At 35.7% G+C, this 144179-nt stretch overlaps 8 protein-coding genes across 10 annotated transcripts; 6 read left to right on the top strand and 2 right to left on the bottom strand.

The window, feature by feature from the left end:
- Nucleotides 1-27985: 27985 nt before the first annotated feature.
- On the top strand, nucleotides 27986-28710 carry LOC128867653 (cuticular protein 47Eg-like). Its single transcript, XM_054109075.1, has 2 exons — nucleotides 27986-28094; nucleotides 28301-28710. Exons 1-2 carry the CDS (start codon nucleotides 28083-28085, stop codon nucleotides 28640-28642), a joined length of 354 nt encoding a protein of 117 aa, XP_053965050.1. The 5' UTR covers nucleotides 27986-28082; the 3' UTR covers nucleotides 28643-28710.
- A 6790-nt stretch (nucleotides 28711-35500) lies between these two features.
- On the top strand, nucleotides 35501-36175 carry LOC128867948 (cuticular protein 47Eg-like). The gene is made up of 2 exons (XM_054109588.1): nucleotides 35501-35544; nucleotides 35756-36175. The coding sequence occupies exons 1-2, from the start codon at nucleotides 35533-35535 to the stop codon at nucleotides 36095-36097; spliced, it is 354 nt and encodes a 117-aa protein (XP_053965563.1). The 5' UTR covers nucleotides 35501-35532; the 3' UTR covers nucleotides 36098-36175.
- A 7361-nt stretch (nucleotides 36176-43536) lies between these two features.
- On the top strand, nucleotides 43537-81385 carry LOC128867111 (cuticular protein 47Eg). Its single transcript, XM_054108210.1, has 4 exons — nucleotides 43537-43583; nucleotides 43674-43934; nucleotides 79331-79531; nucleotides 80884-81385. Exons 1-4 carry the CDS (start codon nucleotides 43572-43574, stop codon nucleotides 81094-81096), a joined length of 687 nt encoding a protein of 228 aa, XP_053964185.1. The 5' UTR covers nucleotides 43537-43571; the 3' UTR covers nucleotides 81097-81385.
- LOC128866915 (larval cuticle protein 9-like) lies at nucleotides 54436-54966 on the bottom strand. Its single transcript, XM_054107967.1, has 2 exons — nucleotides 54916-54966; nucleotides 54436-54850 (listed from the first exon to the last, which is right to left on the bottom strand). The coding sequence occupies exons 1-2, from the start codon at nucleotides 54925-54927 to the stop codon at nucleotides 54515-54517; spliced, it is 348 nt and encodes a 115-aa protein (XP_053963942.1). The 5' UTR covers nucleotides 54928-54966; the 3' UTR covers nucleotides 54436-54514.
- Nucleotides 81386-90090: 8705 nt separating the features above from the next.
- On the top strand, nucleotides 90091-92178 carry LOC128866914 (larval cuticle protein LCP-30). The gene is made up of 3 exons (XM_054107966.1): nucleotides 90091-90201; nucleotides 90276-90811; nucleotides 91140-92178. The coding sequence occupies exons 1-3, from the start codon at nucleotides 90184-90186 to the stop codon at nucleotides 91378-91380; spliced, it is 795 nt and encodes a 264-aa protein (XP_053963941.1). The 5' UTR covers nucleotides 90091-90183; the 3' UTR covers nucleotides 91381-92178.
- A 2052-nt stretch (nucleotides 92179-94230) lies between these two features.
- On the bottom strand, nucleotides 94231-95339 carry LOC128866702 (uncharacterized). 2 transcript variants are annotated; one of them, XM_054107612.1, is made up of 3 exons: nucleotides 94758-95339; nucleotides 94526-94674; nucleotides 94231-94466 (listed from the first exon to the last, which is right to left on the bottom strand). In XM_054107612.1, the coding sequence occupies exons 1-3, from the start codon at nucleotides 95197-95199 to the stop codon at nucleotides 94392-94394; spliced, it is 666 nt and encodes a 221-aa protein (XP_053963587.1). In that variant the 5' UTR covers nucleotides 95200-95339; the 3' UTR covers nucleotides 94231-94391. The 2 variants fall into 2 exon arrangements, with proteins under 2 accessions (XP_053963587.1, XP_053963585.1); XM_054107610.1 differs by having other exon boundaries at nucleotides 94526-94677.
- A 13620-nt stretch (nucleotides 95340-108959) lies between these two features.
- Nucleotides 108960-110316, top strand: LOC128867462 (MORN repeat-containing protein 5-like). Its single transcript, XM_054108671.1, has one exon. The coding sequence runs from the start codon at nucleotides 109137-109139 to the stop codon at nucleotides 110034-110036; it is 900 nt and encodes a 299-aa protein (XP_053964646.1). The 5' UTR covers nucleotides 108960-109136; the 3' UTR covers nucleotides 110037-110316.
- A 24446-nt stretch (nucleotides 110317-134762) lies between these two features.
- Nucleotides 134763-141668, top strand: LOC128867944 (larval cuticle protein LCP-30). 2 transcript variants are annotated; one of them, XM_054109583.1, is made up of 7 exons: nucleotides 134763-134928; nucleotides 137212-137350; nucleotides 138029-138058; nucleotides 138778-138928; nucleotides 139017-139032; nucleotides 139975-140138; nucleotides 140326-141668. In XM_054109583.1, exons 1-7 carry the CDS (start codon nucleotides 134893-134895, stop codon nucleotides 140897-140899), a joined length of 1110 nt encoding a protein of 369 aa, XP_053965558.1. In that variant the 5' UTR covers nucleotides 134763-134892; the 3' UTR covers nucleotides 140900-141668. The 2 variants fall into 2 exon arrangements, with proteins under 2 accessions (XP_053965558.1, XP_053965559.1); XM_054109584.1 differs by lacking the exon at nucleotides 138029-138058.
- Nucleotides 141669-144179: the final 2511 nt, after the last annotated feature.

Genomic DNA, 144179 nt, shown 5'->3' on the forward strand with positions numbered 1-144179 from the left:
AGATGTTTTTCCATAGATGGAGGGACCTAAGTGGCCGAACCACATACAAGCCATTTGGTAACGATGGCGCACAGTGCCAGAAGTTCTGTGTAACAAAAAGATTTCGATGAAACTAAAAGACAAAATTTATAAAACTGAGTTCTCACCGGTGCCCGCTAAGCAGGACCAAGGATCTATGTGGCGGAGATGAGAATGCTGGGCAACCCAGGAGGAAGTACGAGGAGGTTCTACCCAACTAAGGTACCATGGCGAGAAATAAGAAGAAGAGTATTTTGCTCTCATAGTTCTCAAACGTTTGCTCATAACGCCAACTTCCATTTCCCTTTCTTTCTTCTTCTTCTATCGGTTCGTATCGGTATAGCGGTTATCGCGACACCGCTTACGCGATTGTTGGCCGATTATAAGGCTAAGCAAGAAGAAAACGATGAGTGTCTTGAGTAATTTCAACTATTTACAAAATATCGAGAAGTTTTGGGAGAACTGCACTGAACAAAAAGGAACCGTTGAAGTTGTGCTTCAATTATCAGAAAAGAGCCGAAATCCTTATTAGATATATGACATGGAAATTTGGCAAAAGGTCAACACGTGTTATGAAAGTGGTTGCTGTCACCAATTCATTCTGTTCGACCAGAATGCTCTGAAAATGAAAGTAGCCCCTTGCTGCACCATAATGCGTCGGTTCCATCGTTCAACTTTTATAACGAACTTTTTGACTAAAAAAGTATCCGAAGACAGCTGTATATGCTAAACAAAATAAATCAGCATTTTGGATTTTCTTAATTTTGCATCAGTCCATAAACTTTGCGACAGACCTTCTACATTGTTTTCGTATGTCATACATTCATCATCACCAGTAATGTTTTGCTTTAAAATTGCCGTTTTCACAGACTTTGATACAGGGTGGGCCATATAGCGTTTGCTTTTCGAACCACCTATTTTTTAGAGAATGGTAACACAAATGGCATGTCAAGTGTGTTCATAATTTACTTAAAGGTTTGAAATTTATGAAATGGGACGCTATACGCTTGAACAAAATTTGGAAATATTGAAAACTTATTTCCAAAGTGGTGAGTCTTCTTCGTCTTTTCTGATGAAGCTCATTTACACATCGGTGGCTACGTCAATAAGCAAAATTGTCGGATTTGGGGCTCAGAAAATCCACACGTTACTGTAGAGAAGCAAACGCATCCACAACGAGTCACTTTTTGGTGCGGTTTTTAGTCTGGCAGCATCATCGGGCCATTTTTTTTTCGACAATGAGCGAGGAGCCGCGGTTACAGTAAATGGCGAGCTTTACCGTGACATTGTCAACGAGTTGTTTTCAAAAATTCAAGAGGATGACATGGACGACATTTGGTTTCAACAGGACGGTGCAACTTGTGACACTGCCAAAGTTACACTCGAACTTTTGGCTACCGTTTTTTGAAACCGAATAATCAGCCGAAATTCCGATATCAATTGGCCACCTCGGAGCTGTGATTTAAGCCCGTTGGACTGTTTTTTGTGGGGAGCCTTTAAGGACAAATGCTATACAAACCATCCAGAGACGATTGATGCTTTAAAACACGAAATCGAAGTTGCCATTCATGAAATTGGAGCTCAAACAATCGAAAATGTGCTTAAAAATTGGATTGACCGAATGGCCTACTGTAAAGCCAGTCATGGCAGTCATTTGAACGATATTATTTTTCATTCATAAATGACAATGTTCAATCTTCAAAATGAAAAAAAAGTTTAAAAAAATATTGATTAGTTTTTTTTTATAGCCGATTTAAAAAGCAAATTTTAATATACATGGCCTCCCTGTAGTTTTCGACTTATTAAATGTTTCAATGTATATATGTATTCATGTAGTCGGTCTACTGGAGGGAGGTTTATATTTAACATGGAAATCTTAAGAAACTACAATACAAACTAAAAAATAATATTTCATTTCATATTCAATCGGAACATAACTTTTAGAGTTGCAGACGTTTAAATTAAAAATATACATTTTCTAGCTTATTCGAAAATTGCTCATATTTGTTCAATCGTTTTAGTTGGTCTGAAAACGAAAGGCAGTAAGGAAATATGAAGCCTAAGATCAGAACCGACTGCAAATGTAAAAGTTGTAACAAATTAAATAGAAGCAGCTTAATTTTTTTTTTTTTTGATACATTAACTCTTTCAGTTGAGAATATGTTTGCCACTCAAATTCTGTTATGATTTTTGGCAATAACTTCGAACAGACCCAGAAAGAAACACAAAAATGCTTCACTAATTATGTACCACTTTTCAAGAAAGTATTTGTATACTAGTGTATTTTTGTAGAAAAATGTGTTTCCAGTTGCCCTTTACTACATCTCAAGGGCTTAGTGTTTTCTGTAAATTAGAAGAAATTAGTTGCCAAACTTTTCAGACTACCCAATATATTGCGGTTGCTTATCTCTGATGAATGCCGACGATTTTCTTTTGGCTTTGCATTAAATACGCGATATTTAGATCCATTCACCACTACGTCGGCTCTTAACTCGATGCCGCTGCCCAATTAAATATGTATACCTATTTATCCGTTTGGTGTCCGCAGCCCTGGCGTTATTAAAATTTGTTAATTTATCAACATTTTTCTATAAGTTTTGCCTTTTTTATTGCCTTGAGGCCTTAATGATTAATGACGATATGTGTTGTTAGTAAGATATTATGTAAGCAATTAGTATACGATACTACTCGTCTTTTATTGCAAAAGTAAACTGAATGCTTCTTCGTGGCTTATCGATTGTTAAGATAAATTACGTGGCTACCATTTCAACATGAAACAGCAAAATCAAAGCAAAAACCACTCTATTAATAACTAATGATTGCCCGCGTGCGTACCTTCTGAACAGAAGCTTGTCACAAAAATCTACTGTAATTTAGCAGCTGCATTAAATCTTAGAAGCTTTCAACTGTACGAAAAATAAAATCAACTATTTGATCTTTATTTACTATGTATATTTAAAAAAAAGGAAGTTTCGTAAGTGACAAGTGTTTACAAATCAACATATATTTATTCAAACGATTTGAATATTTAATATGTACGAGTATATTTTAATTATATAAAAGGGCACTAAGACTTTTGCTGAAACACTTTTGATTTCGTCATTTATACAGAATGCGGAAGATTGCCATCTGTTCGCCCTCGTCATACGAATCGAGATGTGTAAGCACTCGAAGCAACTCAATTTGCATATGTATATGAATGTATTTATGTATGCATTTCACACGATGAATATTATTTTTGCTTTACATCATTTACACGAGTCAGTGAATTACCATATTTTCTTTAGTCTGGCAAAGTCAAACTAACGGGTCTTATAAGCTCGAGTTTAATTTTCAGCGGTTTTTAACGTTAACAGTATCACCATCCCATTTGACAAATGTTAAATAGAAAGGTTGCGTATATTTTCGGTCATTTAGTTAACCAACAGAGCTTACAACAAAAAACTGTATCGAAAAATTTTAGTCAACCGGCTCGTTACAAGGTATACGAGTACTAATATTGGCCGTTCAATGCAAAATATTCCTGCCGTTGAGGAAAGCATTGAAGAAGATCAAGGCTGATATTATCACTTGAGAAGCGAACGAATGGCTTGGCGAACACACTATTTGCATTGTGAGTGGCGAATGAACTTACTTGCCGGGCTATTGTCGTTGCCATTTAGGAAAAATAAATTAGTTCATCCTCATTTTACATTTGTGTTATTTACAATTTATACTTATACGAATTAAAATTTGAACAGCGGAAAAGTTACTAATACGGATCTTTATTTCGAGGATAGTTATGATGTGGAGCCACGAGTTAACTTTCTTCGTCAAAGGCATTTTATATGAAATTACTCCAATCCTATGGAGGTGCCGACCGTAGTGTAAGCATTTAGTGCAGATAATCGATTCAGAGAAACTGGAAAGATTTTACGCAAATTATGTTTTTTCCATATGCACTTATATATTTGTATTTCACAGCGATTTTTCGTCTAAGTATGGTCGTATTAAGGTTTGTGCTAGACAAAATTAAAGATAAGTTTTATTGCCGCCAGTCATCATCTATAACGTCAATGGTAAAACAAAGATTTTTTGCACATGGAAGTTACCAACACACTGTAAGGAATGAATTTCAATTCAACTGGAAACGTTGTTAAACATACAATTGGAATTTTTGAAATGTCGCTTTCGATGTCTTTTGAGTGATGAAAAAGTGCGATACGATTATGCTAAAGTAACATCCATTACAAACATATGCTGCGGTTTATACAGTGTTTGTAAGAAATTTAGAATTAGAGATCCAGATGGAACTGAAAATTTTACTGACACATTTTAACTATATTCGCATTGTCTTCTTTCCTTAACCACAATTTTAACGATTTTGCTATTGGGAATCCATTTCATTATGAAAATTGATAAGTTAAAATCAGCTGCTTTGGTTAACATGTCCATTATCGCAAACTAAGCGACAACCATTTTGATTTGGTTTGAATTAAAATTTGGAAATTACATTAACCAAAACTGGTTAAAAAAACCCGAATATGTCCTTTGAGTATTTGACTTATGCCTTATCGTGTAGAGGAGGTAGTGAGCCCTTCAACAGTGGATCGACGTTTGCTCCGGTTGTGGACAATCCTTTCCGTGTGGCAGCAGGGGAGTTCCAAAAACTGTTGCAACTAACTCCAGACTTGACTGAAGAACTAATTTCTCTGGTTGGCAGTCATTTTAGAGGTTCCAGAATAATACCGAAAACCAGGTAAAACTTGTAATTTTCAAGCTAATTTATTTCTAAACTCTGCCTTTATATTACAAGGTTCCAGCTGCACTGCGTTTTTTTGCAACTTGATGTTATCAACGACCCGTAATTGAGCAATCCCCATTGCTCCATGAGCTAGTCGTCCGTTAGCTGAGAACATAGTGTAGCAGAGAAAATCAACTATTTGATGTTTTGCGCAAGGATGAAATTTTCTGTGACCCAAGTGGAGCGGTAAGTGGCCAAAGGAATTTTCGATTGAATTGTTCAACTGTGGCGCGGCTTCTTAGATATTCTAAAGCAATATACATATGTACAAAAAGTATTAAATAAATATTGGCCCCTATTATGAGTTACATTCGATTTTCGATATTCGCTGGTTGACGAAGATCGAAAATCGAATGTCAATTTGGTATTATGAGCGGTGCAACCCTATCGAAATTTTCGTTGTTTACCGAATTTAGCGTCGAATGCAATTTTGCTTTCGATTGTGCAGCGTATTGTGGGAAAACTTGTTAAAGTGTAAGTTGTTTGCGATTATTTATGGTTTTATAGTAACCAAATAATAAATATATACTAATTTTGTTAATTTTATGCAGGTCGAAAGTCGTGAGTACCAAACAACAATTAGAAAGGCGAATCCACAATTCGCAAAAGGGATTTGCACCAAAGTTCAAGCAGCAAAAAAATGGGAGGAATTTACAACGGAGCTGAATTGCTTAGGACCAATAATGAGAACGGCAGCAAAATGGATTAATCTTAATAATGTTTTTTTTTTGTGATGTTTATAGAAATACATTTTTGTTTTCCCTTGCCAGGTATGGGCTGAAATACGTAGAGGAACTGAAATACATATTTTTTTCGAATGACGAATAATTGAATAAAGAAAATTTATAACAAAAATAAAACAGAAACAAAATTTCATTTCTTATGTTTTCTGCTTCTCCGTTATTTGACTCCACTTCAATATCTCCAGCATCTCGTACACAATGGGTTGTGCAAGTCCTAGCATACCTTCATTACCAATACTCAATTGGTACGATCCCTGAGCACAAAATCGCAGAACTGTGGCTAGCTTTAACATATTTGGAATGGATTTGTATCGGGTGCACTGCTGCAACTGGTTTTCTTTACTGGACAGTAGGTTCATAAACGCCTCTTTTGATAATCTAAAGTTCTATAAAAATCTGTAAGGAAACTTCTGTAATATTAAGTACGTCAACACTTTTTGAAAATTCTAAACTTACTCAGTAAAAGCCATTTCTAGGGGGTTGGATGCGCCCCTCAACTGTTTTCTACTTCTAGCTAGTTCCACTAATCTTTCATAGTCCGATGAATCGTCGAACCACAACTCCTTTGTACTCATTTTCACAAAAAATACTTTTGTTAACTTTTAAAAATGTTGTTAGCAAAGAATTTCAACACAATCGGTTGTTCTTTTATTTTGATTTGCTGTATCAGCTGAGAAAAAATTATCTATTGTAAATGCGTCGAGCGATCGAAATTCACAATAGTCCTATTCTTCAACGAATGAGCACCATAATACCAAATGAAAATTCGTTCGATCAGCACTTTCGACTACAGTCGAAGATCGAATGTTGCTCATAATAAGGGCCATTAATTTCAAATAAAGGATTATTTTATTTAACTTACTTTGTGCAAATATTATATAATTGAACTCTAAACACAACACACCATTTTGATATTTAATTTGACAAAGGTGCCACTTTCAACCAGTTTGAATAAATAGAAGGAATTAGTTAACATAAGTTTGTGAATAGCAAAATCGTTAGTGCGAAAGGCAAATACTGTATGCAAAAATAACAATTGTCGAATCGTTAAAAGTTAGTGAATCCCACTATAGAAGAGTGCCGTAGAAGAGAAATATCTGATTGTAAATTCAAAATCATTTACCTTACTTCTATATATAGTTTGATTTCTTTTGAAACTTTTAAAGTCCTCATTATATACTGGTAAAATTTAAAACAACTACGGGTTCATAAGAAATAAATAAAAAACAAATTAAGTGCATTCCATTCATAAAATATTAAACTTAAAATTAATTCATCACATATTCAGCTACTTTAAGGTTCATTTTCATTAGCTGGCGCTCTTAATTCTAAACCTTTCTCTTGTATTTGAAGTCCAGCTTCTGTTGCTTCATTTCCATCTTTTCTTTTCTTTCTTTTTACTTTCTTCTCTTATTTCAAATAATTTTAGTTTATCTTTTTTTAACTAGTACATTTCCCTGGTATATTTAGCCATTTCTTCAATTTCTTTTCCTATATTGCCAATTTTTTGGTTTCGATTTCAGACTGCTTCTCCACCGCTTTAATACGAGGTGTGTTCAAAAAGTATCGCAATTTTTTTGTTTTTTCAAAAATTATTTATTTATTTATTAATATCTATTTTTCTCCTTCAAAGTAGTCCCAATGAGGTATTATGCATTTGTGCCAACGTTTTTTCCAATTTTCGAAGCACTTAAAAAAATCATTTTTTTATCTTGTTCAGTTCTTCTTTCGATGCCGTCTTTACCTCGTCAATCGTAGCGTAGCGTCGTCTTTTCATAGGCTTCTTCAGTTTCGGGACCAAGAAAAAGTCACAGGGGGCCACCTGGGGAATACGGTGGTTGTGGCATCATTAGTGTGTTGTTTTTGGCCAAGAAGTCGCGCACAAGCAACGATGTGTGAACAGAGGCGTTATCGTGATGCAAGAGCCCATTTTTGTTCTTCCAAAAATCCGGGCGCTTTTGGCGGATTGCTTGGCGCAATTTTCGCATAACTTGCAGGTAATATTCGTTATTGACCGTTTTACTCGACCGAACTTGGAGCGCTTTTTTCGGTCTTGGTTCGTGCGGCAGCTTCCATTGAGATGATTGAGCTTTAGTTTCCACGTCATAACCATAAACCCACGATTCGTCACCAGTTATGACCCTTTGGAGCAAATTTGGGTCGTCAGGGACAGAGTTCAACATCTCATTAGCAGTGTTCATGCGATGCTGTTTTGGTACGAATTTTGCGGCGACCCGTCTCATGCCCGGCACGGGCACGAGCCAATCGATATGTCTAGGTCCTCAGCAACTCTCTAACGGTGATTCGACGATTGGCCAATACAATTTTCTTCAGTTCATCATTTTTTTCGTCTGTTGTTGAAGTGCTCGGGGTTCCGGCACGCTTTTCGTCGTTCACATCCGCTCGGCCTTCTGAGAACATTTTGTACCACCGATAAACGTTGCTTTGGTCCAAAGTAGCTTCTACGTATGGCACAGTCAACATTTGGAATGCATCCGCGCACTTAATTTCGTTTTTTACGCAAAATTTTACACAGGTTCTTGGATTCATCTTAATGAATAGGCAAAAATCGAAGACGAGCCGAATAACGTGAAAGCAAAGCAGCTGTCAACAATTTACTGAACATTCAAAATAGCCGAACTCGTCGGCATAAGTGACAGACTTGACTACCAACATAAAAACAAAAAAATCGAAATTCGAATATACGTAACCTGCGAAAATTCAAAATTCGCGATACTTTTTGAACACACCTCGTAGGAATGTTTCTCGGTCCTCAACGGTCAGAGAAGAAACTTGATGATGACGGTGCCAAATCTACATCCTGTTGTAAATTTACGGCCGGTGGCTATTCGAGGTAGTTTTCTTTTACCGCAGTTGCTTCCATATTTGTGCCGAATATAGATCCTAGAGGATTTTCTGGTTCATGCAGTACGTTATCTACGAAAAAAATCAACCAATAACATTTACGTTCGTTGCCGTCTGAAACACTACTGATTGGACGAGTGTGTGAATTTGTGTGAAATGTATGCAAATTTCGGCTTCATTTTGCTTCGTTGCTATCTGAAAAACGGCTAATTGGACGAGAGTGTGAATGCATGTGAAATAATCGTACAGAATTCGGCTGAATCTCCCAAGTGGTATGGTGAAAAGATTTTAAGAGGTGTACTACGTAGCAGACCGTCATTCGGTTTTGAGCGAATTTGACAGATGGGATGACGTCACTTAGGATATGTTTAACAAAATTAGCTTGTGTTCGTGATATACGAAAAAAATTAATCAATTCTCTTTATGTACCAATACAAATGTGCGAAAGTGCCGAATTTTATTGTGCTTTATTTAGTGAGATTTTTTTTTACATTAAATTGATTTTGTACTGAAAATTTATTTTATTAAATAGACTTATATACACTATAAAAATTAAAGTGTACATACGTCCTTTCCATTTTTTTAGTGCAAACATAATAAGTAGCAGCCAAATATTAATAGTTATGGCGAAGCGAATGTAGCTTTGTTGTAAATGGCGATACAGAAAATTCATTTCATTAATTCATTCATCCATTTTGTGGCGAATTCGTTGGAGATTCGCATCTCACAATTCGATACTGCATCTCACAAAACCCCCGCAATCATACAATAATCAGCAACGCCGACAATCTATTAATTTCATATTAGAGAATCCGCCTGTTTTTCTCCTAAAAATCATCTTCCCGCAGCTCATTTGAACGGGTGCGTAAATAAACAAAACTGTCATATTTGAGAGCATCGCAAAGTTCACAACAATATCTTTAGAGGCAGATACATCTTCTTTACCAAAGTCATTTTAATTCTTTCGTTTTAGATGATTCTGGTGCGAGTTGTGATGTGCACTGCAAAACAATTATATTTAGATTCACCTCCAGAGATTTACTGTCATTCGCTCAATTTTCAATGTGTTGAAATACAAACAAAGAGTACTGTCTACCAGCGCTTACAACTCTATCACTAGAATAGCGGCTATTAAGTTGTTCTTTTTAAAGAAAATTAGTTTCAAGATTATATGAATTTTAATAACTTTCATTGTTTCAGAAAGATATCTATTTTATTAATATTTCCTGAAGGGTGTTTATGAATGAGTGCGATCTGCTTAATGTTCTTAAACATTTCGATCCTGTGGCCTTGGATCCTTATCATAAGAAAATTGACTGATTAAACTAGAGAATAATAACAGATGGTATGACTAACATACCGTTTGTAACTGAAATAATCCTACCCGCCGTAATTTTATTTATTTGCATACTGCTGATGGAATGAATATTGACGCTATGTTGTTTTTAAAAAAATTATACGATATGACACACGTCAGAGGAGAATCAACTAAATGTTATTGAAAATTGCTTCCACAGAAACGTCAATTGTAAGCTTGAACGCAGAGAATTTTTGGAAAATGTCATTTATCGACTTTTATAGACCTTCCACAATTATGTACCCTCCGCCACATATGCATGTGTATGCAGATAATATATTCCAAATATGTTTTTAAATTGAAACTAGAATTGAATAGAACATTAGCCGCAATTATGATTAAAAATTTTTTTATACTCATTTTTTAGGATGTAAACGACAAATATTTTTCATTAATCAATAAGGGTATTTACAAAAGTATCATATCTCCCGGATTGTTATGTGTCGGAAACTTTAAACGGTTAAAAATATATTTAGAGTGCTCGCAAATTACCGTTCAAGCCAGTTTCAAGTTCATTTAATATTTTTTTTAATACTTATTTTTATATTTATACTAATATTCCGAAATCTGCTTGGATATGTATATGCACAATTTTGCACTTCTTTTTCAAGCGTCCCTCGGTTCTACAAAATGGAATGAGTCGAGCTTATCCGGTTAAGCGCTACCGCCACAGTAAATTAAATCTACTTAGTGCAGGACTGGTGTCGAACCTAATCCAGGACTCTAAGTCTTCTTCTGGTGGTTTGCCTAAATCAGACTCCACCGAACTCAACTTCGGTTAGCTGCAACCAGTGGGTGGAGCCATCTTAAAACCTGTTCAGACCTTTAAACTTGGAATGAACTTCCTGGGAATAGACCGCATGGTGTGTATATTGGTCGATGTTTTCTTTAAGAACCTCATCTCAAAAATCATCGACTCCCCGGAGCTCATCAGATCAGCATCACTCGCCGCATATTTCAGGGAGGATAGAAGAGAGAGAATTTTATGTTTGGGGGTTATATTGAAGACCGAAGAATGACTACCTACGGTTCCATTAACCACTTCATTCAATGAAATTCATCAGACATCTAAATCTGTCATATCTGCTGAGAGCCAAGTTGTCTAAATCTGACCTCAGCGAAAGAAAGACACCTGAGGAGAAGGTGCTGAGGAGACTTACTCATCTTACAGATAGCTACCACAGAAAGGATTCAATACTCAGTCTCACCCCGTGATTATCTAACCAACAAAGTTCGAGTTCATACGAAACCCCCTTTTTCAAAGCATAACACAGATTTTAAGGGAACCCCAATCCTTTCCTCCGCCAAATTAGGTGCTTCTATGCTAATAAAGGCTTGTTTTAGTTCTTCAAACTAAAAAAAAAATAGAAATCGGATAGAAATTGGTGAAGTTAGGAGTGATTGTTCACATCAACCTACTGAAAAATGGTTTTTTGCCATAAAATGAGATTTTGGGGATGTATTGGCTGTCGTAGCTGAATGGGTTGGAATGGGTTGGTGCGCGACTACCATTCGGAATTCACAGAGAGAACTTCGGTTCGAATCTCGGTGAAAGCACCAAAATTAAGAAAAACATTTTTCTAATAGCGGTCGCCTCTCGGCAGGCAATGGCAAACCTCCGAGTGTATTTCTGCCATGAAAAAGCTCCTCATAAAAATATCTGCCGTTCGGAGTCGGCTTGAAACTGTAGATCCCTCCATTTGTGGAACAACATCAAGACGCACACCACAAATAGAAGGAGGAGCTCGGCCAAACACCGATAAAGGGTGTACGCGCCAATTATATATATATATATATTGGAAACTTCTCCTATACCATTTCTTTAGTTTTTCTATACCTACAAGTTGTGCTAGGTCTCCATAAAAGTATATTTAATTTTTGTTTTTTCGTTACACAGTGTAATGAAACTGAATTTCAGTTAAACGAATTGTGATTTGAATATTCCAGTTTATAAAGCTTTTTTAGCTAAGTATAATTTAAACAGTTACTGTTAAATTAAACAGTTACTGTTTATTTTAAATTCATTGTTTTTTGAAATTTATGTTTTATAAATCGATTAACTATTTTCTAAAAAACCTCTTCGTTTTGGTGGTTACATTTTTTTGTAATATAGATAAAACAGTTTTTTTTTTGGAAATTAAAGGTTTTGGTAAAAACACTACCTGACAACACGGCCGTCCAGAAAAGCTAGAACTGACCAAGAGAACGAAGAATAAGCGCTTAATATGAGTCAGGCGGTTTCAGAGCTATGAATACACAGGTGGATAGGAACACAAGCTAAGCCCCTATTTAATACACCACATGAAATATTATAAAACCAACTAAATTCTTAAATTTTTATTATCAGTTTAGGGTTCAAAATATATGTTTTTAATAGTTCAAATTTTAATGATACATGTTTTAAAAATATTCAGAAATAAGCCCACATTTAACGAAACTTAAACTGTTATCGAGAAAAGTTAAATCTACAGAACGAAAAAAGTATAAGACCAATGTTGAAATAAACAAATACTCGATTCGATAAAATAAACAAATATAATTCTTAAAGTTAGTTTATAATTTGGAGTTTAGTAATTTGTGTTATGGATCCTCCTTTGATAATAACTTGTTGAAATCGTCGAGGTATCTACTTGATTAAGTTTTTTATAATATTTTGATAAATTTTTGATCATCCGACATTAATCGCACTTTTAAAGCTTTTAGCGCTATCAAACACCATTCTACTTTTTCGCTGCCAAAAACTCTTTTGTTGCTTGTGAAGCATGGACGGAACTTAGATCTGTCCTTCATAGTCTGGATATCACCATTTTACCTTAAGTGGACAATTCACCCGACAACTGATGGGCTTATCTTAAATCAAAGGTATATTCACGACGGAACTCCACATTAGCTACACTCAAAGATAAATAATATAAAAGCTAATTGAAAATAATGCCAAAATTAAGAGTAATGCCAAAGAATTATAAATAAAGTAGCCTAAAAAAGATATATAAGTTTTCCTCAGTTCTATGAAAAAAGAAATACTCCGCAGAAAGTGTCATTTGATTTATTGTTTGGTTTATTTAGTACTGAGCGCAAAATCACACGAATAACTTTTTTGTTAGGTTGAGGGTACTGTATTAATTAATTAGTTTATTTATTATCAATATAATTTAATCGAACTATTTCCAATTGTATGAACATAATAAACACTTAACTAATTTTATAATCCAAATACCATACAAAAATATAATATTACTTTCAACACGCAAAATCCGCAATATGAGTTTTGAAATTGAATTTTTGAAATTAAATTAAGCACCTCCGTTAAATGCTTCATTAATTTTTAATTTATTAAAATATTCTTGCATTGTTTGTTCTAAAATATAAATTATTCGTTTTCCTTTCTTAGCTAACGAAAGTGAAATTTATGCAAACAAAACTAGTTTTGAAGATTTCGAATACAAGTACAGTAGTCGTTAGATAAAACTTGCTTGCCTGACACTAAACTAAACCAACTGTACCTCGAACTACTTTACCTCAAAGGAATTAAAACAACATTAGATTGTTTTTAAGATCACTCTACAATTAAATTTAAAATTAGATATTACACAAAGAATGTTTGCTTGTTAAATCAATAAAAATCATTCATAAGCCCCAGCAAAAAATTAACAAAAAACTCACCCAATTATTCCTAATCGTTGTCTGACTGTATTTTTTTATTCTCATCATGATTTTTATTAATAAACGTTTTTGCGAACAAAAGTCTTAAACTTTTTTTCTGTTTCGCTAATATACCTACATACGTTCCTACCCATATGTAAATATGTATATATAATAGCCATATGACTTGTACTGACATACAATTTTGTGTATATGTTTGAACTGTTGTACGCAGTATAATTATGATACTTTGTTAGCAAAAGAATAAAGATGCGGCAATTCGCATGCACCGATGCTTGGCCACCAATTCAAGTTTGGTTGGTTTTTGGGCTTGTTTTGATATATCGCCGCCATAAAATGCAAAACAGTGCTGCTCAACAAGCCAATACCGTTAATGAGCAAAGATGTTCGTAGACGAGCTGCTGGGTGACTCCTCACACAAAGGCGTGAGATTCCATCGGACTCGAAGTCGTTGTGTCAGCAAGCGCGAGTTTGCCATTTATTTGAAATTAATCTTAAATTAACATTTTCGTTCGTGTATCGTGGTAATGATTATCAAATAATTATATGAAAAAATTTTATTTGTATCCAAACATTTTACCTTTAAAAATAGTTAGCTTTTTTAATTTATTTTACATAACACTGTATAATATTTTCGTTCCCCGCGGAATTTTGGATAGCTTAGGATGAAAAAAAGATTTTTCAGCAATGCCGTAGAGCCTTTGGCAAAACTTGAGGTCTGAAACCTGCTGTGGTCCTATAGATATACACAGCACTTATCATACCAATCATCACTTACGCTTCTGTGGTCTGGTGGCGACGGAGCATGGTTAAGTCCACAATCCAAGACTGAAATAGGGTCTGGAGCCGGATGGTACTTAAACGATAGTAATAAGTATCACTATGCTATGGGGGGAATGGCAACTGCTTTCCAAACAGAAGTTTTTGCCATCCTAAAAATAGCCGAATGGATAATCGAGAAGAGATGGAGCGGGAAACAGATTGGAGTCTTCAGTGACAGTCAGGCTGCATTGAAGGCCCTGGAGAACGCGAAGCAAACCTCAAAGATTTTTCAAGAATGTAAGAAGAAGCTTAATTCTGTCGCAAGACAAAACAGGAATAAGTCCCGCAGGAATCAAGAATTGTATCAGCGATTATGTAGGCAATCTACATAAAGAGCGATGGTCCGGTCTAGAACGCTGCAGAACTGCAAAGTGTTTTGTGACAAGTCCGAACAGAAAACTGTCAAACTTTCTACTAAAACTTAGAAGGAAAGACATTCGGTTGATGGTCGGCATCATTACAGGACACAACCCATGGGGTCAGCATATGACCACCATTGGAATCATCGAGGACCCGGTATGCCTGTCATGCTTGGAGGAGGCGTATACCACTGAGCACTTTCTCTGTGAGTGTCCTGCCTTTGCTAGAGCACGACTACGAGTATTGGGTTCCGATGTCATGAGAATGAGTAATATTCGTTCTCTAAAACTGGAGGATATTTACAGATTTGCCAAAGAATCTGGAAAATTCTCACAGGACTAACTATCTCTATCTCTGTCTCTATTATTTTCTATCTCTTTCTCTGATCCTTTTCTCCCCCCCTCCTTGACTATCTACCCCCTTTCCAGAGCTTTAAATACAATGGGCCCTTTAGCCTGAGTGTTTTAGGAGCCACCAAATCTCCTGGTGCTCCTTGGCTCGACCTTTTCAAATTCAAATTCATTAGGATGAAAAATAAGATCTTTAAAAAAATCTAGCCATTTATAGTACGGAAGAGCTTTGCGATTTTGATTTAGTGGCCAAAAATGTTAACAACTAGCGTACTCCAATTAATGTTTTTTTTAACAAACTATGAAAATGTTGTAGCTTATGTGTTTGTAAAGGTATAAAGCTATTTTTGTAATAGCGGTCGCCCTTCGCCAGGTAATGACTCCCTCCTAATGTATTTGTGCTATGAAAAAGCTCTTCATGAATAAGCATTTACCGTTCGGAGTCGGCTTTAAACTGTGAAACCCTCCATTTGCGGAGCAACTTCAATGCGCAAATAGGACGGAGAGATCGTGCAAAAAGGGTGTAAGCCCCAATTACATGCGTGTATCGGTATATATATGTATAATAGGGCGGGTCGATTTAAAAATCGCTCATTGCTCTGTGAAAATCGTATTCTAGGGATCAAAATAAGAAACTTTGCCGAAGGAACCATACCTCTAAAACGAATCCTGATGTCCCCCAATTTCAAAATATCACCATTTTGGCCTTTACATGAAATCAGCTAAATGGCTATGTTTTTTCTTTATTTTTATTTATTTATAATAATATTTATTATATTATTTATTTATAATAATATCTATTTTTTCTCTTAAGAAATTTATTTAGTCAGAACATATGTACTCGTAAATGAAAAAATTAATTTAAGTGAGTTATAGAAAAGAAACTAAAAAGTTCGACCCAAATTGGGTGACATCAGAATTCGTTTTAGAGGTATGGTTCCTTCGGCAAAGTTTCTTATTTTGATCCCTAGAATATGATTTTCACAGGGCAATGGGCGATTTTTTTGCCTCCCCACAAATCGACCCGGCCTAATGTATAAGTATATATCTTGTTCGCTATCCAAAAAAGCTACCCATTTCTATAAATGCGCCGCTCAATTCTTGTTAGTTTTTATTGTGTTGCAAGTAAAGTGAAATCATATTTTTGCGAGTTATAGACCCAATAATTACTCTGTTACTCTGTTATCAGCTTCCCTAAAATATACTTATAATTAAGCAAGCAAAAAGAGGCTTTCGCAGTAAAATTAACTCGTTTAAGGGTTAATGGAGATTAACGTAACTTAACGAATAAAACATATTTCATGCCATACCTGGTGAGTCGCACATGCAAAATTTTATAAGTCTTTCGCCAAATTTTGACTGGGCTAACGTACATATAGTACAAACATATAAACCTAGAATTATTAAAGTGCTTCATACTGCCAAGGCACAACTTTTCCTACATTGAGGTATAAAACTTGGGTTCGTTAGGCCATCTTTCGTTCGCTTTCCCTAAAAATAAGTAGTTAACATTATATCATTGTCCATATGCTCATTAGGAAGTCTGGTATCGAGTCTCGCTAGTTCAATGGCCTTACAATTGCTTCCATGCAGCAATGGCCAGGAACCTTCATTTGGGCGAAATTGCTTGCCATATCGGTAAGAGATCTGTGGCCTTTCATGGCTTTCTTCGAGGCAGTTTACTTGAATTTTCTAATGTGTATTCAATGAATTTTCTAAATGCGTCGTTTTGTGATAAAAATTCCACGTATTTCTGTAACTATTCACATGTATAATAGAAGCATGATCCTTGTTGACCCTAATTATAACTTGCAGGACCAGTTGATCCGTCCGCGCATCTCTAGAAAAAACTTTATACAATTTACAATATAAGCATAATAGGATTTTTCTTACTTCACTTTCCCACTAATAAATCTCAAAATATATATTACTTTTTTTCGCCCATATGAGAAATACTAAAACGATTTAATGAGTTTGCAAATTTCTTTTAATCGTCGGGGCAAACATTGTTTGGGCACGATTACCATTCGATAGATTCTCAATTCGAATGCCAATGTAGATGGAACATGAATTTTTAGAAAAAATATTGTCTAATAGCGAATGCCCTCCATTAAAACGCTTAATAAAAAAAATTAATAAAAACGAATGGCGAATTAAAGCCGTACGCTGTGCCGTTTGGAAGACAGTATCAAGGTGTACTTTCACAAATTGGAAGATAAGCTTGGCTGAATAGCTCACAAACGCCATACACACCAATTAAATATATTTCCTTTACCACAGCTCCATACAACTTTTTAATGAACAATAACAGCCAAAAATTTCCATTTTCTGATAACTTCCCAGTTCGGTGCGGCCGATCTTAGCTCCAAAATTGTTTGTAAAATTGGTTATGACCAAAGTCATAGCGAAAAATGTAGGAAATTAGGAAGTCATGTGGCAGTGAAATGTAATTGTAGGCACTACTGATTTTTGATTCTTGCGCAAGATTCTTGCACTGGAATAGTGACCCCATCATACTTATATAATATGCGAGTATATATAAATATGTATATGTCAATATGCGCTATCCAATTATTAGCTATCAATCTTCTCGTCTTTTACAACTTCAAGTATTTTAAGGTAATCAAGTGCTCTTTTACGAATGGCCACTACCGGTTGGCAATATCAAAAATGCCATATATTTTCACGGTTTACAATTTATGAATGGAATTAACACCATCATGTGAGCAGAAATCCTCCGATATACAAATGCACTGCTGTATGTGCGAGGTATGTACGTATGTGAGGTGAGTATGTATGTATGCTGTAAATGGTGGTTATGCGCAGCCGGACAAATAGTTATTTTAGTTGTTTGAAGTTTGCTGCTTAACGATCATTGCATGAGCGCGGCGATGATGCCATCACAGCAAGTGCAGTTTGGTCATTGATTTCATGTAGCGCTGAGCTGCTGCTCGTAATCATTACGCGACGCAAACAAGTGTTTGAGTTTTCATTTTTTATTATTTTACTTTTTATAAGTAAAATGTTTGAAATAAATAGTGAAAAAAAATAAAAACAAATATCCGTAAATATTTGCACAAACAATGAAAACGGAGAAGAAGGTTGCTAGGCTTGTATGTACGTAACAATAATGTTGCAAGCGACAAGTGGCATGCAAAGTGCAATGCAACACCGATCAAGAAGGTTAATCGTGTCTCACCACACACAATTGAACTTCATCTTTCGTTGCATCAACACTCATATGCCTGTATTGCCACAACTGCGGTGGCAAGTTGCGAGTCCATACGTTTGCTTTGATTTTTGTAATTAGTATTTATTTTTTTTATAACCACAAATATTTATGGGCCAGGTCAGGGTGCAATTATGTCTTCAGGTAGATGTATGTAGATGCAAATATATGAAGCATGCACACGCTTGCTACATCTTCATGTGATATTTGCATAGAACTGCCACAGTTGACACTACCGCTAAAGCGCAGACGATTGTATGGAATTGTGAATGGATCTCTCATTGTGTGCCAAGATGTGCAACAACTAGCCGTACTTTCGTGATGGAGTTGTGAATACTCACAACCATTTTGCCACATTTAAGTGCCACCTAAGCATGAATATTAAAAGTAATGGCACCTGAATGACAATTAATGTTCAGTGACTTTGGTAATGAAATTTATTCACATTCGCAGTTATTCAAGACAAAAAAATCATCGCATAACTGCTTGAGCTTTTACTTTATTTCATCGCAAACTATACTTATTCGTATATTTATTTTAGTTTTTACCATTCAGGTTAATAATATTTGTGCTATGTTTTCCAAAGTCAAGTGCAGTCACGATACAAAAATGTTAAATTGTATTTATTTTAGAAAAAGCAACAAATTAAAGCAAAGTGCCATCTGTTCCAAAAGTGCCTCACATTTATGATTTAAAAAAGTTCTGGCTTAACATATTGTCAAAACAATTGTTTTGTAAGCATTAACATTTTTAATGGTTGTAGGCATCCATGACGCTGAAACGAATCACCAACAAACACCGAAGTGTCGATTTTCAGCCAAGCCAGAAAAATGTATATTGTTACAGCCTACAAAGGTAGAGACGCAAGTTGTTATTTCGTCATCATGGTATTGCCACATCTCCGACTTCTTATCTTGTAATTAACACATGGGCTGAAAAGTCTAGGGCATAACTCATAGATGGCACTAGTTTTATTGCTTTCATCTCTTTTTTAGTTAGTACTAACCTTCAAAAGACAGCTGTTAAAATTGCATGACATTCCATTCATTTGTTCATGAGTCATGATTCAGTGATAAAAGGTTTGCTCAGTTAGCAGCTTTCTCGTTCTCTCTTGACAAATCGGCTCCCTTAGCAAGACACTGGGTTGCTAGTTCTAGAAATTTTGAGTAAAAGTGGAGGAAAAGTAAAATTTGTAGAAAAAATATTTCATTTTCAAAATGGTCTGCTTACGAACAACAACTCGCTAAAGAGTTTTCATCATTATGTTCAGGACTATGGTAGTATGACATGAAATGCATACCGCTTAAGTCAGGACATGATAGAGTATTTGACGTACTCCAAGATCGATGAGTGGAGAATTTACATAGCTTTATTTCTTGTGATGTGTTGATTTAGAAGGAATTCATGTTTCGCGAAGAGCTAGCATTTCCCAAAGAGTTACGACAGGGCGAATAATTGGTCCGATAACACTGCATACCTCATTATAAAAAAGTTGTTATTGACTGAACTTGTTTCCAATGAGCCCACCTTACCATGAATGGATGAAGTGCCCAGAGGAAGCTTAGTAAAGCACAGTGCCAGCCTGAAAAAACTCTACATAAAACTGTAGATCCTTCCATTTATGGAATAACACCAAGACGCGCGCTACAAATAGGAGGAGGATCTCGGCCAAACTCCTAACAGAATTGTACGTGCCAATTATTTATTTATTTTTAACAAAATTGTTTCATATTGGCGAAGCTTCGCAATTCCGCGATCGGTTTTAAATTTAGTAAATAATTCACAAAATAAAACCTTGGATTAAGTGAAAAAATTTGTTGTTTTAATATTAGACTTGGCAATTTCCGCCAATAACTTCTATTTGTACCATTCTTTACTTTCAAATATTAATTAAAATTTATTTTTTAAACCGTTCGCAGTTTCTTTCCATTTAAGTAAGAAAATATTTTCTTGCTACCATTTTTACCAAAAAGGAGGCACTTTTTTCCACTTTATTCACCTTCTTAAATACAACCTTTTGTAAGGGAGTGTCAAAAATCTAATGTCACTAGTGAGCAAACCTTTAATAATTGAATCATGTTCGTGAGTTATTGTACTAGACACTCCAAAAAGTTCCTAAGTTTCAACGCCAAAAGAACCAACATGGCCCTCACGTTAAACAAAAAGAGCATTCGCACTCTCACAGGCGCCCTCACGGGTCACTTCACCTGCAACAAACACTTACATAAATTAGGCATAACTAACACCAGCACCTGCAGATTCTGCTGCGAAGATGAGGAGTCTATGGAACATCTCATTATCGAATGTCCGGGGTTGACGCATAGAAGGAAAAGGTTTTTAAACAAGTTCATGCTTACAGATGAAGACCTTCAATCACTCCCTCAGAAGGAGCTGGTACAATTCATAAGCATACTTAACAGTCAATAGACAGCATAGGGTGCACAATAGATCAATATGGTCGCAGTGCTAAAGGGCTACTCCTTAACCCTTTACAACCATTAACCAACCATTATTGTACTAAGAGTGACGCTATTTTTGTTATTTTCAAAACAATGGATCAAAAAGAATTTAATTTTACACTGCTTCTTGATGGAAAAAATTTCCCCGAACTGTTTGATGTGCCGTTTTATTTTTTGCAAAATGCAAATGTGAAATCTCTGAAATATTCAATGGTGTTTTTGTTAATTGTTCCTTAGCGGTGTTGCACATTTTCTCCATAGGTATAACAAAACTTTTGGTTTTGTTACATTTTTTTCTTATTATTTCGCTTTTTTACTTTAACAGAATGTAATTTAAAAAGCGAAATAATAAGAAAAAAATTATATTCTGTTAAAATTAAACAATAAGTAATTATTTTTAAAATAGTATTGGATTTCTTTGTTCTCTAATGCTAGATAAACATTCAATTTTGCTTCAGATTATGCTACATTATTTTATTTTCTAAGTGTTATAATAATAATTATTTTTTTTTTTTTTCTATTTTTGTTTTGTTAGATTGTGAGTTCTGTTGGAGTTAATCGTTTTAATCTTCTTTTCCCCACTTTCTCCGATTCTGGTAATTTGCGTATTTGTTCATTTTGATGATATGTCAGTAAAGTATTATAAAAACTCAAGCACTCAAGCGGATTTTTTTGAAACTTCAAGCTTTCATTTTATGACACTTGAATTAAATAGGCTATAAAACTTCACGCCAAAAACTATTCTAGAAACTCTAATTATAAACCCTCTTCGCTTGGTTTTTCCCAAAGCAAAGAAGAGTCTCTGCTCCAATAGCGAGGACCGCGCCGAAAACTTTTATTACTGAAAGAATAGGTAGGTGGTATTACACTGGTTACAGGTCAAAATATATTGCGTTTTTATACGTACTTGCCTACTAAAGCAGATTTTCCAGTTTTTTTTTTTAATTTTTCAAAACGTAGACTTCAAAATTTCAACTCATTCATAGTCGAATCACTAAGTTTTAAGAGTTCGTCGACGGAAGGTCTTTCAGCTTTCATTAAGAAGATTGGAGGTATCTACGATAACGAGTGTTGGGAGAGTGTTACTGGGGTACGTAGCTATTACGAAGCTGAGGCCTAAACTTGGAGTGTCGCTGTCCATGTATTCGCCTTGTTTTGGTATAATGTTGTAGTAAATATTTGTATGCTGTAAGAATAAAAATAATATTGTACAATCATTTTGGCGTAAACGCGCGCAAACCCACTGGGCTACAGTGGTAACCATTTATTTTATTAATTTTAAACGTTTGGTGCACGATCAAACCCAGCGCCTTCAGATTAAGAGCCGCCATACAATTATAATACAAATTAGTCCTTAAAATAGTATAGTACCTACTTATATTTAAATTGTATATTTTATATTTCTCGTGACTTTTTGAATAAGTATTGCTGTCGTCATAAGCTCCTACTATCAAAGTTATAAACACTTAATTAGTGATGTTAATATGTTTAAGAATTTATGCCTTCTGTTAAATGGTTATGCATGCTAACCAACTCAACAAACATAATTTCAGATTAGGTTGGGTCGAATAGAAAAATAATAATAAGAAAATCATAACTTTTTTAAAGAATAAAGATATAGGAAAATTTATCACTTAGATGGAACGGATTTTATCCAATAATTTACGAGCATATCTAGAATTATTATTACAATACACAGAGCTGCTTCAGATCAGTATGTCTTCTTCCTCAATTTCATACATATCTTAATAACCCATACGGGCAGAAGGTCCTGGCAGCCAGTGCTCTTTTTTTTACGTGCACGAATAATCGTATTATTATTTCACGTTTGTAAATAAATAAAGCAAATAACAGCACACATTACATAACGTCTACGTATTTGAATTGAGTATTCGAATAGATTTTTCACATAAATTTAATATTCTCACCAACTTATGAATTCAGTGGTTTTTACATCTGAGGGCTAAGTAAAGTTCAGTTTTCCCCACCTTCTATATACACGACCTTCTTTTATATATGAGTCACTCTGTATAATATAGATCTATAAAGCAAATCATGTCGAAAAATCCTGCCTTAGGAACAACATATCGCAAAATTCGAAATATTTTTTTGTGGAAACAATCATCCGAATGCGTCAACAACTCAAAGGTTGGCGAAAAAATTTGAAGAAAATGGTTTTCTCGTCGATAAAAAAGGACAGACAGACCAAAAACTGGACATTCTGTTCAGAATATTTTTGCTGTAGCGCGAAGTGTTGCTGAACAGCCTTCAACCTCCGACTTTTTGGCGTCTTTTACCAGTAGACGATCTCATGGTGAACATTTAAATGATGTAATTGTTCACATATTAACACATGGGCTGAAAATTCCCGCATCTAACAAAGAAACTACATCTTTTTTGGTCAGAATTAGCTTTATTCACCAAGGTAATTTTCACCAAGAACAACGCAATCTTTCCAGCGCCGCTCTAACATTTCAGAACCACTTTTGTATTATTATTATTAAAAATGCTATAAATAATAAACTACTCAATATTTTTCCAAACTGTTTTTTTTTTATTTTGAGGTAGAATCCTTCCGGTTAATGATGGAACACAACTTCATTCATATGGCTGCCTCGGCTAGCCATGCACCATCCCATACGAACGGTCCAATTTTTCAACACATTTTCGATTGTATGCGGCTTTACGAGTATTTCAGCTATGACATCGCGTATGGTGGTATGAACGACGGTGAACTGATGTTCCTGGTGATTCACGAACACTTCGGGTGTACGCACGGTTTTTTGTCGGTCACGAGTTGGTTTGTCAATAAGCAACCCAGTTTCACTTACTTTTTTCGCAAAGTGACGCACATACGCTTGATTCGGTGCTTTTCTTCTTCCCATTGCCGTACGTAATTTTCGTACACATTCTGCAACCTTACCATGATTTTCAAAGTAATGTCGCAATATTTCCCAGCGTTCTTTGAGCGTATACACAACCATTTTCGTTCAGCGGAAGAATAAAACTAATTTTCTGTCAAATCAGATGACAGCTAAGTGTTACCATTCTTCAAATAATACCTAGTTCAAATCCGTAATGATAGATAGCGGGCCCTGTATAATTAAACCTTAAAGAATCTAAAATTTTACATGTTTTATTTTAAAACTACAGCTAGGCGCGTCTTTTGTAAGACCCTTTATCAATATTGTAATATTGTTGTTATTGGACGCAATACACTGCGACCATAAAATCTATTGTGGTCGCTTCAAAGATTTATCGAATGTATTTTAATCCTACTTCTGAGAGATACCTTAGGTCGGACCGCCGTTAACTATTTGAACTTTAAGAAACTACTATTTTTAGTAAAAGCAAAACAAATTAGAAACGTTGTATTTTGGTTTCATAATTTTTTAAGATAAGGTTAAAAAAATGTCCCACTCTAATGCTCATACAAACGCAGATATTTGCAAACGAGAATATCATGTTTTTACATTTGACTAAATTAAACAACGACACGCAGCATATGTGTGGTAGGATTTAGAAAAAATTGCAAGTAAGCTTTTTTCGCTTTTAAACCTATGCTACGATGGACTTTGTAATTGATGGCATTCCTTCAATCAAAATCGCTATCAAATTTTAACTAACAGGTTAATCACTGATAAACTACCGAACTCAAATAAATATTAATTTATGCGCACACATGTACACAAATTATATCTGATGTGTCTCTTTTTTGGCTTTATTACAACTTTTTAACTATACTAGGGCAGCCTCTAAGTAAAAATTAAATATACAGGCAATACCATATTAATAGTACTACTGTAACATTCGATTCTCAAAAGAGCCCTTAGTGGTTGTTAACCAAAACTCCATTATCATACTGAAGTAGAAATGGTTAGTTTGCGGTTATGCAAAGGTTAAGAGAATTTCCTTAAATCCTCCTTCCAAGATCAACTTTTGATGGTATCTAGCTCCCTGAAAATCATCATTCCGTCCATTATTAGATTTGTATATCAATGATCATTATAAATCAAGTGTATGCTTTGCAGCTTTTTACATAATCAGCAGATTTTACATGAATATATTTCCACTTTAGTCAGTCCGTTCCTCAATGTCTTGCAGAATTATTGTGTTAGTTCTTCAGTTGTTACTAGATAAGCTCATAGAACGTTTAATGTAGTTATTTTTGTTTGTATGATTCTGAAATTGCACTAAAGTGCCTTAAACCTAGTAGAATGTCCCATTGAATTTTCTTTTTTTCTTATAGCGGTCCCTAGCCGCAGAAGGGCTCCTCCGTTTCTTCAATTCCAAACTTGATTAACCATGCCAAGTGAGTTTGTCTCACTAAAACACTCCAGCACCAGTTTAGGAGTTTCTTGTCGGATTTGAGGGTTACAGAAGAATGTTTTTTTTATAAGTTCTATTAAAAAAGTTCTGTTATATTTTGGATTGATTTTTTCTTGATCAAAAATGTTAAACCATTCGATTAATTGTGAAATATAGCTACAACTACATAAATAGGTAGACGCATCGATTACCCTTTCCTATGAGCTTTATTTTCTAAGACCGATTTCTGGCTTATCTCACAGATTACTTGGCGCTGGATTTCAAATGCCAATAAAAAAATTATGCATGATTTAAAAAAAAACAGCCAATGATGCACATTTACACATTTTTTTAGCCCTGTTTAATATTATATACGAGTACATGTATCCATTCTGAAAAGCGCCGCCATGGGTTTTGCAGCGGATATCTTCTATAATATAAGGGTGGAATGTCTGTACGTTGTCCGCGCATCACTACGAAACGACAACACTAAATGACGTAAAAATGTTTGTCATTCATATTTTCACCCAATGAAGGTTATAGGTATGTTTTATGATGGAACTCCCTTCCCACAGCCACCAGGCCACGCCACCACTCTCATTCGTCACTAATAATCGAATATTTGCTTAAATTTAATCTAAAAAATCTTAGTTTTTCCTATTTCCTACTATTTATAGCACACTCTAGACTTCTTAATCCGCATAAGCTGTTCAATTATGACCCAAATGCAAAGTTCAAAAACGGTTTGAGATAGAAAAATAATAAAAATAATTTTTTTATTGGTTGTTTTGATTTTATCCAACGAGGCATAGCAACGGATGCCGCGTATGTAACATTATGGTTATTAATATAATAAAAAATTATTTTCTATGAAATTATTGTTTGTAATTCTTTTATATACATACATATCCTAAATCCCTCAAAACTACTCCTATGCGAGCGGGGCCGCGGGTTAAAGTTAGTATTATATATATTATTTTTTAAGTCATTTCGAAGTAGATAAATAACGAAATAGAGTCCAGTCCGCTTATGATGGACTTAATTAAGATGGCTACTATCTTACAATGTATCCCATAATCAAGTTTCGGTTTGAACCTACGAAGAAACTCATTTGGAATAGACTTAGTTATTAGAACCCCTTTTATAGTGAACAAAAAATCACTACTATTACGAATTGAATGGAGATAGGCATTGCAGCAAATTTCTGTAGAAGCATAGTTCGATACTTCCCCGAATTACTTTGTGTGAAAGTGCAAAATCACCTTCTCTAATAAAAATAAGCGGCAATTTACTCAAATTTTATATTACATTATCAGAGAATTGCTTACACTGAAAAAAAGATGAAAAGAGTTAAAAAAACGGGTATCTGCTATACACGAAAATATTCTAATCACACTACTATTTACACTACTTACAGGAACTGCTGGAAGAAGACTTAGAAGAGGAGATTTAGGATAGCCCGAAGCTATAACATAACTTGGAATCGCACCGAGTTGTATATTTTTTATATATACAATATTTTATCAATGAATAAAGCACAATGAGCTTCACTCTTGGGTGTATATAATTTATACCTTATTTTGCTAAGATGATCACTCGGTTTTAATGGGTAGTTCGTCTCAGTTCCCTGGAGCCCAAAACAAACTTTTTTGAAATATTAAATTCTTAGATCGTGAAATAAGATATTCTAGGATATAAACAAATTCAAGTATTTTTGGTATTTTTAAAGTGATATGAACAATTTGAGAAAGGCATTATTTTCTGGTTTGCTGTTAATTAAAAAAGGACAAAATAACATAAATCAAACAATTATTACAAAAAAAAAGATAAGTACTTTGTATTAATAAACGCAATTATGTCGCGAAACTCAATGCGCGGCAAAACAAACTCACGTGCACTCATTATCACAACTATTTACTTGTCTATCTGCAGCAGGACTGGGACGACCGAGGCATACCAACTTGTTTTTACATTTTAATGGCATTATTGTCAAAAATCTAAATTTGGCTGTGTGGGTAATGTCAAAATCTGGTATTTCTGTGGCAATCTGACATTACAGCCATCAAAGCGAAAAAAGTGACGTGAGGATGATAGATCAGCTTTGGGGCATGCCAATGTTTGTGTGGGAAGGAATACTAAAACCCTACCGCTACGTCAGAAGATTCAGAAGATGGTCAATGGCATTATTTATCGCGTTCATATGAGTATCGCTAAAATAAGAGCTTCGCATACGATTAATAGGATGATTTACGCAGCTCCTTCTCGAGAGTTGAAAAATAAGAAGGATATTAATATGTACTTTTATGCATACATACATATATGAAAACTTACATTTTTGAATCACTTCTGGTTCGATTTGATGAACTTTGCTCAGCTGCATCACTAAAGTTCGGGAAGTGAAAAATAAGTCTTAGAACTACAAATTTTTGATGAGCTTTTAGAATTAGTTCATTAAAAATATTCATATATGTACACATGCATATCATTCGTTACCGTCGGATTCCCATATTAGTGCAGAAATACTAGTTTTAACACACACATTTTTTCTTATAAAACAGTCTCTTTAATTATTTATATACTCGCATATTCTAATAGTTACAAATGAGAACCAGTTTTTTCATATGCGGGCATACTGTAACGTTATAGCATCCAACACAACTATTTACTCGCCCGATACTGTATTTCGAAAATCCACCACATCACTAATTGTATCACTTTTGACGCCCTTAGATAAGATGATATATGTAAATTAATTAAATATGACGTGCGATGAGCTAAGCTAGTCCAAAGCTAGTACAAACGATACAGATACATACACACACATTCTACAGCAAAACATATATTACTTCAATGATGAAATTAAGGCAAAAAAGTTATCGAAGAAAAAGACATTGCTTTTAAATGCGACAAAACAATGTGTTAATATGCGATGAGGTTGTATTTTCAGTGTCATCAATATGCCAGGCAGTCATTAGTGACTTGTTTTAAGAAAAAATTTAAATAAAATTTGATGGTTAACATGCCAATAGTAATTAGCACATTTGTATAAAAACCCGTGAAATTGCAGACTTCTATATCAGTTTCGTACTACGAATCAACGTGATAACACATCAAATCTTTCAAAAATGAAATTCTTTGTAAGTGTTTCGAAAAAACTAAAGTTATAAAAGAAATTATATGCACCATATAAATACATAGAATCGAGAATTTGCTATTAAAAAGTGCTCTTTGAATATTAACTAATTAATCAAGAAAATGAATTGAGTTTTTATATTTTATCAAACATGCAGTGTTCCTTTCGTGTTGTGCTAATTATAAGTCTATCTGAATATCCCTCATTTAGGTCGTCCTCGCCTGCTTTTTGGCTGTCGCCTATGCCAACGAAGAAGCCGATGTCATTCATTCGGAGAGTGAAGTGAACCCAGACAGCTTCAAATATGCATACGATCTATCCAACTCCATCAAGGCTGAAGAATCTGGTGTCTTGAGCGGTGATGCTTTGGTCGCCAAGGGTCAGTACTCGTTCACCGCCCCCGAGGGCGATCAGGTTTCTGTGCAGTACGTCGCCGATGAAAACGGTTACCAAGTTGTGGCTGCCAACCCACCTCTACCAACCTCACCACCAATCCCAGAGGCCATCTTGAAGGCCATCGCTTACATCCAGGCTCACCCATCCAAGGAATAAATAGATATTTTGTGCTTTTAAAAATTGATTGTTTAATTTTTTAACCCTTTTTGAATAAATGTGTTCTAAGTCATTAGTATAACAAAAAATCTGCATTTTCTTTATTTTACGCAGAACAACAAGTTTACTTACAGATTAAAAGTAGAAAATGAGGGAATCATTTTTGTACAATAAGCACGTCTCTTTTTACAGTGAATCCAAGTTTCGAAATTTTGGTCATGGAAGTCTTTATATCTAGTAAAAAAACATATTTATATATTTGCATGAAACATAATTATAAATAATCATATTACAGAATCAAGGCAGACTAGCAGAGATACATATTATTCTCAATGTTCTATAGTAGAATCTTTCACATTTTAGAGGAAAATTCAATAATCTACACAATATTCTACTTATAGAATTCTTTCAGGATCAAATGATTGATTTTCTATCCTAAAATTTGTTTTTATCATAATAAAACTTAAAATTTAAATCATTTGCGTTACGAAAGATTGGCTAACTGGTCATAGTATTGGAACGGAATGTACAAATTTTCTTTTGTTTTCGCAATTTTTAGAAAATGCACTACTTCTAAAATTATGTGTAAGTATACATACTCGCCAAGGTAATAGGACTATGAATAAGTTCGTTGCGGTTTTACAACAGATGGCGTAACTTGATTATTATTCCATCGATCCACATTTCCAAACATTCATTGGAGAGCTACTGTCGTAAGGCACAAACGTCAGTATAAGTTTTTTATTTGAAGCGTAAACAACAATATTTTTACCACACTTGAAAATGTCGAATTTCGTGCCAAATAATGTGTTTTTGCGGGGAATTCTTCTTCATTATTTTAATATGAAGAAAAAAGCAGCCGAAAGTCATCGTATCTTGGTGGAAGTTTATGGTGAGCATGCTCTATCTGAGCGAACGTGCCAGAAGTGGTTTGCACGCTTTAAAAGTGGTGATTTTGGCTTGGAAGACGAAGAACGCGAGGGTGCGCCGCCAAAGTTCATGGATACCGAATTGGAGGAATTGCTCGATCAAGATCCGGCTCAAACGCAAGAAGAGGTTGCAAAAACTTTGGGAGTTGATCAATCAACCATTTCCAAACGTTTAAAAGCCATGGGAATGATCCGAAAGGTAGGCCATTGGGTGCCGTATGAATTGAAGCCAAGAGACGTTGAACGCCGTTTTATGGCATGCGAACAACTGCTTCAACGGCACAAAAGAAAGGGTTTTTTGCATCGAATTGTGACTGGCGATGAAAAGTGGGTCCATTACGACAATCCAAAACGTCGGGCAACGTATGGATACCCTGGCCATGCTTCAACATCGACGTCGGCGCAGAATATTCATGGCCTGAAGGTTATGCTGTGTATCTGGTGGGACCAGCTGGGTGTTGTGTATTATGAGCTACTGAAACCGAATGAAACGATTACGGGGGATGTCTACCGACGACAATTGATGCGTTTGAGCCGAGCACTGCGAGAAAAACGACCGCAATACGCCGATAGACACGACAAAGTTATTTTGCAACATGACAATGCTCGGCCACATGTTGCACAAGTGGTCAAAACATACTTAGAAACGCTCAAATGGGATGTCCTACCCCACCCGCCGTATAGTCCAGACCTTGCGCCATCCGATTACTATCTCTTCCGATCGATGCAACATGGCCTGGCTGACCAGCACTTCCGTAATTACGATGAAGTCAAAAAATGGATCGATTCGTGGATTGCGGCAAAACCGACCGAATTTTTCACAAAGGGAATCCGTGAATTGCCAGAAAGATGGGAAAAAGTAGTAGTAAGCGATGGACAATATTTTGAATATTAAATTTGTAACCATTTTACGTCAATAAAGTTTCAAATTTCGAAAAAAAACCGCACGAACTTATTCATAGTCCTATTATTATTCTTCATAACCGTCAAATATATTAAAAAAAAGCTGAACGCGAGAAAACAAGCTACATATACATAAACCAGATTAAAGGCTATTAAGTGTTCTATGATTGTACATGCCTAATTTATCAATAAAATTACATAAAATCCCTTCAGCTACGCGGTTCTCCAGAAGTGAATTAAATGCGAAGGCAAGAAGTGAATTTTTAGATGCATATTTGTCTTGTTGTAGTTGTAATTGAAGTGATTGAGTATTTCCACTGACAAATCATAGTGACCAGCACCGTTTTACTACCACTGTCCTCGTGTGATGATGTATTTTTTTTTTGCTTCTAAGTCAGATCCATTTAGTGAGGTTCAAGTATAGCAGCAAATTATTTATCTCGATGTCTGAGATCTCATTAATTTGCTGTAAGAAAGGCTTACCGAAGGAGCGAAGTCGTGCCCTAGCTAGCCCTGGACATTCACATAAGTAGTGATAAAGACTTTCCTTCACCCCTTCCGCTTGACAGCTTCTGCAAATGAGATTGAAGGGGAGCTTGAGTCTAGCTGCATGATCCCCTACTTTCCAATGACATGTTTGGTCGAGCACATCATAACAGGTGATTCGTCCTTTGGGTTTTGTACGACGGCCATGTGTTTTTGTTGTAGAACATGTAGTTAGTTGCTTCCATCTTCTTTCGGCTAAAGCATGATAGTCGGAAGCAATTGATGATTTTATTGTGCTAAGTGTGGTGGAGACTGCCCCCGCCTCTGCTATGTCTAGTGTCAAACCTTTTCTTGCTAGCTCATCCGCTATCTCATTACCCCGTATGTTCCTATGACCTGGAACCCATATCAGAGTAATTGCAAGCCCATGACTAAGTAATTCTAGTTCCTCTCTCCACTGTAAGACTAGTTTGGATGAAATGGAGTTGGAGTCTAAGTCTGAAAAGATAGCTACTCTTGCATCAACTTCCTTGTAGACTTTCAGTTATTTGCTTGCTTCTCTCAACGCTAAAAGTTCTGCCTGGAACAAGCTGGCTTGGTCAGGAAGTCTAATTGATTGAGATAGATTCAGTAGCTTCGAATGGAAGCCAGCTCCCACACCACAGTTAAACTTAGAACCGTCAGTGTATATTCCAATATCGTATCTTTCAATCACCTTCCCTTTGTTCCATTCGGCTCTCGATGGAAAACGTACTGTAAAGTCTTTCTTGAAGTTAGGGTCGAGGACTGTGTAGTCTGATCTGTTTGGAATTAAGATACACGCTGTTCTTTGTATCTTGTCCAGCTTGGTTTGGTTGTATTTCTTTTCTGTTGCGGGCCACCAGACTAGTACCGCATATGTTAGTATTGACCTTCCAATGGCCCAACATAGGACCAATTGGATAGTTTTGGTTGAAGACCCCGTTTTTTACCCAACACTCTCTTACACGTGTAAAGTGCTATATTCGCTTTTTTTACACTGTACTCTACGTTGGACCTCCAGCTGAGTTTGGGATTTAAGGTATTTTGCCTTGGTTTTCTTAGTGAATAGCATCAGTTCAGTTTTGGTCGGTTTTACACTTAAACCATATTTGTGTACTCCTGTAAAAGCAATAAACCTAAGACAGAAAGTCATAACGTTTTCCTGCCATTACGTTTTTGAATAATTTCTCAACATGGCTTCAATTACACTGTTGTCCTTTGCGCTTTTCTTATTGCCGAGGATCTCAATTACTGCAATTCGAAAAGAATACCAAATAACAAATTTTAAAGCGTTCAAATATTTGGTAAACTCAGACTCATTGAATAACTTTAGCTTCCGAAAGGATTGGTAAAACTTTCTTTAAATATATAAACGTCCTTCTTTAGTCCCATAGCAAAGTTTTTAATTATCCCAAGTTTTATATTAAATGGAGATAATCTTATGTTTTCTTTTCTGACCAAAGAATACACTTTGAATTATTTCAGCTAGTTAGGGTTATGGGAGTTTTTCAACATGTACAGCAGGCAGAATATCCCTTGAAGTATGACATGAATTACAAATACTTCTTTGGGTCCATGGTTTATGAATATTTGTTACCGCTTTGCCAATATTGTTGATAGAAATTTCCGTGATTAATTGTAAATGTACTCGAACGTCGGTCATGCTTCGAAATATATCTGGAACTTAAATTCGCGGAGTGACCAAAGGCATATTGTATTGGTGAAAAAAGTATTTCTTTTATAAGACACTTTGTTTAAATTTACTTATTTAAAATTACGACTTCCCTCTATCGAAGTTCAAATTTGAAACGATTGTTTAAGTACCACTCAAATGCATCGGTTTTGTAGGGCCATACCCACTGTGTTGTTATTTTAGTTCATATAAAAAAAGGAAGATGTTCTCAATGCATAGTTGTACATTCAATTCAAGTTTATACCTATAACTAATGATATCGAAAAAATCGATTGAGTAGACAATTTCTCAATTCAAAAATTAATATTTCTAGTCTCATACGAGTAACTTGCATATTTATTCAAGAATTTCTTCATTTATACAATTTTTTTATGTGTCAGTTTCAAGAAATGAGTAAAAAAATTCCAAATTCTTGTTCACATTTTTTTCTTACAATATACAGTATTTGCCGAATCAAACTCAGTCTAAAGTCTAAGTCTAATATTTAAAAATCTATCGTACATATTTATAAGCACTGTGCATATTATTCAATACGCTTACATTAAAGCAATAACAAGGGGAAATTTCATTTATTTAAAGTAAATATGTGTATGTGCAATAAATTTCAACAGTTATACTGAATTTTTGTTCTTTCCTTAGTTAGCTAGTATTTAAAAACAACTGTAATTTTTGACCGAGGGTTATCTATATATTGATCTATCTCAAGGATAAATTTATTTGTAAGGATAAGTCCTAAATTAAATTCTGCTGCTATAAGCGGGAAATTACCAATTTTTCTGTACTTGTAAACGAAATTTTCTTACATTTTTGGAGTGAGGGGAAATTCAATTGCTTATTCTGAATTCTGCTACACGAAAGTGCCAGGTTCAAGCAACTACAGAATTTTATGCAACTAACGGGTGATTTTTTAGCTATTATCTTTTTAAACAGCTGACGCACGTTTCGTGTTTTGTTTCACTGTCAAACATCTTCAGTTTGGTCTATAATTTAACCATGATTCGTGTTACAAACGAACAACGCTTGCAAATCATTGAATTTTATTATAAAAATGTGTGTTCAGTTAAGAAAGTTTATCGCGCTCTTCTTTCGAGCTAATGTGACTAAATTTAGAACCAAATTTACATTATTGGACATCAAACCACCAACACGCTTACGTAGAGTGCTAACTGAAGAAAATATCGCAGCTGTATCGGCCAGTATTAATGATGACCATCAATTATCGATTCGTCACCGTTCGCAGCAATTGGGCCTCTGTTACTCAACAACATGGAAAATTTTGCGAAAGGATTTAGGTGTGAAGCCTTTCAAAATACAGCTGGTGCAAGAATTGAAGCGGAACAACCTACCTCAACGCAGAATTTTTGGTGAATGGGCTCTTGGAAATGAGGCCGAAGATCCACTTTTTTATCGAAACATTGTGTTCAGCGACGAAGTTCATTTATGGATCAAGGGGCAGAATTGTCGATTTTGGAGTGAAGTTCAGCCAGAAGAATTGCAAGAGCTACCAATGTATCCAGAAAAGGTCACAGTTTGGTGCGGTTTATAGGCTGGAGGTATCATTGGACCGTACTTCTTCAAAGACGCTGCGAATCGTAACATAACTGTGAATGGTGAGCGCTACCGTGAAATGATATCTAACTTTTTTTTGCCAAAATGCTAGAGCTTGACTTGCATGACATTTGGTTTCAGCAAAACGGTGCCACATGCCACACAACACGCGTAACAATGGACTTGTTGAGAGGCGAGTTCAGTTAACATTTTATTTCACGTTCGGGACCTGTCAATTGGCCACCCAGATCGTGCGATATAACACCTTTAGATTATATTTTGTGGGGCTATGTTAAAGCTCATGTCTATTCAGACAAGCCTGCTTCAATTAACGCATTGGAAGACAACATTAAAGCATTTATATGTGAGATACCGGCCGAAACATTGGAAAGAGTGTGCCAAAATTGGACTAAGCGGATGGGCCATTTGAAGCGCAGTCGCGGTCAACATTTGCATGAAATAATCTTCAAACATAAAATTATATGGACTGCACTACCGACTTAAATAAAAATTTCATGAATTTTTCTGAATTTTACATGTGTTTTTTTGAAAAACTTTGCTAAAAAATCACCCTTTACAAAATACCGTTGATTTCTAAAATTTTTTCGTTGATGGCCATGCCTTTCCTTCCATACAAATTATAAGCCCGATTTTGTTGTATATAGAAGAAGCAACTTAGCACCGTCAACAAAAGGAATTCCAATTCCCAAAAACTCAACGGGATGCACGCAAAAAAAATATTAAAGCTGCACACAAAATAATATTAAAAATTCCAAAAAGATTTGAAGTTTAAATGAAATTTTCGAAACACTTATTGAACTACTATTTTTAATACGTTTTTAAAACTCGTGATTTTTAAAATACCCTGTTTATAGGAAAAATTTATTAAAATTCGATCAAATAAAGTTGTGGTTTCTGGATATAATCTACAAAGTATTTGTTGAATGGTTTAAGATCGGGAAGGCAGAGAGGGTTTTGCAAGGTCTCTCTCTCTCTACACTGATGATTCTAATATGCAATTCGGTGTTGAAACCTCATGTGAAATTAAGGCAAAAAAGTTACCGAAGAAAAAGACATTGTTTTTAAATGCGACAAAACAATGAGTTAATATGCGATGAGGTTGTATTTTCAGTGTCATCAATATGCCAGCAAGTCATTAGTGACTTGTTTTAAGAAAAAATTTAAATAAAATTTGATGGTTAACATGCCAATAGTAATTAGCACATTTGTATAAAAACCCGTGAAATTGCAGACTTCTATGTCAGTTTCGTACTACGAATCAACGTGATAACACATCAAATCTTTCAAAAATGAAATTCTTTGTAAGTGTTTCGAAAAAACTAAAGTTATAAAAGAAATTATATGCGCCATATAAATACATAGAATCGAGAATTTGCTATTAAGAAGTGCTCTTTGAATATTAACTAATTAAATTAAACAAGAAAATTAATCGAGTTTTTATATTTTATCAAACATGCAGTGTTCCTTTCGTGTTGTGCTAATTATAAGTCTATCTGAATATCCCTCATTTAGGTCGTCCTCGCCTGCTTTTTGGCTGTCGCCTATGCCAACGAAGAAGCCGATGTCCTTCTTTCGGAGAGTGAAGTGAACCCAGACAGCTTCAAATATGCCTACGATCTATCCAACTCCATCAAGGCTGAAGAATCTGGTGTCTTGAGCGGTGATGCTTTGGTCGCCAAGGGTCAGTACTCGTTCACCGCCCCCGAGGGCGATCAGGTTTCTGTGCAGTACGTCGCCGATGAAAACGGTTACCAAGTTGTGGCTGCCAACCCACCTCTACCAACCCCACCACCAATCCCAGAGGCCATCTTGAAGGCCATCGCTTACATCCAGGCTCACCCATCCAAGGAATAAATAGATATTTTGTGCTTTTAAAAGTTGATTGTTTAATTTTTTAACCCTTTTTGAATAAATGTGTTCTAAGTCATTAGTATAACAAAAAATCTGCATTTTCACATTATCAATGAAATAAGGAAGACATTTGAACCAAAAGGATGTAGCTCGGCAATCTTTCTCGATGTTGACCCAGCATTTGACAAAGTTTGGCACTAAGGTCTATACCTACATAAAATTAGCAAATTACTATCTTTAAACATCCAAGGTATGTTCAAGTCGTACTTCTCTGACAAGCGGTTTGCGTAAGAGATAACGATTTTATTGTAGAAGAATTTCCTACATTGGTTGGCATGTCTCAGGGAAGACTTCTTGGACTGTGTTTAAGGGATATTTGCAATAAAAATTTACTTCATTTATGTAAACAACAATGAATTCAGAGGTGTACCAATTTAAAAAAAAGGGTTAATTTATGAAAGACATAGGCCCTACAAATATCTTACTCAATTCTCTATTTGAGTGTACGTCCTACTCCCTATCTAACGATTTCACAGAATTACCCTTAACAGACGCTTAATACGAGTATAAATTTTAAAATTCTGAGAAGTTAGCTTCTTCGTAAGAAAAACCCTCCTGCTCTTTTTGGAATGTACAATTTTCGAATTTGTCGAACGGCTGTGAACTACTTATATCATTGATTTCAAAAGAAGGTAGAAAAGGTTTGGTAAGAACTCTCTGCACTGACGATTCTGATAGAAAATGCGGTGTTAAAGCAAGCAAATATTTCTAAGAACTTTGTGTCTCCCATTAGCACGGCTAGAAAACCATTCAAGCACCATCTAAGTGGAAGTGCAAGGTATTTTTATTTGAGAATTGAACTAACTAAAGATATGGGGTCACTAAATGTGACATATGTAGGAATATCGACGAATTTGCTAAATTGAAATTCTATTTGAATGAATGGTTATGCTATTCCTGTGATGCTAATATATTTTAGCTTCATTAATTTGAGAAAGGAAGGAAAGGAAAGTATTATCGAACGAAGGCTACGAATCTGATGGTCTATGGACAGTTGTATTGCAAAAAGTATCACGTGGCGTTAGCTACTAGAAGAGTATGCTGTACGAATAAGGTTTCCCACCACAGAACCTGCCACAGCTGTCGTCTGGAAACTGGCAAAGAAAGAGTGCATTACTTCCACTTGGTGAAGGATTTAGTTCCACTTATAAGGTCTGATTATCCATGATAAGTTTAAGAAAATACCGCCTCCATGGGCGAATTAACTCCCAAGCTGTCACTTGAGAAGCACTGAAGTCAACCAAATAACCCGTAATATGTATTTCAGCCATTATTCTATTGTAAGTTTACCCTTATTTTTTCTTTTACGTAAGTGAGTTTTTCAAATGAAAATATTTTACTTTTATTTGTTTCTTATTCATAAAGATGTGGTTTTCTATGCTTGTGACAGACTTAAGGAAAGTGGAGGGGCCGAAGAAATTGTGCGAACAAGAGAATTAAAGGAGCTACGGGGTAAACTTGTTTGATGTTGTTTTTAATTAAGCTGATGCCTCTTTTAATTCATGCATTTATTAAGCCAAAACGTAAAAAGTCCCCTTTAGGGGAAAGAATACGAAGCACCAAGGCACGTGGTCGTGGCATTACCATTTCGTAAGCCATTTAAGAGGTGCAGAAATTTGCCAATCAAATTAAATGATAAACAAAAAGCGCAAGAAAATTAAGTTCAACTCGTTTGAATTACCACAAAATCACTTTAAATAACCGGCGTTTGGCAGTATAAGCCCCATAGTTGGAAAAGTGCTTCTAAAGGGTTTTGCTTTTCAAAAGGTCGATTCAATCTTCAGATAATTGTTTAGTCCTATTTTGATTAAATATTAGACAGAACGCCTACTATTTCTTATAAGAAAGACACGCTGAGGATATTGAAACCATTAACTATTCAATAGGAGATTATCGGAGCAAAGGCTTTCCTTAAATCAGCCAGTTTATCTATTTCCTTAAAACTGCCAAATACTGCTAGCCATTTTTCTGATCGAGGTTCCAGGACGCTAGAACATGTCCTCTTACTCTTTTTATGCTTGCTAATGTGTTCACCAGGGAAGTATCTTTGGGACACTATAATTTTCCATCCATAATCCGTTCCACTACAGACTGATCTCACCTGATGAGTGGATAATCGACATTTTCTTAAAATTGTAAGTACAGGATGTCGGGGGGCAGAATTAGGCTGAACACCCTGTACAACTTATAAAATTTCAATTTTCGTTAGTTTTAGTGTACAAGGAGCGTTCAAAGAGTATATTCGAATTTCGATTTTTTTGTGGCGATATGTTGATACTCATGTCTCTCACTCATGCCGACGAGTTCGGCTATTTTGAATGTTCAGTTAATTGTTGGCAGCTGCTTTGCTTTCACGTGTATCGGCTCGTCTTCGATTTTTACCTATTCAAAAAGATGAATCAAAGAACCTGTGTAAAATTTTGCTTAAAAAACGAAATTAAGTGCGCAGATGCATTCCAAATGTTGACTGTGCCATACGTAGAAGCTACTTTGGACCAAAGCAACGTTTATCGGTGGTACGAAATGTTCTCAGAAGGCCGAGCGGTTGTGAACGACGAAAAGCGTGCCGGACGCCCGAGCACTTCAGCAACAGACGAAAAAAATGATGAACTGAAGAAAATTGTATTGGCCAATCGTCTAATCACCGTTAGAGAGTTGCTGAGGACCTAGACATATCGATTGGCTCGTGCCCGTGCCATTCGATATTTTTCAATGATTTGGGCATAAGACGGGTCGCCGCAAAATTCGTACCAAAATTGCTCAATTTTGACCAAAAGCAGCATCGCATGAACTTTGCTAATGAGATGTTGGACTCTGTCCCTGACGACCCAAATTTGCTCCAGAGGGTCATAACTGGTGATGAATCGTGGGTTTATGGTTATGACGTGCAAACCAAACCTCAATCATCTCAATGGAAACTGCCCCACGAACCAATACCGAAAAAAGCGCTCCAAGTTCGGTCGTACGTAAAAGTTTTGCTTACCGTTTTCTTCGATTGCAGGGGCGTTGTGCATCATGAGTTCTTGCCACAGAGTAAAACGGTCAATAACAAATATAACCTGCAAGTTGTGTGCAATTTGCGCGAAGCAATCCGCCAGAAATGCCCGGATTAGTGGAAGAACAAAAAATCACGATAACGCCCCTGTTCACACATCGTTGCTTGTGCGCGACTTTTTGGCCAAAATCAATACACTAATGATGCCACAGCCACCGTATTCCCCAGGTGGCCCCCTGTGACTTTTTCTTGTTCCCGAAACTGAAGAGACCCTTGCAAGGACGACGCTACGCTACGATTGACAAGATAAAGACGGCATCGAAGGAGGAGCTGAACAAGTTAAAAAAAAAATTTTTTAAACTGCTTCGAAGATTGGAAAAACGTTGGCACAAGTGCATAATATCTCATGAGGGCTTCTTCGAAGGGGACAAAATAGATATTAATGAATAAATAAATAATTTTTGAAAAAACATAAAATTCGCGATACTTTTGGAGCATACCCCGTAGTTGGTAAGAAGCTTTTGATAAATGGAGCTATTAAGATAGAAATATGTAAACAAATAGGAGTATACCCTAACAGCATCGGCGGTTCACATCAGGTTCAGATAAACTTACTAACTTTCATTGCCCACAGAGTGATCTACCCCCAGAAAATATCAAAAACGTTATGATTTCATTGAAAATAATATGAAATCGCCTAATCAGACAATTGTGTAGCGTATTTTCACAGAGGCTTGAGGTCTTCATTAGCTTTTATAACCATATATATGCATATGTATATATGAGCTAAGTAGCTATGTATATAACTAAAATTTGGGCCAGATAAACTAGCAGACAAAAAAAATTAAAAAAAAAAAAAAAATTATTTAATTGATTGTATTAATCTGATTGTCGACTATTTCGTATTCTCGAGCTGGGAAATGAGTTATCATGTGCCTCCTATTCGTTGGAAGTTAGCACCCCTTAACGCAGTATTTAAGTCGGGAAGTAAGAATTGAGTTTCAAATTACATAATTTCTAAGCCTATTAACCAGGTCCAACAACTATTAACGAAAATCTTTCTTTCGCTAATAAATGACTCCGTTGTGGTCAGTAAGCTGTTACTGTCGTTTTTCATTCAATACTTACATTAATTTAATTTTATCAAAATCATATTCTGCTTGAGGCTCTGTATGGGGTACCAGCTCAAATATGTAGTATGGACCCTTATATACTGGAATAGCTATTTACTGGAGCGCTCTAGGTTAGAATATGCCACTTTTATTTGGAGGTCATATCACACATTTTTGAGAGAAATTAGAGAATTGAGTGGGTGCCAAAGATGTCTCTTAAATTTGCACTGAGATCACTTAAGCTTCCTGATCCTATCTCATCTTACGCTTCCGTTTGCTATTATTCATCTTCAAGTCTTTCGACAGTAGAAGATCGATTCTTGCTTTCTCTTGTTTTTTGTTTTTTTCAATATTATTAATTGCCCATTTCTACTTCGTATGGCTCTTCTTTTCTATCCAAATAAATTCAATACAAATTATGCTAGAAATGCACGGATTTTAAAATGCTTGATTTTTAAGGTTTAAGGAAAAGAAGTTTCTGTATCTTTTAGTTTAATGAAACGTATGTTTATTGTTTCTTTATATACTTAATTTTTTAGTATTTTTTATTAGTTTTAGTAGTATGTTTTCGTGACTTCTTTAAATAAATAAATAAAATATCATTTTCTTTGTCTTATCTTTTAGAAATGGGTTTCAGGTAGATATCATCTCAACTAAATTTTCGAAAGCTGCTGACAATGTTTTTTCATTATTTGTCGAAACAAAATAATACGAATCTAATCATTTGATTGCCACGTTCAGTGTATCACAAAGTAGTCCCCTGGGACCTTTTTTTATTTTTTCTATTGAATTTTAATGATGCTTACTCTATGCAGATGATCGAAAACTCTGTCGTAAATTGCCTGTGCATTCGACACACTTAACCTGCAATATGATTTAAATATTCTTGTTTTATGTAGTTGTAGAAATAAATATCAATAATTGCCATTCAAACGATTTATACATTTCAAATCACTAGCTTACCTCAATTTAAGATTTTGTCGATCTTAGCGTTGCTTTTGGCTCTGAGTTCACTTAAGTGTCTTAACATATCTGCGCAAATACGCGAAAGGTCTTAAGTATCCCTATATTCGGAATGTATTCAATAAAGCTTGGCTAATATGGTATCCAGGATCTAAAGAGTACGAGTACGAGTACAACGTAAATTCATTCGTCTTTCTCTTAAGTCGCTTAATTTTTCGGAACTTTTACCTGCTTTTACTGGTAGATTTGGTGGTTTAAGATTTGAAATCGCTTGCAATTAAAAGATTTGTTCGCTTAGCTCTTATGTTTGTCAATGATTTCATCTGTCGTTCTATTGTTTGCACCGATTCACTTAAACAAATATGATTCAATGTTTTCATCATGTTTTTAACTGCATTCAATTAGAGCAACCTATTTTTCTCTTGCACCAATGTTTAGAATTCTTTCAAAAATATATTGTACATATTGTGCTTTGAACGCATTATTCCCTATTGAAATCAAATATTGAACCATTGTACTCTTAGTTTAATTTAACTTGCTGTTTAGTACGTAACCTAGACTGTTGATTGCTAATGACTGAAATAAATGGAACCGAAATGATTCGACATAGGTGGCTCAGCTGACTGATATTCGCATACGTTCACAAAGCTGGTAAGATGGGTTAGAATACTCGGACTACTCCTTTTTCATTATGCCATATATTTTTACTTAGGGACCAAGCTTCCACCACGTAAAGCAACCCCACGCCATAACATTGCCGCCTCCGTGCTTGACGGCTTCCTTTATATGGCGTCTTTGCAATGATTCGCCTAGACGCTTCCAGCAATATTGCTTCCCGTCGGACTGGTAGCGGTTAAATTTTGACTCATCTGACCAAAAAACTTTTTTCCAGTCGTCTATGGTCCAGTCTCGGTGTTTTTTTTGGCAAATTTTAAACGAGCCTGAACATTTTTTTTAGATAATGCCGGTTTTTTCTTTTTGATCTCAGCCACGTATCCGATTTTTTGAAGGGCTCTCCTTGTTGTCCATCGACTATCATTTTTGCCAATAGCAGCCGCAGCATCTTTTGGTATTAGCTGAGGGTCTCTCTTCAAGTTTGTGATTATGAGCTTTGTGTCACCATCTTTTAAAAGTCGTGAGCGTCCACCAGAATTTTTTTTAGAGGCAACTCCACACCTTTTCTGCACTCTAATTACCACCGACTGACTAATATTTAAAGCCTTTGCAATTTTTCGAGTCGAAGAGCCTTCTTCTGTTAGGCACTTGATATTATTCTCACTGTCAAAAGGAGTTTTTTTCATTTTTGTTAAATTCTAGGAACACTTCAAATATTAATGCAATTGATTGCACTGATCTCACCGAAATACTAAAATAAAATAAATTACATATTTTTTTCTTTTTGGGATGATTTTGCTGCTTGATAACTGTAAATCAAGATGCATTCGGCGATAACATAGCTAAAAATAGAAATGTGCATCTCTGAGTGCATGCGAGTTGTTTTTGTTTTTCATTTTCTTTTTCATCATTCTTTTAATTTTTTATTTCTCTTTCACTGAAATGTATTCTGAATTGATACAGAATAATTACAAAATAAATTGTTTCATTTGCTTTGATCGTTTTCATTCTGTGGGCATTTTTGTACAAAGTCTTCGAACATGTACTCAGTTTTGCTCCCCACTATATGTAGTTTTTTATTAATATGCTACCTTACTTTCAATAACAGGACACTTAAATATATTTTGATTAATTGGTAAAAAGTTCACATAAATGTCCACATACATATATAGGATAGAAAAAAGATATTTATAAGAAATGAGTTTCTCTATTCTAAGTTGAGAATGCCACTGTTCGCTATTACAGTTGTCAATGTTTAGCATTAGCTAAGAGTTTATTTGCACACAAGTCAGTTACTCGTATTTTTATCAAGATTCACATTTTTTTTAACTCCCTCAGTTGGTACAATTCATTTCACATTCAGAGTTGGGTATAAACCAATAAAGCCATAGCGAAAGCGGCTATAAAAAATCCATTGCATCCGGTAGTTTGACAACGGTAATTTCACTAAACCAGTTTTCAGCACCGACAAGGAAGCTGAAATAATGGCAGTGCAGTACAATATTCCACCAAACCAGTGGCACTTGTAGCAATAAATTGTTATAATTAAATTTAAGAGTTGAAGCAACAACAATTTTAATTAATCTGTTTTTTCGCGACAATTTTTTTTTTTTTTTGGCAAAACAGGCACACCTCTGGTGTACGGGAATAGAATAAATATTGCAGTTAGAATGCGCTAGAAGCGTAGTCGAGAGCCGTATCTGGTCAGATAAACTCAAATCAAAAAAACAAAATGAAATTCTTTGTTAGTATATATCTATTATATTTTGGAAACAACCTGAAAGGACTATCTTAAATACTAAAAACCAAAAACATTTTAAATATTTTCCTCCAGATTGTGTTCGCTTGCTTGTTCGCCATTGTGTTGGCTAACGAAGACGCAGAAGTCTTGAAAAACGAATCGGAAGTCAACCCAGAGGACTTCCACTATATACTCGAGCTCGATAACAGTATCAAAGCCGAACAAGCGGGTATCTTACAGGGTAAGGACACGTGGGTTGTGACCGGCCAATATGAACATCTAACACCAGAGGGCAAAACTGTTAAAGTAGCTTACAAAGCTGATGAGACTGGATATCATCCACACGTCGATACCGTTCTGTAAAAAAACTTCTAAATACGATTTTTATTCGCACTGAGCATGAATAAATCGCAAAATATTGAATAAAAAAATAATATTTCAAAAATAATATAAAAATTAATGTGGGTCTTTGTCACAGGCGTACTTTTCCAAATGGTTGTGTTTGTCAACACAAGAGAGTTTTTTTTTTTCTAGAAAGAAATGCACCATATTAATTTTATAAAATGATAATAGATGCCTTTGTAAGTATAAGGCAAGCATGAGACGGTCACTGATTGGCTGATGATGAAAAAACGTTCACTGGAGCATTCCCTACGTTAATCCCCACCTTTGATGCCTTTGAGACATTCATGTTTAGGGGTGATTTTTGTTCACTTTCCTAATTTCTTTTATAGGGCTTGGGATTAACAGCCCAACATTAGTACTTGCAGGATGACACAATTGCAAATATTATGGCTAAAAAATGTAAATGCATTGTTGGAAGAATGTTACAAGTTATCAAAAAAAATTACTGTGTAATATTTTTCGTTATTTAACGTTATTTAGCATATGCCGATGACTTGGTCCTAATGGTGTCAGGTCCCTTCCCATCAGTAATGGCTGAAATTTTGGAAGGTGCACTGGCTACACTCACCAGATGGGCCGCCAGTAGCGGTCTCAGAGTCAACTCTGACAAAACGGAGTTGATGCTATTCACCAGAAAATACAAGCCTCCACCTTTTAAGCTTCCTAGACTTAACAACCAGTGTCTTATACTTTAATCGGAAGTCAAGTATCTTGGTGTAATACTTGACCCCAAGCTCCACTGGAAGCCGCACATAGAAAATCGAGTTAAGAAGGCCAATATAGCCTTCTACACCTGTAAATCTATGTTCGGCAAAAAATGAGGTCTCAAGCCACGTGTCATACTTTGGATGTACAACTTAGTGGTCCTGACAATTCTGACATACGGTTGCCTAGTTCGGTGGGTAGCTCTTCAGAAGGGCTACAACACCACTAAATTAGAGAAAGTGCAGAGAACTGCATGTGTGGGCATCACTGGTGCCTGTAGAACATGTCCCACCGCTGCGCTCAACGTTATTCTCCACTTAATTCCTGTGGATCTGCAGGTTAAATCCATTGCTGCTCAGAGTGCTATTAGGCTGAAGGAGTTTGGCCTTTGGAGACAACTTCCTGTAGGATACAGTAGCATCTTGAAGCAGATCTCCCCTTCCGTCTCTAATATACGCACCGACCTCTCCATCCGCAAACTGTGCTTTGAGGGTTGTGCTAGGGCCATCTTTCCGAGCAGGCAAGTTTGGAAAGAGGGGAGAGTTGGTGCGGATATAGATGCCTCTGTTTTCACTGACGGATCCAAAATGGAGTCTGGAGTGGGAGCGGGGGCTTTTCGGTTTCCTTTAAACTGCCGGAGACAAGCAGCGTCTTTCAAGCAGAGGTCTTCGCGATCCTGCAGGCATGCAAAATGCTTCGGGATCGCTGTTGGGAGGGAGACATTAATATTTTTTCCGATAGCCAAGCTGCAATCAAGGCACTGTCGTCGCCGTATTGCAGCTCTCTTCTCGTGAACTCCTGTAAGGAGGAACTCAAACGTCTCGAACGTGCAGGAAACATTTTCCTCATCTGGGTTCCTGGGCACAGGAATATAGAGGGAAATGAGACTACCGATGAGCTTGCCAGGAAGGGGGCGGCAGAACCGGATCCAGCTGCCCCCTTCTCAGACATCGGTATCCCCTTGGCCGTTGTTAAAGGGAAACTACACAACTTCTTTCTAATAAAAGCGCAAGACAGATGGAGGTCTGTCTCATCGTGTGCCATTTCAAAAGCACTATGGCCTCAATACGATATAAACAAACCGCTTAAGGTGATGGGATTCCCCCGCCATTCAATTTCCAAACTCATTGCGGTGATCATTGGTCACCGGGTGATCGGCACTCATGCGCAGAAGTTTGGAATTCCGTACAACCCCTATTGCAGAAGCTGTGGGGATCCTGCAGAGAAAGAGACTGTGGAACACTTTCTCTGCAAATGCACGGCTCTGGCGGCTAGGCGCTTGAGATTCCTTAGCGTCCCCTTTGGGGATGACTTGATGAAATTCTACAGCCTAGATCTCTTTTCTCTCCTCCACTACATCAACAGCACTGGATGGCTGTAGACGGTTTTCTCTCCTCCCTAAATCCTTTCACAGGTAGAGGTCCACATTATGGTATCAAAACGGCACGTAAGTGCTACTTGTAGTGTATCTGGGGTACTCTTGCCATTTTACCTACCTACCTACCTACGTTATTTAAGAAATCCGGAGGAGAAAACGAAGGAAATACTATTAAGTAAATTGCTATATAAAAAAGTCGAATAGAAAGATAATGTTTCCGTTTTCATTAAAAGTTGAGTTTTTATTAGTGTTTTAACTATGTACAATTTTGCTTTGCTCTTTTTTCCTCAAAAGTTAAGACAATATTTTAAAAAAGTTACTATATATTTAATTTCGAAGTATTATCCCTCGGTATAAACCTGTTCCCATCGTTCGTGAAAAAACCCGTTGCATTTTAAGGCGATCCGTGAATCGATTCATTTGTTTGACTTCTTCATAGGCGTGAAAATGCTGATCCGCCAGAGCACCTGCTATGGATCAGAACAAATAATAGTCGACAGGAGCAACGTCTGCGGAGTACGGCGGGTAAGGCAAGACTTCAAATTTAAATGTTTCTAAGCATTTTCATTCCTTTCGTTATTCGAGGCCGAGCGTTATCATGCTGGAGCGTAATTTGGTTGTGTCCAGTGTTGCCGTTTCTGTTACTTGTAATCAAAGTTTTTATTTATTTTCTTCACAAGCATTTCAGTTATATTATTATACTATACTATATTATTATACTATATTTCTAAAATGGGCTAGCTTTATATAAGCGCACAGTCAAAATTGTCTGATTATATTATGGAATTGGGTATTTCCTCTTCGCACTTGGGCAAAATATTTTACTTTTTACTGTGAATTGTATCGCAGTACCGCCAGTACGGCATAGCAAATGTTGTATCCAATAGGAAGGAGAAGTGAATGGCAGTTACTTTTGAATCTGTATTATTGCAAATATAAGACTCAACTTCGAAATAAATTAAAGATAAAGCTTTTCAAGATATAATGCTTTCAAAAAAGTGTTAAAAAGTAATTAAATGGATGAAATAAAAGCCCCTGGAGAATGGTTTAAATTGTTTAACTAATATTTCTTTTTTATTTAATTGAAACCAATTGGTTGGTACTTAGTTCTTTTTTAACTCATTAAGTAATTTAGACTGAGCTTGTTTTTATGAAACACATAAAATAATACATAATAAAGGTTTGTCTCAACTTAATAACTCCTGTTGGAACCACATGTTTTCCAATCCCAATTCATCAAGTTGCGGCAAAAAGAACTCGTTAATATTGCTCTGTAGCGCTCACCATTCACAGTAACCGTTTGGCCCGCGACGTCTTCGAAGAAAAAAGGTCTTCCAGTGAAAACAGCACACCATACAGTGACTTTGAGCGGGTGTAATGGCTCTTCGTGGGTTACACGCGGATTTTCAGTGCCCCAGAAGCCTAAATTTTGCTTATTTACGTACCCGCTAAGATGGAAATGGGCCTCATCACTCATGATTATTTTTGATGAAAAATCATCTTCCTCTTGGTGGTGATTAAGGATGGCTTGAGCGTATGTTAGACGCGATTGGCGGTCAGCAGCTAACAGCTGATGCACCGTCTGGACTTTGTACGGAAACATCTTCAAATCTTGTACCAAAATTCGCTGTAAAGACCCTCGACTGATACCCATTTGCGTGGCACGTCGTCTGGTCGATGTCGACGGCGCTTTCATGGCATCCTGGGCTACAGCAGCAATATTCTCTGCAGAACGGTTACTCCGGGGTCTGCCACGCCTGGCAGCATCTCGTGTTGTGCCAGTCTCTTCGAGGCGAGCGGCTAAACGTCGCAGTGTTTCACCAGTAGTCGTTGGACGGCTAGGAAATCTGCGACGAAATTCACGTTGTGCCAAAGTCACCGATTATACGTTATTAATACCGATTATTGGTCAAATAAATAGTCAGCAATATTCCGCGTTCTGGAGCAGTGTAGCGTAACATTGTTTATTAACGTGTATTTCGCATGTGTTTACTACACAAATGTCAAAACAGAACTGACATTAGGGGCCAATCACAAACTTTAAAGCATTTTCCGATAGGAGGATTACTTTAGCGCCACCTGTTATATGCCTAAATAATATTTTTTTATGTATACGTAAACTAATATAAATAAGATGTTTGTTTTTGTCTGAAAATATAGTTCAGTTTTGTCTACTTTTCCCCCAAAGTTGGTATTTTTCTTTTCAGTGCGCGGTCTTACCTCCCGTATAGTCTTACTGTAAGTATTATAGGGCATCCGAAGGTTTTTCGATAGGGAGTAGAAAATAAAAACCTCCCGAAATTTGAAACACAAACTGACATCTTTGGCCGAAAATGAATTTATGAAGAAACAGAACACACGTCTGTGGATGGGCCAGGTTACCGCAAAATGTTTTAGACCTACAGTAACAAATTTGCATACATAATAGTGTAACATATTACCTAAATATTTTGTAAAAACCAAAATTACTACTTCCGCAAATTGAATTCAAGGTGGAGTAGAGTAACTAAATTTTTTAATTTTTAACTTCAGGAATTCGATTGCGTACGACCACAATAGTACAAATTGGATATTCATCTGAATAGATAAAACAGGAGAAATAATGCATATGTGAGTGATCTGACACACTCAAATGGGAGTAGTTTTGACTGAAATATTATACCATCTCTTGATTAGACCCCTTTCATTTATAATAGTAAAGACGGATCTAAAACCATTTTATAGCATCAAGAAAAGTATTAATATTGATTATTCAATAGTAGTTCACATGGGTTAGCATCAGACATCCTTCAGATGTAACAATTACGAATTACAAATGGTGGCGGCTTAGAATTGTGCCTAGGATTAAGAAAATAAAATAATGTTGAGCATCACAGTTTGATTGTGAAGAATTTGTTCTACAAAACTTAGTTATTGATTTTTAGCATAGCATATTTTTAGGCAGGGGTAGTGAAAGCTTTATATGTGCGTACAAATTCAATGCATGCACAATTAAACTATTTAATTGGAGCTCAATTTTAACAATTTACTAAGTATTACATTTTATGTTTGAAAAAAAAATGAAATTACGTAGTTATAATTATAAAATGCTTCACACAGCGACGAAATACTAAAAATATAACGGTTTTAATACACATGCATTGACAATGGACATGGGCAAGAGTACCACTTCTTACTAACTTTCGAATATTTTTAGCTACATACGCTTTAACTAAGGCTGGTAGCTTTGCAAAATGGTTGAAGTACCAGACTGCCACTTCCCAAGTAGCAGTAAAGCGCCGTTTTCGCGGGTGTGCTGATCGTCTGTTGTACGTGGGCCAGATGGCACGTGAAGAAATGAAACTCCATCTCTTATGCACTTTCCTGAGAAATAAGCTTTGTAATTCCCCTTTAACAACAGTCAAGGTGATCTCTGAGACCAATTCAGTCTACTCCCTCCTGGCAAGCTCATTAGCATTTTTCATTTCTCCTATGCTCCTATGTGCGAGAACCCGCTCCCGAGAGATTTGATCTCCTCCTTACAGGAGTTGAATTGTGTGGATCTGCACCATGACGTTGTCAGAGCCTTGATCACGGCTTGACCATTGACAAATATGTTAACATCTCCCTCGCTCCTATATTCCCTAAGCATTTTGCATGCCTGCAAGATGGCAATGGCAATTTTAAGGAGATAGATAAATTGGCTGATTTAGAGAAAGCCCTGCTCCGACTTCCGGTTCCATCTTTGGGCCGTCAGTGAAGACAGAGATACCAGCTTTGCTACAGATTTCCCCCTCGTTCTAAACCTTCTTAATTGGAAATATTGCCATGGCTCGACTCTTAAATTCCAGTTTTCGGATAGAGAGATCTATACAAAGTTCAGAGAAATACTGTGTTAACTGCCTGAAAACGCTACTATGGCTTTTGAGAGATTTCTCGTAAAGGGCACCCTCTTTCAACTTAATTGCGCTTTGAGCAGCGATGCTAATAACGAAAAATTCAAAGGAAAGTAAGTGCAAAACGACATTCAGGGCTAAACAACTGGGGCAAGTTCTACAGGCTCCAGTGATGCCGATACATCCAGTCCCTTACACCCTCCCCAGTTTAGCGATATTATAGCCCTTCCGAAGAGATCCAGGCATCCATACGTTAAAATTGGCAGACCCACTACGTAGTACATCCAAAGAACAACTAGCGGCTTGAGTCTCTATTTTTTGCCAAACATAGATTTGCAATAGTAGACAGCAATACTGACCTTCTTAATCCGATCTTCAATGAGTAGCTTGCAATGTAGCTTGGAGTCAAGCGTCACTACAAGAATCCTAACTTCCGATGAAAGCGTGGGAACGTGGTTATTTAATTTCGAAAGTCTAAAGTGTGGTAAAAGCTTATAAAGCTAATAAATATTTATAAATTTAATTTTTTAAATAACTGTGGCTTACACGCCTCCGATCTTCTTCTCTAAATTTGTGGTGTGCGTCTTGATGGTATTTTCTATTTGACGCTTAATAGTCAGCGAAATTTCCTCACAATTTGAGCGACAAACGCTATTTTTATATTAAACTAGCTGACTAGCTTATTACAATAAGTTAATTTTTTTATTAATCAAGTATTTCAATGAAGCTTTAATAGATTTCACTCTTCAGTTAAGTACCTTATGATATACAACATTTTTCGTTTTATTATCAGGTGCAAGAACAAATAACGCAGATGGTTTTTCGACCCGTGAACATGCCACGTATAATTGACCATTCAGACCACAAACTTTCAAGGATTAGCCTTGTGATTTTTTAATGGTCATGGCGAATGCAAGACGGATCGGATATTGAAGTCTTTTAAACTCAAACGGAAGATCGGTTGGGATCATCAGGATCCTCGGAATGAGAACTTCTTCACCTTCGAATTTTCCTTTGAGTATCGTCGCGTAAATCACATTGTTCATCAATTTATTTACCACCAAACGCGTACCGTTGCAAAGTTTTATGTGGGCTTATGTTTCACTCTTCCACTAAGGCAGCACAATACGGGCGTTTCTCCGAAAAACTTCAATGCGCCACAATACTCGCAAACAACGTTCATTGGCCCAATGCAAACGCTATAATGCAAGCAGTAATCAGTGTTGCAATCATATCGAAACGCTGCTCGATTCCATTATCAGCACTTGATAATTCTCTTCTTGTGCGTTGAAAATAATCTACTTGTTGATCTCGCTCGACGATTTCGCATTGCCAACTGACCCGTTTCACGGGCTGCCTCGCTTTGCTCTTGTGGTTGAGAAGCACAAAGTCGAGCCAAACTAACGCGGCGCTCTTCACGGACAATTCCTTGTGCTTCTTCAGACGTTTCATTCGCAATGTTTCGTATCCTTCTTGCATTACGGCTTTGTCGGGAAAGATTCGATCGTCTTGGTCGCGGCATTTATAATGATGTTTCAAAGAGAATACAGAATCAGAATCAAAATCATGTTTTATTTTAAGTATATGAATATACAGAAAATAGCAGGAAATAAGAACAGCACTCGCTCAAGGCCATCAGCTGGTTTTACAATAAACTAGGATTAATTACAATATTTGGTAGTCTTATATTTAAAATAAGGAATATATGTGTAATACAAGTAAATAAAATATGTCTAAGTATAGGTATATTAAATTAAATGAGCTATGTTACACAGTTCAAGAAAGTTAGACATAGTATTTACATTTGATAATGTTGTATTAACTAGAAGTTGTGAAGGTAGAGCTGTGCCAAAAATCCTTCGCCTGGTATTGGTAAACTGGGTGCATTCGTCTAGGATATGCTTTACTGATGTTCTAAATGACCCACAAAAAAAGCAGGATGCATCTCCAGAGTGTAACAAGTAACTGTGAGTGATCTGCGTGTGACCTAAACGAAGTCGTGAGAACAACAAAATGTCTGTATGTTTAGATTCCGGTGTATAGGTAGGTATTACCCTGAAGGGATTAATTGTCGCGTAATGATGAAAGTACTCATTCCATTTCAATAGAGCCTTGTTATGTAAGTACTGCTTTATTAGACGTTTTAAGTCAGTTTTTTCCAGAACGTCAAAATACAGAGCTGGTTCCTTATGAACACTTTTCGCGACATAATCAGCGAACTCATTGCCTTTAATTCCGCAGTGACCTGGTATCCACATCAATTTAATTTTGTTTGTTAGCTTGACAAGTAAATCTCGAACATTAGTTACTACAGCACTGTTATTGTTGAAATTTCTTACGGCATCGATTGATTGTCGGTACAAATGCAAAATTTACCTTTCTTTTGGAGGCTATTAGAGCGGCTTGATATATAGCGAAGATCTCACTACTAAATGTCGAGCAGTGATTGTGCAGCAAACCTTTTCTCAGAACTTGTAGATCCCCAGATATAACCGCGAAAGAGGTTGAGAAGTTAATTTTGGAGCCATCGGTAAATATGAATTTGAAAGATTTTTGATTTAATTCTCGTTTGTGCTGAAGGAATATTTGTCGGTAGATAAGACCACAAGTGGTTTCCTTCCGATAATCTTGAAAGCAATTAACAAATGACGAGTTCGAAAGAAGCCACGGTGGGCACTTACTGCGGATTTGACGAGTAGGTTTAAAATGGATACTCATTTTTCTGGCTCAGACAACCACATGATATAACGCTGACAACCTCTTTGGAAAACATTTTCTATTTGCTGCATTGATTGTGATTTTATAGAGGTGATCATTATTGCAGGATAACATTTTGTACATAAGGCCAGCAGTCATATATTCCACCCGTTCACTTAAACTAGGAAGTCCGGATTCATCAAAGAGAATACAAATTACTGTGATTATATATTTCTGGCAAAATTTATATTATCAAATTTTCTACTTAACCATAGACAAAATTATGTTTCGCTGTCATTTGCGTTTTGTTATTCCATATCAGATGCGTTTTTGTTATACCACATTTTATAGTGACTTCACGGAAACGCGTTCGAATGGGATAAAAAGTATCCTATGTCCGTCTCCTAGTTCTAAGCTACCTCTCCACCAATTTTCAGCCAAATCGGTTCAGCCGTTCTCGAGTTATAAATAGTGTAACTAACATGACTTTCTTTTATATATATAACTTCTTCAAATGCAAATAGTTGGGTATTTTTAAAACTGGTATGGTACACCCGCGAAAAAACGACAGCGCATCAACAGTTTGGCCAGTTTTGACTATTTGTATTTTTTTATGTTTATTATGAATGTTGAATTTCATTTCATTTAATATAAATATTCATGTTGCGATAGTACGCAGAGTTTTTGATATGCCTTGGGAAGTCACTCTTTATTGCTCTCTTTCTTCTCCTATTTTCTGCTTTCAAAAAATTTAATAACTGTATCTAGCTAAAAGGAAGTGTTGAGAAAAGATGGTTCACTTATTACAACTTATTAAGAATTTCTCCACCCTCGTCCACTGTCAGTGGTGCATGTATTTTGTGGTATAAAACAATAGACTTAAGCGACGAACTCGTTTACACCGAAATGCTTTGTATAGTTGAGCAATTTATTGAAATCCATTGCTGGAACAACATCCTGATTAAACCAATTTAATAGAACACATATAGCTCAGTAGGTAACGATTTTTTAGAGGGGGTCAAATTTGTCTCACAGAATATGCTTCAAGACAATTGTATATGTTGCACACTAAGCAAATAAATAAATAATTCTGGCTTGAAATATTAGAATAATCACTTTCAATATAACACTTTTATGGGTTGAGAAGTATTAAATACATGTAAGCCACAGAAAAGTTTGGCAACTTTCACATTACCCACAATCCAAATTACTGATGAACCAAATGTTCAATAAAATTTTTGGAAAGAATGCATTGACAAGAAACATGTAAATATACAACGTTAATGTATGTTAAATAAAGTATACAAAATTAAATTAAAACTTCATCATTGTATACTCTCTATATACCTATCACCCTATACCTGAAATACACAATTCCGTTCCTGCAAATATTTGGAGATACTAATGGTATTTGAATTAAACAATTTTTTTTTTTAAACAGTTTTTTGAGGGACTTCCATTCTATTGAATCTGCAGTCCTTGTCCACTGTAAACCTGAAACCGTTAAACTTAGAAAAGTCTTTTACAATAATGGCAAGTAATGGAAAAGCCGAGACTCTATCTTTTTCAAGAAAACATTTCTCATTAACACTATTTTCCTTTCACAGGCATCGTCCCTCCACTTGTTGGACAATATCACACATCAAAAATTTACTATTATATCTTTTACTTCCCAGCTGGCATCTATGGAAGTATTTAACAAAAACAAATTCTTAGATATTATAATCCAGACATTAATATTAAAAGCGAAATACCAAAAAGCCAATTAAGAAGAATATAAATAAAACACTTCAAATTGTATCACATTCCCCTATGCATTTTCATTCAGCATTTAATCAACAATTTAAGTTCAACCACATCTACTACTGCATAGTTTATTCTTTGCTTGGGTGGTTCTTAATGTATTCAATTGATCGGATGATGTGTTCAGGGATAGGATGGATCCATTTGTTGTTGGGATCTGGATGGTAACCAGTCTCATCAGCTGTATAGGCCAAGTCAACGTGTTCTCCCTCGGGGGAAATGAATTCGAACTTGCCATCCACATTCCATACATCATCACCCACTAAACGACCTTGTTGTTGCAAACTCACACCATTGTCGAGTTGAAGTATGTATTGGAAGTGATCAGGCTCAACTTCTTGTTCATTTTTGAGTATATTTGCATCCTCGTTGGCGAAGACGGCGCCCAATAGGCAAGCGAAAACAATCTAAACGAACGTGAACACAATGAATAGAAAACCATAAGCGAAATAAAGCAAAAGGAGGTACTTACCAAAAATTTCATTTTTTTATGCTCAGTGATTTGTGCGACAAGTATCGAAGAACTGATGCTTTCAACTACTAATCGTTGCATATTTATACTGAAATACAAAGAATTGCTCTTTGAAAAAGCAGAAACCTGTTGCAGAACTGCAAAAAGCACTACGAAAGATGGAAAGAAATGCAAATGTCCACAACAACTACTTAGTACACAAGTTTATTTATTTTTTTATTTCTATTGTGAAAATGTCTTTATACAAAAAGCATTTTAGGTGACCAAATATAGTTAAGCCCCAGACTAGAGCACTGCGAATACTCAAAACTAGAAACTGCATAATAATTCAGTCAGTATAAGTAAAAATGACTTCAAGCTTTATTTTTGTTTTTAACTAAATTAGTTAGAAGCGGAAATGACAAAACTCGCTTTATTTGAAGTTGCGCTTAAGTGAAGCAAAAGAAAATAAATAAATGATTTATATAGTCACATAGCGCAAAAAAGTTAAAGCTTAAATTTAAATGTACTATTGCCGAAAAAGGCTTTAGATAAAGTCTTAGCTTTGTAAAATTTGTAGATATTATAATGCCTTAAGCTAAGTGTTCACGGTAACGGAAAGACAGTAGACTTAGGTAAAATTTTTGTGAGAAGGGTTTAAACATGCAATAGAGCCCTATTCACCTACAGAGTCTACGGGTGAACTTTCTAGCGAGAATTTTTTGCCATATACACAGAGTATCGTTACTAGATCGAGAACTCTACGTCAAATCTAATTCTATTTGTTCAGCTCAAAAGAGTTTTTTCTCTACGAAAACGTGCGGCAAGGTCTTGCATATGAATTTCACCATATTTCATTAATTTTGATTAAATCAAACGGAATTAAGTCGTTCTAAATTTTTAGTTGAATTAGTTGAATGATCCGTGAGACAATAAAAGTGGTTTCTATAATGATCGATCGTATGAATTCTTAACCGAAAACTTTTCCATACTTTTACAAAAGCCATAAAGCCAAATTTTCGCAGTGCTAAAGGAGAGTTCGCTAAAAGTTTCTAAGGAAATTCATAAGCCGTTGCCAATATACCAGAGTTAGTATTCATGAGTTGGCCTAATAGCAAATTAGCATAGGTAGTTGAAAACCTTTTATTGTTTTTCAAAATATTCTCCATGATGATCAATACATACGTACTTTTACTTTTGCTTCAATAAATAAATTATAAATAAAGGAATTTTCGAGGCACTTTGTTCAGTCGCGTTTCCAGGTCATTTTTTAAATTGAGTGGGATCCAACGCGAACACATCCTTCTTACCACAAAAAGATAATGCAAAGTCTTATTAACTATCCTCATTGTACTGCCCAAGGATGCCCCAATCTCCCGGTATGCGATGTTTCAATCATTTTTGTTTTTTTGTTCAATTATTTAGCTCACTGAGTCGGTATTTCCTGAAGCCACAACTGATTTCGGATCAACCCCCGGAATTCGTCGATGTGCCAGTTTTTTATAGTGCCAAAAATGATGTTTGCTTGCAGTATAAAGATTTCAGTTTATCGATGCATTCTTGTTTGGTTTATCCAGTTCGAAAATTGTTAATTCCATGGTTCAATTCCAATTTTTAGCGAAATGAATATTTAAAATAACTGCAAGCAACACTAAACTGACTCACACATCAAAAAAATCTTAGTGCGTTTATGGTAAAATAGGTATATCAAACTTTTTTATGGAAACAAGTCTAGAAGTGTGCAAGGCCAGAAATATAAATAAAACCCCCGTTCCAGCGATTTATTTTTAAGATCGTTTAGTATACCATTTATCACCAAACATTTTCCTCCTTTTCGTTCTGCTTGTCATATTGCAGCGTATAATACACAGCAACTGTAAATTTGCCCTTCTAAGCACCTACCTTAATTATATTTTAACTAGGAAATGTCCGGAATTCATTGCTCTGCCGCCAGACCATAACGTACCATATACTCAACTTTTTCTTTTTCCATCTTCCGTAATTTTTTTTTTTTTTGTATTTCCCAGTGAATTTGTCCACTTCTGTGGAACCTAACTGCCAATAATCTTCTACAAGAACTTGAAAAAATTGGAGGTAAAATAATATCATATGCCGATGATATTGTAATAGCAATCTCGGGGAAACACCTTCCAACAATATGTGACCTCCAACAAAGATCTCTCAACAGACTATCACTTTGGTGTAAAAGTCGAGGACTAGAGCTAAATCCGGAAAAAACGGATCTGATACTTTTTAGTAGGAAACACAAAACACCTGCTCTTCGACAAATATTCCTAGGAGGGAAACCAATTAGAGTAATAGAAAGGGCAAAATATCTAGGACTTATACTAGATAGGAAGCTAAATTGGGGCTCACAGCCGCAGACAGAGCACGTAAAGCTATGACCGCAATGTACTCCTGCGGAAAGCTTATTGGGAAGAAATGGGGATTGGAACCCAGAATGATACATTGGCTCTACGCAGCAGTAGTTAGGCCAATTCTCTACTACGGTATTGTAATATGGTGGGATGCCCTTCAGAAGGGTGGGAACATCAAGAAACTTGACAAGGTGCAAAGACTAGCATCTGTTCTGATAACCGGCGCCATGTCAACCACACCATCGAAAGCATTATATGCGACATTAAACCTCCTTCCGGTAGATCTGCAGGCAATATATAACGCACGCAGTGCGGCAATAAAGCTGAATACTCTAAACAAGTGGTCAAACACGGATTATGGCCACGGTAAAATCCTGGCTGGCACTTTGGGGCTTCCTGGACTGGTGGACTATGCACTCCCGCCTATACTTGCCATGATGAGTCCATCCATGTATACACAGATGGCTCAAAGCTCGAGGGCTGGGTGGGCGGAGGTGTATATTCCGAACATCTGGGGATCTCCTTCAGTTTTCGGCTCCCCGACTACTGTAGTGTCTTTCAGACTGAACTGATGGCAATAATAAAAGCCGCGACACTGATACAGTCTAATGCGATATCCGGAAATGATATCTAGATTTTCACTGATAGCCAAGCGGCGATAAAATCCCTCACAAAACAGTCGACAACCTCCAAGCTAGCCATGAAATGCCGCACATCTCTTAACGAGATGGCTGAGTCATTTCACCTAAAGGGAACATGGGTTCCTGGCCATCGCGACACTGTAGAGCCGATGAACTAGCAAGACTCGGCACTAAATTGTCTGACGGGCACATAGATAATAACATACAAACATGTAAGCTACACATCCTCGGAGAAATTGTAAAGAAAGCAAACGAAAGATGGCGTAATGAAGCCACCTGCAAAATCGCCCGCCAACTGTGGCCGATTCTAAATGCTAAACGCACAGAATTTCTGCTAAGCCAAAATAAACACAGTCTTAGCACATTGATCTCTGTCATAACGGGGCACTGCCTAATAGGTAGACACGCCCAAAGGATAGGTGTGCAAGCACATGACTTCTGTAGAAGTTGTCTAGATGAGGACGAGGAAGAGACAATCTCACACCTACTGTGCCACTGCCCTACTCTATCCAGACGCAGGTTTACTATTCTGGGTAGATAATTTTTTAATGAGTTAGAAGACCTCAGTTCTATAGAAATCAGAGATATTTTAAAATTTTTGAAAAACGCACACTGGTTTTAGGAGAGATAGGGACAAGCTCCCCACGCGGCATCACAATGGGCTATGAGCCTGAGTGTGTCCCACAGGCCAACCGCTTCAACCTAACCTAACTAGTGAATTTCCTAACTGATCGTGCGAAAAACACGGATTGATTCCATCAACGTGTAGTAATCGCTCTTGTGCTTTGTTTGATGCTATTCAGAAAGCAAAACGCGGCAGAAAGAAAGTTTTAGAATGAAAACCCTTTTTACTTTCGTTTTGCCATTTTGAATTGTCTCTTTGATAATGCTGGGCAAGAGTTTTTTTAATTTATTTCATAGCCGAGGAGGATGCATGTGTTGGCATTCCTGGCAAGTTCAAGGAATTCAAAAGTTTGATAGAATAGTTAAAAATTTCATGCCCATCCATCGATTTGTATGTATTTATGTACATATGTATTAAAGGAGATCTTTCATAAGGAAAGTTGTGTAGAAAAAAATGGAATGTATCGTTTTTCCTCGCACCAAGTAAAGTTATTTAATATGCAGAATTTTCATAAAGGATCATATTCAAAAAAAAAATCTAATGCAAATTTCTACCAGATTATAATGAAAAAATCATGCCAACAATATTTCTGTTTTTTAATTATCATCTTAAGTTCTCAAGCTCTTAAAACACCACCCGACTAGAAGTGAATCAGTCACCTAAAATAGCTGTCCCCTTAGCACGAAAGCCACCTTAAGCTTAAATGACTTTAGAAATCGTAGATGCCACTAAAAAGCTGTTCCTTTGTTTAAATGGACACTTCAATATCTTTGTTGGACAGATATTTCCGAAATCCACCCATGACCTAAACACATATGAATAAAATATTGAAATTGAAGCAACTTAAAATCCAAACATGGCGCAATGTTTTTAGCACTTCCAAATTTATAGACCGAATTCCGATTTGACTTCCAATTAAGAAATTAATATCCAAACGAAGACTGCATACTTCTCGTATACATAAATTAGATACACAAAATATATAGCTAGTTCTAATAAAATATGCATATAAACCTGCATTTCGCTGTAAGAAACTGGTTCACTTCTAAAATTCTTCAAAAGCAATAATTTATGTGACAATATATGATATGCATTAAAAGCACAATAGTGCATGAAAAGAAAAATAAAGGGAAACAGAAAAACACTTTTGAATAGAAAAGACGAGAAATTCAATTTGTTTCCGGGTATACGCTTAAAAATTTTTCTACCCGTTGGATACGATAAGCAGGTATTTCATCCAAATCCCTCATTTGTCACACCCATTTCCATTCAGTTAAATTCATTATTCACAAAGTTACTATGCTTTTTATAGTACTGTCATCATAGTCACAAAAAATTATATCAAGCGCCAAAATGCAACACCAAACAAATTTTAATAATACCAAATTTAAATAAATATTAAAGAACACCAGCACATAAAAACAATTAAATATTCGCAACAAAAGAGAATGACTAAAAAAGGAAACCCATGAGAAACCTGATTGCTTAGTGAAGGTAAAGATGATGCCAGATCGAGAGAAAGTAAAAGATTTCTCAACAATAATCTAAACTGATGAAAAGAGTTTCTACTGCATGATGCTCATAATAATCAGAAACTTCTTTGTCAATTTTATTTGAACATTCTTTAAGAAGCAGCACTTACGTGAGCACAAAAGCAATAAAAATAATAGTCTCGTATGGAAGCTACACAAAACCGCAAAAAAAAATAAGTTGGGAATGAAGCAAACAAATTTTATTTAAGCTTTAACTTAAGCAAAATCAAGGCGTCTATTTTTTTGCGTCAAATTAGTTATTTTACGTCTTCAGGGCCCAGCTCAAATTGGCGGTGAACACTGATTAGGCTAAATCATTAAATCTTTCTTCTAGAATCGAGTTTCGCCGAAAGGTTTGAAGTTATTTCCAAGTCGAAGCAGATGCACGTGGTAACAGTCATTGATGTATAAATCTATGGCATATAGAGTTTCCAACGAAGATATTGAACGCCATGCAGAGTCGCCTGACTCCATTTCTTTTTCCGTACAGAAAACTTTGACCCATACCAATAACAATAATAATATTTATATGCATATTTTGAGAGTTTTTTTCTGTACGCAAAGCTCGAAAATGGCTGCATCTAATTTAGAATTTCATTGTCTTAGGCAAAAAAATATTTAAGTCTTTCTTAAAAATGGAACTCGAAGATTTAGACCCTACAAAATTTAACATGCACGCCCACATAACGGCGTCACTATCGAAAAGAGGAACTCATGATTGTGCTCGACTTATATTAACGACGAAAAATTAACACACAGCCATGTTAAACCACATAATACCAAAAAAACTAAACGGAGATGATATAAGAAAAACAATCTTAAGTATCAGAAACAATAAAAAATAAATCATTTAAAAACGGAAAGCGTTTATCTTTCCTTGTCAAAAATTTATTTATTATTTATTTATTTATAAAGTGCTTCATAAGTGTTAAATACATTAAGTATCTCACTTTAAAAGCAAGAGAAACCGGGAGCTCCAACTAACATGTTATGAATTTCTAGCTCAGGTGTCTAAAAAAAATCCGTATGTCCTTTTGAACATTTCACTTTCAGAGTGTTCCAATTTTGTGATTGTGATTAAGTACTGCAACGGATTCCAGCATTCGCAATCACTAAAACTCCATCGTCAATGGCCCAAAAGAGCTTGAGCGATATTTTCGATTCTAGCTCAAAAAGATTTCTAAAATCTCCATTTTTAATAAATTTTTCTAAGAGAAGACAAAATATAACACCAAACAAGCCGGCTGGGTTTGACAGGTCATAAACGAAATTGCGTTTCTAATATATTTGCATATTTTCTCTAGTTCTCTTTCAAAACACAATGAATTTGGCTACGAGAAAAGCTAAAGTTCTAAAACAACGGAATATAAAGTAAATAATTTAAACTTAAAAAAAAATTGTGATTTATAGAAAAAATGGAGAACTGCAACAGGGAAAGACTGACAAAAGAAAATCCATATTTTCTCATGCATTATTTGGAGGAACACAAGGAAGTCGCTCAATACATGAGCTGCAAAAAAGGCATCCTAAATAGGTTATATTTTACATTTACCTACTCTTACTTTGTTTTATTTGTGCAACGATCAGCTGAATGCATTGTGCAGATCCATTAGTAAAAACACTCTCAACTGGTTTTCGAAAATGCGCACAGCTCAGATCACTTGATTCCAACACGAATTTTTCTATCGACTCATTTATGAAGCAGTCATGTGTACCATACGTGAAAGTTTTGGATACCGAGTACGCGCCTATTATTGAGGTCAATTAAAGCTGAAATCCCAATCGTGTAAAACTTTATCCGTACTCCCGCCACTTAACCCAAACCTTAATCAAATACCCAGCGATGATGCAGTAATTGTCTGCCGCAGCTTCGTAAACCGAATAGCGACTCAGAAGCGACATGGAAAAAAATGTTGTCGACAGAAGCAAAGCAGATTGGATAAGTTTTTGATACTCACACTTAGGCAACAAGCGCCACAGTTGCAGACGCTACATGGTATCCTGATTGAAGCAAAAAATTTGACTATTTCGAGTACGAAGTTTTTTACGCGTGTGAAGCTGATAGCTGTAGGGGATAGCGTTATAGCGTGCAACGACAAGTCGAGTCGAGATCATTGAAAATGGTGTATCGTAAAAGAAGCAGACGTCAACAGGAATTCTGTATTCAACTACTATTTGTACTAAAAAATTGTTTCATTATATTTTTATTAAAACATTTTACTGTGTCTAAAAGTTAAACACCTTTGAATCCACCGAAGCGTGCTTTTGAAGTTCAGTTGCTTACAGTAATTCAGACACGTAAGAGGCACAAAAAGATATAAAAGCCTCACTCAGCACACCTCAATTTCATTAAATTTATATTTCATTTCAAAAACTTGGTTATGTAAAGTGTTGTGATTATCATAACTAGGTAGGTAGGTAGGTATAGTGGTTGTCGGTTGACACACCTAGGCCTACTGTGATACCACCGGGGCTGTCCCCTCTCCTCACTATACATTGTCCTCATTGAACCAACCTGTGGCTTTAATATATCTAACAAGACTTGATATTTTTATATTGGCTAGTCCTGCCAAGTTATTCAGGGAACTTTTTCCTAAAATATTGAACCTTCTTCTATCCAGAGCCATGAACCCGCATAGCAAGTGTTCTAGAGTATCATATAGTTATCATAATAATAAAAATATTATATTTGTTATTGTACATTTTCTTCTTCTATTGTAATGTTATCATAAAATGTAACTCACACCGATTTCGTTACCTTGGCGGCTTGTTAGTTGCCAGTCCGGAAAAAGTGTTTTGCTATGAACGACCTTTTTGACTTATTTTTGTTAGTTCGGTAGTGCTTTTTCGTATTTGCGAATTAGCTTCATTTCATCCAGTGCAAAAGAATATCCTTGAAATATCAAATTTTTTAATGTAAAAGTACGTTTCTTTTTTTTCCTTCACTTTCTGATATTTTAAACTTTGCACATGGCCATCAAATTAAAATTGTCAAATTTGCCAATTACCGATCAATTTGTCAAGCTTATGACGGCGGCGCTTCGTTTGTTGCCGGTCAGGCGCTTTCATTGGATTTACAAAAACAAAATTTACATAAAACTGCCAAGTAGCCAATCAACGAGCTCAGTGTGAAAACGATTATACTTTGGTGAAGGCACTCTTATTTAGAGTTACGTTAGAACCTCGGAATTGTAATGTAAATTATGTAAGAGTGGCTTGACCTTTTACAATATTCCATTTATTGAATTGCCAATGGTTTCACTTCATTTTGAGATTTTTATTAATATAGGTCAGTCCATAAGAGCGTGCATATATTACCCATAATTTCACTTTTATACGATTTTTGCATACAAAAAATTATTCGCGGAATATAACGGAACTATTTATATTTTCCTTGATATATATTGTGCATTCAACAAGTAGTTTTATTCGCGGATAGAAGCACGAGTTGTTAAAAAATAAAATGGAATCTTCGAACGCGTATAAGAGGCATATTTTGTTTTTTTTTTAATAAAAGTGGTAAAAATGCAACAACTGCAGCAGCAGAAATAAACACTGTTTACGGACTGCGCAAAAGTGGTTTTCAAAATTCCGAAGTGGTAACTGCGACATGGAGGATGCCCCGCGCGCTGGTCGTCCTGAAGTCTTTAACTCCGACGGCTTGCTCGAACTCCTGGAAGCTGAGCCAAATTTGACAGACAATATGATAGCACAGAGGTTAAACTCATCGCATGGAACAGTTCACAGGCACCTGGCTCAGTTGGGAAGGTTTCAAAGCTGTGAAAATGAATTCCGCATAGACTTTCCGTCGCCAACCTTCAGCAGAGAGTGAATGCGTCTTCTCAGCTGCTGCAACGGCTTGAAAATGAAAGTTTTTTAACCGTATCGTTACTGGTGATGAAAAATGGATCCTTTACAATAATCCTGTTCGCAAACGCCAATGGTTAGAAAAAGATGCAACACCAGAACCGACCTCTAGAGATGGCCTTCACCCCAAGAAAATTCTCCTGTCTATTTGGTGGGATATGACCGGTATTGTTTATTATGAACTTCTGGAACCAAACCAGACGATAACTGCTGATTATTATTCCCATAAGCTATCAAACCTGGATGAGGCACTTAAAAAAAATCGACCGTCTCTGGACTGACCTGATACTACTTTTTCCATGTAATAGATAACATCAATTTTTTACAGTACTTTAAACTAAGAGAATTTAGTTTCACATTCTAGAATTTTTACACCCAAGAATAATGAATGGCAGAATTTAGGACCACTTCCGAGAATCTATGCACTTATTTGTTGCTCAGCTGTTTTTCAGGGTGTTATCTAATTTCTTGGTGGGCAAAGTACTGAACTGTACCCAACTTGTCACTTTCTAAATAACGCACAAAATATATCTCCCAATGACGCGAGACATACAATAATTTTTGGCCTACAACATTAGACTATATTGAAATTCATACATACGCACTTCGGTCAAATATTTTATAATAATTTAAAGAGATTTTAATAAATTTTTATAGAACTATGGCCCAAATGCTGTATTGTTTTCAATTGAAAGTACTGAAGTCACAGTTGCTCGACAGCAATGATTAAAATACTAGACGATATTAAATTAGTTTTGACAACGGAGACTTGACTCTACTTTGTTTACTTGACTTTTCTAAAGCATTGGACTCAGTGAATCACAAATTGTTATGTTTGAAGCTTAAACACTATTTCGGCTTCAAAGACAGTGCGGTGAAGCTGATGGCCAGCTACCTTGATGGCAGGACGCTGAGGCATGAAATTTAGTTTTGACATTTCTAAAAGTAAAACAGAAGGTAACGAATTGGCTGAGGCAGCGGAAAATAAAAAAATTTAGTTTTATTTTTTTTATTCTAAATTATGTTTATATGTCTGAATTATGTACATTCTTTTTTTCAGAAAATAAATGCGAAATACCACTAAAGTGAAATTTGTGAAGCATAATTCGCAAATTATTGTATACATATGTATGTGAGTGAAAATGGAGATTAATATTAATTATTAATTATAGGACTATGAATAAGTTCGTGCGGTTTTTTTTCGAAATTTGAAACTTTATTGACGTAAAATGGTTACAAATTTAATATTCAAAATATTGTCCATCGCTTACTACTACTTTTTCCCATCTTTCTGGCAATTCACGGATTCCCTTTGTGAAAAATTCGGTCGGTTTTGCCGCAATCCACGAATCGATCCATTTTTTGACTTCATCGTAATTACGGAAGTGCTGGTCAGCCAGGCCATGTTGCATCGATCGGAAGAGATAGTAATCGGATGGCGCAAGGTCTGGACTATACGGCGGGTGGGGTAGGACATCCCATTTGAGCGTTTCTAAGTATGTTTTGACCACTTGTGCAACATGTGGCCGAGCATTGTCATGTTGCAAAATAACTTTGTCGTGTCTATCGGCGTATTGCGGCCGTTTTTCTCGCAGTGCTCGGCTCAAACGCATCAATTGTCGTCGGTAGACATCCCCCGTAATCGTTTCATTCGGTTTCAGTAGCTCATAATACACAACACCCAGCTGGTCCCACCAGATACACAGCATAACCTTCAGGCCATGAATATTCTGCGCCGACGTCGATGTTGAAGCATGGCCAGGGTATCCATACGTTGCCCGACGTTTTGGATTGTCGTAATGGACCCACTTTTCATCGCCAGTCACAATTCGATGCAAAAAACCCTTTCTTTTGTGCCGTTGAAGCAGTTGTTCGCATGCCATAAAACGGCGTTCAACGTCTCTTGGCTTCAATTCATACGGCACCCAATGGCCTACCTTTCGGATCATTCCCATGGCTTTTAAACGTTTGGAAATGGTTGATTGATCAACTCCCAAAGTTTTTGCAACCTCTTCTTGCGTTTGAGCCGGATCTTGATCGAGCAATTCCTCCAATTCGGTATCCATGAACTTTGGCGGCGCACCCTCGCGTTCTTCGTCTTCCAAGCCAAAATCACCACTTTTAAAGCGTGCAAACCACTTCTGGCACGTTCGCTCAGATAGAGCATGCTCACCATAAACTTCCACCAAGATACGATGACTTTCGGCTGCTTTTTTCTTCATATTAAAATAATGAAGAAGAATTCCCCGCAAAAACACATTATTTGGCACGAAATTCGACATTTTCAAGTGTGGTAAAAATATTGTTGTTTACGCTTCAAATAAAAAACTTATACTGACGTTTGTGCCTTACGACAGTAGCTCTCCAATGAATGTTTGGAAATGTGGATCGATGGAATAATAATCAAGTTACGCCATCTGTTGTAAAACCGTAACGAACTTATTCATAGTCCATTATTTTTGAGAATTTTTTTTTAAATAGATAAATAATAAAAATTTGTTTAAATTTTAGTCGCTGATCAAATGGAAAAAACAGTAAAAAAGCGCGTGCGAATAAAATACGGACAGCTTGCATGAGCACCAAGCACTTGATTGCTTGTCACCTCCAATTTCGTAAGTAATAAAATTTGCCAAGTGAGAACGAACTTAGAATACGAATACGAATAGATCTGTTGATCTACACAAAATGTCTTTTATTAATGTTCATCAAGCTATTAAGCAACAGCCGGTTACCTATGCAGTCAAAATACTTTGCTGTCATAACCGAAGAGAGAGACAGTCTAGAAATTGTTGTCCCATTTTTTGCAATAACCAAGGTTAAAGTCTTAGTGTATTTGCGCAATTTTTTAAACTTTCTCTTTTCCTTAGCGGATGCCGTAGTTACATGAAGTTGTATATAATTTTGGATCCTCTTTAAAATCACGAAAGTAATCCGCTTCACCAAAATCTACAGTTTACTGCACGCACTTTAATTTACATAAAATGTGCGAAATGTATTCTGTTTATTTTTTGTTTTTTTTTTTTTTTGTTGTTTTACATTTCCGTATCAACTTGCCGCTATCTGAAGAGCTATCAAAAACACGCTGTGCGTCGTTGTCCGCGTTCATATATGAGTACACATATACATACATACTTGATGACTGAGCGTTATTAATGAAGCTGCAAAATGAAACAATAGCAAAAGCGAGTAATTTAAAGAAAATGTATAGTCGCAACCACATCAGCTGTTCTCATTATCTGCACAAGCATCACCTGCTTCTACATACAATATGACAAATGTTGAAATGTGTTATGTAAACCTCAGAGGTGTTTAAAAGTTTACGTGAGTACCTCTGCTGCGTTTGGAAGCAATAAAACGTTTTAAATTAACCAAATGAAATTAAAATGAACAAAACACATAAAATTGTAGGACAGTGAGTGGTATATAACTAATAGGCGATACTTCCCATATTGGGCAAAATAAAGCCACTCATCTCTATGTTTCTCCACACTATAAACATATGTATGTACATATGTAGTATCTCGATAATTAGTGCAGCTTGAAATTCGTGCAGCTTTTTTTGCTTGCGGTTTGTCCCTGCGCGATGTTGTCGTCGATATTACTTATTGCTCTATCTATTTGTTGGTTTATTGTTTTAATTTTTTTTTACAATAAATACCATATTAATATAGTATATCATATATTTACTCGTATATAACAAAACAAGTACTGTAAAATTACAGCCAGATAGAAACTGCTGGACAGTTGCAAGAAAATCGGGAGCGTTTTTTGTGTATTCGTGTTGAATACGAGTCTGGCCTTTCAAACCAGACAATTTTTTTGGGAGACCAAAAATTACTTAAAGCCGAAAATGTATTTTATATGATACCATATTGAAGAATTAAAAAAAATTCGGTTTTCCAAAAAATTTTACAAAAGTGTTCAAAATATCCATTTTTGAGCCATTTAACCTAAAATTACTTATTACTAATAACTTGGATCATCTAATATCTTGAATCATCTAAGCACCAGTTTCATATTTGGCGGAAAAACATACCTGCCTGATTGCCCTTGTAACTGAAAATATTTGAAATTTCACAGACCTGTGTAATTAATATTAATTACAATATGTCAACGACAAATGGCAAGCCTAGTATCAACGACAACGGCAAAGCTGGAGAATAGAAGAAGAAGTCGCAATCGAGGAAGAGAACGAAGAAACAAACCTGGGAGTCAGTTGATGATTTACGTAGAGTATCGTATCCAAGAGTGACGATTCAAGACATGATCGGTGTAATGCCTGAATTCGATCCACTCAAAAGTTCAACATAACCAACGCAGTTTTTAATCCGAGCTGAACAATTGCAGAAATGTCACGGTTGGAAAGAAGAAATGATGTTGATTGCAATTCAGCACCAAATGAAAGGCATGGCCAAACGTTGGCTGGATGCGCAACCGGTGTTTCAGTCCTGGTCACAATTTGTTAACGCATTCAAAATCAATGAAAAGGATGAAGCACAGCCAATTATGAAAGTGGTAGGGTTAAATGGAAAGGAGTTCGAAGCTTTTATTGATACCGGAAGCGTATGCTCTTTAACTCGCGAATCAGCAGCAGATGGCATGCAGATACTGGGAGCAAATAAATGTTTCACAAGATTCGGCGGGTCTAAGTGCAAGTGTCGAAACAAGTCAATTTTGTTGCAAATGTTGATAACGTTCAGCGAGAGATAATATTGTACATTGTCGCGGATAGCCTGCTGCCCTATGACATTTTATTGGGTCGCGACGTTTTACAAAACAATGGGTCTCACATTATTTGCAGACAAAGGAGTACTACATTTAGACGAAATAAAAACAAACAATTTGAACATATCCACCGATTTATCGGAAGAAGATAAGAGCAAGGTACGTAACCTTTTAGTTTATAAGCAAAATTGTTTTGCCGAAGATATAAGCCGAATTGGCAGATGCAAAAGAGCACAAATGACGATAGAGGTAACTAAATCAGGTCGTATACGAGGTAAGATATATCAAGTCCCTTTTTCACAACGCTCCTGAGAATTTTGGCGGTATTATAAGTCCAAGTAGTTCACCTCACGCAGCTTCAGTACTTTTAGTAAAATAATCTAACATCGAAAATCGAATGTGCATTGATTACCGCGCGCTTAACGAGGTCACAGTTAAGAAGAACTACGTAATGCCAATAGTGGAAGAACAACTCTCGCTTCTTTCAGGGAACAAATATTTTACTACATTGGACATGACCTCCGGTTATTACCAAGTACCGATGAACGAAAGTTCAAAAAAATATACAGCATTTTTAACCCACCAGGGTTTATTTGAGCATAACGTTATGCTTTTGGGTCTGGTAAATGGTCCTATGGTTTTCCAGGAAATAGTTGTTAACTTAATTAAGTCATTGAAACATCGTGATAAGGTGGAAAGCTATGTTGACGAGGTTATCATAGACACGAGAACCGTCGACGAAGACATCATGGTCCTTAAAGAGTTTCTGGAAGCTATCAAAGCTACAGGTTTAGCACTTAGACCATCCAAGTGTACGTTTATGGTTCAGCAGGTTCAGTTTTTGGGTCACGATATAAATAGCGACGGAATACGTCCAGGTAAAAATAAAACGAAGGTTATCGAGGAATAACCAAAACCGACTTCGACCAAAGAGGTACAACAATATTTAGGAGTAACAAGTTATTTCAGAAAATGTGTTAACGAATATTGTATACTGGCTCTTTCGTTAACGATGCTGCTGAAAAAAACATAGAGTTTGTGTGGAACAAAGAACAGAACGATGCCTTTGAAAAGCTAAAAGCGATGATAATTACAAAGCCAGTAACTAGTAATGTACGACGCAGAAAACTCATAAGGTGCACACGGATGCAAGTTCCATAGGATTGTCCGGGGTGCTGTTGCAAAACAACAACGGTACTGATTGGAAGCCTGTGTTTTACTTTAGTAGGCAATGCAATGAAGCAGAACGCAACTATGGCAGCCATGAGTTAGAGGTTTTGGCAATAGTTGAAACGTTGCAACGATATAGGTTGTATTTAATCGGACAAAAATTTAACGAAATCACTGACTGCAATGCTATAGCAGTGATAAAAGCAACGACCCATTGTTACCACGAGTGGTTAGGTGGTGGCTCAAACCACAGGAGTTAGATTTTAAATGTGCCCATCGTGCCGGTGCAAAAATACATTGGCTGATGACTTAAGTAGAAGTCCGACATTTCCACCAACGGAACCGATAACGGTTGCAGAGTCAGTCCATCGAGTAGTTAATATCGATAACGATTGGGTATCGGCAATGCAGGTACAAGATGAGACACTTAAAGAGACCATCGAGGTTCTCAACGGGAAAAAAACATTTAATGTACGTAAAAATGAAAGATGATTACACTTTGCAAGGTCAATGGTTATATCGCAAGGTCAACGGAAATAAGCTACTGGTAGTTCCAAAAAAAATGATTCCAAAATGTATGAGCTTCCTTTTTGTTTAAGTCCACAATTTCTGTCTTATAAGTATTTTTTATTATTAGTAGCGCATTTTTTCCTATTTAAATTCATTTCCCTGCTGTCATATTATTTCTACTTCATTTTTACATAGTTTCCATCACCAGCACATTTCAGTGCAACTGTTGCTGAGGTTACTGACTTCCTTCCCATTTGGTATTCTCTGAGCATTTTCGTCTTCGCGACTGCCATCAAGAAGATCTCCATCAACATCCACATTTCGTTGTACGCCAAATGAAATGCTCATAAACTATTAAAACATTGTCCACTATTATATCAGAATTCTTAATATACAAATTTACAGGCACAGAAAAATAAAAACATGAATGCACAGACATAAGTATACACATACATATAAAAATATGCCATATGGTCGGACATGTATAAGACTGTGAATTAATTAATCACTGAATTGTCAGTCGACGCTGGTAAGCAAACAAAGTAGTAGATCCAATTAAAATTCTCCGGTAATTTTGTTTTGATAAGCAAATTAGCATTTCAACAAGTATGTTTCTATTTATACATATATATCAATATGTATAAGTGCATAAATATAACACTTAAATGCCAACTAAATTCAGACAATTTTGTTGTGTGTAGAAAAGTGGTGTAGCTTAGGTTCTATGCAGAGAGTTCCTTACCACATCAATCTACAGGTTAATTATATGTATAATTACTTATAAATAAAATTACAAAAACTTTCGAGGTTAACTGATATCATATAGGCCAGAACTGGGTCAACAAACTGATCAGAACTAGTACTGGCAAGAGATGCATTTTTTTGCGAGCTTAGTAAATTGCTGAGCCTCCGATCCGCAATATGTGTACCTAAATGAGGAGAAGATCGAAGAACCAAGATAGCTACGTGACGAGGAACATAAGGCAGTTGGTAATTTCTAAGTTGCAAGAGCTGAGCTTAAGAATTATGGCATCATTGGCACATTTCTTGGAAACTGCTGCTGAAGATACAACTTTGTGTGAGTAGAAATTGAAGATATGGACTTTGATGATCTTTGGTTCTGGCAGAATGATGTACTACACTGCTTTTCTGGTTATACATATATTACTTTTTAACTTCAGGTTTTGAAATATTTCTAAAAATTTTGTGTGCGGCTAGGTGTTACTCAGATCGCGTTGTCTCGAATAGTCATATTTCTAGTCCCTTTCATTGAAATACGATATTAGTTTTATATGTTAAAAATAAAAAATATATACCTTCTACTCAAATATGAACGAGACGTTATCAATAAAACGGTCCGCGGATGGCATATGGCAAAAATAGATTTTTTGTTTTTGGGTAGGACTGTTATAAGCTTATATGGCAAATTTCAGCGTGAAATGTCACATAGTTTGTTTTCTGTGCTACTGTAAACAAGACAAGCTCGAGTGTGTTCTTCGAATTTAACGATAGAAATTCAAGTTGAACAAAGAATTTGTTTGAAATTTTGTTATTCCAACAAAATTTCGGCTTCAGACGCCTTAAAAATGTTGCAGACAACCTATGGGGGCTCTGCTCTATCGCGTGCACGTTTTTTCCAGTGGTACAAATCGTTCAAAGAGGGCCGTACATCGGTTGAAAACTTACCTCATGAACGTCGTCCAGCAACATCAGTAAACGATAAAAACATCGGAAAAGTAAAGGAAATTGTGCTTGAAAATCGCACAAATCGCAAAATCGGTTAACGCCGAATATTATTTAGACGTTTTAAAGCGTTTGCGCGAAAACATTCGTCTTAAAAGGAAGGAATTGTGGGGCAACCAGTCGTGGTTCTTGCATCACGATAATGCACCAGCTCACACATCACGTCTTGCTCGCGATTATTTGAACAAAAATAATGTTAATAGCGTTCCGCAAGTCCCCGTATTCGCCTGATATGGCTCCATGTGACTTTTTCCTGTTTCCCAAGCTCAAGTTGCCGCTCCGTGGAAAACATTTTGAGACAATTGAAGTCATAAAAAAGAATTCGAAGAACACACTCGAACTTGACTTGCTTACAGTAGCACAGAAAACAAACTATGTGAGATATCACGCTGAAATTTGCCATGTAAGCTTATAACAGTCCTACCAAAAAACAAAAAATCTATTTTTGCTATATGTCATCCGCGGACCGTTTTATTGATAACGTCTCGTTCATATTTGAGTAGAATGTATACTTGTTTTTAAAGTGAAAATTCTCCGGTTTATTTTGATATTTAAATTTATTTTTACGTATTTATTTTTTTAGGATAAACTATACTTACAAATTTTTTTTTTTTTTTGGAAATAGTTTTATATTTTTGTTAAAAAGTAAAAGAAACCGAAAGTTTTTCCCGTTAATTGCTGGGACGGTACTTAATAATCTCTGAAAGCTTCTTAGTGGAATTTCCATACCATTTCAAGTTACTTTCAAATATGTACAGCTCGCAAGGGGAAAATACTGCATATTTGCTTACTAATGCGCTTAGCGGGGGCTCGATCAATTTGCAAATGGACATAATTTACTAGCGCTCCGCTAGAGCAGAATGCACTAATTTTTCACTTCTTGTTACTTCTTTTCTCTTTTTTGTACTATTCTTCAATACTGTGAGTTGCAAGATACCTATATTTCAGTAATATTCTAAACTGCGAGAGAGATTTTCCGTGAGTGGTACTTATTGCTATTTTTGTAAGATTTGTATATAAAAGGGAGTATAATAGAATACTAAAATTTGCTTTTGCCCAACGCAGATGTACATATAAGCGGCAGAAACACCTGCGTAAATATATTTTACTAGAGATGGAACGAAATCTCAATACAGAGGGGGAGATACTAAAATTAAGAACAGAGAAATACTAAGAATCAACGATGAGGGTACAATAGGTCGAGTAAATGATGTGACATTTTGTATACCGACTTTTAATTTTCCTTCTCTATACTAAACAAGTTTCTTCTACCAACTCTCACCATGACTTTTTCCACCTACCACCTTTTAGGAAATACTGTGCGCCGTTTCCATTTTTATTAGAAGTTGAGCTTGCTTAAACTGTAAAGCAATTTTGTGTTATTCAAAGACACATAATTTAAACCATATCAATGCAGGGTAGTTTGGCTAATTCTTAATCTGTTCCAAACATTGGTTGTCCGTGATCTTCATCACGAGATTTTTAATATTGTCAGGCCATAAAAAAGTTAAGGGTGCATTTTTATTAAAATACAAAACAGTCACGCCTCTACTGAAAACTCGCTTTTTTATTCTAAGATACCTTTAAACTGTATGTACGTTTTTACATAGTTTTAAATATGATTATGATTAAGAAAGGATTTTTTGTAATAAATGTTTTTATCTTACATCTAAATTATGAATGCCGTATGCAAAGCTCAATTATTACTTGGCCAAACGATAGAGCCATGCTCAAAAATATAAACATACATATGTGCACATAGTTGTGGTTCGACGGAACCAATGTGTGAACCTATGGCAGCTGCCAAAATTTTAAAAAATTCGGATGCCGAAGCTGACAAATTGCTATTAAAATCAGAAAAAAGGACCTTGAAGGCGCATACATACCTACATGTACCTATATATACTCGTATATGGATACATACAGACAGACTAGTACCTCCCCAACATAACTGATAATTATTTTTTGATTGCAAACATTTTTTTTAAATTGACATTAATGCAACGTAAACATATGTACAGCTGACGCATGTTTATACATGCATGCTTACAAATTTATGTAAACTATTATTAAATTGACAACCACTCTAGCTTGATTAGCTGCCAGAAGCCTAGCTTGATAGAAGCCCAGCCAGCAACATATTATATACACGCTGGCAATGAGGCCGCTTGCAATTCTCGTACTCGTAGATGCCAGAGCAGAGTGACCGGTTACTAACACCCCCAACGAAATGCGTGTGAATGTGACGATTTTCTAGTATTTGGAATTTGGTGGCAAATTATGTTAGAAAAATAGTTGTAATATATTATAAGAAAATAAAATAACGAAAAACTGGGTAATTACTTCATTTACTTGCTTTCTGTAGCAAAGAATGCGCGCCTCTTTTGGCCACTACAAAAGACGACTAAACGCCCGTCTCTGCACATATTTAAAACTATTTGTCCATACGGCATTGAGTTCGCACGTTTTACCGTGGGTACGTGTGGCGCAAACTTTGGCTTCAGATAACGTTAGTGTGGTAAAACTATGGAGACAAAGAATTAAAAGTGCCAAATAAAAAAAAAGTATTGCTTCTAAGTTAATTAAGAATAAATTAATAAAAATTTACATTCTGTAAAAAAATTTTAGCTCAGAGAATTGAGATTATGTACTCGAATTAGAACTAAACCAACTAACACTTACGTAATGGGATGGCTGAGTCAGAGAATCCAGATATTTATTCTTTGTCATATAGTTGTCGAGATATTGCCAAATAACAATTTTATAAATACACTTTTTATGCTTAAATTTTTACTTACATGTGAACGAAATGTAAACAAATATTTTAAATTTATTTGTTTATTTGCTTGTCTAAATAAATCCTGACCAAATTGTTAAACAACATACTTAATGTCAAAGGACAGATGTATAAAATAAATGGAGGAAATATAAAAAAAAAAAAAAAAAATTTGCTTGTCAGTCTGTCTGTTTTTCCATTAATTTCCGAAACGGTTAAACCAATTTTGATGGCACTTATACTGTCAGATAGAGGTCTCTTCAACGCATTTTCAAGGCTTTTAATTTTTGTACTCTTAGCGGTAATTCGAAACTTTCGTTTAAGATGCGAATTTTTCCCATTTAAAATAAACATTTATATGGTATTTATGATTCCACAATTTTATTAAAAATAAAGTTTTTAAAATTTGTTTTTAATATTTTTGTATTGTAATATTTCTGAATTTGTTCAAACGTGAAAAATAACTTTTATTATAAACTAAAACTTTTGTTTGGGCACTTTTCCGGAAATGTGTGGCACCGATTATTCCAAAAATTATGGTTAAGAAATTAATATCATTGAAAATAAATTAAAAACAAGTTACAAAACTGTAATGGGTAACCTTAGATTTTTAAGGCAATTCCATTAAAATAATCTGCTATTATTTATTTATTTTTATTTATTTTGTTCATACCTAAACATTCAACGTAATTGCTTTCCTTATCGATGAATAAATTCTTCAGGCGGCTGAGGTGCAAATCCCATATAAATTTTTTTGTTTTCAATTGGCTATTTATTAAAATTTGTGTTCCTGTTTGAATAAAGTTAAGGTTAGGTTGTTTGAAGAAACCTTTGTATCCCTCGGTGTTTCATACCCGTAGTGGGTTCCAAACCCGATCTCTACCTACCAGTGAATTAATTTTCGTCTCGTGTCATTTCGTGTCAGTTCGAATGCTTTAACTTAAAATCAAATCAAATTTTCAAAATTTTGTTCCGATCTTGGGAAAGGTTTTCCCACTTTAATAAATACAAAACAACATAAAAGCGCACCAGTCGGCAATATTCGTCAGTGTATTATTAATGAAGTAATTTATTAGTGCACAAATTTTTGCCGGTAGACTTAACCTGGACTCCATTAACTCCTTCATTGCAGCATACAAATACTGAATTCTCTACTTCACTCTTATTTTTGCCTACTAATAATACCCATATTTATTTACGCTTCTTTTTTACTAACTACTACTAACTAAGAAGGAAAAATCATGCTAAATTTATGTAAAAAATTAAGATAATAGATATGAAAAAAACAGATCTTTGTAAACAAAAAATTTTACACAGAGTTCCACAATTGTATCAGCTCAAGACTTGTCTGTGTCCAATTCACTGTAGTCGAGTAGCCGCACCGCAATATGGCCTCCCTCCACTGTGAATACGGGTTAGCATCAGAGCTATTTCTTTTATTTTGCCTTAGTTCTACGAAAATTCTTTCTACTACTTTGAACACCTAATTTCAGGTTAAACGAAACTCGAATATCTCTTCTGCACAAATATCAACACAGATATAGAAATAATGTGTACGTTCAACTCGATGTAAAGAAAATTTAAGACATGGATTAATGATTAAATTTATACTTGAGTTATATGAGTGAGTAGAAATTAAGCAAAAATATAAGTGCAAGAGTACTTAAATAGGTAAGAAGATGTACATTTGCATAGTTCTCAATCTCTATATACTCGTATGTATACTACTCGCAATGAAGCCATTTATCATTTTTCCACAACATCGTACCACTGTACACTCTGTATGAAAATATGTTTGTTCATCTCATTTGGATAAATTGCTCGAATAGCCACAAATGTGGTCTTAGCTTATTTACATGTAATTTGCAGCATGTTGACGGTTGACGGTTAACGGTTGGCGTTTGCGCTTACGTTGCTTCTGCTTTGGCTTTGGCTGCTTCTTCCTTTTATGCAGAGAGCAAAAGCAACGAATCTACCATCACGGCTTCTGTTGTCGGTGCCGCTCTTGTTGCTGCTGTCGTTTTTATTATTGCTGATATCACCAACTCTCCTACGTACCTATGCAAGCACATACATACACACATACATATTCAATTATAACTGATCGTAAAGCAATAGCCGTTGACGTATTTGTTGCTGCCCGCACCAACCAATGAAACAATTCATTAAATATATTTGTGGCACTTTGTATGTAATATGTACAAAGTTCAAGTGAATCTTCACTCTAAGGCACACCAAGGTAGGCACTCAGTAAGTTTTTCGGTATAAATATTCCTGTTCATTCTGCTTACCACACAGTATACAACATACACTTTTCAAGTGCTGTGTGCAGTGTTGAACACGAAAACATTCCAATTTTTCGGTTGAGAAGTGATATCCTTGAAAAGAAATAAACAGATATATTCGGAGTGAACACATAAGAATCCTGAGTGTGTGTGTAAACATATAACTTAATAATGAAAATAATTGTAAGTAGGAAACGGTTCATTCACAAATGCCAATGAGAAACAAAAACAGGATGCCTTGGAAATGGAAGGATACCTTCGAGATAAATATAACAATAAATAGTGTTAAGTAAAATAAGGACCAAGACAATGGTGTGCGCAAAAATACAGAAAAATAGTGGTGGCTATGATATAGCACCAAAGTTCCAAAGCCAAAAATATCGTTTCGTCCTTCCGACATCTAGTGTGCCATATAAAATATGAATCATTGAATAGTAGATTATTACAAATGGAGTTTATGTATGGACTGTTACCACTACATTTTTGCGGTAATTGGAAGGGGATAAGATGTGCCAAAACCCAGGCGACTAAACTATTGTTGCTGCTATTAAGAAAGCGAGTAATATTTAACTTATAGGGTTTAAAACAATTAATATTTATGGAAATATCTGTAATTTCAGTAAATTCCTCGAAAGTGTGGTACAAAAACTTATTTGCTAAAACTAAAAATGCTCCCAACGCAGTAAAATCATCTAGGATATACTTAAAAGAAATTTTTTCGCAAATGCATTAACATTGTGATTACCAAATCACAATATCAATTCCAAGGTGGCCGTATGAACAGATTAGCTGATGTAGTATCTACTCATAGGTTTACCTAAACGGTACAAGTGCAGGTTGAAGCCAACACCCTTTTCATTTCTTAATTAGAAAATTGTATGTATTGGAAAAACATCGTTTTCGAATGGCAAGGGCTGTGTTAACACAGACTTTTTTTACACAAAAAGAGGTGACTCGATGAATACAGAGGCCCATTAATACTATTACTACTATTAGTCCCTACACATCCTAAAGCCATACCAATCTCTCGCCGAATCTAATTAGCCCTTGTAGCGCGACTATGCAGGTTCTAGATTAGGATACTTCCCAGTAATCTGCAAAGCATTATTCGTAATTGGGGGAATACCTGAATGGCATCCAACTTTTCCGCAACTCTCAAACTCCTACAGAAGTAGGTTTGAAAACCTAGCAATAAAAACAATGGTTAGTCAAACAATTGCATGATTTATACAAAGCAAACTTTGATCAAAAATATTATTTTTCCTTCTATTAGTAACGTAAAAGAAACCAAAATTTTACTTTCAGAAGCCAGACCCTAGGATCATGTCGACCAGTACTACTGGTGGCAATTTTCTTGGATATCCTTACCACATAGACATGTGGTTAACTGCATGGCACGATTTTTCTTTTTAGTTTTTCCTTAACTGTTAGAACTGGCTAGATTATACTCTTAAAATAAATACAATAAGCATGTTTAGCTCCGTCTTTTATTTTTTACACTCCAGTGTCTCCCGCTTGTCAAGTAAGCAGGCCAAATTGCCATCACTGCGCAACCGAATCTCTTAAGACTCCCACAGTATCTGACGCTTAACGACGAAAGTTCATTAGTTTAACCACATGGAATCTGGATCCATGAGGATTAATATACTGGAGCACAAGTAACTTAACCGACCGAATCCTGGGCATTAGCATATCGCCCCTTTGCGAAAGAATACCTATAATCAGCCAAAAATAAACCTTTTGTTTAGATAAGTATTCAGAAACTACCAGCGTGTCATCGCTTTTTTATTTTTGGTTGTTTTGCATCTATATGTCTTCTAAGTGGGTAGAATCAGTACCATGGCACCAGCCAAGTTCACTCAGTCTGTATGTGGCTTTGCACGCATTTCTTCGAGTTTACCCTTACATCAGAAAATGTCTTTATAGTTGCTTAGCTATCCGTTTGTATGGTACATATTGGACTGAGATGGGCTGCGAAAAAATCCTGAGTAGAAGTATTTCAATATTTCAACAATTTTAAATATTTGAGTATATCAATATTAAGAAATTAGCGCAGCTTTATCCCACTCTCTTAGAGTAGTTCCACAGTTCCACAGAGTTGTTTCAACTTTAAATTATTTTACGAGGACAGATTGAAACATACAATAAGCGAAAAACTTTCTTGCTTTTGTATTTTTCTTTCAGATTAGTTTCGTGATAGCCTTGCTGCTTGATATAACTTTGGCGAGACCTCAGGGTCCTACATCAGAACCGATACCCATCATACGGCAAGAACAAGAGGTCAACTTCGATGGTTCATACAAGTATTCTTATGAGACCGGTAACGGCATACAAGCAGAAGAGGAGGGATATTTGAAAAATGCTGGCTCTGAAGCGGAGGGACAGGTAATATTTTATAATAACTTAAAACCGAACTTGTAATATAAATCATTGGTAAATAAAGATGTAGTTGTATGGCATTGTATGTATGATGAGTGCGCAAACATATATTTTTACAACTAATATATTAGCAAATTTGCTTGCCACAACAGCGATAAATCAGACTGTAAACTGTGCTATGTAAAATATTGAATATGTAGAATTAAACAAATTACAAAATGCTGTGGCCGCATGTACCGGTTCACGAACTTGCAGCGCACCCATTTATCGTCCCTCAAAGTGCTAAGAAATATTGCTGAAGAAGCAATTTCATGCTAATACACCCGCACGGCAATACAGTATAGCGACAGAGATCCGTAAACGCCCAATAAATTGCTGCTGAAAAGTGTTGCGTTACTAATGGCAAGCATTGAGCGCAATATCAATGAAGAATTGCTCTGGCAGTGCTGCAATCATGCAGACGAGCGTGCAGACGAGTGTGTATAGGTACACTCACACTACTTATTCTTGGTTTTTCCATGTGTCGTAGGTGTTTGACACGTGACTTTAAGTAGTTCTGCAGCATTTTTAAATCCGCAAGCGTATTCAAAAATTCCAACGCAATAACACTGCGTTGTAACAGTGGTTGTTGAACCAATAACATTTGCCGCTAACTCAGCCAGTGCAACCGGCAAAAGAAAGAGCAAAAGCTACATCTTCAAATCATGAATGCCAGCGCCAGCAGACCCTATCTACACCAGCAGCAAACTACTATTGCAGTATCACTCAATGGGCACTGCAGACCTCAGATCATCATCGATTTATACCTACATTGTTTAACTAATGTGGGGCCAACATGCACAACCTGCAGTGGCTGGAGCTGCTTAAAGCATGGCGATGAGCTTGTCGTTTGCGCAATATCTGTAAGTTTGTACGCTTGTGTGTGTGTCGGTGCAAGCAACTGCCGGTACATAAATCGCGGCGCGGCCAACACGATTTCAGCGCACATTGTTGCTCAATGATTCATCGATTACCGGCTTAGTTGCTTGGCTGCTTATTTCATTGGTCCACCAATTCAGCAAACTAACTATGAGTATAATCCAGATTGACATTTGTGGCGATTCGTGGTTGCATGGCGCATAGCTGTATTACAAGAAGTGTTGCAAGCCAACCCACCCAAATTCGTCAATATTGCTTTAGTCACGAATTGATGTTCAAATAAAATGAGCAGTTAATGCATTTAAATACCTACATTGATACATATAATACATACTTGTGCATATTGCAATAAAAGAGTATATTTTCTGACTTTTTTCTAATACAAATTCCCTTTCTTTTTAATCTTTCCTCTTTACATATGTATGCATCGGTATATACAGTCAGCACAAGGCTCCTTCTCTTATACTTCACCTGAAGGTGTGCCCATACGCATTACTTATCTAGCTGATGAAAATGGTTTCCAACCGCAAGGTGATCATCTACCCACACCACCACCAATTCCGCCAGCTATACAAAAGGCTCTTGCCTATTTGGCCACCGCACCACCGCCACAGGATCAAACCAACTCATTTGCGGGCAACCGAAGGGGTTAGAGTTCATGTGATCAAATAGCTGTGAATTCAAAATACCGAAAATAATACGAGTTAACAACAACACTCACCCAAGGGCGAAAGCAACTACACACACACACGTTTGCTATTTTATGGTGTTGAGAGAGAGCGGAACTGAGGGTGGAGAAATGTAAAATAGAGTGATTGTTTAGAGATTATCAGAATAAAACGCAATTATACTTACGATTAGATAATATCACGCTGTAATGATTTTATACGAAAATACTAATAAAATGTGTGTAGTATTAAAAATTACACTATCTAACAACTATGCCGTTTATTTGAACTCAAGTCACGTCAAGGGGTCACGTTTTGTGAAAGAAAAGTAATATTTTTATGAAAATGGCTTCTTCTTCTTCATTTACCTAATCGTATTCGAATTTTATCGGTCATACAAAAAATAATTTATTTATATAATATATATATATATATTTTATAATCAAGTTCAGTGTATGTATACGGTGTTATTGCACACTTGTTGATTTAAATTAGATATTAATTCATGAAGAATGTCACGTTCTTTTGCACCATGCCATAGATCCCTGATGTTGTTTGTTCATACAGCACCATATATTTCTCAGCGTTCCGTCTTCCCTCAATTTTTTCATCTATGATTTCTTGTAAGAGTTGATAATTTGGGAGTCTTATGATATGTCCGAAGTAAACTGTAGGTCTATCCATTTATGGAACAGCATCAAGACGCACGCCACAAATAGGAGGAGGAAATCGACCAAACACCCAAAAAGCGTGCAAGCGCCTTTCATATCTGCTATTTTCAGTGACCTACATTGCATAGAGTATAAAAGCATTTTAGACCCATACTTTCGCTGTACGTCGTGGACGTACGAAAATTCCCAGGTAGAGTCAAATACAATAAGCCGCGAAATAATTTCGAAATGCTGCAATTTTAATCAGAATAATGCCAACATTCGATTTGTTTATCCGATAACACTAGTCTACAAATTTTGGGTACATCGAATGCAACTACATACAGAAAATGTGTTTTCTAATTAGGTAAAAGTCCGTGAAATAAGCTTTCTTCTTCTTAATTGGCGGGATAACCGCTTACGCGATTTTGGCCGAGCTTAACAAAGCGCGCCAGTCGTTTCTTCCTCGTGCTAACCGGCGCCAATTGGACACACCAAGTGAAGTCAAGTCCTTCTCCACCTGGTTTTTCCAACGCAGATGATGCCTTACTCTTCCTCTGCTACCATCAGCTGGGACCGCATCGAATACTTTCAAAGCCGGAGCGTTTATATCCATTCGGACGACATGACCCAGCCAACGTAGCCGCTGGATCTTTATTCACTGCGCTATGTCTATGTCGTCGTAAAGCTCATACAGCTCATCGTTCCATCGCCTGCGATATTCGCCGTTCCCAACATGCAAAGGTCCACAAATCTTACGCAGCATTTTTCTCTCAAACACTCCAAGCGTCGCTTCATCGGATGTTGTCATCGTCCACGCTTCTGCGCTATACGTTAGGAGGGGCATGATGAGAGTCTTGTAGAGTGTTAGTTTTGTTCGTCGAGAGAGGACTTTATACTCAATTGCCTACTTAGTCCAAAGTAGCACTTGTTGGCAAGAGAGATTCTACGTTGGATTTCAAGGCTGACATTGTTATCGGTGTTAATGCTGGTTCCTAGGTATACGAAGTCCTTTACAACCTCGAAATCATAACTGTCAACAGTGAAGTGGGTGCTGATACGCGAGTGCGCCGACTATTTGTTTGATGACAGGAGGTACTTCGTTTTGCCCTCGTTTACCACCAAACCCATTTGCTTTGCTTCTTTATCCAATTTGGAGAAGGCAGAACTAACAGCGCGGTTGTTAAGGCCGGTGTCGATATCATCGGCATACGCCAACAATTGCACGCTCTTATAAAAAATTGTGCCTGAGCGATTAAGTTCTGCGGCTCGTACGATGCTCTCCAACATCAGATTAGAGCAGTCACACGAAAGCGAGTCACCCTGTCTGAAACCTCTTTTGGTATCAAACGGCTCGGAGAGGTCCTTCCCAATTTTGACGGCAGTGCTGGTGTTGAGCAACTCCATCTTGCATAGCCGTATTAGTTTTGCGGGGATATCAAATTCAGACATCTCGGCATACAGATAACTCCTTTTCGTACTGTGGAATACAACTTTGAAATCGACGAAAAGATGGTGTGTGTCGATTCGCGATTCTTTCATGGGCCTTTTCCAAGATTTGGCGTATTGTGAATATTTGGTCGATGGTAGACTTTCCAGGTCTAAAGCCACACTGATAAGCCTTTCAGTCGACGAAAATAGTGATCTTGGGAGAAATACCTTAAATAACGAAAGCCAAATCATTGTATTTTAGGCTGAATGACTCACCATATAAAAAAATCGATAATGCTTTTCCACCAGAAAGTTTTATATATTTTAAGACTTCCGAAAAAATCTTTCGCAAAAATATTAGCATACACGTGATGACCCCGTGAATACAATTTTAAACATATTTATGCAGCGCTTTCAAGCATAAACAGCACCTTTTTTTTTGAAGTGAAACTTCTTAGGCGTCGATGGACGAGCGAGAATGGAAAGTAAAATTTCAAGGCCATGCAACGTTTTGGGCATTTTCGTTCCGCGAGAGGGAAAAGAGATATAACGTAGAGAGAGAGAGAGCTATACCTTATATATATCTTAGATACACTTTAGGCTATTCACGTCTCCTTTTTCTTTGTTTTTGTACCATATAATATTTTAAATTGTTCAGCGCCGTTGCGACTAAAAGAATCATGGCCGCTGCGACTGCGTCTATGAATGTTTTTTTTTTTCTAGACGCTAGGCTTAGATTTTGGGTTTGGACGACATACGCATATTGCGGCATAAAGTGAATGCGTTGTGTTTTTGTTGTGCTCTACTACATTTTGGAATGCGTAGTGCCAAAGCGGCCTTCGCGTTATGTTTGCTGCTGCTTTTGCGTCAATCACGGTATTTTATTTTTGTAAGTGCAATATTCGGAATATCGACTGGTGGAAGACAAAAGTACACGGAAGCAAGAAGGGAGCGCTGGGCTCGCGCATATATGTTTGAACGTGGATGGATGTAGCTACATATGAAAACAATTATTTTGTAGGAAGTTTAAAAGGCAAGTAGGTATGTGTGTATGAATACTAGGACTTAAAGGACTTACATACACACCTACATAGGCTTTAGAGCAGAATTGTTTTTGCACTTGTTAGGAAGAAACTCGTTCACTGAGCGTATGTGTATCTGATTTCTTGTACGAATGTGATGGGCTGTGACATGTGAATAAATAAGTCAATGTTATTTGGGCATACATGCATATGTAAATGCGAAAGGATATTTTTATCTATTTGTATTTGATTTAGTCTATTTGAATTCTCTGCAAACGTTGTGAATTCTCTCTCTCTCTCTCTCTCATTTTCTCTCGGGTCTCTCCCCCTTTCTTTGTCTGCCTTGAAAGTTTCACTTCTGTTATGTGTACTACGCTACACGCATTTTTTTCAGAAATTATTTGTCTAAATTTTTATAAAAATTCGCTTATTAATGTTACTTTCGGTCCACCTAACGTAAATCATAACATTTTTCCGAAATATTTTGGCGGAAATCTCAAAATATTATATAATTTGCAATTCCGGTGGAAAACCAGAACAATTCTGGTGAGACATCCTACTGTACATAGATACCAGACCACATGGAACCTGTTCTGAACATTTGTCGCACAAAATTAATCGCAAACATTTTCATCGAGCTCATCGACGATTAGCAGAACCTATCTAAAGTTACAAATCTATTGAGATGGAATAAAGATTCCGCATGCACATCAAATCTGATACCCGAAAAGTTTTGCCAGAAAGAAAAATTAGCCGTCAAAGAACCCGATCCGACTGCAAAGCTATTTTCAATAACCTGAAGGTAGTCTCTCCATTTACTTGTTATATACGTACATGCACTATCGCGGCTTCGATAATGCTTTTCTCTATGGCAATACTACTAAAATAAACAGAAAAATATATGGCGAAATGGAAAAGAGTGTGTACAAAAAGTATCGCGAATTTTTTGTTTTTTCAAGAATTATTTATTTATTCATTAATATCTATTTTGTCCCCTTCAAAGTAATCCCCATGAGATATTATGCACTTGTGCCAACGTTTTTCCAATTTTCGAAGCACTTCAAAAAGTAATTTTTTTTATCTTGTTCAGCTCCTCCTTTGATGCCGTCTTTACCCCGTCAATCGTAGCGTAGCGTCGTCCTTTCATGGGTCTCTTCAGTTTCGGGAACATGAAAAAGTCACAGGGGGCCACCTGGGGAATACGGTGGCTGTGGCATCATTAGTGTGTTGGTTTTGATAAAAAAGTCGAGCACAAGCAACGATGTGTGAGCAGGGGCGTTATCGTGATGAAAGAGCCCATTTTTGTTCTTCCACAAATAAGTGCGTTTCTGGCGGATTGCTTCGCGCAAATTGCGCATAATTTGCAGGTAATATTCCTTATGGACCGTGTTACTCTGTGACAAGAACTCATGATGCACAACGCCAGAAAAACTTTTACATTCGACCGAACTTGGCGCGCTTTTTTCGGTCTTGGTTCGTGCGGCAGCTTCCTTTCGGATTATTGAGGTTTGGTTTTCACGTCATAACCATAAACTCACGATTCGTCACCAGTCATGAACCTCTGGAGCAAATTTGGGTCGTCGCGGACAGAGTCCAACATCTCATTAGCAATGTCCATGCGATGCTGCTTTTGGTCGAAATTGAGCAATTTTGGTACGAATTTCGCGACGACCCGTCTCATGCCCAAATCATTGAAAAAAATCGAATGGTACGGGCACGAGCCGAACTCGCCGGCATGAGTGAGAGACATGAGTACCAACATATCGCCACAAGAAAATCGGAATACGAATATACGTAACCTGCGAAAATTCAAAATTCGCGATGGTTTTTGAACACACCTCGGATACTCGCAAATTTTAAATTGATAAGTCACAGTAGTATATTGTGTCAATAGGTCAGGTTAAGTTGACCTGGCTGGCTAAAAGCCATCACATAAGCCATCACGAACCTAAGTAAACTCTGAAGCTCTAACACTGCGAGACATTCTAACTTCTCATATTACATTCCTAAGCATTTTAATCTGGTGCTAGCTAACGCAGGCCGCTGCCGTCGCCGAGTGGGTTGGTGCGTGACTGCCATTCGGAATTCACAGAGAGAACGTAGGTTCGAATCTCGGTGAAACACCAAAATTAAAAAAAAAAACATTTTTCTAATAGCGGTCGCCCCTTGGCAGGCAATGGCAAACCTCCGAGTGTATTTCTGCCAAGAAAAAGCTCCTCATAAAAATATCTGCCGTTCGGAGTCGGCTTGAAACTGTAGGTCCCTCCATTTGTGGAACAACATGAAGACGCACACCACAAATAGAAGGAGGAGCTCGGCCAAACACCCAAAAAGGGTGTACGCGCCAATTATATATATATGTATATATGTCACAAGCCAAACGCTATTACAAAAAATTGTTTTTATACTTTGGTACTTTATGTCCGTAGTGAGTTTCAAACTTGCAACCGCGGGGGCTTGCCTTTCATATGTCAGTCGCGCTATTGGCCGACACTTCTGAGCGTTCGTTATATGTATTGCCAGCCCCTCTCCTTAAGGACTTGGATGAATCTAAAAGAAATAAAAATCACTTTAATACGATTTGGACCCTTGCTCAATATTTCATATTATTTGAAATTAACCACAAATATATTTTTTTAAATTACAATTACTTCATTACTTACAAAGGGTTATACCAGGAAGAATTGCTGCATACTATTTATGTAAGTGTCCCATTACATAAAGCAGTTTGTAGTTTAAATGAAAAATAATAGAAAATACCCTGTTTTTCTTACAAAATAACTGTTTTTTTGCCATTTCTACACATCTTTTAATTAAATTAATATTTCCTCGTGAAATTATATTATTTGCTTGTTTATACTCATAAAGTAAAATATTATAAATAAAATAATATCTGTTAACAACTGGATTCTCATCGCAAAAGCTATGTTCACTACAAAGTATTTCAATGCTATGTTAATACCTATTCCTCTCACTTTCATTTTGACGATTTAATAAAAGCTGAATGGCTTTCTATAAAACACAGAACTATAAATAATTTTTGGTAGTTGGCTCGGTATTCACTATTAAATAGGTAAGTGAGCGAGCGTTAAAATAAATTTATGGACTTATCGATAAATTGCAAAAATCATATTTTATGTAAATGGCTACTGCCGATAACTCGTCATTAATGGGTATTATTTGCATAGCAGACCAGCTTCTACATATGAATGTGTATGATTGTGTGCATCTTCAACTAGGAAATAAATAAAAACATTCGTTGTGTCTGAGCATCTCCGCCGTCATTGCAGTCACCCTAAATGTATACCTAATAATATTATGAGAATTAAATATATTTGCATTCACTTCGCGCACGTGTATTTAATAGGGTAAGAGTGCATTTTAAGGTAGGTACAATAGAAAGGGTTTTAATAGACATAATTTGTTTAGTAAACTTTTCGTTATTGATTATTTTCATTGTTAATTAATTATTATTTATTGCTTGTTTCTAAAACATTTTAAAGTAAAAAAGAAATTCATTATTATGGTTTAAAACTGTTTATGGTCGATCTCTATCTCCTGGGCGATGCTACGACTAACATCCCTCTCAACTTTGACTATTTGTGATTTTATCGACATTTCCGACGACGGGCCTGCCTGAGCGACGTGCATCTTTAACAACAAAAATGCCTGAATGGAATCGATGGAACCAAAATTGCTCGTAATTAGCTATTGCAGTATCGGCTCTTTAAACCTAATTCGCAATTTCAACGGCCTGGTTTGCATTTTCTCCTTTATCAAAGAAATCCATTGTTAAGGAGCAAACAAAGAACAGCAAAATAATTTGTTTAGTGTGAAATGTCATCTTGAGAACGAGCATACAATTTAAATGGTTTGCTGGATACCTTACGAGCATCCATCTACCCAGAAAATAATTGCTTGCTTTTCCCCAAGCTATTTTTCTCAAATTAACTATCTATCTAATATAGTTCTTAAGTTATTGTAATTTTTGAAATCTAGCCAGTAAGATTTACTATTGTACTATTGACTTAATAGAAAAAACTAACTAGTTTGATATGCATTGTTTGTTATTTTTGTCGAAACCCTAGAAATATTTATATACCTTCAAATTCAACTAATTCAAAAAAAATTCGAAACAATAAAATGCAGGAATTTAATGCATATGACGTAGGCAGAATTGGTCCAAACTGGAGTAATTTTTAAAACACGAGGGAGGGGTGTCAGCATAAGGTGTCCAACTAAACTAGGATTGAAGAGATTTATTAGATACTATCAATATTATTACAATTATTTCAGTGCATTTTTTATAATTTCAATTTTCCACAATTTGATTTTCAACTTGTCACTCCGTTGTTTGCTATATTTTTTCTTTGGTTATGAAACAATTGGCGTTTACTTTCATTCAACGCGATGTCCGTATTCTTCCCTCGTCGCTCTGTCATCAAGAGCTTACGAGATGCCGTGTCTCCATAGTTTAACTCAAGCTAAAAGAGTCACAGTTGACCTCTTTGCTTTGGCTTTAAAAAAGTCTTCTAGCACAGTTACGCAGTGAGCCAAGTAGCCAAAACAAAAAATGTATGCTAGCTTATTTGAGTACGAGTTTGAATGTATTGGTTGAACATCTTCATTATGTGTAATAGAAACAACTTTCATTAATGGAAGCAAACTACTAACACATATAAATCTCTTCGCATACAATTTGTCAAATAACTGTGCTTTCTAATAGTTTTTTCTTTGCCATTTTATTCAATTGACGTAGAGGCAACTAATTTTCATTACTGCCTACGGATCTTGATTTCCTACAGGTAGGTTTTGTTAAAAACAAAAAACATAGTCAACATAACCTGTAAATATTATATCTGACATACAAAAATTTGCTTGGTTTCCTGAAGGCGAAAGATGTAGCGAAAGATACAGTTGGGGTCATACAAATGTTTATGATTTTAATTATATGATTTATACCATAATTCTTAATCAAGTTTTTCAATATTTCACAAGTCTTTCTTTATTTGGTAGGACCTTGGATCCTATCAGACATCCACTTGACCACACTTGACGACTTGTTAAAATCTTTGCGCACTTTATCTATTCCACAAGGAGTTTTTAGATGAAAATTCAAGTTATCTGCTTGAGAAAGACACTATTCCCAGCATCATGATAAGTTAAATACCCACAAGTTATTCGACTGCCTCTCTGTCTAATGGTTCTTCGGACGCAAATTTCTCAAAATCCGCATGTAAGTCATTATATCAAGTCCCAACATATCGAAGTTTTGTTCATCGGATAATTTTATCTTTCTGAATTCATATACACAAAAATTGGTTGGTGATATCGATTAACAATAACTTATTAGATAAAAATTTGTATATACCTTTACTTAGAGAGACAAAAAAATTGAAAGCTTTGAAGCAGTTTTTCCTGGCATTTTGGTTTGTCCATAATCTGATTTTTATCGAACTCTTTAATTATAAAATTATCAATTATCTACACAGTTTATTAAAACTCTGACAACTGCCGTAAACTCCAATTTACCCTACATTCATTGGTCGAGAAACTCATTAGGTGTAATAAACTATTAACAACTCGGCCATTTTGTTAATCATATTAATTGCCATGAGTCATAACTGAGGCATATAAAGCAAAACCACGTATCTATATATTTATATATATATATATATATATGTACATAATAATATATCTTATCCTCTTCATCAAAATCTGCATCATCAACATCAACATCAACATCATAAAGTGTGACATTTTATTAGTGCGAGTAATTGCGTTCAATCAAACGAGATTTCAATAACTGCATTCATATCCGTTAGTAGGCGATTAATACATGCCCAATGCGACGACAGTTTGCACTATTCAATGCAGACAACTTTTAGAAAAAAGTAAAAACGCATCTATAAAAGCAGCAACTAATGATTTCCATATTCATTTCGTATACTTAGCACACAAAAGTTGTCATGTGGCCTAAAGTCACGGTAAGTACGCTCGTTGCAAAAATAAGAAGGATTACGGCACACACAGGACTATCACCACGAATTCCTAATTACAGCTAGCCGCACTGGTATTTGTTATTGTTGTACTAGTTACCGTTAGGGCGCAAAATGATGGTCGCTACCGCGCCCCAATTGTACCTGCCGTAGCACGTGCTCGTTCTCGTCCCACCGCCAATGCCAGAGGTAGTGATTCCAGTGACGGTCGCTATCGCCCTAGTGGCGATGGACGCTACCGAGGTGGCAATGATGGCAAATATGTTCATGTAGATGTTCCATATGTGCACGACGATCGGACCGGTGGGCAGTACGAAGGAGGTAAGGACAGTTTTGGACCCGGGGGACCCGGCGGAGGTGGAGCGGGTGCGTCTGGTGGAGCGGGCGGTGCGGGTAGCGGTGTGAGTAGCGGTGCTAGTGGTGGAGCAAATGGCGCAGGGTTAACAGCCATAACAACTACACCAAGACCTGCGCCCAAACCGGCTGTTGTGGATATAGCAGCAACATTACCAAAGGGTACGGGAACTGGTGAGGGAGGTAACGGCTGGCGCATCCTGCAACTCTTCGATAAAGAAGAACAAGACGGCTACCATTACATGTAAGTGCTTTACAGTGAAATATTAATGCAATGGTGTATTAAATGTTGTGTGTGAGAAGTGCTGTTAAACTTATGGCATGAATAATACATAACAAAGAAGTTTGCTGTTAATCCGCAGCAATAGAGTTCACAAACTGCACGTGTGAGTAGAGAATGTTAATGAGCATTCATTAGCATTCTCTGGTGTGAGCAATATTAACAGTGGACAGCACGGAGAGGTATTTAAATGCACGGAACATTCATTATAACGAAATGCTGCTTTTAATTTCACTATAGACTACAGCCTAAATGTATGCTTTGAAATTAATATAAACTGTACATTTTGTAGATATGAAACGGAAAATGGCATTTTGGCGGAGGAAAATGGGCGCATCGAAAAATTAGCGCCGGAAGCCGATGGTTTGCGATCTTCCGGTTTTTATGAGTACACAGGCGATGATGGCGTGCTCTACCGTGTCGATTATGTGGCTGATGATAACGGTTTCATACCAAAAGGTGCACATTTGCCCACTCCACCGCCGTACGTGGCTAAATTGTTGGCATACTTGGCAGCAAATGCTAAGGAGTAGTGTATTTTTGTATTTAAGTTTATTTTACATGCAGAAGTATCAATGTTAGCATTTTATTTAAATAAAATAAGAAATTCAAGAAGAAGAATGGGAATACGAATCTTTACCAGGTTTTATACACAAAGCACTAGTGTAAAATACGCCGAGTTTTGTGGCCTTAAAATGAAGTCTGATGAGGAATATTGAATACTCGCAACTACTAAAATATTTAGAGGTTGTAATTTTTGGAATTAGTTATTCACTTTTAAATTCATTTTAAAACTCGACACATACAATAATATTCAAATACGCATATTTGGTATGATTGGAGAATATAATACAGATATATAAAGTGCAGATCATTAATTCTTCATTGAATTTGGTGGTAAATACGAACGACAACAAAATTTAATTTAAGATTTAACAGAAACACGATTGAACAAATGTTTTCAGCACTCTCAAAGTAAATATGGATTCATACAACGATCTGCAATGTTATGGGGTATAGAACAACAGTGCACTAATTTTAATGGAGAAATAAATAATTACGCAAAGAGAAAGCAGTTGAATTGCTTCGTGTTAATATTAAGGTTAAGTGAATGTTATCGAGATCTTTTATTCTACTCTGCGTCAGTGCTATAAAATTTTCGTTCTCTTTTCTCACACTGTGGTACTGAACAGGCAATGTGTGGCACGTTCCATCCTCAACCTAAACTAATTTTTGTTTATCTGTACTCACAAGTACAAAATGCATATTATACGAAATCTTTAATTGTTAAAAGAAATGGAAATAAATCGTTCTATAAGCTTTGGGAGCAAGTTTCCGTCCTTTCATGAATTTCGCAATTCAGTGCCTCTATATATTTCTGACCGATTTAGCAACGTGAGTCCTGGTGTTGTCATGCAGCAAAGTCAGTTTGTCATGCCTACCGTCCCATTTCGGCCGATTTTCTTTGAGAGTTCGATTTAAACGCATTAGCTGCAGTCGATGATGATTTCAGATGGTTTAAGAAGTTCATGCTTTAAAGGTTATGTTGTGCATCTGGTGGTACCAGAAGTGTTCATCTTCAGTGTTCTGAACACTTCTGGTCACACCAGATGCACAACATAACCTTTGAAGCATGAATATTTTTTATCGCTGTCTATGGACCGAGTTCACCTGACAGTCTCCTACTTTTTCAACGTTAGGCTTATCATAGATCCACTTTTCAATGCCAGTGACGATGCGATGCAGAAAACTTTTTCCTTTGTGCCGTTCAAACGGTATCGATATCCCTCTCCTTCAATTGAATGGCTCCCAGTTACCTGCTTTCTGGACCATTCCCATCGCGTGCAAACGTTTACCGATGATTGATCTTTCCACATTCAACTTTTTAGACATATCATCAAGGGTTCAACATGCGTCTTCATCCAATAATTGTTGTAGTTGAGTATCTTCGAATTTTTTCGGTGCCCCTTCGCGATCTTTATCACTCACGTCGAAATGGCCACTTTGAAAGCGTCGAAACCATTCTTTACCAGTTGTGTTTGATGGAGCGTGATTACCGTAAATACAGTGATCAATATACAAAATACACAATACGACACGTTTCAGCTGCACTTTTCTTTAAACGGTAATAATGAAGCATGACTTCCCGCAAATGGGACGAACATAGACACTTCTGGCGTCAGATAAAAAAGGATCTTTACGCTTCAAATGAATGCCAACTACTGCGATCGAGACCTCACATATACACCTTCAAATCACCAGTATATTACTAGAACAAACACAAAAATAGTATCAGCAGTGAAACCACTTTTTATTCTTATTTCATTATAGCATTCCGTAATAATATATAATTGGAGAAGTGCTGAATTTTTTTCGTTCTATTCTATATATATATATATATATTATATGGGAAATATTCTACATTTTTAAGGTATTCATAAGGTGACATTATTTTCGGGAAAAGAAAATACTCTAAGTAAAAGCAAAATTGCCCTCTATCTATTTAAAAGAAAACAGAGTTTTAGATTTAAGTCAAATTCTATTCGATCAAAGTTGCTTTAATGCTTTCGATGAATATTTTTAAGCTTCTAATTAATATAATCACCGTACTTTAATTTTTTATAGGTCTACAAAATTTCAAAGGACTTAATTGTCTATTAATAGTTTTAAATACTTACAGAGTAAGTGCAATATTAATATGGAAATCATATCAAACGACAGAAAAATTTTGTTTACTTTTTTCCCACATCAATTTCGATTAAGTATCCATTGCGAATAAATATTTTATTTCTAAAGAGAAAAGCTCACGCACTTTCTTACGGTTTTTTATAAAACCGCACGAAGAACGAAATGAAAAGAAAATAAATGTATTTCAATAGCTTTGTTCGATATGCATATTAATATTATAGAGTGAATATAAGTATTTCTAACTATTTACTGAAAATCTAGTCCTCTATTTTTTCACTGGGTAATTACCATCGCTGCTATAGGCGGCCGCCGTAGCCGAATGGGTTGGTGCGTGATTACCATTCGGAATTCAGAGAGAACGTACGTTCAAATCTCGGTGGAAGACCAAAAATGAAGAAAAAGTTACTTCTAAAGCGGTCGCCCCTGGGCAGGCAATGGCAAACCTCCGAGTATATTTCTGCCATGAAAAATCTCCTCATAAAAATATCTGCCATTCGGAGTCGGCCTGAAACTGTAGGTGCCTCCACAAGCTACAAAAAAAGCCGTTTTCCATTCGTAGGCGGCATGAAACTGTAGGATTCTCCATTCGTAGAATAAAGTCGATAGGACGGATTGAAGGAAGAGCTCGACCAAACAGCTAACGGAGAATGGTAAAAATGTCAAATTTTTCCAAAGTAGTACAGAAAGTCGGAAAGTCTCTGCTAAAACACATTTATTAAGAAAGGATATTTATTTCAATACTCTATAGTAGTTTACTCGTATGTATGCACATATGTATATATAATGCGAGTCACATTTAAAATCTTATTTGTAAAGGTACCAGAAAGGACTTCACGGCCAACGAAAACCTCAAAACTCATTTGAGTGTAGGCAATATATTCGTTTGTATATAGTCTAGTACATCTCGTATGGTTGCTTGGATGTTGATTTGCTACAATAAAAAAAAATCCATTAATATATATGAAAATATATACATATGTATTTTCTTACACTTGGAGCATTCTGCGTATTATCATTTGAATAGCTGACATTATAGATATTGTCTTGGTATTCGCCCGACACATGCACGTTCGTATTTTTTTCGGCCGATTCAACGTTACTACTTCCTACTTCAGTGCCAGTTGTCTCATCAGCGACCTCTGCTAATAAAAATATGTAACTAGTAGGCATTACTTTTTTATATCTAAAAAGAATGAAACTATTTATCTCTCCTCCCCCTTACCACCTGTGTCCGGCCACAACTGACTCTGATAGTTATAGTTAAATTTCATGTTTTCATCATCGTCATTTTGCCATTCAAATTGCACAATTTGCCAACCACTACCGTCGTAATTGAAATCTATTGCGAAGCGTAAATGATCTTTCGGTCCCAATTTCAAGCCAGCAAATCCATTGATGCGACGTGGTTCATCATGTATATACTCCAGGCCACGATCACCATAGCCACCGTCATACGGTATGTGCACATGACGATATTTGCCGCTTTCATCAGGTGTATACTTGCCTCGATAACCACCATGCAATTCAGGCACATAGCGTCCGTTGCGCAAAGGCTCCGGAGTTTCCGTATTTGTATCCGTTGCCTGCGGTCTGCTATAGCCAAGATGTGTATAGAAAAGCAACAAAACAATAAGTATTTTGTATAAATAATTAAGAGTGTACATCCTTAGGGCACGCTAACAGTGTTTATTCCTATATGGGTATGTATTATTAATAATGTTGTAATTTCTTCACTATTAACTGTATCACGTATACGCCACGTCTTCCGCACGATTCGACAGGTACAACTGCTCGCACAATACTGAGCTGTACAATTTCGACATCATCGCACGCTACATTATATTCTTTTCTATCTGCTTCTACTTCATTAGCTAAGCAGTTATAATAGTAAATTTATTAACTAGCACAATTAATGTACTTGATTAGTGGAGCGCCAGTATGGTAAAGTTGAATGGTGAGTTATTTGCATATGGCGCTGCTAAACAGATTTTCATTGCAAATATGTACGAAAATGAAAAAATTTCCCAGCTGGAAGTTACATCCTTTAGTTAATAGAAACAAAGACTTGAAGTGAGATATTAACTCACAGCTACCTATCGATTCTTTCAAATAAATAACGGACATGCTCAAACGAAATTCGGCTCAGAGGGCACTCCGAAATGATCCGTCTATTGCAAGACTAGGCCGTCTCTGCCATACAACAAATTTTGATTCTATTTAATTTCTCTTTTTTTTTTTCTTTGAACTGCTATATGTACCCATGTGGTTTAATTTGCCAAGTTTTATAACGTAAAGTATTGATTTCATCTTTCCATTTTTGTAATTTTTTGGATTACGAAATTGTTCTATATTAAAATTCGATAAACTGATATTGGCTTCGGATTATCACAAATCTATAGGAAAACCCACATTATTTTTTTTTTTTGATATCGAAAAAAGGCAACCAACTAAATGGCTGTTGGTACAACAACTTAAGAACAAAACTCTTTTAGTATGATTATTTCGACGTCAAGTTTGTCCTATTGACTAAATTCAAGAATGACTTACCAAAGGGATTATAAATTTTTCTCATTTAGTACATGGACATAAGCTTTATATTTATATTCATTAAAAAAATTCCAGCTGGGCATTTGTTTGGTTGACATTTCAATGTCTGTAGTAAACTTGCAACATTGTTTTAACAAACAGTGTTTCAAAGCGAGATTTTAAACTTCTGGATAAACATCTGCCCGGAAAATCGAAATATCGAAATGGATGAAGGAAGTAGAATAAACAGTCAGTTTAGATTATCGATTTTGTGGAACACGCCTTGCAGATAAAGGCGTATGAAGAATTATATGATCATCATATTTAAAACGGTAAAAGTATTTTTTTCAAAACTACTTTTTGTGCAGGTCCAAAATGTATCTCACACATATGTATACTGATTTACCTGAAAATTAAACTATACCTTCTAAATATATTAATATTACCTAGAGAAAGGTCTAAAAATTTTTATAATCCCCATATCTTTGGTGATAGACATTTTATTATAGTATATATGAAGTTATATTCCTAAGCCAAATCTTCGCATTTGTTGTGGAGTTGAATTAAAAATAAGTTCAAAAACTGTATTTTTTTCTTCTTTTTCAAATGCGCTTCCTCTTATGTTTTCTTACATTCAGTTGTCTTAAGCAAACGAAGTGGCTTATTGTGTTGCTTCAACGATGGATTTACAACGATGGATTTACAATTTATAAAACGCGAGGCATTCAAGTTGCGAAACAAAGTGACTGTTCTTAAATGACAACCAAATGTTTAGTTTTGGCCATAAATACAATGAGACGGACGATGAAATTCTCTGTGTCTTTGCCGAAAACTTAGAGCAGCTGTAAGCAGATGGGATGGTGTATATGCGTAGCCTGAAGAACCGACAACAACAACTTCTCTCAGAAATTATCAATCCGCAGCCAAGAAATCGAGTTTTCAAGAATATATCCCTGAATAAAAATTTTAAACGAACGCTTGAAAAATGCTTACATTTTTTATGTTCACATTTAAATTTTTTGTTTATATTAGGTAATCGTAAAAGTCTTTTCGTATTTCTAATCAAATTTCAACTCATTTTTTTTTATATTTATAATGAACTTTATTAAACCAAATATATACCATTTTGGTCGACCACCTTTTGCCATTTTTCTTCTAGAGACATTATTCCTTCAGTGTAAAACTTTTATGGTTTCTCGGCGAAAAACTGCGATAAGTAATTTTCACAGGCTTCTCTTGAAGCCAACCTTACTCCATTAAGGGAGTTCTGCATTGATCGAAACAAATAGTAGTTCGATGGTGCAAGGTCAGGGCTATATGGGGGATGCATCAAAACTTCCCAGCCAAGCTCTCCCAGTTTTGCCGAGTCATCAAAGATGTGTGTGGCCTAGCGTTGTCCTGGTGGAAGACGACGCCCTTTCTGTTGATCAGTTCTGGCCGTTTTTTTCGATTGCTTGCTTCCATCTCATCAGTTGTTGACAGTTAATTGTAGGATCAATCGTTCGAGTAGGCTGGAGCAGCTCATAGTGGATGATTCCTTTCCTATCCCACCAAACACACAGCATAACCTTTCGAGGCGTCAGTCCTGGCTTTGCGACCATTTGTTGAGCTTCACCACCCTTGTACCATGATCTTTTTCGCACATTATTGTCGTATTTGATCCACTTTTCGTCTCCTGTTACCATTCGCTTCAGAATTTATTAAATTTTTCACAGACAATTCATGTGGTACCCAAACATCGAGCTTCTTTTTGTAACCAGCCTTTTTTAAATGGTTCAAAACCGTTTGATGATGAATGTTTAGTGCCTTGGCGATGTGATGGCAGCTTATGTGACGGTCCTGGTTAATCTTATCCATAATTTCATCGACTTTTTCAACGATAGGTCGACCGGAGCGAGGTGCATCTTTCACATCGAAATTTCCAGAACGGAAGCGAGCGAACCATTGTTGTGCTACACGAACTGATACTTTTTTATACAAAAGTTTCAAAATATAGCGAATTTCTTCATTATTTTCATTCATTTTTGAACAGCTATAACTTTTTTTCAACTTCTCCGAATTTAATTTTTTTTGTTAAATGAAGCTTAAAATGTCACCTTTCTAACACCATATGATATAACACAATGTGATTGGTAGCACTGGAGATAGATGACTCCAACGACATCTATTGACAAAATACGAAAAGACTTTTTCGACTACCCAATATTTATGTTAAAATAAGCAGTTGTCAATTCTACGGTGGTAGCAGTTTATTTTAGCGGCTACCCCAATCTAAAACTTTTCAAAAAGACGACTCGTTACAACCAATGGTTAATTGAATTTCTCTTTGTGAATACACTTATTCAAAATTCAATAAGTCCTAATAAAATCATATGAAAAACTGTGCATATATATATTTTAAAATCTTATGTGGATACTCGAATTGCGGTATTTCATATTGTTGGATTTGGCTCACCTTGAAACACCCATACAGTCGACTGCTGTTTACTTTCGGGCTCATACGCGTAAATCTATGATTCATCACCTGTCACAATGTCATAGACGTGTTTCGAAGCCCCGCAATCGTATTTTTTGAGCATTTCCTGCGACCAATCGACACGAGCCTTTTTTTGAGCGATTGACAAATTGTGTGGGATCCAACGCGAATAAATTTTTTTGACAGTCATATGTTTATGCAATATTGAATGTATGCTGCTCCCACTAATGCCTAAGATTGTCTCAATCTCATGATAGGTCACATGACGATCTTGCAATATCAGTTCGCGCACAGCATCAATGGTTTTCGGAACAACAACTGATTTTGGACGACCTTCACGAATTTCGTCTTGGAGTGAACTACGACCACGATTGAATTCAACATACCATCGATAAGCACTGGTCCTTGATGGAGGTTCATCGCCAAAATTAAGTTCATCCATGCAATGTTGCTGAGTTAATCCACGTCGAAAGTTGTAAAAAATAATCGCATGAAAATGTTCACGATTTAATTCCATTTTTGGACCGAGATGAATCTTTTAAGTTACTGTAAACAACACAAATAGCGCTGGTATTTCAAAACGTTCTGAGTACGTAAAAGCCAAAAATGTCAAACTTTGCGATACACCTATCAGTTGCCAGATTGCAACTGATTTGATCTTATCAATGTAAGATGAAACCTGCAAAATTAGCCTTAGACAAAAATTCATAATACGACAGAAAAATACACAAGAAAGCAGAATGTGTACTAACAATTCCTACCACTATTATTATTTTAATACAATATTAGCCCAGGAATTTCACGGAGTCAACAAATTCTTATTTTAATTAAGTAGGCTATTCAGTAGAAAGTTCAAATAATTGCATGGCGTAGAAGCTTCAACGAAAGCAATACTTAATTTTATAATTTCACAGTTATTTTTCTCCTTTCACAACACTTATAAAGTATAATATAATAACATTTAGATATTAATTATCACTTCAGGCTTGTGTACATACAAACTACGAACACACAGCCGTCCATCGCACAAATTATTACCCACAAATGTGGTGTGGAATGCAAAGCTGCTATAAACAAGCACATTTGTACCTGCATACGGACATACGTTGTATACTTATACATACTCACACAGATACAAATGCTTGATTTTTCGACGTGCATTTTTAGCACAACTTCATAATTTCTAATCGATCTAATTAATGTGACGCCTCCGGACTAAAGATTGAAGGTAATGTACATTTTTAACATTTCTGATATATTTTTGTGGGGAATTCCATTCTCGATTAACCTTGCAATGACGCATTGTAAATTCAGATTACATGATATCATATGAAGCTGAAAGCTATCACTTTTTCTCTGATAGATAATAAGATAAAATTTATTATACTTACATTTCAGCACATTTCAAACAAATATTTCCCCCACTAATAATTGAATTAATTACTATTTTTATTAGCTGAAGAAAATCTTTACTACCAACAGCGTATGCATGTTTGTCACATACAAGGTAGTTCAAAACGTTTTGCGGTTCGATAAGAGAGGGCGTTGCTGCTAGCCTAATTTTTTTTTTTTTTTTTACTTTTTTTATGTTGGTACACTGTTCATATGAACGTATGAAAAGTTTCATTTCATTCTGACAATTCGTTCTTTGTTTACAGGTCATTTAGTATCGACGCGTCACAGTATTTTCTTCAATGGAGAAAATAAAGTATCCTGCAGTGATTGAATTTTTATTTTTGAAGATTTAACAGCAAAGGAAATTTATGAACGAACGTTGACTTTTCGCCATCAATTAGTTCAGTAGAAACACGAGTTGCTGAACGTGGTCATACAAGCCTTGAATACGATACACGTCAAGAATGTCCACAAACACCAACAGTATTGGGAAATCGTCGAAAAAGTTGTAGGCTTTTCATTGGGTAGTGTAAACAATATTTTGGGTGCCGCATACGCGAGCAATGAAACAAAATCACATTCGAATGCGACTTGCTTAGCAACATTTAGAGCGTATCCAGAAGGATAAAATAGATTTTGTGCGTCGATTTATGGATGAGACTTGAGTCTATCACCATGATGTTAAATCAAAACAAGAGGCTAAAGAGGAGTGTGAACCAGCTTCTCGGCCAACATGGTGTTAGAACTAGTTTTTTTTTAAATGCGAAAGGAACTTTGTTTGTGGATTAATTGCAAACTGGTAAACAATAAATTCTTAACATTATTGCAACCTTTTAGACCAGGTGAAAGAAAAATTTCTGGAAGAAAGACGCAAGTTTTAAAGAAAAAAATTCTAGTATTTTTTATTAGTTTATTGACTTTTCTTTACTCCTATGGTAACATATGTATATTTGGGTTTTCTCTCGCTTATACATCACTCTTAGGCGTGACGGCAGCCAAGTATACAGTTTCACTTCATCACTACTGAACCTGCAAGAGTATATTTCCAGAAGAGTAAGGTGATAATTCAATCTTCAATACCCTCTTAGAGTTCCGGCGATGATTATCAATTTATTCTTATTTATTTTCATACAATATTTAAATCGGTTAAGGGTGAAGCTACCTATCACTCATTTTGATTGAAATAAACCCGGTAGGTTTTCCCCCTATGATCTTCCTTGAATTTCCTCTACTTACTAAATAAAAAAGGAGAAGTTACCATTTCCTAGGCCACAAAATAGCTCTGGGCATATAAATGGAGAGGCCACCTCCTTTCCCTGGCTAATTGATCTGCCATTTCGTTCCTTATAATTCGTATATACCCTGGAACCCGTAAAGAGCTTATAAGAGCCTTGATTGCTATTGGCTTATCAGTAAGAATAGCTATAACTCTGCTGATATTGTTGCGTTCAAAGTTAAATCACATCTTTCTATAGTGTAGACTTCCGGTCGAAATATATTTATATTCTTACCTATCGCAGCGGAACATCTTTTACCGATAGGCACCTGCCGCTACAGCTGCTTCCGTAAGGGATCCGTTCATGTAACATATTATCATATTCGGATGTATCTTGTAGATTTTGGATAATTTTTTTCAAGTCTTTTTATTACACAACTCAGTCTTCAAGCATTAGACTTAACTGATGATCTCGGAAGCAAGAATATCAAACTTTCTGTAATTTTAAAGAACACCTGAGCCAATGGCCAATGAATTTGAAGAGCTAAGTAACTGTGAGGCTGAGGGTAACTAAAAGGCAAAAACTTGATCCCTGTAAGAGCCCATTATACATTAATGTCTTATCCAAATAGGTTAAATATTACAGTATTCAACAGAAAAGTTTTAATTAGCAAAGGGTAGTCTAATAAGGGCAGGTCAGCATTGGAATGCAATAAAACACTCAATGTGTGAGGTATTCAAAGTCTTTTTTTATTTGAATGGCCCTTACCCAACTTCTGGTAAGCACTTTTACTGTTTTATTTATTTAAACTTAAACAGTTCACCGTTAAGTTCGGCACAATTTATTTTCTTCTGAAATTAACAGGCATTAATACTGTTGTCAACATACGAAATCTTAATTTTGGTATATACAGCTAAGGTCAAACGTTTAGCGCACTTAAATAAATGATATGAAACCAAATTAAATGCAGTTGTTTTAACTAAATATATTTAACACTTTATTATAAGACAAAATAACTTAAAGTAGACAGTTTTCCCTAGTAAAAATATGTTAAAATAGAAGTAATTCTTATTTGGTCATAGTGGGACTTGGACAAAGACTTAGCGCAGTTTTGATTTCTATAAAAAAAATTAAATATTTGTAAGAATTGAGAAAAGATTGTTGACTATTATTATTTACCATATCAATATTTGGTAGAATAGCCGTTATTCTGTATAACTGCTTCACACCTGCGTGGTAAACTCTCTATTAACTGTCTCTATTAACCTGTCCAAAGGAATAGAGTTCCATGCTTCCTGTACACCTTCATCATCGAGTTCATCGATATTTTTAATTTTTGTTTGTCCAACCATCGTCTTCACATCATTCCACAAATTTTCGATTGGATTTAAATCCGGACTTTGTGCTGGCCAATCGAGCTGGGTAATATTTTCCTGCGAAAGCCAGTTTTGACCACTCCCGCAATATGTTTGGGATCGTTGTCGTGCGTAAATATCCAATTTACTTGCATAAACTCGAAAGAATATGGCTCCATATTATTTCTAAGTATATTCAGATATATAATATATGCTTATCCATATTTCCTTCTATCTTGACCAGCGGCCCAACCCCGCGCCACGAAAAAGATCCCCAAACTTTTAAATTCCCACCGCCATGCTTCACCGTCTTTTTTGTGTACCGTGGATTGGTTTCCTGATTTTTTTCACGATGTACATACGTTTTTCCATCAGGACCGCTGCAGTTTATTTTAGTTTCATCCGTAAAAAGTACTCGTTTCCAAAACTCTGTCTTTTCGAAGAGGTGCCTATGCGCGAATGATAAACGCACTTTAATGTTCTTTTTTGATAGGAGCGGTTTTTTTCTGCTTATGCGACCAAATACTTTATTTTTATTCAGACGACTTCGCACGAGCTTACTGGACACAACTAAGCCTAATTCTGCCCTTACTTCAGCCGCTATCGTTCGTGAAGACATAAAAGGATCCGATCGACTTTTCCTTACAATTATTTGATCCTCACGGGGGGAACTTTTACGTGGCGGAGCTTTACGAATTTTTTTTTGTTTTAATAAATTAGCATCTGACTTGACATCTCTGATGGCATTGCATACCATTTTACTTGAACAATGCACTATTTTGGAAATCTTCACTTGATTGAACCCCATTTGGTAAAGGTTCCATATTATTTTTCTTTGTTCAACTGAACAACACTTTCCTCTAGCCATTTTAGCAAAAATTTAAATAATAGACGTTATTAATTAAATATTCACCACAAAAAATAGTTATTTGCCGAACCGATCGCATGTAAGAGAAAATCACGTGTAAGTGCGCTAAATAGTTGTCCAACGTAATTGAGACAGAACTCAAGAAAAAATAAGCAATAACAAATACGAAAGAATTATAACGGCTATTTTTTGGGCATTTGAAGAAACCCATAAATTACTCTTATCATGCTGAAAACAAAATTAGGAAAATTTGAACTCTCTTAGAAGTAACTGCAATATTTATCAGTATAATATAAAGTGCGCTAAATGTCTGACCATAGCTGTATATATAATTGCGTCCTCGCTACTCTCTGAGAAAATGAGAACAGTGAAATTGAGTGTAAATTACGAACAAAAGTTATACAGACACCAACAGAGAATCTGATTTTAAAGGCAAAAAGGAAATTATGCATAACTAACTTAAACAATGTCAAGATATTCTACTCATTGGTTGGTGAGGTATGGGGCTAAGAGTGACGATACTTTTACTATTTTCAAAACAATGAATCAAAACGAGTTTCGTGTTTTAATTTTACACTGCTTCTTGGGAAAAAATACCATTCAAGTGGAACAATGAAAATGATTGAATGATCGAAAAGTGAAGTTGCGTGAGTTAGCTGGCATCGTAAATATATCAAAAGAACGTATATTGCATGAGAATTTGACTATGAGAAAGCTCTGTTCGAAGTGGGTGCCGGGTTTGCTGACTGTTGACCAAAAATAAGACAACGCACCGTGTTACAAGTCAGTCAGAACAATGGCAAAACTGCATGGCTTGAACTTCGAAATGCTCCGACATTCACCATATTCACCAGACATGTGACAAATCCACGGGAATGGTTAAGTGAAAAATATAAATTATTAAGTACCATTCATAAACTAACATAAAATTATTCTGTAGTTCCCATCGTGCTCTTTTCAATTTTTTATTACCTTTTCAGAAAGGGAATAAACTTAAGCCCCTTTTCCTCTTACTTCAAATTGCATCAATGGATTAAGTAGCATCCGAAATCAGTTATCAATTTGTATGCAACCTTTAATTATTTACTCATGAAATGGAGTTTATTGTTTTAATTATCTTCTCAATACTAGAAAGGTAAAAAATATACGCGTTAGAAAATCGTGCTCTTCTGAAACGTATGTTTATATTTTACGCAATGTCGTCCTATCTAGGCGTAACATCGAAATGTATCATTTTCAACTCAGAAATGTGCAGTTTTTACTTCGCTAAATGCAATTGTTTTAGGTAATAAATTAACTTTTTGTATATGTAGACCAAGTAAATGGATGTACGTATAAATAAAGATTATGAAAAGTCAGTGTATATTGAATAACCTTTCTTTCTACAGTTGGTCAATAACAATCATGCATATTATACGCCAACCAATAGAGATTTAAAGGAAATCCATCTTTATTAAAACTCGTTAGATGAAGATTTTTTAAATGAATTCCTTACATCAAATCTGTAGCTTCTATAGATTGAGTTAAAAAAGCTCCGACACAACAGAAGTGTCAGGTGGAGACTGAAAATTTCCCCTGTTGAAACATATCTATCTTTGCGAATTCCTTGTCATCACTGCCTTAATATCAACACAAACCGAAATGAGAAAATTGAACAAATTCAAATCAAAAATTTGACTGCTGGTAAGACAAATTTAGACTAGAGGACAAGCAAATGTTATTCTACCTTAAACACACATTACTTCGATCTGAAAAAGCTTTTTTAAAAGGCAGATAAACTTTTAATGAAAGTAAACAAATAAGACTGGGATGTAATGTTTTCAAAATAGTGAAATTATATGTATTATTATAATCTGTGCACATAGTTACGTATGAGTGATGTACTATATTGGCAAATATTTTTACCAATCTGCATTCAATATTTTCATTTTTAAATGTATTTCCCTTTTTCGTATTATAGTCCAAACAATTTAAAATAAGTTAATAAGCTTATGTTTTTTAAATAAAGCTTTTCATTTCAGTCGTTTTTACTAAATAGTAATTCGAAATTATGGGAATCCATGTATCCCATCCAAGTGTAGCAATTTCGTTGTTAAACGAATCCCGAAATTGGAACAGTGCATTCATTAGATCGTTGACATAAACCCCGACTTAAGCTTTATTTTAATAAGCTAGGTAGCGCCGGAGTCGCATTTTTCAGAAAATCCGTATTTATGTTCCAATTTTTGGTGAAGTTAAAAATATATACTGCATAGGAGATTATAATAGTTTTACGTAAAACGAATCTTTCAAAAATCGAATTTATATTTGACAATTTTTTTATAGGTGTTGGATCAAGAATGATAGAAAGAAGATTGCGCCCATCAGAGAATACGTGACGTCACGTTTTTCCAAGTTGCGCAGTATTGCCAACCATTTGCTCTTCGCAATGAATTTAGTGCTTTTTTATACCGAATGTTTTGCGAAAATTTTGAAGTTTCGTGTTTGTTTGTTTCTTTTTTTATTTAAAGCTACCGAAACTTTAAGTTAAAAAAAACTGTATTATTATACAAAAGAAGGTTAAAAAAGGCCACTCTAAGAAGATTTTAGTGTAAGTGAATTTAATTTTTTGCTCCTTTTAAGGTTATACAAGAATATTAAATGTCCCTCTCTCAACTCTTCTTAAGATTGAAAACTTTTTACACATTTTAAAAGGCGTTTGAATTTACTGAATGCGGATTAAGACCATAGAGGTGTAATCGTTTCTTCCGGCCATCAATCCTTAGTGAGACATAGGGCATCAAGAGGTGTATTCATTGTAAAAATAGGCAACAAAATACCAGAAAATACTAAAGAAACCATACTGAAATTTTTACAAAAAGAGTACCTTATCTAGTTACATAATCTCAAATATAGCAAATGAGTCGCTCCCTTAACAAAAGAGTTTCTCTTAAAACAAACTCATAAATTAAATTGTACATAACCATAACGCATTTATTTAAAAAAAAAAACGCACATTCTAAAGACAATTTGTCACGCATACAAAATTCTTTAAGTGATTCGATAAAAATTTGTTGTGTTATTTTCTTTGAATGGGCATTTTAGTGCATTTTTATATCCAAAGCTAAGCAACACTGCAGTAGCGAGGGAGAGATTTGTCTGCCGAAAGCAAAAGAACACCAACAACACTTGCCACCAGATGTTAAAAAAAAGTAAAGCTAAATAAAACTGAGTGAATTATTTAAATAATTATTAAAAAATGTATATTTTACAAAATTATAAACATTACTTTTAATTAGAGCAGGCTAGAAAAATGTCATGAAGAAAGAACTAAAACTCCAACTCTAAATAACAAAAAAAATGCTAAATCAAGTTACAAAAATGGTAATCTGGCCATACTGGAGCTAAAATCACGTAACTCGTTGTAAAATTCGCTGAGAGCAAAGTAACGGGACCACGATAGGCGCCATCTCATTATTCTTTCTATCATGGGTGTTGGATATATTTTTTTCATAAATCTCAATTTGTAGAGTTTTCTTGACTTTTGTACAAAATGTTCTGTGTACTGCTGATTATTTTATGAACCGCATTATATATTAATAGAAATTATTTTAAATGAATAAAAAAAAAACAAAATATAAGCACTCGAGGAAGTGCTATAGTTATTGAATCCAGTGCATATAAAATTTAATACTTGTATTTAACATGTAGCAATGAACCTTTTTCATCCTTGGTAGGAGAGATCGATGTAAGTTCACGGCAATGAAACTCAATTGTATTAAAAAAAAAAGACACTTACCTTGAATGTTGAATTAAAATTGTCTTCACTTCATTGCCTTCACGGGCACGAACCAATCGATATGTCTAGGTACTCAGCAACTTCTCTAACGGTGATTCGACGATTGTACAATACCATTTTCTTCACTTCATCAATTTTTTCGTATGTATGTTATGATGTGTTTAGATTTTTTATGTAGTGTGTAAAACCACTTTACTTCATACAAAGCTGTTTAGAAAAAAAATTTAACAATCAGCATCCTTTATAATCAAACAGCCGCCAAATATCTACGATGTAAGCACATACACATATGTACATATGAACTATGTATATACTTATAGAAAATCTTTAATTAAGTCTGCACGACTACGTTCGTACGTATTTATTGAGACCACTTTTAATATAAGCAAAATATAATAAATATTTATTTTTGTGAAATTAATCGAATTTATACAACAAATTTACAGACAAGTAAATTTTTACAATTCCTACAATAAATTAGACTCAGATTTCAATTGTGAAAAAACAAATGAGATGAACCGACGTGGAAGAGAAATTAACACAATTAAAAAATTGGCATTTAGGCGCTCACAGCCACACAGTTGACTACTGACACATAAATATTGAATGCGATGCAGTTCAATGCACGGAAAGACCTGGAAGGTAACTACGAAAATAATTAGTAGAATATTCAATTTCAGAGAGACAAAGAAACAGATATTATTGCACAAAACTGATAAGGCATTCATGTATATATAAAATTTTGAGGCATTCATATAGAAACTTTTTTGAGAACCTATACCATTAAATTTCCCCTTAGAATGAGAAAGCGAAAAAAGGCATTTATTTTTACTATGTGGTGACTAGAAAGCTATTGCGCATTGGTTAATTCAAGCGATGTAAGAAAATGAAGGAACATGAGAATCATATTCGAATTTGAATATGCACCCTGCCTTGCCATTTCGGGATTTCCCTTTTTACACTTTTTTGTATTTTCGAATTTTAGTTACTCTGTAATGTGCAAGGCAACTTCAAATCATTCGAAATATCAAATAGGGTTTGTAGGTACTAATATAACTTACTTCTGAGTATTTGTTCTGTTGTTGCATTTCGTCTGCGTATTTCTCTACTGATTCGACAGCACTGCGATTTCAATGGTTTTATTTAGAGTGAAATGTTCTGTTTCTAGAAGTTTTTTCTGTAGCTTTTGACTATTTATAACAATAGGAATGTTGTCTCGAATTATTCTATCAGTGTGGGCGCGGATATTTAAAGTTCGTTCCAGACCGAATTACGCCTTCCTTACATGAAATTGCTCGTAAATAATTTATAATTCATTTAATTTAAAAAGTGAACATTTACTTTCGAATAGCATTCGTACAGTACGTCAAAGTACGACGATGCGAGACTTGTCGTCTCTCTTACTGGGCTTATTAGCTCTCTAGCCAGAAAATTGAATGTGGCTGCAAATAGGTACTGCAGAAGCTGCAGGAAGAAAAATGAAGAGAAAACAGTTGAGCACATTCTACGTAACTTCGCTGCGGAAAAGGATAACTACACTGGGATCATTTGAGTGCAATTAACTGCCAAATTTATCCAACTACTTGCAGCACCCACAACTTTCAACTACGCTGATTGGTTTTATTGCCATTATCCGGCGAATATGCCATCGAAAAGGCGATAGGTCTCTTCGCCGCCATCTTAATCTAAAATAACCTAAGTGAATGTTGAAAGAAAGTTCAAAGTTCCAAAAAATCTGAAAATGAAATGTATTATTAATTTAGCTTTCAAATATAGATTAGAAAAATAGGGCGTATTTTATTTCATTCGTTTCTCATTTCCAGCTCGCACAAAGAATACAATAGCTTTCGAACTTACGCAATATGGAGAAATAATAAATATTCAGTGCATTTCATTAAAATGTCAAAAGAATAAATTTAATTTTCTATTTGTGTTCTTATTAAATATTTTCATAAAACAAACTGAAACCAAACTGAAGCCAAACAAATGCAAAGAAGCCAAAAATTTTGTACTGGTAGCAATTACTTTGGCACCTACAATAATCCCCTGAACTGCATGGATGGCTATGGACACTACAATTATCCAGATGGCAGCGAATATCGAGGCTTCTTCAGACAAGGACGATTTCATGGCATCGGACGTATTAGGATGTCAGCTCCATATTCATTCACGTTCATTGGTCAATTCGAAAATGGAGAACTGACTGTTGTCAATGAAATGATCTATCCGGATGGCCTAGTGTTCCATGCTGATTTTAAATCTGGAGAAATCGATACCGCTAATTGGGAGTATCTCAGTAAATCTGACCGTCGGTACACTCGAGAGCTTTGCATGGGTATCCCAGCTGTTTTACCCCACGAGCCGATTACATGCTATAATCCACGTTCTCTAGAACCGAACACCTACGATACTGAGGAGGGAATTTTCATAGAAAAAAGCCACTTTACCACTAAAATTCCACCACCTTTTCATCATCAGCGCTTTGTCAATTGTAACAAAGAGCTCAATTGGATACGCAATTGCTGCCGTCATGCGGAAACCGATGCGATCGTTGAGCCAGATGCAGCCAAAGGTCGTGACATTATTCAAACCAATATTAAAGCTATGACACAATTGGGCGAAAATTTGCACACCTGTACATGCAATATGGCTCAGGCTGTACATCAAGTCCATATGAAAAAGTTTTGTCGGCGACTTGTACATACTAAGGACGATCCTTCATCAACTTCTCAATATTCGAGGGATTACAAAGATGAGCAGAGTTCAATTAGTACAAGCTCTTTTAGTGACAATCCGGTGCAATTGAATTTAATAGCAGAGTGCCGCAACGAAATAGATCAACTGGCTCTAAAGGAAAATGACCTTACAGCCGATTATTACGAATAGTAGGAAATTTTTTATTTGCATAAAAAAGAATTAGGCTATCTTTAGATAAATGCTTTACCACAGAATAGGAACTTTAGACAGACCATACTGTACCATGAAGATTAATACAATAGTATATAGTTATTTACATGGGCTTATGGTTTATTAAAAATATCAAATAAGATTTTTAACTGGTCACTATTTTGTGAAACAACAAAATTTTTATTGAAGTGCATATATGTATAAACTTCTTATTCGCGTAAATCATTTTTTGAACTAAATACATCGCTAGTTCTTCAAATTTTACAGGAAATCAATTGGAATGAATGTTTGTATTTGTTTGGACTTATTACATCATCAGTGAGTATTTTGGACTTAACAAAGATGATTTTATTACTTTTAATTATATAACGTTCATGCCTTTGGAATATCACATGAAACGTTTGAAAAGGGTCTTCTTAGCAGAAATACACTCAGAAGTTTGCCCTCTCCTGCCGCTTTTAAGGTAAAATATTTTGCATCATTGGCGTCCGCCGTAGCCGAATGGGTTGGTGCGTGATTACCATTCGGAATTCACAGAGAGGTCGTTGGTTCGAATCTCGGTAAAAGCAAAATTAATAAAAACATTTTTCTAATAGCGGTCGCCCCTCGGCAGGCAATGGCAAACCTCTGAGTGTATTTCTGCCATGAAAAAGCTCCTCATAAAAATATCTGCCGTTCGAAGTCGGCTTGAAACTGTAGGTCCCTCCATTTGTGGAACAATATCAAGACACACACCACAAATAGGAGGAGGAGTTCGGCCAAACACCTAACGGAAGTGTACGCGCCAAATATTTACTTTTTATTTTTTTTTATTTTGCATCATTGGGCATTTCATTCCTGCAGTGGGTTTCGAACCCGGGCTCTATCATGCACAAACCGTATTTATATTATAAATATGACGAGTAACCCTCAGCTCCAAATTTCAAATTTCAGTCGGGAAATTTCCGTCCTTTTATAAGTCTTTTCCATTTTGACTAAACAAGGAAAATTCGCAAAGGACCAAGTTCAGGGGCCATACCGTCCGTCAGGCCAGGCGTAGTAATCGAGCAAGGTGGGCGGAAAAAAGGACTTCGATTTTATCGTCACATCAACAGTTTCTTCGCGGATGAATCTAAAATGACTGAAGGAATGGGTGCCGCTATTTGGAACTTGAGCTTCAATAATCATACAAGCTATCAGATCACTGAAATATGGTCCATGTTAAGCTCGTAGCTGCAAACAAGATAGTGCACTTCGCAACTGCGCCGAACATTCAACTCTCTAGATATTTGAATTATATTCATGGACAGCCAGACAGAGCCAAGAATGATAGACTTTGCGCTAACAGACATGTGAGTAGCTACTGGACTGGTTAGCGAGACACAAAGAAATAGAAAGGAATACATAGGCCGAGGTGCTGAACAAAGCAGGTCTATCAACGATCAATTCATCACACATCTACCTATCCCACAACTATCTTGTAGTGGGTAGGCGTAGCAATTTTGCAATAATGTCGATACTTTACCTTCTGCGATGCATTGACGCAAAAAACCAAGCTCATACTAATGGCTATAGCACCACTTAGTTAAGTCCGGCGGTTGCACTAGCTAAAAGCACGCTAAAAATCGAGCCAAACGTAGAGCTGATATCGATCAGTGCTGATCAACGTGCAACGCGTTTCATAGTATTCTAAGCAATGAAATCGTCAAGTGAATAATATGTATTCTGTATTTAATGGCTCTTTTTGGTTTTGTATAAATAAAGAATTCATAAAGCATTCAAAAATTTCATTTCCAACTAATTTCCAAAGGCTTTCAACTAAAACTTGACTATAGAAGGGCGAGAAAAAGCTTCACTAATGAAAATATCAATACTCATTATTCTACTTAAAATAACTAAAAGCCGCCTATTATATGTACAAAGCGAATAATAACATATCGCACCCTAAATACAAAAGGGTCACAACTCAAAATGTACCTTCTGCTCAAATATGAACTAGACGTTATCAATAAAACAGTCCGCGGATGACATATGGCAAAAATAAATTTTTTGTCTTTTGGTAGGACTGTTATAAGCTTACATGGCAAATTTCAGCGTGATAATAAGTCAAACTCGAGTGTGGAAAATTTTGAGTTGTGACCCTTTTGTATTTAGGGTGCGATATGTCGAGTCAACAATGAAAAACAGTTCCAAACTGATCTCTCGCATTGATCAGCTTTACTCCGGGTTCCGCTTCTGTTCTGCAAGTGCTCTCAGTCAAGTCGTACGAATGGATACAAGCGCTGATGGAGTAGGAAACGGTGAGCCTATTTTGCATTGCAAAAACCAAGTGGAAAAATACTTTACTACAGTCTGTGTGTGTGTGTTAGCTCGCTTTGTTGAATTTTTCTAAGCACACTTATCCGGTTCTACGGTAATCAAGGTGAAGACGAATGATAATAAAGGTAAACCAGTTTTGCAGACCGCAATTAAGCTGTGTTTGTTCCTGGTTCTCTTACTCTCATTTAAGGATATTGCTAACCAGTGGATCGGCATTCAACTAAATCGCCCAGAGCAGTGAATGGCGAGTCTTTGCCTATATACTATCTCTTAGCAAAACCAGAGGCTAGTTGTGGTTTATGTGATTCGAGTGTTAATCAGCATATAGTGTTTATATATACACATATACATATTTGTATATGATGTGGAAAAAGGTGTGATTTGTAAATTGTCTAGTCTTCAGAGACTGAGCACCGCCTCCAGCACAGTTTTGTTGAAATCTGTTCGTACTTATTTAAATTCAATTAATTTTAAGAATTATTCAAAGATCATAAAATTACAATTTCCTCAAATCAATCACCCCGTTACACCTAACAAATGTAAGCCGATTTAAATTAATTATCTCCTTAAGCTGTTCCGACTGAGATCAAATTAATAACGAGGTGTATAATTAATTTTAATTGTTTTCCGGTAGCAAAGCTTATCATTAACTGCATACACATACATCCATGCATATGTGCATACATTTATAAAAAATATCACCTACGGATACAAAATTTGTCGCATTAATTTTTATTAAACTGAATTAAAATACTTGAAAGACATACAGCGTTTACATCTTCAATTGACACTTTAACAATTGGAGATTAATTAATCAAAATCAATCTTTCTTTCGGTCGCAATCGATGCTCGTGCTGACATAATTTATCAAAAACCATTTGGCATGAATTTGTACGCAACACCTCATAGGATAACAATGCTTTATCTGTACATGCATACACTTACATACTAACTTATTATACACACTTACATATTTATCGAGCGGCATCCAGCAGGGACATTGCACTGCGTAGGCACATGTTATTCACCCAAAGCGAGAACGAAAATAAAATGATAAATGAAAACAAATGTAAGAATGCGAATACTCTATAAAATACAGGTTTTAAGATGCATGCGATCGATATTAAATTCTAATTATGCCTGCTTAAGTAAAGATTCAGAATAAAAGCTTACGCATTGTGAATAGAATTATTGTTTTACAAAGTTTTTACAAAAAAATTAACAATAGAATTGCAGAGCTCGTGCCCGGAGATTCTGGGTCATAGCCTTTTTTGTACGTACAAATAAATATTTAAATAGGTTATTGCACGCTGCTGACCTGTAAAATATGGCTTTGAAAGAAAATTTTTACAGAATTACATCATTTCAGAATGAAACGCTCGTACCTTTAAATGTAAATACGCAGTAATTAATTTCGAGGAGTGTTCACCTTGAAATGAGACAAGATTACCAGAACTAACCAGCGGAGTATTTAAATAATTGTTTGTTAAAAGTTTACAGAATTTGGAAATTTGAAAATTTGTGCCACAGCTTGTTCGCAATATTTCATTTTATTTAACTTTAGTCAAATGAACAACAGATACTTACTGACTATTAAATAAGTGTGGATGGAGTTTAGTTAAAGTAATTAAATAAGAGTCTGCCAACTGTTGCATAGAAAAGTGTCGGATTAAATTTGGGAACATTATTTAGGTCTAAGTGGGCTCTAGAAAAACTTGTTGTAGAACAATTGAATCCGGTGTAGGTTCGATGGAGCTATTCGTAAGAATAGTAACAAAAGTTCGAGCACGAAAAGCAAACCTGTGTAATAGTGGTTTTAAGGCCAAAAGCTGAGATAGTAGGAGTGAGATGGTAGGAGTTCGCTAAAGTTTAGTTAGTTAAGTTGATTATGTTTACAAATGTGCACATTTCATTCAATATAGCTTATATGCAAGGCAAATGGCATATGGCCTCCAAATAAAGTAGGCATACCATAGTCAAGGCTGACCCTTCAAACGTAATTTATAACAACGTCAGTGTATACGCGCCCGAAGTGCCGAGCTGTTGGACAACATTGCATTAGATTTGGAGATAGTATAATTAATATGCGTGGACAAACTGAGTTTCCTGTCAAAGTATGCAAACAGCCTTGACTTCGGTAGCAAATTTGAGGGAAACACAAGAGATATTATAGCTCGTGGAGTTTGGACCTAGTAAGGTTAAGTTAGGCTAGCCTGCTTGGCATTAAGCCACGCATAGACCTTTTGGTCCCCAGCGATACCAGATGGAGACCGACCTCTATGAATTCTGAAAGTAAACATCATGTAAAATGTCAACGCTTTTCGCGAATCTAAGCAGAGCTGGGAGATCCGCTTTTGAGACGCCCTCCAGACCCTCATACAGTGGGGATCCCAGGACAATTACACAGAAAGTGTCCTTGCGTTTCTTCAACATCCTATCTGCATTTGTCCGTTTTAGCAATCCCTATTTTGCACGCATGTGCAGCCCGATTATGGCCTGTTGGCATACCTATAATAGTTCTTTAGTAAGTATGAATTGAGTTAGTTTTTTGTCGTTAGTTCTATACATAACTTTAGCTGTTTTGCATGTGGTCAAATTAGTCCATCTAGCTTCCACTATTTTTTTCATGTAGTCGTCCATTTCGTTGTATATTGTATTTAGCGGTCTAGGTATGTCGTTCTATTGTTCAAATGGTAGTCTAATAGCACTTTTTGATATCTCATCCACCATTTCGTTCTCCATTTGTGACCAAGTACCCAATAGATATGCAGCCTACTGTTTTCAGCTACCTTTCTATGGCCTCCCTACTCCGTTGAACAGTTTTGGACTTAATACAATATGAGCTTATTGCATTTATTGCTGCTTGACTGTCCACGAATATATAATATTAATTATTGTTCTTGTGTAGGCTAGCTCCGCGGCTTTCCACACAGCAAAAACTTCCGCTTGGAAAATACCGCTGTGGTCTGGCAGCTTGATAGGCTGCCTTATCCCGAGTTTTGAACAGTAAATGCCCGTTCCCACTCCGTCTAAAGTTTTAGAGCCGTCTGTATAGATATGAAAAGTCCTACAGCCAGGCTTCATGCCTTTGTGCCATCCCTCCACTTCAATTGTAGAAAACTTCTCTCCCAATTAGTCTGTCAATTAGTCAAAAATAGCTTCAAAAACTGCATGTGTTGTTAGCCCGCTATTCTTTAGGCTAACTGCAGCTGGACGCACTTTGTGTGGTTATTGTATCCAGGGCATTTACGTCATGAGACTGTCAACTGCTTAATTTTTTTATGACGGAAACTTAAAAAAAACTAACATCTTAGACTTTACGTAAGCTATAACTTCAAAATATATTTTTTTAAAACTGAAAATTATTATTTTGTGTAGCATTGAATTTACATAGGTATCTTGCAAACTTTCAACAAAAATTTTCCAACATGGAATACTTTAAGGGGTTATACGCAGTTATGAAGCAAATAAAAGACGGGTTGTCAAGGATTTATCCTGAAGAAACTTCAGAATATTTTAATTTGAAAATTGTTTATCTGAAATCAAAAAACCAAACAAATTTTGTTAATATATTAGATTATCTAGTAATTAATCGTTCGGCTAATCAAAATAGTGAATTTTCACAAAATGGCAGCTTTTAAAAGAAATGATTTCGATTTTTACGTTAAAATTTGGCCGTAAATTGATTATAAAATGGGAAATAAGTATCAGATTTACAAAAGGAACGATTAATTACTAGAAAATGTATCTTTAAAGATTGAGTTAAAACGGTTGACCGTTCAAACAAGCCGTTTTCGAGATATCGTGTACACCGACTTGAAAAATGCCGTTTTGAAAAAAACACGTTTAAAGTTTCAATACCTACCTTAAAACGTGCCTAGGCATCTCTACATATTTAGGTATAACTCCGAAAGTATTGCTTAGATCTACTTCAAATTTCGTGCGTATACTTTTGAATATATGTACATTACAAAAATGCAATAAAAAAGTCGATTTTTTTGAAAGTCATAACTGCGTATAACCCCTTAAGATTATGAATACTATAATTGTAATTAAAATTTTAACAACATTTAACTACTGTCATTATATTGTCAATACAGGGTGTTCAGTATATTATACAAAGCTAAAAATAATATTTTAAGCACTATTTCACCTCAAAAAACAAGTCACCCTAAGAATGTTTTAGAATCTGCTAGAGTGGACCTATGGCTAGCAGAAAATTCATGAATTTATAAACCGGCACAAATTTTTTAGCGTATTTGTCATAAATGTCCTGTTTTGTAGTAGATTTGACACGATAACAGTTTTTTCTCAGTTAAGCGAAAACACACTCTATCAACTGTTTCGGACTGTTTCAATTGCCAAAGGAAGACAACTTTGTTCATCTAGCGATTTGCTTTAATTCATTGTATGCGAAATGAGTATTAACATCAATCCTTTTACGTCATTTCCACGTGTAAATACTTATTTCTCATATCAAAATGAAATTGTTTACGGCCTACGCACACAGCTATTGAATCATTTAAATTCTAAGAATTGTTTGTAAGAGTTAATTCATCGTCCCCTTATTGACCACGTGAATCTGTTCATAGTCCATTTGTAAAATATTTTATTCGAATAAATATTTAAATACTTAACCGCAACAGACGCGACATTTCGCATTGAATGTTGGCATTTTGCGCTTCCAGTTGCCTGTCGCCAGTGGCAGGTACATACGAAAATTGCAATAAAATAAATTCTCAAAATGTATTTATACTTTTTTTATATAGGTATGAATAAAATAAAGCTGCTGTAACACAGCCAAAATGATGAGTAACTCACACTTAAGTATTGTCTGATATAAATTACTTAAAATAATTAAAATAAACCAGTTAAAATGCTTACCTGGCGGGACAAAATCGTAAGTGGTTATTTTTAAGAAAGGTGAAAAGGGGAGTTAAAGGAATAAATGAGGGAGTAAATCCAAGAGAGGCAAAGTGCGAATCAGCAGGAAATAGCAAATGTAACAGAAAAAGAAGTAAAAGAAACGGAATTAATCTTAACTTAAACTTGTTTTAACATGATTGCGGAGTAAATGTTTTAATAAAACTTATCAATTTTTAACGCGTGCATGTAACCTTATACACTTAAAAAATGTTGAGAAGCAAATAAGAAGTACGTTTGAGCACTTTGAGCTACTATGGCCCCTATTATGAGTTAGATTCGATCTTCGATATTCCCTGGTTGTCGAAGATCGAAAGTCAATTTGGTGTTATGAGCGGTGCAACCCTATCCAAATTTTCGTTGTTTACCGAATTTAGAGTCGAATGCAATTTTGCTTTCGATTGTGTATCGTATTGTGGGAAATTTAGTTAAAATGTAAGTTGTTTGCGATTAATTATTGTTTTATAGTAACCAAATAATAAACATTTACTAATTTTTTTAATTTTATGCAGGTCGAAAGTCGTGAGTACCAAATAGAAATTAGAAAGGCTGCTTGCATTAATGGAAGAGAATCCACAATTCGCAAAGGGATTTACACAAAAGTTTAAGCAGCAAAAAAATGGGAGAAGTTTACAACGGAGCTGAATTGCTTGGGACCACCAGTTAGAACGACAGCAAAATGGATTTAGGTTAATAATGGTTTTTTTGTGATGTTTGTAGAAATACATTTTATTTTGGCAGGTATGGGCTACTGAATGACGAATATTTGAATAAGGAAAATTTATAACACAAATAAAACTAAGGCGTAAAGGTTTTTATTTAATACTTTTTAGTTTTTTCCATAATATTCTAAGAATTTCATTTCTTATGTTTTCTGCTTCTCCGTTATTTGACTCCACTTCAATATCTCCATCACCATCGTTGAGGGTCTCATCGGATAACTCTTCATCCGGAAGTTGAATATTGTAAAGCAGACAAGTGTTGTGCAAAGCGCACACACATTGATAATTTGTGTTGCTTTTTTTGGAGAATAGTGGAGAGCTCTTGCCTGCAACAAACATCTAAATCGGTTTTTCAAGACTCCAATTGTTCTCTCAATGATACTTCTCGCTTTAGCATGATGTTTGTTGTATGTCCTTTGTGGAGACCCTTCTTCAGAGTTTCTGAACGCCGTCATTATCCAGCATCGCCTGAGACAGACAAAAATTATTAAAAACGGAATTTCAGTTGGTGTTTATTGCATACCGAGGAGCCAAGTATTGCGACGGCCATTGAGATGTTGCTCCTCTAAATGCGCTTTCAATGGCGACATGTTGAAAGCCATAGAATCATGAGTAGCTCCTAGATTTTTCGCATTTATAGTTATTTTCATTGTGTGATCACAAACCTAAAATTTACATTATTCACATTGAGATGAATCGTCGAACCATAACTCCGTTGTACTCATTTTCACAAAAAATACTTTTTTAACTTTTAAAAATGTTGTTAACAAAGAATTTCAATACAACCGCTTTTTCTTTTATTTTGATTTGCTGTATCAGCTGAGAAAAAATTATCTATTGTAAATGCGTCGAGCGATCGAAATTCACAATAGTCCTATTCTTCAGCGAATGAGCACCATAATACCAAATGAAAATTCGTTCGATCAGCACTTTCGACTATAGTCGAAGATCGAATGTTGCTCATAATAAGGGCCTATGCTTTTTGAAAGGTTATTATTATTCCCAGTAATTCCGCAAGCCAACAGTATTTTATGAATGTGATTACAAGTATAAATACCAGAACTACTTCATTTCTATATCCTACTGTTTTTAAGTCATTCTCTCCGCAGCTGTAACCATTATTCCTATAGAACAAGAACTATGAAGAGTTGAAAGCATTACTCCCTTACTTGTTCATCCAACGTAGAGCAAAGTGACTCTCACACAACGTTGCTTGTGCGCAACTTTTTGGCCCAAAACAACACACCAATGATGCCACAGCCACCGATTCCCCAGATCTGGCCCCCTGTGACTTTTTCTTGTTCCCGAAACTGAAGAGACCCATAAAAGGACGACGCTACGCTACGATTGACGAGATAAAGACGGCATCGAAGGAGGAGCTGAACAAGTTAAAAAAAATTATTTTTTGAGCTGCTTTGATTGGAAAAAACGTTAGCACAAGTGCAAAATATCTCATGGGGATTACTTTGAAGGATAGATATTAATGAATAAATAAATAATTTTTGAATAAACACAAAATTCGCGATACTTTTTGAACACACCTCGTATGTACATATTTTTTGCTTAGTTTTGTAAAATGTGAGTTTTTATCTTTGTTAATTCCATTTCTATAAGGAGTGCTTTTTTTTTTTTGAGCAATAATGGCAATGTGAGAAGTCGCCCTCTAAAAGAAAGTCAGGTGGAAATTATTTTATCTGATCTTGATGGTCATGATACTGTCAATATGTGATGTACACTTTCTTTTGACGTTGGCTATATGTGCAAAAAAAGTACACGAACTACACACCCGGTAGAATTTCACATCGTCACTTTTTAAGATCTGCATAAGTTCGGAGCGCACCATCTACGGGGGCTTACTGCATGAATTCGAAGAGTAAAATCGGCTTTGCTAAATTACTGCTGACGGCATCTTTCCAGATTTTAGAAATAAGGAAATTAGAACCCACCTAATATTTTGTCGGATGACTCACATCCCAGTATGTCTTCTGAAGGTTAATTGTATAGGAAATTTCAGCCATTTTACTAATATTTAATTTTGCTTGATTTAAGGCACAATGCAATGGTGCCTAAATTATTGAGAATAGATTATTTTTATACAAAAAATTACATGCACCGGATTATACTGATCGACATGGTTTTTGCCAGATAGATTTTGTAAGCTAATTCTTATTTTACTACGTACATGAGGCCGCCGTAGTCGAAAGATTGGTGCGTGACCACTATTCGGAAGTGCACAGGCTCGAATCTCCGTGCATAACACACCAAATGATAGAAAGAGGTTTTTTATAACCGCGGTCGCCCTTCGGCAAGCCTTCGTGTATTTCGGCCATGAAAGAGCTCTTCATAAAAACATCATCTGCCGCTCGGCGTCGGCTTTAAACTTTTGGTCTCAACACTTATGAAACAACATCAAAACGCACGCCACAAATAGAGGGAGGAACTCGGCCAAGCATTTAGAAATAGTGTAAGCGCCATTTATATATTTTTTCTCCTTAGTTCTTTGCAAGGATCAGAGTAATACGGAGGAGGTAGGACTAAATTAAGATTAAAGTAATTAAAAAACGCTAAAAATAAAAGTTATGGTTTAAAACCCGTTTGTTGAATTAGCTTACTAAAAAATTGTCGTTCGAAAGTTAGAAAGAAATTAAGATTTCCATGTTTCCCTCAGTTACGCGCAGATTAAGATATTTTGAATAATACTAATTATAGTTGTAGCGAGTTCTTATTTAGAATATACTTATTCGTGAGAGTAATTATTTTTACAGAAACGGGCCCGCCTTACAATGCTGAAGTTCACATACTCCCTAAATGGTATTTATGTCCTGTTTTGCTGCCCATCCGAAATATATAAGTATGAACAGTGACTTTCACAGTAATAGCCAAGTTTTGAATTTTTTTATTTATTTTAATTTTTTACTTTTTACAAACATATAATTCATACTACAACAAAAACCATGGAACTCCAAGTTTCATTGATTAATTTTTAGAAATTTCTGGGTATGCAGTTTTATAGTCCATTAACTGTTCGATTGTTACTGACTCGAATGTTGCCGATTATAGAAAACAAGAGAGTTATTCCAACGCACCAATTTGGCTTTCGAAAAAATCACTCCACCATCGACCAAGTTCACAGGGTTGTTAGAACCATAGAGTGTGCGATAGAGGAAAACAAAGTTTGCGCAGCGGTGTTCCTTGACGTCTCGCAGGCGTTTGACAAAGTTTGGCATACGGGCTTACTCCACAAACTAAAATTGATTTTGCCCAGGAATTATTGCAAAATCCTTTCTTTTTACCTTGATGGCAGATACTTTCGTGTCAGACTTGACAACGCCTATTCATCATTGCAAAAAGCACGCGCGGGGGTACTTCAAGGAATCATCCTAGGCCCTCTCTTGTACCTCTTGTATACGTATGACTTACCGGTTCACGATCAACACATTACCGTAACCTTTGCAGATGACGCGGCTATCCTAGCAGTTGGAGAAGTGATCGAGACTACAACGACGAAATTACAATCAGCGGTGAGTTCTATTGCAACATAGGCAAAAAAATGGCGTATAAAATTAAATAATTCAAAATCAGTTCACATTGTATTCGGCCTGAAAAAAACAATTTACAAGCCAGTCTACATAAACAGCGTAAATATACCGTACGTCAACGAGGCAAAATATCTTGGTATAACCCTTGATGCTAAACTGCGATGGAAGGCGCATGTCAAGAAAAAGCGTGAAGAGCTGGAATTAAAAACAAAAAACCTTCTTTATCTTATTGGCGGACACTCTATTATGTCAACGAACAACAAACTACTGCTATATAATCAAATACTCAAACCGGTCTGGACGTATGGCATTCAGCTATGGGGATGCTCAAGCGAATCTTGCATGACTATTATCCAACGATTCCAAAATAAAGTGTTGCGCAACATCGTCAATGCTCCACACTATGTGAGAAATCTCGACCTCGATCGTGATCTTGGTATCCTACCCATCACTGACGTGGCGAAAAAATACGCCATGGCTCACAGACAACGTTTAAGTACACATGTCAACGCTGAAGCATTGGCTTTGCTTCAGCCAAATACTCATCGTCGGCGGCTCAAGCGTATAACAGTTTTAGACCAGATAGGCACCCAGTATCAGCTGTAACTTATATATTTATACATTCATAATGAATTTATGAATATTGAGGCATCTTAGTTTTTCCTTTTTTAATATATTATATATGTATGTTCAATAAAATTTTCTCGTTAGTATCTTTATTTAGTTGTACTAGTTGTAATTTCTAAACGTTATTCTGCTCATACTTTAAGATGCGTTATTTTTTAATTTTTGTATAAGTAATATTGTGCAAGTTTGAATGGTCTAACAGGGTTTCGTAACGGGTCGAAGGGTTTTTTTTGTTTTTGTTAATGGTGATGTGCATTTCCCATTTCAAAAAAAAAAAAAAATTAGCATTCTTTATATGAACAAAAAGTTTCAAATTTTGAGTTGAATTTTTAAAATTTTGTAGATAGTTTGAAAAATTAAGTTATGTGATTTTTGTTGCAATGTGAAATATATTTTTCAAAGAAATTTAAATTGTGATAAAAAATAAATATTCAAAATTTGCCAATATGCCACTCTGATATTGTTTTCATGGGTCCTGCACATAAGCCGCATGAGAAGAATAATTTTTGAAGCGAGCCAATATGTACTAATTCCAGTCTGCCAATCATTAGTAATCTAACCTGAAATGAAAAGTTACCCAAGCCCATTCCCATCATTCCATTTTCGAAAAAACTGGACGGTACATTACTGGTAGAAAACTGGCATCCATAATAGTATTTTCTTAAAATTGCGTCTAGCAATGCATTGCCTCGTCAAACTCACTTTTGTGTTGTAGTATTATTAACTTTTGACGGGGATAGAACATTACCAACTCAAGCTATTTAATGAATTGCATTTAAACCTGTTTGCGGGCAAACTTTAGTATGGATACGGGCTACAGGAATTTATCGTGGCGTACAGGACATAAGTAATGCTTACAGGCTCACATAAATATACAAAGAGAGCCATCAAATGTTTGAATCTTGAAATAGTTTTAAGAAAGAAACGAATACATTTTTTTTTTATTTGTTTTTTTTTTTATTTTAAAGTGCATTCCCTACTTTTAATTATGGAACACTATTTCATTCAAATTACTTATGATAAACTCAATTTTTCAACACAGTAAAGATGTGCATGAAATGGTCAACTACTGCGAACGATGACAAGTTGATGTGTTTGATTGTTCTTGCACACTTTCCGCAACAGCAGTAAATTTTCTGGCTGCGCGCTCTGTACTCACACACTCGTACACGTGTTGTTGTATCCAATAGAGATTGTATCCAAGCCAAGAGAGAAAATTTTATGAATTCATTTTTGTCCCTTAGTCATTTTACTTGTTGCTGCTTGGAATATTTTGCTATATTCCTCAGTTCAGACGGTTTTAAGATGAGAAATTGTTGTTACTTTCCTGAGTTTTAAAGATGATCCTATAAATGCTCTGAAACATTTATGTCAGATAACTACGCACGCTTCACTTTATAAGTGGTAATCAATTTAAAGGTAGCGGATTTTAAGTTGGAATAACACAACGAAAATTCAAATTTATTGGACATTATTACTTTTGTGTATAACCATTCGTGACTTGTATTTTTATTTATTTAAAGATAATCCCATTCAAATGTTTGCCGTAACTGCGCCGTAATTCGGCCCTCCGTAAACACCAATTTCAAATGACTCGCTGTAGGACTTCGGTCGGTATCTCGTGAATAACTTTAGTCTTCCAATACTTCCAATACTTCAATCAACGCTAGTTTATCCACAATGCATTTGGACTTTACTAATGCTTCACGGCCATTTGGTTTGGATCCTCATTAATTTTTTAGACAATATGTCTGCACATCCTTTGATATGCTTTTCCGGAACGTCCTGTGTGAGGTTCATTTTCATAACTATCGATGATATTAAAATTCCTAACAAAAGTTTGTACCATAGCTTTTGAAAAATTTACGAGTGCTGTCATTTTTCCGATAGATTTTCTCTTCAATCGTGATTTTTCGGACTTGTACTGATATTTTTAAAGATTTCTGCTTTGAAATAATAATAATTGGCAATACTGAATTCGAATCAAGAGAGAGAAGAAACTTTTCATTGGAAATATAACGGTATCACCTAACTGTATTATTACCGTATGTATACTTTTGTGAGTTTACTAATATTAATTAATAATCGTTTAGTTTACTCTTAATAATGGTAACAAGCGTTATTGGACATGGAAAATATACTTCCTATTGCACTTATAAAAAAACTACCAAAAAGTCGTCTGCTAGTATTTATTTATAGAAATGAAAAAAATGTATTCCGTATGTGTATTTTCGTTCTCTGTTCTCAAGAATTTACAGATTTCACACGAATTAACTATCAGCTTAGTCAAGGGTTAGCTCAGCCTGATACGTTCAGTCAGAATTCTTATCATACTTTATAGTTTGTTTTTGGAGAAGCTCACGCATTCAGGGTTGCAAACTCCCAAAAGTACCCTGGAGTGATTCGAACCTAGTAGATCCTCCAAGTATAGTTCTCTAAAAGCTTCGTCTTCTTTTTTTCAGTGCGAGTAGGGCCCCCCGCCGAACCCCCAAAAGGGCTATGAACTAAAAAAAGCAAGCATCAGTCGATATACACTTCCTTCTTGACGAGTTTATCAGTATTATCATATATTTCAATGCCAATGTGTAAATTATGCACAAATATATTTTCATGAAAAAAAGATTTAATTTTAAAAAGAAAAATTGGTACATAAAACGAAGTCGTTAAATTGAATTTGAAAGTGAAATGAAGCTTTTAAACTGATTTTCAATTCGGAGCCATAAAAGTGGTAACCGAAGGTGCTTTGTTGAAGTTTAAATGGGGCCATAAATTATGCTTTAAAATGCGCACTAAGCTGAGTTAACAAAAATCCAATATATGCATTTCCAAAAATACAATTTTGCGTTGTACTTAAAAAAATAATATTACATGTAACATACACGAGTGCGAAACGTAAGCTAAAAGCCTTTAGGGCGGCAACGCAGTTAAAAATTTTAAGTTGTAAAGCTCACCGTAAGACACACATAATTAAGCTACTGAATTTCGATCTCAGCATCACTGACATGGGCACTGAATTGCCAAAATGCACCATGGCCTTGAACATCGGTTGCCTACAGTGGTGGTCACGCATCAGTGGTGGTCACTGAGGCAGCGATAAACACGCCAAAGTGCATTGCACTGTTTGCAAGCGTTCGCGATAATGCCAACATAAGCTATCAAAATAAACAGCTACATATGTACATACATAAGCATGATTCATAAAACACAAACAAGAACGAATGCAACAGCAATAAGAAGAAATTGAAAAACGAACCACGACACTCACAGCCGGCGCAGTTAATCCGACACGCGGTCATAAAATCCGCTACTAAGACGACTGTGCGATTAAATGTTAATTAAATTAAAGTAAACTTAGCAAAGGCCGCTAATACAACAAAAAATGCGAATACAATTATTTCCACAATAAATGACTCCAAACGAAATTCCACTAAAACCGGCATTGCACATTTTGCATTTTGCTTACTGCCCACCGCCGACAAGTGATGACTACCGGCAGACAGCAGCAGCGGCAGCAGCAGCTGGCAGCACCATGAAACGAGTACATCACAGTTTGACACTGACCTTGAATTCGGTTTCTTATCCGTTTGAGCTGCAATTACGCTGCGATTGAATCAGTCCGAAACGGAAACTTAGCAGCAGCCGCAATCGACGGCGCAGGAGAGATTTATGCGTACTTTCACCCAAAGCGGTGGGTGATATGCGAACGTTCGCATTCGTATGACTAACTTGAAATTTCCCACACACTCGCCCGTGCTGATACTTTCAATCTGTATTAATATGTATGTGTGTATATGTGAGGACGGGTGTATTTTCGCGACGCCCTAAAACAATTGGGTGCAAATGATTCGCAAAGATTTTTTCGGCATTTGCGACATTTTATCTGATTTTAATTGTTTTTTTATGTAGATAAATTTTGTTAAATATTAAAAAATTTAAATATTTAAATATGCATTACATTTAGAGGGCATTGATATTGGAAAAATTAAACGACCTGCATGAAATTCCATTTTCAGAGGATTGTGGTTAGTGATTTGAATGACTTTACATTAAGAAATTTCTGAAACTCCCAAAATAAATTTTATATCATCTATTAGTTTAGTCATCAGCCACAAGCTGTTGATTTCTTAGTCAAAAAGGGTAAATGCTCCAAATAACATTTAACTAATGAATAGCGTATGAAATACAATACATACAGTGCTTAACCCTGTGGAACTATGAGTCCGTGCTAGCAGAATAAGACTTGAATGAGTCCACTGTTTAAAAATTCACAAGAGGGCATAAATACGTATGTACAAGTACAAGAGCATTTAATAATATAGTCCATGGGCAAATTCCTGAGCCAGTTGAAAATACCGTACTCTAATTTTCACACATTGAAAAAACAACCTTACATTGGTCAAGACAAATTCAGGAATTATGCAAACTTAATATACACAGGTGAATCTTCCTTTTTAGCGAATAGTTGTATGTGTAGGTCCTGGTGTACTGATGATAATCGACAATATTAACGAGCTGTTAAACATTTAGTTAAGGTTCATGTTTGGGGATGCTTCTCCGAAAAAGGGTTTCACCATTTATTTGCGTTTACCGCCCATTTTAATGCAGTGTTGATGAATAAAATTTACCAAAAAGCATTAGTAACGTGAGCTGCAAAGATTTTCGGAAGAATTAACTACCCTTAGATTTTACAATAAAACAACAATCACAAAAATCGAAGCCGAAGTTGTGTTGAGTAGTCGCTTGATGTCAACCCTATTAAAAATACTCGGGCAACAGTTATGCAAAAACTCAAAGGAAAACCAATATGGACGGTCAAATCGCTGTCAAGCCAAAATCGGTTGATTTGTAACCGATTATATACCCAACTTACACAGAAGTTAGCACACAAAGTACGACTCGAAGATGTGAATCCACTGTATGTATTGAGTATATTGCGTATAATAAATATTACAGGTTGTATTTAAAAGTATTAGAAATTTATATTTATTTCTTTTTTAATTTTAGCAATTTTTTATATAAATATAGTAGTGCAATTTAAAATAAAAGTTCAACAACGATCGCTTAACATTTTTTATATGGAAGAAAATACTCAGAACAGCGAGGCAGAAAAGGTGGGTTGAATCAACGTGATCTTTGAGAGATTTCAAACTTGTACATTATTGTATCAAAAGACAATGTGTTATAATCATACTCGAAACTTTTCTAAAAATTCTAATTACAAATTTGAAATTTTGCTGAAAGTTGTTTGACTTTTTTTTATTTTACAAAGTCTGAACTTTGGATTTATAGGGATGAGTTATACTTAAATAATAATACGAACGATATTAAAATTAAATAAGAAGCAAAAAAAAGAAAGAAGCGTTTGCCAACGCCCATCGACCTTAAAGTATGGAAAACTCTATAAGAGATATAAAAAAGGGGGGGGGGTCAAAATTCGACCGAGTCGACGGTTTCGATTGCGTATAAGACGATGTAATTAGTACATTTAACATTTCTGAAACACTCAACAATGAAATTTTAATTTTAATTTGTCTGATTTTATTTACTTTATATTATATTATAACACATTACCAATACTTTTCGAATTACCACTTAATACTTTTTAATTAAAATGTTCTCAGTCTTAATTTGCGTGACACCCACATCCCAATTATTAATTCATCTGTATTATTATTTACCATTTGCTCCATAACAATTAGGTGGTAACGCCATACACAAATAATTTTAATTAAAGCTTTTTTTAATTTCTTCGACCCCGTATTCTGCTCTCTGCAAATGAAGTCGTTTCGCTTGTAGACAGTCGTTGGCTGGGCAGGATAGAAGAACTTCGCTTCTCAATACAACAACTAAATTACTTGCAAAGATCATCAGCAAAAGTCTTATTAATTATGCCGAAAAAGTTTTACCGAAATACCAATGTGACCAATGTTCCAGATCCGGAAAAGCAACGACATTTCAAATATTCTGCCTAAAACAGTCTATGGAAAAGTGCTATGTGCACAACATCAGCCCACTTCCTGTGCGTCTGCCCCGCCTTCGCTCGAATTAGGTTTGAGATCTTTGGCACTGATGTGTTAAGAAGGGACCATATTGGCTCCTGGCACCACAAGATCTAGTCAGATTTAAAGAAAATTACAAGGGAATCCAAGTGTAGTACAATGGGCTTAATTAATGTCTGAATGCTGCACTTGCTAGTTGTCCCGGCAAAAAAAAAATATATAATAATATATAAAATTAGATCGCGGCTCCTTTTAGAACTGTTACTGCATATATGTGTTCTACTTATACATATTTGTTTACAATTTTACAATATATGTACCTATGCATATTAATTTTATAAATAACTCGCACATACTTTTTTGAAAGTAGCAAAATTGAGTTCTCGTGCCTTAAAACAATATTCATTTGGTTTTCTTTTTGTTTATCAACCTACATTTTTGGTGCAGTATAGATTAATCGAGTATGTATATGTTTTCCACTCCATTTCACATAAAACATAGTTATTAAAAAACTCCGAATGAATCATAATTGAATGAATTAAATGTCTGAAAATATAATCTTTTTCAGTACAATTTATGAAAATTGTCCTTTAATAAGTGCACAAATTATCGCACCACGATTTTCGAAACCCTCACAGTCATAAATAAATTTTAAAAACGTAATCATCAGTGATGCGGGCATGCATGCATAGGTACGTACAACCTAGAAAATTTTAGGGTTATTTTCTGTACATGTTTTCATCAAAAATGGAAGTTAAAAACATAAAATGAGAAATCCATCTGCAACCCCAAAGAACGGCAGCCATTATTATTTTTATATCGCTTCAGTATGGACGTTTCTCTTAAACAATTTTTATCTTTTGATCTAGAAGTTCTGTATAGCTAAAGTGGATATGACACAGAGGTTATTTGCGAATTGTTAGCAGAAAACAAATTAAGAATTATCTGAGATTCGGCAGAATCGATCTTTATATACGTACACACTTGGGTATTATGCGTGCATTATGTGTCTACGTAACTAGGGGGCCATTCATTATATGTATATATTTGTTGAGTTTATTGTAAAAGCAGTTTTTATCACTTTAAATTTGTAGCCTTTATTTGTTTTATAACGTAGACAAATCAGTTGTTTAGTTGTAAGTAGATTAACTAGTTTTAAATAGGTAGTATTTTTAATTTAATTTTAACAGTTCTTTAATATAAAAAGTATTCAATTTAACTCTCCATTTAATTTTGGTGTTTTTCGTTTAATTTAATCACTTTTGGTACTTTAGCGCCAGACAAACTTAAAAGGCCAATTTAAGTCGTTAAGGCAAACTAAAGTTCTCGCTTATTCTTCTCCATGCCTGCCACCTTTATCAGTATTTATCAGTATTCTAATTTCGGACGTGTTTGTCAGGTATGTTTGTTTGGTATGCTTCTGCGTAATGGATGAGTAGATGTAGATCGATTGTGTCTGGTTACGATTCCTACACATTTAATATTTATATACTACTTAGAATAAATGGAATGTTTAAAAAAATCTTGATCCAAGCGACTACTATCGGTTGCATTTTCACCAGAGATATTGTTTTAGGGTATTAATATATAGAGTGATCAGAAGAGAATAATAAGAAAACGAATTAAATAAAATAATAACTGTATAAGATGGCAAATTGGTTCTGTCTACATTCATGGCAGTACTTCAAGCGGCCGGTACAATTTTTGTTTACTTGGCCGGATGTGCATTCCGACATGCTTCTGGATCTGTTTCACGAATGTTGGCTCGTCCAAGGTAGCTGGTTTATGAGCATAGAAAAATCAATTGAAATAATCCCAGAGAAAAAAATCAAGGGTTGTACAGTCGAAGGGTAGCGATGGTCAATTGAGATGACTCAGCTAAAGCTTCGATACACGTTTTTGGTCGCTTCATTGTAGCAATCGTGGCTCAAACCCCGAAACCATACAGACATTTACTCGATGTGAGACGGAGTTTCTCGAGTGGATAACAATCAGCTGAGCCAAAAGTGGGTCTCGTGAGAGAAGATAATTTTTTGTGCAATATGTGGATCTGCGTGTCTACAACTGAGCCGGAATTTCAATAAAGTATTTCATAATTTCCTGACATATGGCAAGCGTGAAGCGTTGTATTGATGAAATGACAAACTTTACTAAATATTTCGACAGCTGTAACTTGGGCAGCTACTAAACCATAACATCCTCTACTCACCACCTTAAACGATTCGGGAGTCTACGCACAAGCATATGCGGACGATGTTGCTTGTTTGGTAACAGGCTCTTCGCTTATGAACATCTGCAGGAAAGTGCAGAAAACTCTGGATCGGATTGACACTTGGTGCTGTGCGAACGGGCTGTCGGCAAATCCCGCCAAGACTGGTATTGTCCTCTTTACCAGAAGGAGGAAGCTTGATGGACTCGTTCTGCCAAAGCTAAAATGAGTCACAATCCATCTAGAAAATTAAATATCTTGGAGTAATCCTCGATAGTAAGCTCCTATGGAAATCACACGTTGAAACAAAGGCATCCAAAGCGCTGACAGCTTTCTGGCAGTGCAAAGGTGTCTTTGGGAAAACGTGGGGTCTCTCTCCTAGCAAGGTCCTATGGATCTACACGGCTATGATAAGACCCATTATCACCTATGCATCAGTGGTCTGAATGAGTAGACTCTCCCTAGTGGGAGTCAGGAGCACCTTATCGAGACTACAACGCACTGTGGCCATCTGTCGCACCGGAGCTTTTCCGACTACTTCAGACCTGGCACTAGATGCTCTGATTGGTTTACCACCACTTGATGCTTTCATCCGAGGAGAGGCCTTGAAGGCTATCTGCAGACTGAAACCCAGTGGGAACTGGCACGGCCCTTGTCCGGCATTGGAACACAGAGAAGGCATGGGCATCGATCCAACGATTATCTCCATGCCCCTTGACTCCATGCCATCAAGAGTCGTACTAGAAAGGAGATACAGTGTAGTGCTACCAGAGGCTCAGTTGTGGGGAGACTCAGAAAATGAGCCCGGCAAACACTGTTTTCGCATTTTTACGGATGGCTCCAGGACCGAGCATGGCTCCGTCTCTGGGGTCTACGTGGAATGCAGCGGGACAAAACTGCACTTCGCTCTTTGAATACATGCATCTGTGTTTCAAGCGGAGGTGTATGCAGTTCAAGAAGCGATGCACTTTGTTGTGGAAAAACGATGGAGAGGCAGATCTATATGTGTTTGCAGCGACAGCCAGCCCTAGGCAGCCCTAAAACCACATCAGGGGTAGTGAAGTCCTGTAAATCCAGGCTGAACTATGTCGGTAGACATAATAGCCTGATGCTAACATGGGTCCCGGGACACGTGGGTATCGCGGGTAACGAGACCTCTGACTCCTTAGCTAAGATGGGCTCTGAGGCCAACTTCTTTGACCCAGAGCCCGTTTTGCCACTCCCTTCTGCGACAAAAAAAAAAAAAAACAAAAAAAAAAACCATAACAATTGAAATAACTTTCATTGTTTTCTGCTTACCCTACAAATTTTCAATTTGAAATAAAACGGGTCGGAAATGCAATTTTTCGAAATAAGTCAACCTGAGCGACATTTGGTTCTTTTATTAGATATTTCGACGCTGGCACCACCTGCAGAGTACTATTTTCAGAGTTCAAAGTAACGTATGAGTGCAAGTTCTATCAAATATAGTTGATACCTCTGAAGGTTTACGTGATCATACTGTCAAACAAGCAAACACACTTTTCAAAAGTTTTCTTATTATATTCTGTGGCATTCCTTGCAATATCAATATCAAAAATGATTTTTTTTTAATATTTTTAATGCACAAACAAAAATTCGTGGATATAACCTTTTAAAAAGGATCCTCGAGCAGGACGAAGAAAGGCTAGACCGGGGTGCCCAAACGAAGGTTTTAAAAAGATGTCGAACAGGGGGTTAATCTGTTTCCGATTATAAGAGCCAAGAATACTCTGAAGTGTTTCAAACCAGGGTGAACAGTGAACAGTTTGTCAACTATTTTCAACGTTACCTACTACTTAGAGAATACAAACTTTATTTACCATGCCAAGTGTGCTAAGCTTTCTAAGACACCCCAGCATCACCAGTTTAAACTTCTAACTTTAGCTAGGGTATAAATGTCACCATTGGCAAACGAATTATTGTTTTCAATTTGAACAAATCATACGGCCTGACGAATTGCCAAGTGTTTTACATTTGTTGTACACGTTAGAGTACAGTAGGTTCTGTTTTTATGCGGTAGATACGTTCCGCAAGAAGCAGCATAAAAAAAGCTACTAGTTCTATAGTAAAACTATAGATAGTAAAACTATAGATAGTAAAACTATAGATACGTTTCAAATGCTAAAACCGCACAAATCTGAAATAATGTAATAAAATCGCATAAAAAAGGGCACTAGCCCCATATTATAACTATAGATATGTTCCATAGACCGCATGAATCTGAAATAATTAAATAAAATCGCATAAACAAAATATTGTATTTTTGAAAATTATATCTTTATTTAAGAAACGTCAGAATCGAAAAATAAATTTAAGTCAGAAATAGAATCAGACAATACCCACATGTTGCGCATTCGTTTAGAATTTGGCGTAAAATCACTTTCGTCACTTGGGGAATTGTACACGTCTGATCTAGATAGTTATGCAGGCGGTTCCATACTTGTAGGGTTAACATTTCTGATGTAATCTGTGATGAGTTTTTGCTTAGCTGGTTTAGAATTTTGTTTATATGTACAATTCCCGATAGGTCGACATGCATTTTGTAATTAAAACAAAAAAACGCACTATTTCAAAACCGCATAAAAAAAAGCCGCATAAAAACAGAACCTACTGTATTCCATTTCACCTTCCAATTAGTTTCTGTATTAGAGAAAGGTAAAATTTTCGAAAACATTTTATTTTGAACCCAGTTTTGTGATTACTATAGTATTACAATTTAGCTGAATTAAATTATTCCTAACACATTTTGTTTCATTTCCGCCTAAAAATATCGCACTTAACAAATTACTATACCAACGCTAAGCCAAAGCAAATTTGGATTAAAACTTTTCCAAACAGGTTTCGTTTGATATTAATAATGTAATACTTATATTTTTTTACTTTCGTATGAAGCCATACTAAAACTGTGTATGGAAGAAACATTCCCCGCGTGATTCTAAATCAAAATACCTATTTGCACTCGTCTTGTATATATAAAGTATTTACATAATATACACTCTTCACCTAAAGTTGTTAGCTTAATAGTTACGGAATGATAACAAATTGGATCGTTTTTAACCCATTTTTTTGGTTATTAAATTAATCTGATCTTATTATCTCATCCGGAAATGAGGAGAGGTAAACACCTTTACCCATCCCATATATCATTGAGACGACCTCTAATAACTACATATGTACGTTGTAAATTATTATTATAATATATACAAAAAACTAAATACACATGTAGAGTATATAAATTTTCTCTTTTGAAGAAAATTCCTTTTAGTGGAACTTTTGCCAATAGGTTCTGCGAGCCAGCGCTATACATAAATATTCGATACTGGATGCAAATTGCTTACAATATGTGCATTTTCTATTACTTAATACTTAACGATTTTTTAATTTTAACCATTTCATAATATTATCCATACGAAAACCCACCATATAATGGGAGTTGCAAATCTCCCTATAAAGCACCATTTTCCAAAATCTTCTCTATCAAGCGCTTCCTTGATTTTTTGCTTAGTCGGTTAATTTCATAATGATTATATTAATTATATATAATTCTAGACGATGTTCAGTAAAAAATATATATTAACTGATGTCATAAAGGAGTTTAGCCTAAGTCAATAACATAGTAATTTCATCACGCCTCATTAATCATCTTTCTTAGAATGCTTCTTGTTCGAATAGTGATGTAAACGCAATGTGAATAAGTACTAAAACAATATGAGGCATCAGGACTGTTGAACTCAAAAAGCGATTAAAAGTATTTTAACCCAAAAATTGTCAAAATCTTGTGCACACACATACGCGCATACACTGACGACTTACGATACCTACGCATGTATGCTAATTAGATTTAATATCAAAAGAATTAAAAAACAGTGCACTGGAATGCAAATAAAGGCATAAAATATATGACAAAATTATTAAACCACTTGATAAAGAAAAAAAAAAAAAATAAAACTTAAAAAATTAACCACAAAAATTTGGTGGGAAGGGACGAATGAATTGCTACCGATGAGCAACTGAGCGAATTTCGGAAACTTTATCAACACGGCAGTAAGAACAATAATGGAGCCGCAAAGCTGAGAATATTTGAATTTAATATGAAACAAATCACAGCTCATATAATACAATAACAATGCCAATAATAACAATAACATTAATTGAACTGCATGTAGTGAGTTGTGTTGTACGAAATTGAGCTAAGCTGTGATGCTGAGTGCCAACTGCCAACTGTTAACCGACGACGACGACTTGAATATTGAGATCAAGCAGACGTATGCTTACTAATCGATGCCTACAAACTCAAATCATCACTCAAGTGTTTTACTTTCGTATATAAACAAGCTGAACTTGAACGGTAAGCACACATTCCTGTTGCAGCCAGCAAAGCTTAAGGATTACAAGCAAGCCCAAGTGAAAAATAACTCACAAAAAGAAAATATTCGCCGCATTCAAAGTGAAGTGCTTTTTTTGAACGAATTTTTAAAAACAAAAATTTTCAAAAAAATGAATGCTAAAGTGATTTTATTAGTAACGATTGTGGTGAGTAAAAATAACTTAGCAATAAAGAACTGCTATCAAAATAAAAATACAAACAAAACAGAAAAGTTTGAAGTGAGCTTTATGCAAATGAGTGTAAATGTACAAATGACCGGTAAAAATACAAGTGTCGGTAAAAGACATAAAGACATTGAAAAGCAAATGCAATGCACAAATTACAATAAGTTACTCATACGACGTGAATGCCAAGTGAGCCGCTGTATTACTAAATATATACACACATACAATCTACATGTTTATGTGATATCAGAAAATGTGAAAATATTGCAAATATGCACCGCTGCTGTTAACTGCTCGCACTCATAGTAAATTCAAAGGTTTATGAGTGCTGAAAATAACAATTTGCAATGGCATGGAATCTAATGAAGTGAATACATACATATGCATATGTTTTTGTACATAGATGTGTATGTATATGTATGTGGTATACGAGTAGTTGAAGAAGAGTAGGATGTCTGTGTATGTGTATTAGACAAAACCGTAATGTTTTAGCATTGTTTTGATATCGTTTTTGAATAAATTTTTTCCTCTACAAATCAATATAATTGTTGATTGCCCTTGCTGGAAATTTTGCGCACTTAGTTATAGCCGAAGAACCTTCACATCAACAAATGATAATTGAGTTTTTGCACTCATTTAACTGCTTTTGCGATATGATGCACTCAACCATCCACAAAAGTATATCAAAAGAAAAAGAAGAAAATGCCCAAACAATGTATAAATATGTGTGTGCAAGTCACAGTTAGAATGCGGCCTTTACAATTTCATAGTTTTTGAAATTGTCTTAAAGTGCGCCATCAGCACGAAGACAAACATAAATATATATATATATGTACATTCATGAATGCATTTGTGTGAGTATTGGCATACATAAATTAACCGTTGCACACTTTAAACAAAAACAAAACAGCAAATCAAATTGGTACAATCAATCATTCTAATGGCGCAAATTCAAGTTTGGAATTCAAGCTATTGCTCCCTACACACACAGACGCAAACCATTGCAATGGTGTTTATTTGTTGGAAGACCGCAACAAGTGAAGCTATTACTGCTGCTGCTGCCGCTAACAGTGCAACACTCCCTAAAAAGTGTGCGAGTACTACAAAGTCAAAGTCGGCTGCTCTTTTAATTAATAGCAATTTGCTGAAGTGCTAAACATATTTATTTTGAGATTTATGTTTTTTTTGTTTGAATTTTTTGACTTGTTTTGCTTCTAGTCAAAAATGTATTACACCTTTATACTACCATTTTTTGTTATAGCAACAAAAAATTACAATATTTTTTTACTCTTTCTTAGCAGCAGCATCTAATGACTCATTACCTCAAAATCTATTGGCTTGCCCACAATTTATAAACAATTAACTCATTTGATTTTTGTGCACTGGCATCTGCGTGGTTAATATTTTATTTTGTACATTGCTCGCGGTTCGCTATGCAAATTTTTCAAACCATTAAATAAATTAGTAAAATGTGAACAGAAAGCAGACTAAACACAATGGGACATATTTTAAAGGAATAAAATGTAGAATATAAACAAATTACAGAAATTTGTAATGTAACGTTCGAATGACAAAGTGGTTGGAAAACAATTCAATTCAAATTACAGATAAAAGAGATTTACGTAAATATGTAATATACCTATATATTTTCTATTGCAAAACAAAAAATTTTGGCAAAATATATTTTTTTATTAAAATTGTAATTTTTCAGAAGTATATTTTGGTGTATAAATGTCCTTTAGTATATTTTGATAAATAAATTCCTTTAGTTAATCAGTATGTTTTCCATTCAAACTTATATTTATTTGCTCTAAATACATCAAATTGTTCAATTCATTAAAATCGTATAGGAATTGTCTATGCTGAATTGCTACTGCCCTAAACAGAAGAAGAATTTTAATATGAATACTTGAAACATGTTTTTTACTGCTAATAATTTTAGCAAATTTTTGAATTATTAAATAACGCTTTAGGTGCAAGTTTGAGCATTTAGAAAATATACAAAAATTCACATTTGCATATAAATTTTTGTTTTCTAATCCGAAATTTTACTTTAAATATAATATAAGCTTTTAATATACAGACTCATGGCATTTAATTTTGCCTATTAATGAAGTCTGTTTAGTATGCAATTCATGTTTGCTGCAGCCCACATTCAAAACTTTCCTTACGTAACTTTTTTCAATTAAATACTTGTTTTATATATACATACATAAATACCAATATACAATAATAAAATTGTTTATCTCTTTTCTCTCTTTTCAGGCCGGCATTGCGCTCTGCAGCGCCATACCAGTTGGTAACAATGAAAATGGCAAGTATCACAATTCCGTAGATAATAATAATGATGGCAAATATCATCCAAGCAATGACGGCAAATATCGTCCAAGTTCTCTCAGCGAAGGTAATTCGTTCAAGTTCACAACGGAAACAAGTGAATGTTTTCTTTCAATGTAGTGTTGCGCGTTGTGTGTTGTACCACTGTAGTAGTTGTTGTTACTAGTACACAAATTAACCCACCAAAAAAAAAAAAAAATATTAACAAACTTAACAAAAACGAAACGTAAAATACAATATTTAACTAATTTTTGTAGCTGTAGAAATCCTTACTAATACACATTAAAAGATTAAAACAATGAATTTTTATATATTGTATAATATATTTTTTAGCAGCGCACACTAGTAGTGAACCAAACTTCAAGCTAATCAGAACAAAACAAACACTAAAAACACTAAAAACAAACTTAGCCCGAGAAGACAAAGCCAATTACTTCAAACGAATCACATGTATACTTACACATATAATGTTACACAAATATATGTATATATGTATGTATGTAGTTGCTTATAAATTGCCATTGCTGTCATTGGAGTTATATATATATTTGTTGGTCAATTTCATATGCATGCAATGTTGCTGTTGTTGTTATATGTTATTGATTAAATTTGTGTATACTTGTGTATATACTGAAAGTAGTGAATATGTAAATATTTATATATTTGATTAATCCTTGGTTGCCTTTCAGTGCGCTTAAACACGTGTTATTTTTATTTTTGCTAATACCCCAATATCTACTTCTAGGCGCAAGAGGCGGTCACTATGATGCTCAGGGTAAAGTTACTTTTTCCATTTTTTATTACTTAATTACTTGCGAAACTACATAAAATGCATTTATTGAAACATAAAAAGATCCTTCAGAAATACCAAAAAACAACCCAAAGCCCACATAAACATTGCACGATTCCCATCCAAAAAAACCCCACTTCCATTAAAAAAATAAACTTTTTTTTGTAAAAATAATATGCGAATAATATTTCGTAGTAAAAATATTCATAACTACCTAATAAGAATAGCCATTTCGATTTAAGGAGAAAAGCGCCTAGTCTGGGCCATTAATTCCAAATTTGCTAACGATTTACATTTTCCTTACTTCAACATAAGTATGTTTGTATTCTTTAAATAACTATGTTTCTATGTAAACAAAGTTTAATAAACACTATTGCCACACAAATTTTCGAATTTCGATAGTAGCTTGCATGACTTAGACAATCGTAATGGATATTTTTCAACTTAAATGGTTTTGGTCTAGAGTTATTTGATTAATTATTATTAGCATGGAAGCACTTATTCACTTAGCCAATTACTGCCTATCAGCCACATCCTTTCCCTACTAACTTTCAAATGCTCACACGCAGACATACTAACAAGCATGAAGACGAAAATGCGCTTATTGCTTTTAGTGAATTCGCACACAAACAAAAAAAAATTCGCCCTTTGAAAACCTCATTTAACCAAAACTTTTTCTTCCTTTTATTGTTTTGCTCCTGCAGGTCGGTACGTGCACGATATCCAACCATATCAGCATATTCATGACAACCGAGAACTTGGAAAATATAAGCACATCCCCTTTCCCTACGATGGTGGATATGGGCCATATAATGGTTCTAACATTCCGTACATGCATGTCGATGTGCCTTATGAGTAAGTGAAATGCAATAAAATTAAATGTCATACATTTTTTTACCACATTTAACACTAATAACACTTTACAACTTCTATTTTTACACAGCCACAATCTTTACACAGTAAGTAATGCTGATTTTAAAGTTCCCGAAATCAAATTGGAATATGGCTTTCCCGACATTGAACCTCAAATTGACATCACATACAACTCCGCCAATCCTGTTGTTAATCACTCCGCTGATTTAGTAGAAAACGGAGCTGATAACACGCCCAAATCCCAAAATGAAGAACAATAAAAAAGCACCACCTAAAAAAATAAACAATCCCAGTATCCCGCATCAATCACACATTAAATATATAGTATTAACAAAGCAACAACATTTCCATGAAATACTTCAACTAATAATAAAAATCGTGCAATCCCGGAATCCCGAAATCCCATCATCCCGTTATCCCGTTATCCCGAGGTCCCGGAAATGTTTACTAAGCGCTTGAACTAATATAAAAAACATATTCCCAAAGTCAAGTAGAATAATTCCTTAAATACAACAACGCAACGCTTAATTATTTAAAGTTTTGAATTTTAATCTCGTATCAATACGATGATAATTTTTTTTAAGTCAACACAAAAGCAATTTCGAGTTACCGCTGAAACATCCAGTTGTTCACTTCCACCTTCACACACACTTAACAAAGCTTGAACACTTATTTACAGTTACTTAATAAAGCATTAAAAACATAACATTCACATACCCCAAAACTCACACGCACACACACTCTGCGCACTCGTTCACTCGCCCACCCACACATCCTGCAAGCATCGTACTTATGTATTAATTCATACATGCCTACAAATAATTTGAAAGTACTAGTCTCAAAATACTGCAAAACGCGCATTTGCTCAATTACAAAATTCCACCTCTTTCAAAAATCTCACCAACAATCATCAACAATCAATTCAACAATATTCGACCATCCTACAACAACTACTCGTACAACAAACACACTGCCATTGTTATTCAAAACAATCAAACAATCAAAAAATATACACATGAAAACCATAGTCCACTACAACCACCACGAAGAAACCAACAACAACTACAACTACAACAACAACGACCACAACCACAACTACACCTCGAACGGTGTTATTCAACTATGAGGAGGACGGCAAATACAAGGTGGTGCATCAGGAAGATGTGCGCAAGGAAGACAAATACGATCATTCGTAAGTGAAACTTATAGTTTAAGAAATATACTCGCCTTTTAGTTACCTTCAAAGCCACTCTACGTAACGCCTGCTTCAAAATTTAAATGTCAAACAAATCGGTAGTAGCTTGATAATGAAAAATACTTACTTTAAATTAAAAATCTAACAAAATATAATCGCCCCTATCTCTTTCTCATCCTCACAGTTACTTGACCGAAAACGGCATCTACGGCGAAGAGCAAGCCAAGTTGCATAAGGATGGCGGCACTGACGCTAAAGGTTACTACGAATACACCGGCGATGATGGCAAACTCTACCGCGTACACTACGAGAGTAACCACAAAGGATTCATACCCAAGGGTGATCATATTCCTACACCACCACCAATCCCAGAAGCCATTGCACGCGCTTTGAAATATGTCGATGATTTGCGCAAGTCTCGCGGTGAAACGCCCATGTTCGATCAACGTGGTTTCCGTATTGATAAAATGTCATCGAAGGATATTATGGCCAAAATCAAATCCATCCATTTGGAGGAGATGCCCAAAGAGATTAGCGATCAAATTATTGAATTGCAACATGAGGTGGAAAATTACGAACATATGATAGAAGAGTATGAACGAAAACAGCCACAAGAGCAGTATGAGCAAGAATACCAGCAGCAAGAGTACCAACAACAACAATACCAACAGCAACAATATCAACAACAATACCAAGAATACCAGAGTGAGTATTCCGCAGTGCCAGCGGTCGAGACCTATGAGGAGCAATACAAATAATTCATGCCAATGAGCAAGTGCCATGCAGACGTAGGAAAGGGAATGTAGAATTAACAAATTTAAAATGGAAGAAATTGACAATTGACAATTGAAAACAGGAATTAGACAAATTGCTAAACGAATACTAGAAATTTGCTTATGAATTAAAAACGGTTGGCTCGTTTATAATTCAATATTTAAACAGTTTTATTATTTACTTATAATAAATACATAAATTCTGTAAGCAAAAAATTACAACAAAAAACAATTTCAAATATTAGTAATAAAGAACTATGCTCGCATCATCCACATCAAGGGGCATCAGAGATCATTAGTAGATAATGTAAAGCGGTTGGTGGCTAAAACAAAGTGCTGCACGAGAAGACTGTCAAGGTCAGCAGCCGCAAGCCACTGTTGCTGATTTCGGCCATAACATTGAATCATCTATACCACACCAAACCAAATCACACCAGGAAGCAGATAAAAACGAGGAAATCCCATAAAAGCACGCTCATAAATACGCATTAAACAACACACATCCTTCCCCACTGAAATAATAAAAAATACAAAAAAAAAAAAATTCCCTGCAATAACAAGTCATCAATACGTAAAAAAATTAAAAAAAAAAAAATTATGTTAAGAAATAATGTCATATTTAACTATTTATAATAAATTTATTAGTAATTCAAACAAACTATGAAATAAGTCATAAAAATATGTTATATGTAGTATAAACAAACATAACAAAAAAATTACAATAATTCAAAATAAACTTTTAGCAAATTGAAATCGAATACGCCTTTTTTATTTAATTTAAATTTACTTACCTATGAAACTATAAGTGCACACACGCTGCTGGAAAAAAGTTGAAGAAAATACATAAAAACCATTCACACCAATAAAAAATATGTCTTTACGAGTTTCCATATCGTTGCCATCGCCTCCACCATCGTCACTTACCCGCCCGAAATTGCAACAATAAATTTCATTTGCTCATTTACGATTGCCAACCAAGTGGCCTGCTGATCTGCTTGGTTTGTAGCTACTTTTATGCGTCGACTGCTACTTTTTTACTTCATATTTTTAATTTACTCGTACAACACTCGTATTTCTTATATTTATTTAGAGTAAAAGGTATTTCATGGTCACACGAATTGTACTCGTACGCGCACGCAACGGCATGCTCTTGGCCATACGGCCATACGGCCACACTCATAAAATGGTCAGCTTCGCGTCCAGGTGATTGTGTACTACTATTGCCACTACAAAAACGCAAGCAACCGAACATCATGTTGACAGTTATGATGTCCATCAGCGATCATTGCGGAACACAACGCTACTCTAGTGTTTTTCTGTCCATCATATCGAGCCGATCGATCGCATGACACCATACTACAGCTATGCGGGTGTTTCCAGCAGTGCTCGTATGGTACGGTATGCATGTGTATGTATATGTGTGTTAATGTGTCGCATTGGGACAGGAAGTGTAATAAATTTTCGCTCAACAACAGCAATTAAAACCGTTGAAACTAATTAAGCTTACGGGCTGATTAACTGAACGGTTAGCCAATGGTTAGTGAAGAGCGAGTAACGAATAGTGGAAGATATTCGAATTAGTGGGAGAGTTATGATCTGCAGGACAATGTGAATGAACTGTAATGTGGTGAGCTTACTGAGCGAAGGTGAACGTCATTTGGGATACGCATTCGTATGTAAATTATTTGAATTTTTTCCAAGTAGGTGCTGTCACATTAACTATATTTAATACTCCTATAAGAAGTTAAAGATCAGTGCAATGTGTGAGATATAGGTGTACTTAACAATAATAGCTGATTATTTCCAATAAATTTTGCTGAAAAATTGTAAATTCCATAAATGTTGGAATGGATCTGTTTTAAAAAAAAATGAGGTGGCTCAACAAGTTTGTGGTTTATGCAAAATTATATAACTACACATATCTGTTAGTTTCATAGAGAAAATATAAGAGCTCTGTTGTGAGTAATTCCATGTCAAGTGAGCTATGTATTTTGGATTGGAGATTTATTCAATGCAGAAATATCTGCGCTTCTTTTTTTAACATTCTTAAAAATTTCTTTTTGTAATTTATTAGGATAAAGTATGCTTTTAGAAAAAAAAAATTTTTGAGAAAAATAGTACACTTTTTAATAATTGTGCATATTGTGTGGTGTTGCCTCAATCGATTTACAAATGGGCGTAAAATATATACGAATGCGTATGTTATACCCAAAATAAAATAAAAACGAAAGGCTAACTGCAACACTCGATCAGGAACCTAAAAAGAGATATTGCGTCCTAAATTCAACCACATCTTCAATTTCGCGTCTTCCATTTCTGACTGCAATGCTATGAAAAGTTTTTCATAGAAAATAATTTTTTATTGCACTTCCAGTGGATTAATAACATTTTTTGTCCATTTCCGGCATAGGCATTAAGATCAGATGGTTTACCGATTTTGGACCACGCAAGAAGCAATCGATTTTTAAACTCAAATTGTGAAAATCGTATTCTAGGGATCAAAATAAGAAACTTAGCCGAAGGAACCATACCTCTAAAACGAATTCTGATGTCCGAATTTCACAGAGCACTGGGCGATTTTTTTGACTCCCCACAAATCGGCCCGGCCTACTGTACATATAATAAAAATATTTCCAAAGCATACCATTGCAATATTGGCGTGTGACTCGATTGCACCTAACGCTAATCTCTTGTGGGACGTAGCTATTTAAATCCCATATTAAGTCAGAATCATACGGGTCATTTAGAAGCTAATGCATCCCCAAGGAGTTTGGTGAGCTTTTTGAAATCATTGCATCACTGACCCATTTTTCTATGAAAATTCTGCTGTAAATGAAATTTGGGCCAACGCTGAGCGTGGCAGAGGCACATTAAATGATTTTTTCCGATCATTTTTGTTTGAGCAGGATGGCGTGACATTCCACACAGCCTTTGGCACAATCGTTCCTTTTGCATCTGACTCGTTAAACGTATTTTCAGCTGTTTCGGCGATTCTAATTTGCCGTCGAAGCTGTGACGAGGAACCGATGTTATGTGAGCAACAATTCAGACCCTTAAGGCGAATATCAAGCAAATAAGCCAATAGCATACCAAAAAAAATGATTTTTGTTAACTTCTGTTATTTTTAAAAATTAAACCACTGAATAAACCACCCTTTAATGGAAAATTTAATTCGTATGAACCAATGTAGACTGTGTGCGTCAAATCATTATGCAATGATGCCAAATTGCTACATCTATATAAGTATCATTTTCGGTTGTGATAC

Source organism: Anastrepha ludens, chromosome 6, assembly GCF_028408465.1.
Source record: "Anastrepha ludens isolate Willacy chromosome 6, idAnaLude1.1, whole genome shotgun sequence".
Classification (NCBI taxonomy): Eukaryota; Metazoa; Arthropoda; class Insecta; order Diptera; family Tephritidae; genus Anastrepha; species Anastrepha ludens.

Excerpts from the sequence above, each read along its gene's own strand:
- LOC128867944 (XM_054109583.1), top strand. The coding sequence starts at position 134,893 with ATGAATGCTAAAGTGATTTTATTAGTAACGATTGTG. Across the intron at positions 134,929-137,211 it reads TTTTATTAGTAACGATTGTG|GCCGGCATTGCGCTCTGCAG; the intron begins GTGAGTAAAAAT and ends CTCTCTTTTCAG. Across the intron at positions 138,059-138,777 it reads CGGTCACTATGATGCTCAGG|GTCGGTACGTGCACGATATC; the intron begins GTAAAGTTACTT and ends TTGCTCCTGCAG.
- LOC128867111 (XM_054108210.1), top strand. Across the intron at positions 43,935-79,330 it reads ATCATCCACACGTCGATACC|ATTAGTTTCGTGATAGCCTT; the intron begins GTTCTGTAAAAA and ends TTTTTCTTTCAG. Across the intron at positions 79,532-80,883 it reads GCTCTGAAGCGGAGGGACAG|TCAGCACAAGGCTCCTTCTC; the intron begins GTAATATTTTAT and ends CGGTATATACAG.
- LOC128866914 (XM_054107966.1), top strand. Across the intron at positions 90,812-91,139 it reads CAAGACGGCTACCATTACAT|ATATGAAACGGAAAATGGCA; the intron begins GTAAGTGCTTTA and ends TACATTTTGTAG.
- LOC128866702 (XM_054107610.1), bottom strand. The coding sequence starts at position 95,199 with ATGTACACTCTTAATTATTTATACAAAATACTTATTGTTTTGTTGCTT. Across the intron at positions 94,678-94,757 it reads GTTGTGGCCGGACACAGGTG|CAGAGGTCGCTGATGAGACA; the intron begins GTAAGGGGGAGG and ends TATTTTTATTAG. Across the intron at positions 94,467-94,525 it reads ATACGCAGAATGCTCCAAGT|CAAATCAACATCCAAGCAAC; the intron begins GTAAGAAAATAC and ends TTTTTATTGTAG.
- LOC128867462 (XM_054108671.1), top strand. The coding sequence starts at position 109,137 with ATGCAAAGAAGCCAAAAATTTTGTACTGGTAGCAATTACTTTGGCACC.